The sequence below is a fragment of the Brassica napus genome, chromosome C2, assembly GCF_020379485.1.
Source record: "Brassica napus cultivar Da-Ae chromosome C2, Da-Ae, whole genome shotgun sequence".
Lineage (NCBI taxonomy): Eukaryota > Viridiplantae > Streptophyta > Magnoliopsida > Brassicales > Brassicaceae > Brassica > Brassica napus.
Window position 1 is genome coordinate 19271360 of NC_063445.1, and position 144179 is coordinate 19415538.

Here is a 144179-nt window from a genome sequence, read left to right on the forward strand (position 1 = left end):
AGTAGTCATCTAGTTGGGTTTAGGGGTTCTCATAGGGGATTTCTTGATGTTTTGATTCATAAAACGTGTGTAGACTAAGGGATTACGTTTTGGTTCTTCATCTAATGGATTTCTTACTGCTTGAACTGAATTGATCACTTAGTTCATGATTTCAGTTTGTTTGATGCACCGAAAGTGATTGTTTGAATTTCCGAAAATACTTTAGATGAGCAAAGTGTCCTTAACCCTCGGAAGTTGATGTTATTGCGCTTTGTGAACATATTGAACCTGTTCTTAATGCTTGTTTAGAAATTGAAACTCAGCGGAAGTTAGTGTGGAGATTTCTATAACATAGAGAATTAGCGCTACGGAAGTAGGTTAATTCTAATATCGTGTTTGAGTTCTAGACGGTTCTTAATATATCCCTGTGTCTGCCATTAATTGTATCTTGATTAAAAATAAATCCCTGAGAATTCCCAATGCCCAACGTTTGTTTTAAAATAATTTTCAAATCGTTTAAATCATCTTTTTACAGCTTGTTTATGTTTTGTGACACTAAAGAAAATTAAATAAAAACCATCAAAATTATATCTTTGTTCGCTGTAGCTATTAACTTGTCTGCAACTCTACGTGTGATCATCGGTCCCTGTGGATTCGATCTCGCATTACTACTGCGTATTTTACTGTGCACTTGCAGTTAGATAATCGGGTTAAAACTCGACACATCAATTCACTCAGGTAACTTGCATAGGAAAGATCAGGATCAGAAGGATAGAGATCTGTCTCTATTTGCTCTGACACCACTTCCTGTGTCTGCCATCTCCAATGTTAGCATTCTGCATCTCATTTGGACAACCACTCCTATATATTCTTCCTCGTCGATAATTGATTCAGCTAAAGTTTCACCAATCTGCTTCACAACGCCTTGAAAGCCTACCTCTCTGCTTGTCAGATCAGTAGTTGATTCTGGTCCGTTGCTTTCTTGAGACATCTCGACGAGATACTTGGCTGAATCTATACTCTCGGATAGTGATTCAACAACCTCCGTTGGACATATGACGGCGCTCTCTCCTGTCTGTATCTCCATTAACACCACTGAAACTCGGTAGCAGTAGCATGCACATTCAAGGAAACTCCCTGTTTCTGATTGTATGAACTCCAAAGACCTGATCACCTCGGAAATGGACTCCAACAACGATCCAATCAGCGTATTATTTCTACCTATATCTTCTTGGGTCTGAGATACAAACAAGCGAAAGTTTGGGAGATGTGACTGGTTTGAGAAATTGAGATGATTCAAGATTTTTTATGAAGGTGCAAAAGGAAACAAGACAAGATTGAAAAATAAGTTCTTACCGACATCCCCCATTTGTTCAAAGCTGGCTTTGTCTCACTCTGCTAGTCTGCTTACCAAGTCTCGTTAACTTCTACTTGATCTAGCAAAAGATTTCAAAGACACACTTGGTCCTCTGTTTTCATCAGAGAAGTTGGAACCCACTAAAGGTAAATCTGTTGTGTTGATGATGATGGAAGAGACGACTTTTTAGCAGTTAGTGGGGACAATATGACTCTGTGAAGAAGTTGAAGTAGTCAAATGAGAGAGTCCTTCGTCCATATAAAGCACCAAACATAATCGTTCCAAAAAATATGTATCAGATTTGGCTGACTTTTGTTTTTGGCTCTTCTTGCACTTAACTTCTTCAGATTGGTCGGACCAACACGCCCGGGTAAGTGAAGATGATGAGAAAAGAGATTTGATCTCAACCTCTTGTTGTTCCAATTCGCACTGTAGGATTTCTTTTTTGACATATTCGTAATAAGTGTACTTTGTTTAAATAAAAGAAGAAATTGGTAGGTACTTTTCATTGTCATTATTTCTTATAAGAGGTTTGTTTGTTTAATGATAGAAGAAGTCTTTTGGAATTGGTAAGATGTGCAAATATATTTTTCAATTTTGTTCGAGTCGTGCAGAATTATATATGCTGTAGTCGTTGGTTCTTGCTTGACACTTGGGGATAAGATATTCACATCTTTGACGTTAAAAAAATATATAGTGCTTCTTCTCCCCTCCAGATGCAGAAAAGATGTCACAATCAAACCTTCTAAATAAACTGAAGTCTTTCTAACATTAATGGATAGATGCATCAACTTTCTTATCTCAAATCTTTGTTTCAGTACCAACTTGGAGAAGCTAAGAAAAATCTTTGTTTCAGTACCAACTTGGAGAAGCTAAGAAAAAAGTCTCGAGCATGTAATTCTCATATCATCTTATTATTAACTCTAAGGTGCAAGACAATGAGACAAATGTAACAAGGCCAGACCTGACACAGTTTACTCATAATAAAAAAAATGTTCTCAAAAGATATGAGCATTAAGCATTTTGGTCGTTCGCTGACTTAGCTCATCTAATGAACCAATAGCATAAACATAAAACATTTTGGTGGTTTGCTAAACATTTTCCATACAAATGTTGATCCAAACTAACTACACAGGTATTCCATTCCCTTTCAATAACACACAGTACAGTAAGTTTCTCACTCAGAGTCTTCTCCATCCTCTTCAGACTATGAAGTATACTATTTTGACATATCCACCGATAATGTCGCAGTAAAGGATTCTTCTACTTTCAGAGCCATTCACCGAATTTCCAAGCTCACTGATGTTCTCCTTTCTCCTTTCTAGCATACATATAAGAAAGAACCTCCAAGCTAGACTCGTCAGACAGAGATTCGATCTTATTCTCAGCATCAGACAGAGATTACAACTGGTTGCAAGTTGCAACACGCTTCATGAGTCGTATTACTCGCTACTAAATCTGTTTTCATGTAATAACGCTTTCTCACCCAGCTGCAAAGTGCCTCAAAGTGTAAAGTGAAGTCAAATAAGTGTGTGGGTTTTTGTGTCAATTTACAAGTAGTGGGGCTCTATTTTGAAATAACATAGAAATATAGGTGGGTTTTCTGAGTTTTCTTCCGAGACTTTTTCCGAATATAGGATCTTTACATTTTCATGCATTTCCAATAAATTTGAGCAGTAAAGACAGAGCAGAGTTTGGTGAGTAGGGTTTTAAATATATCCTTTGATTCTTATCTTCTCTCCAAAAAAAAAGCGACTTAGGGTTCTTGAACAATGTCTCAGCTTTTCCGTCCAGTCTCCAAGAATCTATCTTCACTCCCAAGCCGGAGCCTCTGTTCCCGGCGGTCCAATTTCTCCACGGTGACAGCACTTTACCTCCTCCTCGGCAGCGACGTCGTCGGAGACTCTCCCTGCGGCGGTAAACTCGTCAACTTTAACCTCTACGATCCGTCGATCCCAAGACTCAAGATCAAGTAAAAATCGTAAACCAGACTCTACCAAAGGAGCTCCACGAATCTAAGTGGATAGGCTCATCAAGATGATGGTTAGATTCCATGAACAAGAATGATTCCACTGTCCATCTCTCCAAAATCTTCAACCCCTCGAAGAAGAAGACAATATCTTTACCTCCACTAACCAGAGACAAGTTCGAACATCTTGTCAATGTCTCTGTCGTCTCCTCACCTAACGATGAAGAAGAATGTGTCGTCGCCGTCAAGTTTTACGGCTCTCGAGTCAGCCTTTGTCGACTCGGAGTGGACTCCCGTCGACGTGCCTTGTCCGTCTTTCCACTCTTCTACTATCGTTTACTCGGAGAGAGACAAGAGATTCTACGTGAACAACTGCAACCCTGACTACACCGGTCCGACAGATTTCACACCAACATCGAATCCCGGTTTACTCACTCCGGTTAGTGGCTACAAGAGATTTCCCTTCTCTAACTTTCTAGAGGCATCATCCAATCCAAGGTTTCGATTTGCTTTTACAATGCCGAGACTAGCTAGAGAACTAGATCCTATGTAATTATGCATTGCTGTCAAACAAAATCACACTCATATTCGTTTATAACCACTAGACTATTTACTCTGTCGGTGAAATTTTAAAGGATTACACAAATCAAATAAAGAGACCATATAAACAAAGTTAAATTGGGTCCTAATTTGTAAATTTAAGGAAATATTATTATAACTTTTAGGGGAAAAAATGTATTTAAGCCGGGCCTGCTTGGATCTAACAGGTTTATTTCGTTTTTGTAGACAGTATTGCACCAATATAGCTATATACATTTTCTTAGGACATCCTTATTGGGGTCCTGAAAACAAGTCCTACATCTATTTGGGCTTAAAAGAAAATGAAAAATGATGAAATACCTAAGATATATGGATCGAAAGTCCTTTGTTAAGAGATTTTGTGGGCTGGTCCTTGGGCACAGGTGGCAGCGTTTGATTGGAGTGAAGAAATCAGGGCATCAACTGAACCCATTCATCTCACAACTCTCTCCTCTCTCCTGCATGTCTATCTGAACGGCGATACCAAAGGCGATCGATACTCTCCGATCTCTCGTCGCGCTCGTCTCACCACTCTTTCGTCGCTCTCGTCTCACCACTCTTTCGGACCGATCTATTCTCTGACCCAAACTTCTCCGCCGATCTCAATCAAAAAGGTATGTCGATTTATCTCCTCCGCATGTGATTCTTGTTGATGTTTGTTGTGATTGCTTGATTTCGTGTGTAGATTATAAAAATTGGGAACTTGTAGGTTTCATTAATTATAGTAGATTATAAAAATTGGGATCTCCTCCGCATGTGATTCTTGTTGATGTTTCGTTGAATTGGTGTGATGTAGTAGTACTATTAAACTTGTTATCTTTGATGTGTTATCCCACTTCTTGTGTTTGTTGTGATGAAATGTTTACGGTTTACATATGCGATGCTTGTTTCATTTGCGGATTGTTTCATTTGCCGTTTGTATCATTTGTTGTTAAATGTTAATGTTTTATGGCCGATGAACCTCTCTAGCTTCTTTTCCAGATTAGAGTAGTGGTTAAATGTAAATGTTAATGTTTTATGACGATTGTAGGTTGTGGTTAGTTGTCGTTTCATGTCAGTGTAGTTGTTAATGCTAAATTAAAACTTGAATGCAACCAGATACTGTTTTTGTTTACAACGATGACGAGAATGGCTGTTCATATTTGCGTGATGCATTGTGATGTCTGAAAGTATAACCAAAGGAAACTTTTAATTAAATGAAAATGTAACCGATTGTTTTAGCTTTGTAGGTGTTAGATGGGTAATAACTCATGATTAGACTTTGGTAGATAATTCTTAGGTGATTCTCACTTATTACTTGTTACCGTTTCAACCATAAAATCCCATCCTCTTCTTCCTTTCCTCTTCGCTTAACTCCATACTCTTCTTTCTCTACTCTTTGCTTAACCTTGTGCCATGGATCCAAGGAATCCTGACATTCCCCATCAAAACTTTTGATATGAAAGTACTCCCTCTAGTGTAAACTTTGGAGAACCCGATATCCCTCCTTTCAGCTCACAACAATCTCAGGCTCCAGCTTTGAGTGAAGACACACCCGCGGGGCGTCGGGAGAGAAAGAAGTGGACCCCTGCGGATGATGAGGTTCTAATAAGCGCCTGGCTGAACATGTCTAAAGACGCCGTTGTTGGAAATGACCAGAAGTTTGGCACCTTCTGGAAACGAGTAGAAGCTTACTACGCAGCAAGTCCTCATGCGTTAGAGGGTCGCGGGAGGAGCTCTCATAACAATTGTAAGCAGAGGTGGTCAAAGATCAATGACCAGACGAACAAGTTCTGTGGAGCATACGCTGCTGCAGGGAGACAAATCACCAGCGGCCAGAATGACAACGACGTCCTAAAGGTGGCTCATGACATCTACTACTCGGACCAGAAATCAAAGTTTACCTTAGAGCATGCTTGGTGTATCTTGAGGCATGAACAAAAGTGGTTAAGCCTCAACAGTCCTAAGACTACTGCTTCTGGTAAGAGAAAAACAACTGAGTCGTTTTCACAAGCTTCGAGCACCAGTGTTGGTGACCAAGAGATGCGGTCCGAAGGTATCAAGGCTACAAAAGCAATCAGAAACAATGGTAAAGGGAAGGGTTTCGAGGAGTATAAGAGCATGTGTGAGCTGAAGATGGACGATTTGGCAATGAAGGAGAAACTATGCAAGCTCTCCATACTTGACACTCTCCTTGCTAAGAAGGAACCACTTAGCGAGAGTGAACAAATTGTCAAGAATAAACTCCTAGCCAAGTATTTTTAACTTTGAATGTCATGTTTGAACTTGTTGTGTTCTTTGAATTTAATGTTTTCACTTCCTTGTCTCCTATGAAATTTTAATAACTTGTGTGTTCTCGGTTTTCTAAAAATTAAATAAAATGGGATGTTCTCTGTTATCTAAAAATTAAATAAAATGGCTTCATCTCACAATATAAAAAGTGTGTTCTCTGTTTTATGGTTACGTATTTATTTTTTTACAGCTCCTCTGTTTTCTCTGCAGATTAAGGAACCTATGGGACTGGATTACAGCTATACGCAGCTGTCTATGTCGGAGGACTATTATGGTGACTACTCAGCCGACAGTGGGCACAACCAAACAGAGGCTAATATACAGCTGGACCAAGCTGAGATTGATGCGGCGCGACGTCACTACCCACCGCAGCCTGAAGTTGAGTTTGGCTTCCTGAAGGAATGTTACTGCGGTGGCGAACCTCTTATAGCCACATCCCACACAAGAAATGATCCAGGGCGGAGGTACTACACCTGTGCAAACGTCGAGGACGGAGACTGCCATGTCTGGAAGTGGTGGGATGTGGCAGCTACGGAGGAGATCAGAGCCATATCGACACAGTGTAGCCAGCTCTGTGATAAGGTAGATTATCTAGCGTTTCTGAGTGATTACGAGATGCATCTTAACCAGGTAAAGCTACTGCATCACGAGACAGAGCAGAGGTTGGTTAGGCTAGAGAGAATTGGAAAAGGCTTTGAACTCGTTGTAGGTGTTCTCATTGTTATGTTAGTGATAATATGCGTGGTCCTAATGTTTAAGTAACCGCAGCACTTGATTGGAGGCTTTGTTGTGAACCATGTATCCTATGTGTCTAAGTAGAATCTGAACGTGTATGTGACCTCTTATGTTGGAGGCTTTGTTGTGAAACTCTTATGTTTAACGGCTTTTTTGTGAACTCTTTAGTATGACATGTTGTAAACTCTTATGTTTAACGGCTTATGTTTAACGGCTTTTTTTATAACCGCAGCACTTGTTTAAAGTACACATGTAAAACGATTACAACCAATTATCACATGTCTTTGTTTGTTTCTGCAACAACAAAACAATTTAGACTCACAAGATGAACAAGAAGCATCACGGGTGTTATGAACCATATCACGGGTGTTACGAACCATCAAACTTGTAAGCACTCATCTCTTTATTCTATCTCCGCTACAGAAATGTACTGCAGCAATTCGTCAATTGGCTTATGGTGGTGGAGCTGATATAGTTGACGAATATGTACGATTTGGTGAAACAACAGCTAGTAAATGTTTGCACCTTTTTACCGATGGAATAATCCAGTTGTTCGGAGATCATTATCTCAGGCGTCCCACATAGGAGGATCTTCAAAGACTACTCAACAAAGGAGAAGAACGTGGATTTCCCGGGATGGTGGGAAGCATCGACTGTATGCATTGGGAGTGGAAGAATTGTCCCACCGCTTGGAAAGGAATGTATTCAAGGGGAACCAGAAAACCAACAATTGTGTTGGAGGCGGTTGCTTCATATGACCTCTGGATATGGCACGCATTCTTTGGAGCTCCAGGTACTATGAACGATCTTAATATTCTTGATCGATCACCAGTTTTTGATGAAATTATTAACGGGATGGCTCCGGAAGTAAATTTCTATGTCAACGGAACCGAGTACAATTTGGCCTACTATCTGGCGGATGGTATTTATCCAAAATGGGCAAATTTTGTTCAATCTATCCCACTACCACAGGGTGAAAAAAATTCTTTATTTGCTAAAACCCAAGAATCCGTTAGAAAAGATGTTGAGCGTGCATTTGGGGTCCTGCAAGCTAGATTCGCCGTTGTTAGAAATCCATCTAATTTATGGAGTAAAAACAAAATATCAAATATTATGAAAGCATGTCTCATACTTCGTAATATGATTGTTGAGGATGAACGAGATGCAGACACGGTTGAGGATGAACGAGATGATGATCTTAGGGCAACCGTCAAAAAGTCTACAAAACACGGCAATATAATCGGTCGTCGCAAAGAAGTTCGCAATCCACAAATCTATCACCAATTAAAAGAAGATTTAGTTGAACATATATGGGAAAAAATTTGGACATTTTCAAAATTAAGTTTTTAAAAATTCAATAAAATATATGTTTTTCGGATTTTTTAATATTTTTTTGTTATGCAAGTTTGTACTGTTTAAGTTTTTTATAATTCAATATACTGTTTAATATTTATTTAAAACTAATCAATTATTAAATAAAAATATTACTAAGAAACAACTTTAAGTCCTACCAATAAACTCCTTTTTTACCTATGTTTCTTGCCTTTGTATCTTAAGGGAACAATATTAATAAAAAAGCCTTAGGACTTCATAATAAGGACTTCATAATAAGGACTAGCAATGGGGTTGCTCTTAGGTTCGAATAGTTTATGCTGTTGAGATAGTTTATGCTGTTGAGAGAAAAAGAGCTAATGATGATATGAGAATTGTAAATTTGTGATGTATGAATAGGGTGAGAAATGGTGATCATTCTTTCAAAGCCCACCACACCGTCTTGTCAGGGCATTGTTAGAGTTCAAGGACTTGTCATCTGTGGGGCCAAACATTTGAGCCCACTGTTAACAAATATGATAAAACTGATTGGCTAAACGGACCCAGTTATAACTTATCGGATGATCTTAGTTACTTAGTTGCTTTGCAATATGAAGGGGATAATGTGCAGAGGATGAATGCGAACACATGGGACGTGTTTAATTAATAGAAAGAGACGGGACTGGCAAGAGAAGTATAGCCATAAGAAGCAGCTTTTAACAATGCAAAAGAAAGCTACCTTACACTTTTCTACCTTTTGTTTGTTTCAACAATTCTTCCAAACTTTAGATATTGACTTGACAATCATTGCAATGTATGGCGAACGTTTATTTTTACATTAAGTAATCGTTTATTACTATATATAGGATCATAATGGTATATACTGTTGACTAAAATTATATATACATAAATGCGGAAAAGAGTGAGAAGGTGACTAAAATAATTAAACTGAATTGTGGTGTTTTCACAAATAATGGATACATTGCTTAAGCAAACATGGAAAATAATGCATATACTAAAGAAAATAGAGATTCTTTTCATAATTCTTGACCAATATAAGTTCTCTATTTTTATAACAACAAGATATTTTGACCAATATATATTCAAAAGATATTTTGACCAATATACTGCTTAACAAGTTTGGAATTCCTAAATATTTGGCTACGGTAACTGAAATCCGAAAGTGTTCCAATCTTCGAGCAGAAAACACATATTAGAGGAATTGATTAGGTATGTTGTAGATGTAAAATAGATGCAACGGTCAATTACAAAACCAAGGGGCTCTAGTGCTTGTAACGTATCCTTTCCTTTTCAAACGTCTACCCCCAACTCCCAAGACAATGGCCTTTCTCTAGTTATGTATTTGTTGTTGATTGTTGTACAACTAAAACCATGTCACGTGTAATCTCCCTTGACATGTTCCACTCGCGTGGACTCGAATCTCATCTTAACCACTACTTGCTATTCATGTCATGTCTATGTTTTGCCTTTGTAACCATTTAATATGAAATCTATAACGTGATGTTGCCTCCTCTCCAAGCCCCGACTTTTCTTCTTTATGCTTCTAGCTAGATTTTTCTCTTTTACTTATAGATACTTAATCAGTTCTTGTAGGTATAAGACCTTGTAAACTTGATTTATAACCTACAATTTAACTGGGACTTTTTAATATGGAATTTAAAGTCAACCCTATGGTTTAGTTCTGTTCAACTGAATAAGATGGAAGAAGAAATTGAGCCTAATGACCAACTGAATAAGATTTTTGTACCATGAATTTTATCCATAATTTGTTTTTGTCAAGATTGAAATCCATAATTATCTCACTTTTTAGTCTTGTCTCATACTACTTAAACTTAAATTGGGAACACATTTGCAATAGTTTTTAAATAACTCTATGATAGTTTAAGCTTCAATATAAATGTTATTCCATACAAATTACTATCGTAGAATTATTTTCTGTTATATAAACTTTACATTAATTCTGAATAGAGTTACAACTTTATTCAATACTAATATTATATCCAAATGTGTTTCCTCACGACAGAAAAAAGGGGATCTCTTTAAGAAATCGAAGAAATATTAAATTAAAACTTTTATCATCCGTGAGGATCTGGAAATTGAAATTACATTTAATAGCAATAATTTTTCTTTACCACCAGTAATACAAATTTCAAATTGGATTTACTCTGTTATTGTATAAATACATAGCTGAGAGTGATGCTTAAAACGGTTAGTAACTTTACTCTCCGTTTCATATTAAGTGTCATTGTAGATGAAATTTTTCGTTGCAAAATAAGTGTTGTTTTAGATTTTCGATGCATAATTTATTGATTTTATTCTGCAGATTATTTTTCGATTTATTTTTCTATTGATTGAAATATGATTAGGTGTATGAGTAATAATGTTTTTATATGGAAAACATGCAAAATTAAATGATTTCTTAATTTGTGTACAAAAGTCTCAAACGACACTTGTTCAGAAACAGAAACAGGGGAGTAAAGATAAGAGGCGCCAGCTCATACTGTAAAACTTTAGTTAGCTAAGTTAAACATATAAATATGTTCAGATTCTTGGAAAAAAAGAAGTTAAAATGGTTACAAGTGGGAGTAATGGCGTATATATACACTTTTATGTTTGAGAGTTTAAAACAATTGTGATTATACAAAACATTTTTCCTAAATAAAAATTAGTTAAAAGTACATTTACTGTGAAGAGGATATACAAAACTAAATTAGTTATAACTGCATTCAACTAACGGGTATACATATAAAAAAATGGAGTCATGGTTTGAAAATATAAGCTACAAGTTTTCAAAAACTGAGGACACATAAATAGGGGACAGACAAAATTCAAAGTTGGAATCCAAGGCAACAAGAGAGGATATCCCCCACATTATCATAAACACAATCAGTTAATTTCCTACACCCTATCAGAAAGCTCATAAAATCAAATGAGCCCACACTCCTTCAATTAAGTTCTTCACCCACGCATTTAGTGGGTCACACAAACTCTTATGACTTGTATGTCCCTCCACACTTCTAATTTTTTCAGCATTCAGAACTTTTTACTGTAACCATATCCGGAAAATAAAACTATTGAAAGTTATATTTCTATTAAGGAGTTACATATCACATTATTTGTTGTTATATAAATATCTGATATTGCATCCTATCATTTCCACAGATCTAGCACAGAAAGAGACTTGTGATATCATCCAAGTCTCCCCATCTTCAAAACCCTAATTAAATAATGTCTATGAAAGGGGTCTCATCAGCAGAACCAGATAAGATCTCCAAGAAAATATATTTCCACAAGCGTAACGATGCTCACTCCGGCGAGCTTGACGTGTTCGAGGCCGCCGTGTACTTCTCCGGCTACAACGAGTTCTCCTCCTGCGACCATAGACACACACATAAGCATGGCTATAACGCCGCAAGAGAGGAGAATCGAAGGCGATGGGGAATATTGGGAGGAGGGAGAAGAATAAGCTTGGATTTACCGATTAGATGTTCAGAGCAGGTGCATCATCTTCACCAAGACCATCTTGAGAAGCCAGAAGTCAAAGCAATCAAAGAGATGACTAGTAACGTGAGATACAAGCAACCAAGCTCACCGGGTGGGAAAATCGTCAGCTTCTTGAACTCTTTGTTTCATCAAGCGGGTTCGAAGAAGAACAAGTCGAAGTCAAAGCCAACGGACCGAGAAGTTGATGAGGAGATCCATGGAGGAGGATGGATGAGAAGGAGGAGGAGAAGTAGTATCAGCCATTTCTTGAGTTCAAGCAGATCTAATTCAACCACCACAACGACAGCATCAGCATCATCAAAATCTCTGTTGTCGTCTTCAAGCTCCGGTTTCAGAACTCCTCCTCCGTATTCAAACACTCCCACCAAGAACTACAAGCAGTTCTTGAATTTCACTTCCGCCACAAACCAAGTGGAAATACAAGAGGAAAAGAAAGTAAACAAAGAGTTGTCTTGGCTTGATGAGAAACTTAAAGTGATGGAGAGTCTCTCAGAGAAAAAGAAGGCGTGGAGTGACCATGATGATGATGATGATCATAGGAGAATAAAGAGACAGGGAGATGATGACGATGGAATGGAGAGTGATTCAAGTTCTGATCTCTTTGAGTTGCAGAACTACGAGTTATCTCGTGGAGGCTTGCCAGTTTACGAGACTACCAATGTAGCTAACATCAACAACACTCATCTATAATCTCTGTCTCCGAGTGTCATGATGAAACCCATCAGATCTTGATAAAACCCCCATGAAACAATATTTTTAGTTGTTATTGTCTGAGTATTCTGCAGCTTAAATGTAATTCTTTTGAATTTCTGGGATTTGATTGTGGAAGTGTTTTTGTATGAGATTTGAGGGTAGTTTTGATAAATACATAGTTTTCTTGTCTCTCTCATGGATTTTCTTTTGTTTCCACTTAATAACGTATTTTCCTTCTAAAAATAAATTTTATGAGCTTGTTATTAATATTTTAATTAGGGCAAATCTCCAAAATAGCACATTTCTAAGTTTATATCACAAAAATAGCACTCCAAAACTAAAATGACCAAAATAGCACCTTTCTAAGTTTATCCTTTGAAAATTTTAATTTTTTTATTTTTCAAAATTTGAAATCTTATCCCCAAAACTTCATTTCTCAACTCTAAACCCTAAACCCTAAACCATAAACCATAAACTCTAAACCCTAAACCTTAAACTCTAAACCCTAAACCCTAAACCCTAAACCCTAAACTCTAGACTCTAAACCCTAAACTCTAAACCCTAAACCCTAAACCCTAAACCTCATCCTTTAACTCTAAACCCTAAGTTTGTAACTTTTGATAAAACATTAAGTGCTAGTTTTGTGACTTTTGACTTTGAGTGCTAGTTTGGAACAAAAACTTGATTTAGTGCTATTTTTGTCTTTTTTCTCTTTTAATTTTCAAATTACGTGGTAAACCGTTTTGTTTTAGCAGAAGTTCGGTGAAGAAACTTGTCACTTTTTGCTACATTAACAGCCAGAAAACTATGTCACAGACCATATATCGTTAATAATCATTGCGATAAAGACTATCAATGAATAAGAGCCAGAAACATACATAAATAAGTTAAACCGGTCGGTTAAGTATGGTTGGTCATTTTCTCACTTGGTTGTTGTTCTCTTTAGTCTTTACATATAAGTATTTTCTTTGGTAAGATAAGATTATAGAGAAATTCCCTATAATAATTATTTTTTAAATTTTTGTCACAAAATAGTTTTCAATGAAAAAATGATCAAAATAAATTTTATTAAAGAGTAACCATAGGGTTAAATAATCTAGACTTAGGGTTTAGAGTTAAGGAGTAGAGTTTTAGAGATATGATTTCAAATTTGAAAAAATAAAAAAAAAATATTAAAATTTTCAAAATAAAAAATATAAATTGTTTCCAATTTGGTTTACAGAATCAATATGAGTCTGTAAATTGTTTACTGTCAAAAAAAGAAGAAGTTATTTTGGTTATTTTCTTTTTTTGAGGTTTATTTTTGTTTGAAAGAATTGCTCATCATCGTATATATAAATTGTTGATAAAAAAATAATATATATATATATATAAGTTAGTTAATTATATGTCCTTTTTGTCGTTGGTTATTAGTCTTGCATCTTGTGACGTCAGTAGTTCTACTTCTATGCATCTACAACATGCAAACAAACAAACAAAATTTGGGGACCAACAACGATATCCACTTGTATGTTCAATTGTTCATGTATAAACATTAAATATTATTATAAGAATTAGCAATCCGTGACTTCACTTAGACGTTTTTTTTGTCCTGTCAGGAGTTGTGTCACAGAACTATGATAGATATGACAAAAGTATAATGTTTAGGTCGATGATTGATTTAATCTTAAAAAACATAATCAATTGCTTTAAATAAATGTATTAACAAATTAAAAGAGCTTTGGGCATGCATAGATTGTGCTTGCTTTTGGAATTTCTCGCCCCTTGTATATTAATCGAAAAACATTACAACATTATTTTGTAACCACTTATCACTATGAGAATGAAATTCAAAATTCATAAAGAAATAAGTTGATTCATCTTAACTTATATTATATTTTTTATTAAATTAACTATTAAATTGATAAATAGTATACAAAAGAATATTCTCACACTTTTCTTAAATAAAAGCTACGAAATTATCTAATGTGGTTAACGTATATATGACAATTAATGATTATGAATAATAAATATTTGATAATAATTTTTGTATCTCAGATCTGTTTTGTTTAATTTTATATTATTAAAAGATATTAAACAACCACATTAACCATATAATAAACAAAATTAATTTTTTTCTTATATGTTATATTTTGAATTTTGTATTGAAATTAAACTATATCACATAGAAAAATACTTAAATATGATAATTTCGAAATTTGTATTGAAAAGGTATTGAAACCTTAATATTTTAATTTTGAAATTTGCATTCAAAAAATCGCACATTAGAAATTTTGTGTTTATCACATGAGTATGAATTCCCAATAATAAATATTTATATTAAAATATACTATATACATATGTACATGTCATTGAAATTTAGTTATATACTGCATAAAATAAATAAAATGATTGTTTTGATTTATTTACTAAAAAATATCGTAAATAAACAAGAAGTATTGTTTTGATTTATGTGTTTACTCTAATTTAATTATATACATAATACGTAAATGAATACAAATAAATAATAATAGATAAAAGTTATTTTTATATATAACATTAATCTCGCGCAATTGCGCGAATCTTAAGCTAGTTTGAATATATTTATTAATGCATGCATACACACTAGTATCTAGCCTTTCTAATGATAATTATGACGTGGTGGTCTTTAGATAAATTATCCGACTAAACTCTTTTGATTGTGACTAAAAATTTAAGTTATTACTTTTGCTTACAAAGATATTAATTCGTTGTTGATTTGAGTAATTTGTACACCATCATGAAACTGAATTTTGGAATAATAAACAAAACTATATAATGATAAGCAATCTATTCAATGAAAAATATATGCTGTCATATATAAAATGGTGAGTTTCTTAGTTTAGATTTATTTGGTTCGGGCTTATTGCAGTAATTCAATTTTCATTGGTTAATTCAGTATAAACTCAATTATATGTGGTTCCGTTTTACAAAATGGTATAAGAAAATTTGCTATGAAATCCATTCCATTTCTTAAGTTTTTATGTCTACTAGTTATGCCATTACAAATAGAAATAAGCTCTGGTCTCTGGTCTAAAATGTTAAGTTAAAGAAATGAATTTCCATCGTATTCAAATATTATGATGGAAGTCATTACCAATCTTTTTGGTGCACTCGGACTCTGCACTGTTGCTTTTAAAACAAAATCATCCTTTTAAAAGAACTTTTCGTGACAACTGGAACTTAAGCGTGGGACAGAGACCCAACCATAAGAAAAGAAAACAAACTCTGTTTGGCCCGTTTTTAATGGGCTTCAGTCAGTCCTTAACTATGCTTCGTATTTTCGTATTTTGATGGACTTGGGTTGGCAAATTGTAACGTAACATACACCATTTTAATATTTATCTTGGTTCGCGCCTAATTTATATGGTAATTAACTAATTTACACATTCTTTTTCACTTAAAGTTAAAGAGTTTTGACACGCAAAATATATATCCGAAATTTACTTTATAACAGTGAGTAACAATCAAAACATTCGAACTTAAAATAGTTACTAACATTGCAAAGATAAGGAAAAAAGGTAACTGGGACTAGCTTGCCTTTAGATTCCATCACCTGGAGAGTGCGGTTGGTTGGCCAACAAGATGTGCTCTGGCTCCCACCAAACAAAAATAAAAGGTGCTGATTTTTATGAAAGCAAAAGAAAAAAGAAAAGGGTTGGTTTTGTAAGAAAGCAACAAGTTTTGTTAAACTTCTGACGTTGCCCACACACGCTCCACCACCACCAATCCCTTCAAGTCGCTGATTCCCTAATATTTTATATATTCTTTACACGACCCCAAAGTTTCTTTTTCTTTTATGGAAACCCCGTACATTCCTCTTCTATCTTCTGCATTAATTTGAATACTTATTTTAATGGAAACTACTTGTTTAAATAGATAAAACCAAAATAATGTTTTCAAGTTGCGATATACAGTAGAACTTCTTTAAATTAGTACTCGATAAATCATAATCTTTATAAATTATAAATTCCGTTGGTCCCAACTTGGATCGGTTCAATATTTGACACAAATCGATAAAATTATAAGATAATAACTTGTTAGAAAATTCTATGTAAATATGGTCCCACTAAAATTATTAAATAATAATTTATATGTATACATATTTTATATATGGTTTGTTTATATTCACAATATAATTATCTTTATATTTTCTTAACATTTAATATATTTTTGATGAGATTTAGTAATACTATATCTAAAACCACATTTAAGTTTTATGCAATATATATTATATACTCTAAATAATATAATAAAATTAATATAAATGTATTTTTTTAAATAACAATTAATGTCAATACACTAAAATCAAATATTTTCCTTATTTTATAATAAATATATCTTAAAATAAAAAATCTAAATAAGAATTTTTTTATAAATTAATATCTCTATAAATTAATAAAATTTTAAAGTCCTAATATTATTAACTTATAAAGGTTTTACTGTGATAACTCGGTTTCCCTAGGCTGCTGATTTTTATCTTTAAAATTGCGAAGCTACCAACAAACAAAATAATTAATAGAAACGAGTTTGTTTGTAGAATACAAACCCACACAATGTTTACACTACAGATTGTGGGTTGCGACAATGTCCCTATCTGTTTTGGTTGTAGTTAATATATTTATGGCATCATTCATTTAAGTGTGTATACGTGTTCGAGATAATGTGAACACATGACATCGTTTTCGCTGTTTGTCTCTACAAAAAGTTCAATACATGCCACCGCAGTCTTATTATGTTTAGGAAGTTCGTCTTTTATCGTTTACATACCCATATTAATTCTGTGAACAAAACCGAAAAATACTGCGTGTCAGGCTATCCGTCTTTAAATTCGGCATCCTTGGTACATAAATGAGTTCTGGTCTGAAGAAACTTCATTTCAGGGTTTTGATGTTTTCCAAATAACTTGCAAAAAACTGGTCATTCTTCTGATTCTGAAACCATATTTACCAATTGAGAACAATCCGTTGCAAACGTAACCTGAAACTGACGTAACTTTCTCATGCATTCCATTGCCCAAAGTAGCGCTTCCATCTCCGCATGAAGAGGAGAGAGACTAGCCCTAACATTCTTCGCCCCCATCAATACATCAAAACCTGATAGAATACTGAACCAGCCTTGTCCGGAAAATATATCATTTTCTTTCCAAAAATCACCTGTGAAACACCATTTTTCTGGTATTAATTTTAGGGTCGCAGTCTCTATGTGTGGTATTGCATTCTGTATGTTCAATATATGTGCCTCAATTAGAAGTGTAGATTATGTTTCTGCCCAGACTCTTATTTTATTTTTAATTGAAAACAACTTGTATATACAAGTTTAGTTGTGTTTAGAGCCGATCCTGGCTATAATCTGTTGAAGCATGAGTCTGGGGGCCAATTTGTCTAATTTACATAATTATACCTAGACTAATTGGTTTAGTTTGTTGATACCCTAGGCAGCAAGCTATTTAATGTCAAGATTTTATGAGATTAAACAGTTTTTCACAGTCTGTTATTTTACTAATCAGGTTTTTCTTAACTTTAGTTATTTCAAAATTTACAAAGTCATTTTCTATTTTTCTTTATTTTTACTAAACTTGATAGTCCTTAATTTACATGATTTCAAAACAAAAAGTTCAGTTCTATTATAAAAAAGATTTTTATTTTTATAATAATAACTAAAAAACCCAACTGGTTTACATTAATTTTATTATAATTATAATTTATTTTTCTTTATTATTTTAAGATCCATATATTGACTTATTTTATTTTTACGTATGTTTCTTTTTTCACTATTTATATAATTTATCTATGATAAAATATTAAAAATAGTATTTAATTTTTTTAGAGTTTTTACCATCAATCATATTTTTTAAATATTTAAAATAATATTTACAGTTTTTATCCATAACTGCTATTTCTATTGGTAAAGTCTTTTGTCTTAAAAGTAGAAATTCCAAATTCGCGTCTTAGTATCGGTGAGGAGAGAATTTAGCAACCGGATTTTGTCTTGGTCCAAATAGATTATAAATTTCCTAACTTTTTTAATTAAGAAAATAACTACAATTTGAACACCATAAAACTTAAAGAAACAAGATAAAATGAAAGATCTTATCAGTCGGTAATAGTAATTTTATTTTCTTATTTGCTATTCATGGGAACTATTAGTATTTTTATTTAAATAATATATTTAAATATTAAAATTATCTCTTGTATTCTTCCCATTAATTTCTCTTAACTATTTTTCTCCAATACTCATTCTGTTTCGTTTTATACTAAATGTTTTCACACAGATTAAAAAAATCACTAAATTTGTTATTTTGTCCCTAATTAATATATTATTTTATTTTACTATATTAATTAATGAGCTAAGAGAATAAGGTTAAAATTGAAAAAAATATCAAAAAAATACATTGAAAATATAAAACGACACTAAAACTAAAACAAACTTTTAATTTTAAAACGGCAACTAAAATGAAGAAGTATTATTTATCTGATTGATGGTATTCTCTTTAATTACTGTCACGATTTGTCGCAACCCTTGGACATACTTCTATTGTATCTTATTATTTTCCATCTATTGCACTAATAAAAAACTTTCTTCCTCGACTGTCATGAGATACACCTTCTACACATTATCGTCATCAAATACTAAGAAAACTAGGTAGAGACCCGCGCCTTGCGCGGGATGAGATTGTGTGGCGAAAATTAAATTAAATTTTTACATATGTTGTTAATTTATAAAATATAGTTTATGGATTAGTTATGTAATACCATATTTTTATTCGTGATTTAAATATATTTTTAATTTGAAAAATAGTAGTAAACATTTTGGTACATATTTATAGTCATATCTCTGTATGTGTAATTATTAGAAAATACCATGCGGATTATACCTTTAATTTTAATCTGATCAAATATTTGGATCTGATTTACATGATCTGGGCCAGGGAGGTCTTAAAATTCTAATGGGCTGATATTACATTTTTATGGGCCGATCGGTTTGATGCTAGTTACATGTTTTTGTAAAACGATTGGGTAAACAACAAAAGCTTTACAAAAAAAAATTAAGTTGATCTAACCGATCGGAAAAAAATATCTCCTTTCATATCCTTTTTTTAATCGAAAACTGTTCTTCTCTTATATCCTGAAATCGGAAAGGGTTAAGTTAAATCGAGACAATCCTTTCTTTTTGGTGATCATAACTCTTCTTTGTCATTCTAACCCAGATTATTCTACAATTATTAGAAATAATCGCCAATATTCTTTTTCCTTTCTCCAAATAGTTCCCTTTTTACATCGACAATCTCTTCTTTCCGACAAACTATGAAGTAATTAGCCTTCCGACAGCGATCTATGGGTTAATTCAATTGACAATTGATTTCATTTGCCGTGAGTCTTCCTTACGAATGTCTTCTGCGCGAGTGAGGCAATCGTCTCCTCTATCTCTTCGTTGAAAAGGTATTGACTTTTAACTCTGTTCACATATTAACTCTGTAACTATTCATCTACTATCTTCAATTGTTATTAATTATAATCTTAATATCAACTAAATCATGCCTTCGTTTAGATTATAAACTATACAACGCCCATCTCCAACATATGTAAGAGAATAACCTCATTGTTAGGTTTTGTTTACCGTATGATATGCAGATAATATCCACAACCTTGCAGAAATTTATACGAAGACTATATTTCAAAAGGAGAATACATTGGACTATGATGCTTACGGATTACTACATTTTCAATGGTTCATGAAAATGACAGGTAAATGTCATTGATGCCTATTATACGTTTATAGATTTGCAAAGTATATAAACTATGTATAAATTCTAATAAACATAGACAGTAACATGACTAAAAAAATAAGAAACAAAAATTGATCTGGTAAACAGAGTTTGAGAAAAGATAGAGGTTTCAAATTACCAATTTATTTAGTTCAACAAAAAAATTAAAAGAAACTTAAGCAAAAGAAATTAAAGATCCAAAACAAAAACCCTCAAATGAAAACCAACATGAAAAAAAACAACAACTCCCGAAGTAAGATAAGCATCTGCTCTGAAAAGCATTCCATAACACTTTCAGCCACTTTGAATCTTAAGATTATTCTTATCTTCTCCACTGTCTTTAAACTCCTCAATTTGGAATCCTGAATACAACAATAGAATAAGTACGACACATTTTGAAAACGGCATATTATATAGCTAATCATAGTATTCAGTTAGAAAGAAAACATGTCTGATTAAATCGTACCTCATTCTGAATGCTTGAATTTCTGGAATTCCAGGTTCAAACAACATTTTTGATAGCCCTTCGTAGTTCCCCACATGATTTAAACTACCTGCACATAAAACACATAAAATTCAAATAATTACACACTACATATAAAAAATCAATTTTAAATAGGTTTGCTAGATACCTTCTCCCCATTCAATACGCCAAAACTTCAAAACACATAGCACAACAGTAGCAACAGTAGAGTTCCAGTATTGATATAACTGTAGGGCTATATTTCCGTAAGCAACACAGTTTATTTGATCAAACCTATCATTAGTTTGAAATTAGATCAGAGGATATTTTACCATATACGTATAAAATAAAAAATCATAATCAGTTCTAAAGTATAAAGTACTAACTCGATGTTGATCAAAGAGAAATGTATTCTATGGTTCAGCACACCAGGAATCCCATCAACCATTTCTTCTTTGTATATCTCCAACTCACCTACCCCGACCAGAGCTCCATACAGATCTAAAATGCACTACCAAAAAATTAAGAAATTAATAAACTATATTCATATAATGTTCTGATCTAAAAATATAGTAATGAATGATATAGAAATAAGTCTTCTCATACCTATAGTGTACTTTGGATGGTAAAGACCACGATTGACATTTTCAAAATTTGCAAAGCAATAATAGTTGCAATAGGGAAGTGGTTGGATTTTCGTAATAACCGAAGACATTGTCATTTCAATATGGTATCGGTTTCTGGTAAGCCTTGTCAAACTTGAAGCATGAATGACTTTGAAATTGTGAATTTCAAAACAGTCACCTTCATCCATCGTGATCAAATTTGAAGCTTCAAACTCTTCATACAAAGTAGCTTCTATTGTAGAACCCTGTTTTAAATAATATTACAAATATGAATCAAACAAAGAAATCATATAGTACACTAAAAACAATAATATAATATATAAGATATCTATATTGTTCTAACCAAATTTCTTACTTGTTGATCACCGAAAACCATTGCTGATTTTTTTACCATGCAAAAATACCTTCTCACCAACTCGAGTTCCAGTAATTACTTTGGCTCCAATCAGATGATCCGCCAGTTGAGTAATTTGGAGCCTTGTACCATTACATAAACCTTCGGTCGGATCCAGATTTCTTAGTAACATGACCGGTGTACCAATCCTAAGCCTTAGCGCATGATTAGGCAAACCCGATGTTTTGATACTATTTAGAAACTCTGGAGAGAAGACAGAGTCATCTTTAGATTTTTTATCAGTTGGGTCAATACTGTCTGAGCTCAAATAAATCCTTTCTTCACCTAATGTAATTAATCAAGGAGAACACGTTATCATAGATGAACACATAATAGAATATATCAAACATGCCAGAAAAATAGCTGCGAAAAAAATTATATTAAAGTACCTGTTAGACGATCAAGCATATAGTTGTTAATAACATCAACATTTTCGTTGGTAGGACATAATATAGCTCTTTCCTGGAAGAAGAATGGATCCTTCGAATCTTTGAAAGTGTTGCCATAAACTTCTGATACAATACCCTCAATTGGATCTTTGCAGTTTGTTACCAGGAGATCTTTGGGAATATCAATCATAGTTTCTCCACTATTAGGCTCATTAATCTTCCCATCACCTAAATCCAGAATCCACTTTGAAAATTCTTTTATCTCCTCAGCTTCTTGACAATCAGGTTCTGAAAAGAGCCTCATGTTCTTCGTCAGTTGTAACACTTTGCAATGCTTCCATAAATATGAAGAGTTGATAGAGGCCATAACAATATCAGCTCTATTTCCTTGTGGAATGACTGGTAGTATTTGCCGGAAATCGCCACCGAAAACAACAACTTTGCCACCAAATGGTCTTTCATCGGTTATCTTCATAATGTCACATAAAGTACGATCAAGGGCTTGAAAGCAATGCTTGCTCATCATAGGTGCCTCATCCCAAATAATCAGAGAAGCCCTTGCTAGTAATTCGGCCTGATGGCTTCCAGGTTCTATATTGCAAGTAGAGAACTCATCTGGATTAATAGGAATCCCAAACCTGGAATGAGCGGTCCTCCCACCTGGAAGCAATAATGAGGCAATACCGCTAGATGCAACATTAAGAACCACCTCACCCTTTGATCGGATTGCAGCTGAAAGAATATTCCATAAAAAGGTTTTCCCTGTTCCTCCAAACCCATAGACAAAAAATACTCCACCTTTACCACTCTGGACAGATCCTAAAATCTCATCATAAACAGATCTTTGCTCTTCCGTCAACAGTCTTATCCACTTGTCATGATTAGCTCGTAGTTCTTCTCTTGGGTAGTTGAGCTCTTCTTGTAAAAACATGTTGTCTGCTACAGAATCATCGACAAATACTGGTTTTGGCATTGTCTTCCATTTTTCCAGTGAACTATTCTTCGAACGCAAAATATTTTCAATTAATACTAACGTTGCGTTCAGAATTACTTCCTCGCTCAATATAAGACCTGATATAGTGAAAAAAAATTGTTCAAAGACGATAGTAATGTAGTTTGAGAGGACGCATAAACATGGGTTACAGATGCTAACCAGGATTTCGACGCTTCTTCCGCTCATTAAATAGGATGTCTTCTGATAATAAACCTTTGGTAGCATCCCACACTAATCTTGGCGTAGATAGACAACCAGATAACAACATGTTCACAAATAATTGACGCACATACCCGCTGGAAGCCCAAAAAGCACATTCTTTTAGTCCTTCAATATACTCTTTATCATCATCTAACAAACCAAGCGCGTAACATGCATCCTCATAGCTTGGTAGAACGATCCCATTCACTGTCTTGATATCATCATAGGACCTAGGACCCTTTATCTTGTTAAGCAACACCCTGAGAAAATATAGTGCTCCAGAACTTGGGGAAACAGGAGCCAACCTCCCAATAGCAAAACCTTTTTTCCTTGGATTCCAAACCTTTTCCTTACTATCATATACAAACTTTGTTGGCAGTTCTGCATACGTCAATTCTCTTGCTTCAGGGTACATTTCACAACAATCAAACCAAGCCAAGAACATAGTCTTTGAAAGATGCGCTCTAGCCAAAACACTTTTCACAGTATCACCCTCTTTGAAAACTACAGGCTGTTCTCCCTCAAGATGAAATGTAAGGTATTCAACTGGTGTAGAACGGTATTGTGTTGGATAGCCTAGAATCCTCCATGTGGATTCGCAAGCTGATAGGTACCTAATTATGTAAATCCAAGTATCGAACAATCAAGCCTCCAAATAATCTTTTCAAAAAAAATAAAAGCCTTCCAAATAATCATGCGTAAAATATTAATAAATTATTCACATAAATAATACTCAACATACCTTGCATCAAAGTAGTTCTTAATCTCGTCAATAGTTGGTTCCACCCCATCTGCTGCTGCCATATCGCCTTCTACGGCTATTGGGTGTCCTTCTGCAGCCGTACTGTTAGTAGACGTACCAGCTACAGTAGCCTGAACATTAGCCTTTTGAGTAATTGTTCCTGTAATTCTGTCTTGGCCCTTGTTAATGTACTTAAATAAGTACTTAATAGATCTTGACTGGTTACACCATTCCACATTAATATGTGCATTATACCCAAGTAACAGCTCTTTGTTGTAGGGAACCACGAAACGATTATCACACTGAATGCCTTTCTTCTCAACATAGGAACCATTGTCTCGTCTCCTATAAACAGGGTAGCCTTGAGAATCCACAGTGGTCTTCTCGACATGTTTCCTAGGAAAAAATTTGGTACACTTCCCATCTTGCATACACGGAGAGTCTCTATTAACCTTCCCACATGGACCATGAATCATCATGTCTTTCACAACGTCATATAATCTTGGTTCCTCAGCTTTATCAGGAATTTCAGCAGATATGATCCGATCAATATCTTCAGCATTTGGAAGTTTGTGCTTGCAGTCCATGAATAACAAAATATGAGCATGTGGGAGTCCTCTTTTCTGAAACTCAATAGTATAAATTGCTGCATACAAAAAACAAAAATCATAAACGAATCAGACCCGTAGATTAACAAATAATTATTATAAAAAATGTACAAAAGTAAAAACTAAAAAAAATAAAATCATATAAACGGAAACATATAATCACGTGCAAGCATCCAAGGTTTTCACGTACCAGACACAGTCTTTCCAAGCAATTGTTTCTTTGTCAGATCATCCATCAAGCTATCCAGCTTAATTTTAAAAAGTCTACAACACAAATCTGGCCGGTCCTCAGATCTAAGGTTGTACTTCTCGAAATACCTCATCAGCTCGGGCCATTTAGGATTACATGTGAATGTTATAAAGAGATCTGGAAACCCAAAATATTTGCATATAGACATTGCATCCAAATACATCTTATGCATGTACCTCGGACCACCCGTGAATGACGAAGGAATGATGATACGGTTACCTTCAATGGCCACAGTAGAATTGCCATCATTTGCAGCAGCCACGAATCTGCTAAACTTCAACGTCCTTAAGTTTGACTGATTTTTTCGGATATACCTAAGACGATGGCTTTCGATCATAGTATAAGCATCCACCAGAAACTGTTGGAGTAAACGGCGTGAAAGTAGAAGAACCTGAGAACCAACTTCACGAACCATAATCCGATAAGCAAAAAACTCCCTCATACTTATATTTGGTTTTTTGTTTCTGTTGAGACCCGTGAAACCATTTTTTATACCTAACCGAAAGCCATCTTCTCCATAAGGAAATATGAGTGGATATTGAAGTGGAAGATAGCAAGGATGCAACTCACTAATCCTTTTCAGCTTTCCAGAATTCTTTTCCAGAATAATATCACGTTTGTCCATATTTTCCTGAAAATCTCCAACCACTAATGCAGCAACTTCAGAAGAAGTAGGTAGATTGTAAACACGACCATCTTTAACTCGACTGTGGATTAGAACCAGAGACAACTCTTCACGTTCTCCTTCGTCATTAAATCTGTCCATAGCACTCCTGAACGTCTTCACATGTACATTAGAGTCCCTTAGCATGTTCATTAGCTCCTCAACCAAATCTTCTCTAATCTTGCTTTTCTGAGAATTCCCACTGGTCAGAAATAAAATAAAAATATTAACAACGAATAATAAAAGAGTTCAAAAGCAATTTATAATTAGCAAACAAAAAATATATCACAACGTCCAATCTAAAGTACCTCAAAGCAGCAATCCGATTTTGAACTTCGTTTTCTGTATCATGAATATATAACTGGGAGAACTTAGCAGATTCAGTGGGCTTAGGCTTCATACTACCAATCAAGTGGAAATTCTCCCCATGAAGTTTAAAAACCTTAGGACCTTTTCCCATATTGACTGAATTATCAATTTTACCACCAAGAGACGTAAAGGAAAACATCATATTTAAAGGTCTAATATTTTGTTGGTAATGCCTACTGATAGCATCGTCCTTCGTTAGCAGATCCTGCAAAAATTCTGGTGGTTCTTGTAGAAGAGGAAGCTTGATTTTTCCTCGCATACAACACATTGTAAAAACAGGAATACTTGCATGCCTGCTCTTACTAACCCGTTCATTATACCAAAAAAGAGCCTGGCATTTTGGACACTTGAAAGTTAGATCACCATCATCTTTATAAGCTACAAAACCAATTAAAAAAAACATAAAGCTGTGTAGTTTTAATACTTAGGAGAGTGTTGGTAATCTTACATATTAGCATAAAGAAATAAATTATGGATTTCTAACATTAAATGTACCTGTCTCTCTTAAACCGTTACTTGAAACAATAGGTCTCGAGTTTAGCGAGTTTGCCGAGATTTTTTCCTTCGCAGGACCTAACATCCCTGTGAGTCGAACACATATTATATTTACAGGAACAAAATTAGTATAACCTAGTAAACATAGTTGCTTTCAAACAAATAATGAGACAGACATATGGTGCATTGTTTGGATTGTAATGGTGAAGATGTCAAGTAATACAATACACGTACCTTTTTTTTTAGTATTTTTACTGCAGACTATAGGAGGGGTTAGTGTTTTTGGCGGTATTTTCTTATTCAGACGACTTAACATCTCGGCAAAAGCTTTTTCCGCTTTTGAAACCAATTCATATTTTTTCTGCGCATCACGTTTGGTTACTTCTGAGGTGATGTCATCACTTGTATCTGAATCAGAAAGAATCTCTCCACCTTCATTACTCGAACAATCCCATAAATCATCACAGCTATCTGAAACCAAAAATTAGAGTACCACAAAAATTGATTAGTTCTTAACTCTCTAAGCTTCCATTAACATACAATAGCAACATCACGCTTCAAAGTGTCAAATTCAAATAAAAAGGTGACCTGATGAATCAGAGTCCACTGTTATAGCTGTAGAAGTGACCACCGAATTTATGAGATTAGTAGCTCTTGAGGATTTTGGATGACAGTTGTTTTCTTTGACAGTAGGCTGAAATGTAACTTGAGAATCACAGTAGGTACCCTGAGATATGGTGTTTTCTGTGCTAGAAATCCTTTCATAATTACGAACACTGCAATTTGACAATTGCATTTTTTTAATTACATTGGACGCACTTCCTCTCTCAGACTTCTCCCAGCGTCTCCTCTTATTTTTGGCAGAGCAAGATTGTTCTATTTTGAATCAAAGAATATAACATACAAATTAATCAGTGGTCTTAGAGATAAATATGTCAAAATAATGATGGATGATCTGTTCAATAAACAGTTCGAATCACCTAAAACTACACACTAAAATAAGGGTACTATTATACATATTGTTAATAATATTATAAAGGTCTTAATGTATGAACTGAATGATTTGTGGTACCTCCTTCAATTTGTCTGGCTGATACTGGTTGTGTGGCTCCGACAGATTGGACGTTCACAATCTCTGACTGAGAAACCTCTGTGATTCCTAAATTCGTCTTATTTCGTTTTTGAAGCAATTTGAGACGCCTTTCTGTCCTTGCATCTTTTGTTATATTGATACTCGAATTTGTTATGTCACGTAAAGCATTGGGATTTCCGTCTATGCTTATATCTTCACGCATAGAGAATTGCAAACAAAATCAATAAAAAGACATGATTTAAACAAACAATTATTTGGAGCTCTAGAATACCTTGCTTTCTTCTCTTCGCATGCGCTGTTACATCTTGATTTTCACATCTTTTTTTCTTAGTATTTTTGTTCATATTGAGTAACTTGCTTTCTGTTCTTCTAGAGCTCCAAGGTTCAGGGTCTGCGTTGAGTTTCAGCCATTGTTTAGGGAAACAATTTTCTTGTATAAATTAAATATTATAGAAAAGTGTTTATATAGAAACCAACTTATATGATTAGGGTCAGCTATGGAAAGTCATATCAATTAGTAGAGATGCAAGGAAACTCAACGTATTAGTCAAAAGTGGAAAACCATACATTGTGTAATAATATATTTTCAAGTAACTGAATTCATGCATTAATTTAATTGTCATAGAGCTGACAAAAAAAAAAAAAATTTAATTGTCATAGATAAAAAATAACTTACAGGTGTCATGTATATTTTATATAAGCATTAGATAATTACCAAAATTATAACAGAGGATTATATTCAATGAAAATTCAATAATTTTTGTCATATAGTCTGCTTTATGTCTGTTTGCCATCTATTCAAAAAGAAGGACGATGTATGAGTACCTTCACTCATGCTTCTCTTTAAAGAAACTAATCATTATACTTAAAACCTCTACGGATAAGAAATGATGCAACGGATACTACTGTCTAGAAAGTTGGTGATTTATGGTTTTGATTTGTCTACCAGGATTTAGGTAGCATTCTCTGTTTTAATCATATATATATACTTAATAACTTCTCTGTAATTTGGATGAATTAATATATTTAATTGCATTGTCTTGTATGTACACAGGGTGCAAACTAACCATTCTTTCTTGTTTTGATACAGATTTATGGCGTTATTAACAGTCTCACAAGTGGCAGGAATATGCTGGATCCAATGAATTCGACTATAAGGAACGACATTACCAATAGGTAAATATATCTACTTGATATATGTGCCTAAATTTTATAGTTTTTTTTTTAATAGGCGCGGATATAGGTTGCAAATAAAAATGATAGTAGACACATATAAAAACATAGAGGCTTCATATTACCATATAAAATTCCAAAGACAAAATTAAATCAAAGAAAACAATCCAAAAACTAATAAAAACGAAATGCAGAAAACAAATTCCAAATTGAAGCCTCTACTCAAACAGTCGTTAAACAAACTTTTCAGCCACTTTTTTCATTCTTCTCCTTCTTGACTTTGATAGTACACGCAGATCTTGTAACAGAACTCTGATCAAAAGCATCCTCCAAGTTAATGATTGGTGGTCTGGTCCGCTTGGCTGGTGTCAGATCATTAGACTCAGCCTGCTGAGATGATCTGCCATGTATCATCAGAGACCCCTTCATTAAAAAAAGCAACTACGATCAGCTCAAAATGATAAACTATGATAATATACGTATAGACAGAAAGTAGATCAAGTTATCACAACCTCAGGTGCATCAGACAAAGCAGAAAATGACCCTCCAAATGTGTTCTCACTTTCCTAGAAAGCCCAACTGACAAAGTTAGACAAAAGAAAACACATAAAATCTTCTCAATTTTCAACAATCCCTTAAAAATACCAACCGTTGGTGATCCAATGGCATCAAACTCATTAATCCATCCTATGTTTGTCATGATCTTGAGAACTTTGTAAGTTGAATGCTTATATAAATAATTCTCCCTTTCAATACCAATCTTGAAAAGAAAGGTTTTTCCAACCAAATCTGTAAGAATAGGTGGCAACACATCTGGGTCCTGGATCTTTTATACAAATAGGAACATGCAATAAGTAACCAATATTCACGGTGTCAAATACCATAAAATATATTAATCACATTTCGAAATCATACCTCATCAGTAATTGGGCCAGTTAGCTCAATGCATGGTTTCGCACACACCTTACAACTTAAGTAATACCAGCCCATGTCAGAATCAATGGCCGCAATTGAAGCCATGACAATACACTTCTCCACCTGAGACAAACATATAGGTTCAGGAACTTAGATTCACGTTATGTTTAACTAATTATGTAAGTATTGAGAGTATTGACATGAGATTGAAAATACCTGCTTGGATTCCAAAACCTGGGCAATAGTTTTCTTAGGAGTGCGATGAAAAAATTCATCCCGTTCCTTAACACCAGGAACAACAGCATTTGACTTAGAGTCAAGAATGGCTAATGCCAAATCATCCTTTGGTAACCTGATATAACAAAAATAAGGCCAGCTCAAACAAAATCCTAGTTAAGAATAGATGTCAAAAATATATAGAATTCATCAAGAACTCACAAACTCATGAATGCTTGGACCTCATCCATTTGTGGATTCAACGCAACATTAGAGACATTATAGGCGTTGGAGATGCTACGATCCTCTGAAAAAAAAAACAGAACACATTATATTAGTCAATGATCTGTAAATATAGCCAAGTACTGGTAATAAAACGTGCTGTAAGTTATAAGCACAGTTGGTAATTACCTTTCCAAACTTTAATCTTCCCAAATCGCAAAACACAAACAATGGACTGCTCACTACGCAACTGAATTGCATTGCTAACATCCTCATCTTGAGAACGGGTAAGGAAATATTACTAAAATATCGCTAACACCCCCCGAGGTAGCTTGTAATTATTCTTGTAATTAAGATATAGTTTTAGTAAATATATATTATTTGTGAAATACAGTTTGTGGATTTGTTATGTAGTAACATTTTTTTCGTAGAAAACAATATTAGAGAAAAAAAATGGTTCGGTAACCAGTGCATGGAAATAAAAAAAAGGCTTCAAATTAGCCATTTATTAGTTTAACATTATAATTAAAATAAACTTAAACGAAAAACATTAAAAATCCAAAATAAAAAACCCTGAAATGAAAAACAAAATAACAAAATAACAGAATCCGTAACACTTTCAGCCACTTCCAGTCTTAAGATTATTCTTATCTTTTCCAAAGTCTTCAAGCTCCTCAATTTGGAATCCTGAATACAATAATAAAATACATGGATAAGAGTTTGAAAAAACGGCCGGATAAATGGCTAATAACAGACATCGGTTAGGAAGAAAGCATGTATGAATAAATTATACCTCATTCTGAAAGCTTGAATTTCTGGAATTTCAGGTTCAAACAACAGTTTCGATAAGCCTTCATAGCTACTCACGTGGTTTAAATGTCCTGCACATAAAATACATATAATACAACTATGAGAAAACACTACATATGAAAAATAATTTTAAAAATGGTTTGTAAGATACCTTCTCCCCATTCAATATGCCAAAAGTTCAAAACACATAGTACAACAGTAGCAACAGTAGAGTTCCAGTAATGATATAACTGAAGAGCTATATTTCCATAAGCAACACACCTTACTTGAACAAACCTATCATTAGTTTGAAATTAGATTATAGGATGCTTAACTACATATAATAAAAAATCATAATCAGTTCTATATAGTATAAAGTACTAACTCGATGTTGATCAAAGTGAATTGCATTCTATGGTTTAGCCCGTATGGAATCCCATCAACCCCTTCTTCTGTGTATATCTCCAAATTACCTACACCGACCAGAGCTCCATACAGATCTAAAAATTGTTAAACAAAATTAACAAATTAATTAACTAAATTCCTCTAATATGGGGGGGGGGGTCTCAAAATATAGTAAAGAATTATATATAAATAAGACATACAATACCTATAGAGTACTTTGGATGGGCAAGACCACGATTGACGTTGAGAAAATTTGCAAAACAATAATAGTTGCAATAGGGAAGTGGTTGAATTCTTGTAATCAACGAAGAGCTTGTCAATTTAATATGGAATCGGTTCTTGGTAAGCCTTGTCAAACCTGAAGCATGAATTACTTTGAAATTCTGGATTTCAAAACAATCACCTTCATTCATCGTAATCGCATTATTATCCAACTCTTCATACAAAGTTGCTTCTATTGTGGATCCCTGTTTTAACATAATATATAAAATTAATACCAAAAAGATATAACAATACATTGAACACAATAACTTAATATATAGAATTGTAAAATATACTGTCCAACTTTTCTTACTTTCTGATCACCAAGAACCATGGCTGTTTTTCTGAACATTGTCGCAGTTATTGTAGACCACTTGGTTAGCACAGTAACACGGACTGCTAGCTTATTTGTGGAGTAATGCAAGTCTCCCAAAAACGAAAGAACAGCCATCGAAGACAACACTACAAAGATATAACCAAAAGTGTTTATTATTTCTTGTATAACATTTTAGGTTGCATCTCTTTCTTATATATACAGATCATAATCAATGTAGTTAACCTAGTTTCTCTCCCACGGTTTACATATCTTGTTTATAGAATAAATCAAAATATATATTGTTACTTAATCAGTATATTTCAATGAATATGTTTGCTCTTATTTTTTCCAATCTCGGCGTCATGTATGTATACAAATGAACAAAATGTGGATTTCTAAGGATCTTGGTATTCATTTGCATTGTAAATTACTTGCTCATTTCAGGGAATATCAATCAATTACAACTCTTCAATAATAAATTTAGGTTAAATTATAAACCAAAATATTCGGTCATTTATTTCTGCTGAGATAAGTATCCAAAACTTCCCTTAGCAAGAAATTTAGAAGAAGCATTTAAAAATGTTATTTATTTTTTCTATGTGGAGTTTAATTCTTACTGTTTTTCCTGTTACGTGGACATGATTTAAATTGTAATATATTTTCTTTTCAAAAGAGGTGGTGTCCACCTTAAATTATGAAGGAACAACGCTTATAAGATTCTATTAAATATAACAATTTGGGAGATATAGGAAAAAATTAAGGTCGAACTACCAAACATGTAAGTTTTCAAAAATCCTACAAAGTTTAAAGGAAACAATAAATAATTGAACGTATGTGGATCAATATACTTCCATATGTGGCGCAATAAGAGATGTTTATGATTCGTTTGAAATTATAATTGTTTCTAAAATAGAGTATAATACTAAAGTTTTAACAGTATGATTCTAGGTCATGCATCTGATTTCCAGCTATATCAAAATAATAAAATAAGTACAAAGGACTTAACATCGTAATATTTAAGATTGTTAAATTTTGTTAGTGTTAACTATTACATTTATTAACATGTAAATACTCTATTATAATTACAGGTACTTGCTAAATCAAGACGACTACGTATTGGTTACTTGTAAGGCAAGGAATTTAGATTAATTCTTACTAATATGGTGCATGTGAAAAACAGAACATCTCTGTTTTAAAATAAATCGATGAAAGTCTAAATATCACGAATTTCTGAAAACATAACAATATTTAGAACAGTCTTAAGATCAATGTCAAAGATAAAATGGTCAAGTAGATAGACTTAATAGAAAATTGAAAGACGGTATGTGTTTGACTGTGTAGCTTTTCCGCTGTGCTGCTTCATGCTCATTCTCGCCATTGTCCATCAGCAAAATAGTATTCTTCCTATTATGTGGTCGTAGAACAACAGTTATAAGTAGTCAATATAAAATTAAAATTGAAGAACAAACAAACAAAAGAGAGTATTCATAAAATCTCAAGAATAACGATTACGGTCCCCACACATACACCTATACTTCATGGCGATTTACAAACAGATTCTGGAAAACCTCCTTGAATACTACATTCATGGTTGAAACTTGAGATTTTCCATCTTTGTCAGTAATCAGAATCTTCAATCCCTTCCTTGACTTTACCCTAGACACAGCCACATACAATTGCCCATGTGAAAAAACAGGTCTAGGTAGATACAGCCCAACATTAGCAAGTGTTTGACCCTGGCTCTTATTGATAGTCATAGCAAACGCTACTTTCAATGGAAACTGCCGACGCCTCATCTTGAAAGGGAGCTTAGAGTCTGTGGGCGTGATCAGAATGCGGTGTAAAAACACCTTCTCACCAACTCGCTTTCCAGTAATTATAGGAATAAATGTGTAGAATTTAAATAATAAAGAGATAAAAGGTATAAAAATGTAGAGGCTTCATATTACCAAAGGAAAATTCAAAATGCAAAAACATGAATCAAAGAGAAAAATCCAGAAACTAATAAGTAAGAAATTCAAGAAATAATGCCAAACTTGAAAGCAATAATAATAAAATTCAGAGCGAAGCCTCTACTCATCAACTCGATTCACCAACTTTTCAGCCACTTTTTTCATTCTTCTCCTGCTTGATTTTGACGGTACCCGCAGACCTTGTAACAGAATTCTGATCAAAAGCATCCTCCAAGTTAATGATTGGTGATCGCATCCGCTTAGCCGGTGTCAGATCACCGGTTTTATCCGACTGAGACGATCCGCCATGCAACATCAGGGACCCCTTCATAATAATAAAAAAATACTATCAGCTTTCAATAACTAACTATGTGCATATCTCCAGAGTTGTTTATAAAGTATATAATGTTCATGATACGACCTCAGGTGCATCAGACAAAGCGGAATATGTCCCTCCAAAAGTGTTCTGACTTTCCTAGGATATAGAAAATAGAATTGTATATCATAACAAAAATGAATATTATAAACCATTTTAGAACAACTGAATCCATTGAAACACATACCGTTGGTGATCCAATGGCGTCGAACTCGTTAATCACCCCAATGTTTGACATGATCTTGAGAACTTTGTAAGTGGGATGCTTATATAAATAATTCTCCCTTTCAATTCCAATCTTGAAAAGAAGAGTTTTCCCAACCAAATCTTGAAGAATCGGTGGCAACATGTCAGGATCCTGTATCTTTTATACAATCACGTAAATCATAATAAGTTTCAATATATCTTTCAATTGAAAAAAAAAATCAATATATAAATTATAGAAAACAATAATACCTCATCAGTAACCGGACCAGTCAGCTCAAGACATGGTTTGTGTAGCAGTTGCATGGCAAGATTATCAAACAGCAAGAACTTGGTGTCATTTGTACTGTCAAGTACAACCAGATGCAACTTGTACCTAAGTAAATAAAAAAAATGTTCATATTAATTTTTAAAATATAATGAGCTTTTTCATTCATGATTGATATATTTTATTCAACTACTATATACCTTGGCAATAGTTGTGGATTTTTGTCTTTGCACTTGACACAATAGTAATTATGACCACTAACATTGAACTCGTCTCCGTCTTCAATGTCATTAGGCACTGTCAACACCTTCTTTGCACACACCTTACAACTTAGGTAGTACCAACCCATGTCAGAATCAATGGCCCCAATTGAAGCCATTACAATACACTTCTCCACCTGTGAGTAGTATATTTAGATTGAGGCAGTTAGTATTTTCCTTAATGTATCACATATTGTAAAATGATTGGAATATATCAGGAGATCCTCTATACCTGTTTGGATTCCAGAACCTGAGAAATAGTTTTCCTAGGGGTGTGACGAAAAAAGTCATCCCTTTCCTTAACAGTAGGAACCACTGCATTTGACTTGGGGTCAACAATGGCCAATGCCAAATCATCCCTTGGTAACCTGTTAATCCAAAAAAGTTGGGTCAGGTCAGATTATACTACGCGACGTTTACCAAATACGTATTATATGTGTCGAACATAATATAAATCATAAACTCACAGACTCATGAAGGCTTGGACCTCATCTATCTGTGGATTCAGCGATACATTAGAGACATTGTAGGCGTTGGAGATGCTACGATCCTCTGAAAAAATAGTGGATAAAATATTATTGACTCCATTATACACGTAAAATATGTCTGAAAAAAGAAGATAGTATAATAATTACCTTTCCACACTTTAATCTTCCCAAATCGCAAAACACAAACAATGGACTGCTCACTACGCAACTGAATCGCATTGCTAACATCCTCCGCGAACTTCCCCCACAACACCAGGGGGAGGCGTTCATCACTGTACAAAAAGGGATAACAACATTAAATTTGAGTTATCATAAAAATAATAGACAACATTTTTGTTACATAAAAGATGTGTAAACTTACTCCTCATTGCGTAGTTCGACAGATATCTTCTGTGTGTCTTTCCCATTCACAGAAACAATTTCCATCTGGGTAACTTCAACAATCTGTCCGATTACATCTACGAAAAAAAAATGGATGGTATACATTATTTATAGATCCCACTATAACTTATGAACAAATAACAAAGATAAAAAACGAAACTTACCAACTAAGTAATCATCATCGAGGACACCATTGAGAACATCCCCAAAGTTAACAGGATTCAATCCAGTTAAATTGTTGGGTAAATCCTCACAAATCCTCACACGGGTCGTTGGAAGGAAAACAATCTTGAATGGATGCTTGCTTGGTCGATAAGAACCACCAGAATTGGTAACCGAGAAATTGATGATTACTTTCGTATCACCTTCCTGCAGCACACGATTGAATTGCCCAACCAGTTCTCTTTTCACGGTTCCAGCAATCTTGTCTCCCTATATTTGGAAATAGACAGCAATAAGTAACTCTGAATGTTATATGGAGTAGATATTAAAGTTCATAAAAATGTTGTATTGAACTTACTCTAGCATCGACAAAGACCATTTCGATAGTCTCACCACCCGCAGCCGAATACTGTTTCCAAAGACGGATGATTTTGACTTGGATCTTCCACATGTTCTTGAAAGGCTTCAACTCAGAGACAAAGTTCATCGCAGCCATAGTAAATAAATGAGCAGGTATAGTGTTGAGTGTGTGACTAAATGGTCGACATAACGTTCTCTTATATAGGGGTAGGAGGCATTCATTACAGAATATTTTGCACGATTTTACTTGTCAATCACATATTGAATTGAAACACTAATGTAGGTGTCTCGCATTTATGTCTTGGCTTAATATATATACGATTGACTTAAAAATAGGTAAGACCGTATAATAAAATGCCAATTTTGAATCTATCGGCTTAACGCATAATTGTATACCATTACGTCATGTTATTATAACTTTCCAAAAATATAAAAATGGAAAGTAAAATTTAAAGTATCCAACCTTGCGCACAAAGTCTGTCTATAGTGTATATACATATTGCCTAATCATTACGTAAATTTTGAGTGTCACATATATATGTTTCCCTATATAACTTTCCTAAATCTAAAGATGGGAAGAGAATTCAAATAATACTTGGACACACAGTATACATCCTCTTTTTATTACAGTGAATTAATAATAAATAATTTACAATTATATAGTAAATATCTTATCAATATTTCATAATTTATCATTACCAAGTCATCTTATTTCAGAATAACACTTCGTAATTCATCATATATGTGAGACACATAGCTGTTGTGGATTGTTCTATTGGCCAAAACATATATGTGAGCTGTTGTGGATTGTTTTATTGACCACAATTTCATTATTTTTTTTGGTTTCAAGGACCACGAAAATGTTTATAAGAGCCTGTTATTTTGAATCACGTTGCAAACCAAACCATAAAAAATAATCATATAATAACCAGCTTATTTTTATATAGTACATTGATGTGGGTCAATAACTTATTGAGTCAAGATGGTACGATGGGGCAGCAATAAATGAGAGTCAAGATGGTAAGATGGTACGCTTATAATCCGCTTACAAAGTACTATACAAAAGAAATATTATAATACGATGGTCCAGCTTTTATGATAGTGGCATTCAGTGTAAATATTCTAGTAAAGCAAGGATAATTATTTTGTGAGGCTGAGAAGGATTATAAGGCTGCCACCTCAGCATGGCATGCCTGTAAATATGTTACACTTTAAAGGTTACTCTTTTAAAATGTTTCTCTCTTAATAATAAGGGGATGATGGGATAATTTCTGTTTTTGGTATTCTATTATGTTATACTTATAAGGCAATATGTAATGTTTATTTTTATTTGACTTGCAATATTACCACCTATCATCATTACTAGTTGTTTCATCGTTTCCATTGTCTTCTCTTCTGCTACAATATTCATCCATCCTTTCCACCTTTGGTCACTCAATAACAATGTATTATTTGTTTCGTTCTGTTGTATTTTTGAAATGTAGAATAAAATGTAATTTTCTATTATAATTATATATCAATTCATTATTAGTCTCATACTGTTTTTATATAATGCTCAAATTTATTAATTCATGAATGTAAATAAACCATATTTATACTATTTATAGATGATTCATATTATGTTTTTACATGAAAAAAATGTTATCATTGACGCTTCCATCATTATTCCTCCGCTTTGTAAAGTGTATTTGCATTTTCTCGTTCACTATGCCGTATTGTTAAAAGATATCATCATAATATACATGACTGGCTTAACACTGTTATGGGTCTTAGGGAAATAATTTTTTTCACCTTTTAAGATTTATATTCATATAATGTTTATAATATTTTTAAAATTTAATCAGTAATATTTTATAATATATTTTGTGATAAAAATAAAACTGTATACATATCAAAACATTTTGAGCCCTTTTCAATTTTATTTATTATATATATTTTTTAATTTTCTGCATAAAAATATAAATTTCTAAAATAAATTAGACCTCTTAACTATTACTCCATATACGTGGGACACGTGTTTGGGCCTGGGGCGATCGTACCGTTTGTCCCCCTAATTAACCGGCCCTAATAATATAAATCTTATGTCCGTCATATTTGACCATCAATAATCCATTTTATCTCTTGTCATATGTATATCTTCAACGAAATTATTTATTTTCATATTTTCACCGTCCACTTTTTATTATAAAAGGTAATATCAAAAGAATCTTGAAAGTCTTTCAAGGATTTAGTTGATGATTGTTTGCATGGTCTTTAGATTTTACTTTTTGGTTTTTAGTTTTTAAATTTTGGTTTTTTATTTTAGTTTTGATTTTTCTATAGATTTTAGTTTTTCAAAAAGCTTGATTGGTGACACTAGATTTTGGTTTTTTTTTTAAAATAAAATATTTTATAAATATAAAATCTTTCTTCTAGACACCATAATTTATTTTTATTATCACTAAAATGAATAAACTTCTATTAAAAATGTTATAAAAATATATTTTAGAATAAAAACTATTATCTATATTTTAAAATAACTTTAATTTTATATCTTCAGAACAATATACAATTAATAGCTAATATTGTAAAACCAAATTTTAAAAAATATTTAAAATATTGTAAACTGAATAAAATTTATGCAATTCTAAAAAATGTAAAATTAAAATTATAAAGATTGTAAGTATACATAAAATTATGTAATATATATTTTAACATATAGAGTAATAACTAGAATTTAAATAAAAATAGAATGACTATTTAATGTATATTAGTTAAAACTAACAGTTTTAATTAATTTTATAGTATAAAATATTAATTAAATAATTATAAAACTAATTTAGCTAAACAAAACTCCAATAATTTAATTTTTAAAGAATGTTTTTATTGTGGAACTCGAAACTACATGAATATAATCATCCACTATTTGTCATTCCGAATAATTTATAAGAAAATTCGTTTTAGTGCTTTATTACATATTTTAATTGATAACATAATGGTGAAAAAAATGTGCGGAAAATGAGAAAGGAGATAAACATGAAATAAATATAAAATATAAAATAAAAATAAAAGATTAAAAAAAATAGAAATAAAAGAACTATCCTTGGCGACAATTTAAGAATACACTGCTTTTGTTTTTTTTATGTAGAAATAGGAAGTTGAAATACACTGCTTTTGTTTTTTTTTATATAGAGAATCATTTTTTTCAAAATCTTGATGGGCAAAAAATGGCTTTTCAAAAACTAAATACAGAAACCATTTTAGAAATTGAAAACAATCAAGCTCTTAATTATCCAAAAATGAGCTATATTCTTTAACACATGTTATTGTACAAATTAACTAAAAAATATTTTATAAAAGAAAATAATTACATGCTGACAAAAAAAAAAAAAGAATGGAGACTTTTAAAAAAAAAGAGAAAAATAGGATGTGGTGAAGATGGGTGTAGTGGAAATCATGTTGACCCAACAGTATTTCCGTCGACGTCACCTTTATTCCTTCCAACTCTCTATCTCCTCTCCCCCCAATTTTTTCACCTTTTTCTTATATTTTCTACAATTATCTCTGAGTTTCCCTCTTCGTCTCTCTGTTATTCTAATCGGTGAGCATTCTTTGATTTTGATCCAAAGTATAGATTTTTACTCTTCGTTTCATAGTTTAGGCCTTTAGGGTTGGAATATTCTCGTCAATCACATCTGGGTTTTGTGCCAATCGAAGGAATAGTTGAATCGTTCCCACTCCCAAATCAACATTGAAATGAAAGTTTCATACTTCAGGGTTGTGTATCAGAAAGCGAAAAGCTTTGAACTTGATCCCTTGTACTGATTCGTTAATCACTTGTGTTTCAGTTTTGCTAATCGATGGATTCTTGGAGCTACGGGAGAAGCGTTTTCCTACCTAATGGAACCATTGCTGAGAACCAAAGCTCCATGCCTGGATTTGAGATGGAGACAAGTGATGGATTCATTACCAAAGTGGCTTCTTCGAGTTACGTTGAGGAGAACCAATCTTCGAACTTGTCTAGGATAGATTTCAAATTCAGGAGTTACGAGAACCATGATGGTACTTCGTCCCTGCGGGCTAAAAAGACCCGAGCTTCAAACTCGTGCTCACAGAGTCCCTTGTGTCAAGTCTACGGTTGCAATATGGATCTCAGCTTTTCTAAAGATTACCACAAAAGGCACAGAGTTTGCGATGCTCATTCAAAGAGTTCTGTCGTTATAGTTAGCGGTGTTGAACAGAGGTTTTGCCAACAGTGCAGCAGGTTTTGTTCATTTCTCCTTGGCTCTCTCTACTTTGTTAGATGTTAATGATATGTTTCTTCTTCTTCTGCTGGTCAGGTTTCATTTCCTCTCGGAGTTTGATGATGGGAAGAGAAGTTGCAGAAGACGATTAGCTGGTCACAACGAGCGAAGAAGAAAGCCTTCTTTCTATTTCTTACCCGGTAAGCGGCATAAGCTTCTTCCTCAAGGTACAATGTCTCTGCCTCTCCCTTCCCCATCACTTAACTATGTTTCTTTTAATGACTTCTCGTTGGTCTTGCCAGAGTCGTTTCCTGGTAGCTTCTTGTACAGAGTAATGGATGAGCACGACCACCGTGCAAGTAGACTCGTGAGTTTCAAAGATGAACCTAAGCCAGCGATGGAAGCTTCTGGTGTATCTTATATTTGGGACTTACAAGAGGCGGTGCCACGCTCTACTTGTGCTCTCTCTCTTCTGTCAGCTCAGTCCCAACAACACTTGTCTGCAAATAATCCAAACAAAAGCTTCTCAATCACTCAACCATGCCAAAACCTCAACCACTCCACAGGAGACTATCATCAGATGCAGCCGTTGAGGATCGATCCTGGTAAGAAGACCAAATCTGTTACTAGTTCTAGTTCATGTAATGGAAACGGATCATCCACGGTTGATCTACTGCAACTGTCATCACATCTTCAGAGAATCCAGCAACAACAGAGGACTTTCACTGATGATGTGAAGCAGGAATATAATGAGCTTTATTTCCCCTAGCTCCTAATTAAAATAAGGCAAAGCTAAGGCTGCTTGGTTTGGTTTGATTAGTTTGTGAGATTGGTTTGGTGATTTTACTGGATTCGTGAGATGGTTAGATTAGGGGAATGAAGATCAAGTCTGGTTACAACTTACACATGTTTTTTTTTGTAACTGATACTTGTTTATTCTATCTATGCCTGCTTCCTTTGCAAGTCTTTTTTTCTTTTTTTTGAGACAATTTGTATATATAACGATGTAATGAATACTAGGTGGACCGTCCGCATGCATGTGCGGGCATTAACATTAATATTAAATTGATAATTACATATTTACAATTATATAATACTTATGTTACATGTATGTGGTTAATATAAAAGATTGGATGTTACATATTGATATTTATACTATGTTCATATGAACAAAGAATACATTATAACGTTTAGATTAAAAATTTCAGTGTTTTGTATAAACAATATGAGTTATGGAAAATACAAAGTACCTTAAGTCCATAAAGTAAAGAAACCAGACCTTAAGACCAAAGCTTCGAGTTCTGTCTAGATTAAGGTAAAACCCATACATCATATAAGATCATATATCTCATGTCTTGAGCGCCAGATCATTATGAAGAGTGCTCTCGATTTTCATAGCACCAACATCTTTCCAGTCTATTGAAAGCATTGTCCCAATAGATTCCACCTGTTGATTGTGCAAAACTGCAAAAGAGTCAATCAAAATGCCAAAAAAATTGTAATCTCCATGAGAGAAAAAGACTAAATAGGAATATAGATAGATAGATACTCACAAATGATTTGCTCTAGCACTCGTCATATCCTCATCAGAATTCAAATATATCTCACGGAAGAACTTGTTCAAAGCATCGTCTCCTTCAAGCTTATCATCCTTCTATTCTTCTTCACTTCAGCTTCAAGCTTGTCATAGTCCTTTACTTTCTTGGAAGAATGATAAGCCGGTCTCATTGAAACCTCTGCACCATTACACAAACAAATAATATAAATTTTAAAATGTCAAGAGTCTGTGATTCAAACTTCTCATCAGGTGAAACTAAATAATAAGAAAATAGAAAGTAGAAAACCTGTTTAAAAAATTCAAAAAATTCGGGTCTAGCAAAACTGCTGGTTGTTTGCCATGTTCAAGAGAGGCCCATGTGATTATCTCTGCTTTTAAAAGACTTTTCTTAATTTTGGTTGAGATTACTTCATATCTGCACTTCACTACTGCTATTTGAATACACACCTCAAGGAAAAAAAAAGGTCAATACAATGTGTACAACTCAGAACATGGCATTGTTTGAGTTTAAAAGGACTGCTTGGTACTATCTAATAAAACGTATCATTTATATCTGATAAAGCGTATCCTTTAGATACATAACTCTTTGAACTGCTTATAGATTAAGCATGATTATTCTGTTAGTTCAAAAAGTTAGAGTTCAAAAGGTTTAAAAGGATTGTTTGGTACTATCTAATAAAATGTATCCTTTAGATATCAATTATCCAATTATATCTATAAACCAATTACCTTTCCCAACAATCTCGGTTTGAGATGATACGCTTTTTCTCTTGGAACATCAGTCACAATATTCAGATGCAAAATCACTAGCATAATTGACACAATTTACATAGAAGTGTTTATCATGGAGGTGTGTTATGAGAATGCATTATGCTTCAAACGATCACATTTAACACTAATCTTAAAACATCAAAAAAATATAATTGAGAAAAAAAACAAATATTTCACGCATAACCCCAATAAAAAAATCAGCAATGAAATATAAAAGAGAGATTTGAATTATCTGAGATTTATTATCATTGGTTTCATTGTAACAGCATAGATGATTTACTGTTTCCTTCTCTAAACCTTGAGTCAGAAAAGAGGTAATTCTAACAAAAATATTTACAGATGTTAACAATCCTCCAAAGATAACAAATTAGATAATTGATAGGACAACGTCAATGAGTTTCAAAGTTTTTAAAAAGCTTTGAGATTACATTTGGCTCTCAGACGTACTTGAAAAGGATCACGCACAATAAATAAATTGCACTTGATTAGCATACACGTCTTATAATATATTTTTGCTAAGTGATTTAACTTTATAAAAAAAAAAAAGAATTACCTTTTTCGAAAGGGATGATCAGTTCCTTGATAAACAGAGTCATCTCTTTTTGTTAGTTGAATCACTACTGATGCAAAAATATAGATAGAGATACAACATGGAGAGGAAGAGAACAAAAATAAATAGAGAAGAAGAATCCCCCATAAAATTACCAGTAATGGTGTTTTCGTCTATGAGTTACTTATTGATTATCATACATATGCGCAAGATCACAAAAGTAGAATTTAAATTAGAACGATCAAAAACATATGAAAACTTAAAAGATAGATGCGTGAAACTAATGGGGGTGGCGTGATATTTTTATAGCAAATTTGTTTAAGTTTCTAAATGACCTAGCTTTCAAGAGAAGTTATGAAATAGAATATCCTCTAATAAATTTTAATTCACCTATGAGATAGAATATCTTCTAAAATTTTTTTTAAAAGATATTATGGTTATAATATATACATAATTTTGGTAACTCAAATCTTGCTATATGTATTTAAATATTAAATGCATGATATTAGAAAAGAAGATATCTTGTCAGTTGATTGCAACTGGTTTTTTGATAAAACAAATCCCACTATAAGGATTTAAATAATAGATAATAAGGAAAGAATAATGAATTTTAACGTTAAAACCTCTCAACTAAGTTTGTTTTGGGTAGAAACCCTCAAACTAAGTATTTAACGAAAAAACCCTTAAACTAACTTTATTTAGTGAATTAAACTCTAACAGGTCATAATTACCATTACTACCAGTAAATCTTTAGTTTAGGAGTTTCTACACTAAGTAAACATAGTTGAGAAATTTTACCATTAAAAATGAAAAAATTCAAAATATTTTAATATGAGGATAAATTTTCAAAATACATTTTATAAATTAATGTATAAGCTTCTATAAATGATTTAGAACCTCTTATAATAATTTAAAGCATCTGATAAGCCAATATAAATAATTTTATAAATGTGTTTATAATTTTATAAATGATTTATAAAGCATGCATTTAATTATTGTGCTTTTTGCAAAATTGACCTACAACTTAAAGTCAAACACAAAACTAACCTCTTTTTTTTTTGAAAATTGGTTTTGCCCTATTCACCCCACAAGTTCATATAATTTACGAAAATGCCATCAATTTTTTTTTTTTCGAAAATGACATCTTTACTCTCTCACCCTCATCATCTTCAAGTAATTACAAGATTGCCATTGTCATCAATACCACAACCACCATGAACAACCAATTTGAAGCTCTTAATGCTCCCAAAATCGATTTACCATTCTTCTTTTTCCATTCTTGTGAACTAAACACAACATATCTCTCACTTTCTCTCCACAATGAGCTAAAAAACCCCAAGATTTTGATTCTAAAATTTTTATGGTTCTTAGAGTCATAGAAGCTAACGATTCTGGGTGGGTGACTTTCGTTTGTGATTCTGTGTGCTTGGAGAAGCCTTATGTATGCTAAGGAACTTATCTCACCAATTTAAGGTATGACATCGAGTTTTTTTCCAGATCTGTTCGTCGGACGACTTACTTGGGAAGTCGTCTGGCTGTAGACGACTTACCTGGAAGTCGTCTGGTCAACGCAAAGGTTATTTTTGCAATTGACTTTGAAATCTGTAACCTGAGACGACTGAAAGTTAAGTCGTCTACTATTGTTTGGTTTCAAAAAATTTTCCAAAGAACCTAGACGACTTACATTTCAGTCGTCATAGGTTAGTTTTGCATTTGACTGGATAATTACAGAAGTTTGACTTCCCCAGACGACTTACATTTCAGTCGTCTGTCGAAAATTAAAATAATAATATTTTTTAAAAAAGTAAACGACTTACAATTAAGTAGTCATAGGTTAGTTTTGCAATTGAAAAAAAAAACTTCAAGATTTAATTATACACAGACGACTTATAATTCAGTCGTCCACCAGACGACTTGCTTGTAAGTCGTCGAGGATTTTTTTCCGAGATTCTGGTCAAACCTCGTAAATCCTGGACGACTTACATTTCACGAGACGACTGAATTATAAGTCGTCTGTATATAATTAAATCTTGAAGTTTTTTTTTTCAATTGCAAAACTAACCTAAGACGACTTAACTGTAAGTCGTCTACTTTTAAAAAAATATTATTATTTTAATTTTTACTAGACGACTGTAATGTAAGTCGTCCAGAAAAGTCAAACTTCTGAAATAATCCAGTCAAATGCAAAACTAACCTATGACGACTGAAATGTAAGTCGTCTAGCTTTTTTGGAGTTTTTTTTAACCAAACAATAGTAGACGACTTATTTTTCAGTCGTCCGAAATAACAGATTTCAAAGTCAATTGCAAAAATAACCTCTGCGTTGACCAGACGAAGTATAGTTTAGTCGTCTGGACAACTTAGATTGAAGTCGTCCGCGTCTTCTCCGCTAGTTTTTAAGTCTTCTACGTTAGTTTTTGAATAACTTGTATTTTTAAGAGTGATAAGTAACTCCAAGATATGTAAAACTCATATTTACAAAATATGTTCTCTCCCTTAGTTTTATTAAATTTGACTAAGTTTTTCAACGCAAACTTATAAAAAAATATGATATGCTTTGACTAGTTACTATTGTTTGTTTCCATCTCTTAAGTATTATTGTTATAGACAATAATGATGACTATTGTTATGAGTTGGAAGAAGGGTTAAATGCTTCTTAAAATGTTGTATCAATATGAATCTACCAACATTCTTGTTTATTAAGATGAGAAAAGGCCATTGGAGTTTATTATTGCATATCAGAGATCCAAAGATAAGAAAAAGGCTACTGAAGTCTATTATTTCATTGATTTGTAAATGTGTAAACACATTGTTAGCACATTTAATACATCTTGGAAAACAACATTACTGATTTTACAAAAAATTCACAACTAAAAGAGTAGACATGCAATTCACAAAACAGACCACAAACAAAACTATTATAGATCATTCCTCTACAAAGACAAGCTTGGATTCCACTTGAGTAGACAAGACCAGACGACTTTTAAGAAGTCCAGACGACTTCTAAGAAGTCCAGACGACTTCCAGGAAGTTCAGACGACTTTGTCAGAAGACTTTTAGGAAGTTCAGACGACTTCCAGACGACTTTACAGGAAGTCCAGACGACTTTTAGGAAGTCCAGACGACTTCCAGACGACTTCCAGATGACTAACAAGTAAGTCGTCCCAGAAGTCTTCCAGATCTGAAAACCTGCATATTAAATCCAGATCTGAAAAACTTGCATATTCAAAAACGTTCAAATGGCTTAAAAACTGAAAAAATGAGTGGAAGATTAGATAAATCTACCTTTACAGAACACACAAAAATACATATCTAAAAATAATAGATCTACCTTTAAATTAGTGGAAGATGAGTACCATCTAATTAAAAACCTGCAAAAAAGATAGATTAGTAAGAAAGACATGAGACAAAACTGAAAAATTCATATAAAGTTTGGTGTTTTCAAGTCAAAGAGATTAGAGTGGGTTTGGAGAGTTTTAGTTTGGAAAAAAAGTAAGAACTTTATACAACAAGAAGTTACCAAATGAAGAAAAATCAGACATAAGAACTTACCAAAACGCTCAGAAAAATCCAGACGACTTCCTGGAAGTCCAGACGACTTTGTCAGAAGACTTCCAAGAAGTCCAGACGACTTCCAGACGACTAACAAGTAAGTCGTCTCAGAAGTCTTCCAGATCTGAAAAACATGCATATCAAATCCAGATATGAAAAACCTGCATATCCAAAAACGTTCAAATGACTTAAAAATAGAGAAAATGAGTGGAAGATTAGATAAATCTACATTTATAGAACACACAAAAATACATATCTAAAATTAATAGATCTACCTTTAAATTAGTGGAAGATGAGTACCATTTGATTAAAAACCTGCAAAAGAGATAGATTATTAAGAAATACATGAGACAAAACTGAAAAATTCATATAAAGTTTGGTGTTTTCAAGTCAAAGAGATTAGAGAGAGGTTGGAGAGTTTTAGAATGATGAACATTACATTTTTGTTGCAGCCATTTGAGAGGAGAAGAGAGAATGTGTAAATTTTTCTTTATATAGGGAGACAAAAAATCCAATTAGGTTAAATATTTTTGACTCAGACGACTTACATTTCAGTCGTCTGTTAAAGAAATTAAAACAGACGACTTACATGTAAGTCGTCCAGAAGAGTTTAATATTTTTAGTGGGAAATTAAATATTTTTAGCGGGAAACTAAAATAGAAGACTTTCCGGACGACTTACAAGTAAGTCGTCTGGTTTAAATTTTTTAAGCGGGAAAATAATTTTTTTTTAAAAATTAGGTGGGAATATTTGGACGACTTACATGTAAGTCGTCTGTTTTAATTTCTTCACCAGACGACTGAAATGTAAGTCGTCTGAGTAAAATGATCCGGTTAGGTTAAAACGTACATTGGTAAAATTAAAGGTTCGGTACGATGTGGACGACTGAAATATACGTCGTCCGGGTAAATTATTCAACAGACGACTGATATATAAGTCGTCCACACCCTAAACATAACCCCTAAACTTAATTATCTAATTAAACACTTCATAAAACCAAATCAAACTTGAAAAGTGTTTACTATACACAGAAATAAACACATATAGGTGAAAACTAATTTTTGAAAAAAACATTTTAGTTTTCCAAAATCTAACCCTACCAATACATACAATACTACAACATATGTTTGCCAAACTCCTAAACCAAAGTATTTCATGATTCACTACTTCCACTCATCTATCTTCAGAACAAATCAATTTTATCATATCTTAATTTATATCACTTAAAACTATTTATAATTACTTGATTTTTATTTTTCACGCATCAAAATATTTTTTTACAAGATTTATAAATTATTTTTAAAATAAACTGGTACCAGACGACTTACACTTCAGTCGTCCAGACGACTTCCAACATCTCACACGACTCAGACGATTTACTGGGGCTATATTCGTAAAAATGGCTTCTGTTTTTTTGTTTGGTCACAAGGGGTTGAGCTGTAATTTCAATAGGCTTTTAGGTTAGTTTTGCATTTGATTCAAGTTTGGGTATAGGTTTGAGATTAAAATCAAGTTGTGGGTTAGTTTTGGCAAAAACCCCTTAATTATTAGACATTAATAGTTATTATGATACTTTATATAAAAATATATTTATTTCTTTACAAATATAAAATCATTATATCAATTCAAATAAAAATTTTTGTTTATTATTTTATGTAATTTTTAAATATATAAAAAAATTGATCGCATTATTACTCTTTCATAGTTTCAACAATTAGTTACCGTAAATAATTATTTTTAATATTATATAGATTATTTGGAAAGTGGAAATTGAATTATCCTTTCCTTTTAGATATTATTATAATAAATAAAATTAAAAATTATCGGTCAATCAAATTATAATAATTTGAAGAGTTCATTTATGATCAACACGTAATAAAAATCACTTATGTGACTTCTCAATCAATATATAGTAGGATTTATATTTTTATAAATAATTTATAACATTATATATATAATTTTAAAATTCTGATAAATTTATTCTGTAAACAACGATAAATAATTTAAAAATCATATTAATAGATATGTTTGGATTTTGTAATATTTAAAATAGTTATTATATAATTATTTTCGAATACAATTCATCAAGTAGAGTATAAATCTATTATAATTATCTTATATAAAAATTCATTCATTATATTTTATAGTTTACAAATATTAAAAGTTATAAATAAAACATTATTAATATTTCTATAATTTCGAGAATTAGTTGCCATAAATTGTTATTTGTAATATTCTTTAGATTATATAGCAAATGATGTTAAATGTTTTTAGACTTACCTTAAATTTTAGATCTAATTTAAATAAATCCTCCTATATATTAAATGAGAAGTCACTTTAGTGTTTTCTGATGACGTGTCGCTCATAGGTGAAGTTTCAAGAAATTGTTACAATTTGATTGGTCGATTGTTTTTATTTTTTATTTATTTAAATAAAATTTAAAAATTTAAGGTAAGTCTAAAAACATTTAACATCACTTGGCATATAATCTAAAGAATAATACAAATAACAATTTATGGCAACTAATTCTCAAAATTATAAAAAGATTAATAATGTTTTATTTATTACTTTTAATTATTATCAAATATAATGAACGAATTTTTATATAAGATAATTATAATAGTTTTATACTATACTTAATGAATTGTATTCAAATATAATTATATAATAACTATTTTAAATATTACAAAATCCAAACATGTTTATTTATATGATTTTTAAATTATTTATCGTTGTTTACAAAATAAATTTATCAGAATTTTAAAATTATTTATATAATGTTATAAATTATTTATAAAAATATAAATCCTACTATATATTGATTGAGAAGTCATATAAGTGATTTTTTTTTACGTGTTGATCATAAATGAACTCTTCAAATTGTTATAATTTGATTGGTCGATGATTTTTAATTTTATTTATTATAATTGTATCTAAAAGGAAAAGATAATTCAATTACCACTTTTCAAATAATCGACATAATATTAGAAATAATTATTTATGGTAACTAATTGTTGAAACTATGAAAGAGTAATAATGCGATCAATTTTTTATATATTTAAAAATTACATAAAATAATAAATAAAAATTTTATTTGAATTGATATAATGATTTTATATTCGTAAAGAAATAATTATATTTGTATATAAAGTATCATAATAAAAAATTAATGTCTAATAATTCAATGCATGCTTTATAAATAATTTATAAAATTATAAATACATTTATAAAATTATTTATATTGGCTTATCAGATGTTTTAAATTATTATAAGAAGTTCTAAGGGTATGAATGGTGACCAAGGAACGACGAGGAACAAATACATTCCCTAACATTCCTTAAAAAAATCACCATTCATAAGGAATAATTTTTCCTTCTCATTCCCTACTATTCCTTTTTTATAGAGAAATAAAGAACAAATTAATTCCTTGTTAAATATGGGATGAAACAACCATTCTTTTTCATTCCTGCAATTCTATTCCTCTACGTTCATTTCCTATTCGTTCCTCTTGTTTCCAGAATTGTCACCAGTCGGACCCTAAGTCATTTATAGAAGCTTATACATTAATTTCTAAAATGTATTTTGAAAATTTATCCTCCTATTAAAATACTTTGAATTTTTTCATTTTTACTGGTAAAATTCTTCAACTATGTTTACTTCGTGTAGAAACCCCTAAACTAAAAATTTACTGGTAGTAATGGTAATTATGACATGCTATAGTTTAATTCATTAAATAAAGTTAGTTTAGGCGATTTTTCGTTAAATACTTAATTTGGGGATTTAAAACAAGCTTAGTTGAAGGGTTTAATATCAAAAACCAGTTGCAATCAACTGGCGTGATATCTTCTTTCCTAATATCATACATTTAATATTTAAATATACATTTATCAAGATTTGAGTTACCAAAATTATGTATATATTATAACTATAATATATTTTAAATTTTATTAGAAGATATTCTATCACATAGCTGAATTAAAATTTATTAGAGGATATTCTATCTCATAGCTTCTCTTGAAAGTTAGGTCATTTAGAAACTTAAACTAGTTTGCTATATAAATATCACGCCACCCCCGTTAGTTTCACGCATCTATCTTTTAAGTTTTCATATGTTTTTGATCGTCTAATTTAAATTCTACTTTTGTGATCTTGCGCAGGTGTATGATAATCAATACGTAACTCATAGACGGGAACACCATTACTGGTAATTTTATGGGGGATTCTTCTTCTCCGTTTATTTTTGTTCTTTTTCTCTCCATGTTGTATCTCTATCTATATTTTTGCATCAGTAGTGATTCAACTAACAAAAAGAGACGACTCTGTGTATCCAGGAACTGATCATCCCTTTCGAAAAAGTAATTCTTTTTTTTATAAAGTTAAATCACTTATCAAAAATATAATATAAGATGTGTATGCTAATCAAGTGCAATTTATTTATTGTGTGTGATCCTCTTCAGATACGTCTGAGAGCCAAAAGTAATCTCAAAACTTTTTAAAAACTTTGAAAATCACTATAAGGATGCGGGCCGGTCACCTAAAGTTAAGATCAGATGCATATTAACCACATACATGTAACATAAGTATTATATAACTGTAAATATGTAATTATCAATTTAATATTAATATTAATATCCGCACATGCGGGCAGGCGGTCCACCTAGTAAAAATTAAAAACAATCGACCAATCAAATTATAACAATTTTTTGAAACTTCACCTATGAGCGACACGTCACTAGAAATCACTAAAGTGACTTCTCATTTAATATACAACGGATACTTCAACAAATATCTGATGTTTCAGTTTGGCCAGAGAGATTGGCAACAAAAAGCGTCTTATTCTTACGTGAACGTCCTGAATTTGAGAGCCAAGTGCGTGTTAGCATCTAACAAAATATTCTGAAGATAATTAATAAGATGTACCTCAATAAAACCTAGAGTTTGATCAAGTCCTTCTGTTGTCTCAGAGTTACAAGATGCTTATTTGACCACAAACTTGTAGTTTGCAAACATTACCTCAACTTCTAGTTTAAATTTCCCCACAAAACTATACCATCACTGAGATTAATTACCCACGTTGTCTCTAACAATTCGACCCTTCAGTTGATCTGCTGGAGACTACTATTAGATAATCCCATATCGAACACAATTGTGATCTTAGGACAATTATTAATCTTTCACTTTTGAGCAATTTTGGAGTGTGAATTATGTCCATTATTAATATGGTATCAGAGCTAGGTTAAAAACTAAGATATATTTATTTTATTTTTATTTTTTTGGTAAAATGTTAAATTTTATTACCAATTTTTTTTGTGACAGAACAACATAGAAATAAGGAAAAGAAGATGTAAAAATGAAACTAAACACATACTCAATCTATCTAGGCAGGGACTTCAAGTAAAGCTTCGAACAAGAGGATACATCCAAGTCAATCAAACACTTGCCGCAAAAGAAAAACCGCGATGAAACCGAGAACTGAACCCGGTAGAATTCGGCAATGCCCGATGATCAGTTCTAAAAGATTGGCTCCGCAAGAACAGCTCATGAAGGATCTCCTAATCTGCAGCCATCAAGAACAGAGCCACACCCATACAAGCACTCCCGCATAGGCAACGAGCATTATTTGGAGAGAAGGACCACCAGAGACGCCACCACACTATCGAACCTGCAATGAAGAAGAAGGAAACAAGCTAGCACCGCTTTGAGTCGAAAACGGTCACGAACAAGCCCTAGATCTAGTCCTGAGACTAGCTGGTCTCAGCACGTGCCGTCACAGAGGAAGAAGAGCCGTGTTTGACAAGTCCGACGACGCTCAGCCCCACACGCGCCTGCGGCGGAGAACCCACAACAGAGCAACCCACACAGAACCGATAGTTTCTCCGACTAGTCCTCCGGGAAACCGCTCACGGGTCTAAACGAGCACGCCATCAGAGACCAACAACGGCTCGGACCATGCAAGACAGTCACCCCCACCGAGAAGGAAGAAACGACAAGACGAGGAAGGAGAGGAACCCGCTTCCAAAAACTAGATCTGACACCAGATCTGAGCTTTCGTCGCCGCACTCGACCAGGGGAATCGCTAACCACATCCTCACCGCCTCACTTCGCTGCTACTCCAAGGCTGAAGACGTCAGATCTCTACCGCGGTGACGACGAGCTACAGAGCAGACAGCAAAGAAGCAAGGAAGTTTGGGGAGGCAAGCGACGACAGGAAACGAGAAAAGCAAGGAGGAAAGGGGAGGTGACCGACGGCGACGGAAGCAAACCGCCGGCCACCAAATCAAATCTAGATCTAGGTTTTTTTTTTGTTTAGAGAGAGTTTATGAGAGAGAGAGTTTCCCTTAAACTCAGATATATCCTATAAGGGGTTCAATTTTCTGTGGATTCTGCAATGTTGAGTTTGTGTTATTTCTATTGGATCTTTTCCTATCCACATCGACATAATTGTGATCTTTGGGCAATATATATGTAGAAATCTTTCACTCTTGATCTAGTGTTTGGATATTAGTTAGGCCTATAACTAATAGCTACCATCTAATCAAGTGCTTTCGTGGTCTCCTTCTCCTTATGTCTTAATCTCCAATTCATCTTCCAGATTTCGCTTACACAATAAATTAGTTTTGGCTGCTGGTTTCTGGCTAGAACTGGCCATGGAAACAATGAAACCAGTGAGGAGAAAGTGAAAGTGGCAGCAATAAGTTATACTATCTTTGTTTTAAAATGATCCATATTCTAGAAAAAGTTTTTGTTTCAAAAAGATCGATATTTTACATTTTCAATATATGTAATAATGATAAATAATAATTTTAAGAAAAGTAATTGTGTCTATTGAATTTTGCTCGGCTACTATTTACGGAAAATAGTTAATCATAAAAATATTATATTTATAACGAAAATTTAAAATGTTTTATTAATAAGGGTGAAAATCTTAAAACATATATCTTATTGAAATGGAGAGAATATTATGTATCTCTATAATATTATTTGAGAAGTTAATTTTCTACGCGTCGATTTCACATTAATTTTTACGATGGTTAATCACTGAGATACCTTTAATGAATTAAAATATTATTCTTAACTGGCACTATTAAAAATTATTTAATAATTTATGCCAATTAAATTATTAATTTTAGTTTCCTTTTTTTCTAATTTTCAAATCATGAATAATAAAATGGAAATATTAATATAATAAAAAAAAATATTAACAAAATAAAACATATATTTTGTAAAATTAAATTTATGAGAATGAAAATATATTTTATATATAATGCGACTTCATAAAAAGGAAAGTTTTTAAAAATAGTTTTGATGTTAATATAATCATCTTTGTAAAACATAATATAAAAGAGCATAATATTTTTTAAATTAATTAAATATTTTATTGATATCAAAATATTTTCTCAGATTATTACAAAAGTAAATTTAATTAAAATATACTAAAAATCTTTGATGAACTAAAAGTATTTTATAATTGCTACTGTTGAGATCTTTATTCATTTTTGTTTTTTTTTAATTTTACTTTGATTTATATTATGTATATAATTTTTATCAATTACATAAATAAAAATATCTACAAAATTTAGTGAAACCTAACATACCACTAACTGTGTTTAATGCTTACTTTAATGTTTTTAATTTTGATATATTATACAACATAAGATACCTATAATAAAAATAAAAAAAATGTGAATTTTTATGGTTAGTATTATTCAGATTCCTTTTAATTTGTCTTTCATATAACCAAAGTATAAAGTTACTGATAATTTTAAAAATTATTATGTAGATATCGATGTCAGTTCATACATTTTATCGATAATGTCTGTTTATAAAAAATTTGTACATATCATCACTTCAGTTTTTATACTATTTTTAAAAATCAAAATATAAAATTGTACAAAATAATTACAACTATAATTACAGCTTTAAGATAAGAACAAAATTAACGTAATAAATAAAACTAATCAAAATTAGCTTAACTAGAGGCAAAAGTAGTTAACTTCGATTTGAAGAAACATGTGTAACTCAATATAACCCACAAATGAGTAATTTGAATAATACAAATTTCTATACCAAAAATCAAAAGTTTAAATACAAAAAACAAAATTAATTAAAATTTAATCTATTTCAGCACACAAAAATACTATGGTTGTTGAAAGAAAAATATTATGATTATATATAAAGAAATAAATGCAATCTGATATACTCAAGTAATAACTAAATCGAATTAATATTATATATCCAAATTACATGTCTAAGTAAAATGACATAATATTATTTGTACATATCGTTTGTGTTGTATGGTTTTATGTTTGTAGCTCTATGAACTCTTGTAGTCCGAAACTTTAAGTTTTTTAATGAAAGTGTTGTTCCAAAAAAAAAAAATTGAGAGTTGTTATTCAAAGTTGGATCTTGTATCTTATCACACGGTTCTGCTACTAATTTAGCAGTAAAAAAAATTGGACATTTCGAGGAATGTGCAATAGATTGTGAAGCTCGGTCAGTAAGAGACTGCAATGAACGTCACTTTAGGGCAATCTGTCCACTATTAGTAGACAAAATGTTAGTCCATTCGTTCGTTGCGAGTGTCGTAGTCGCCGCTGAATTGGCTGGTGACGAGTTGTGAGTCGCAGTATACGCTAAGTCGTTTTGCTTTGACTGCCTTCACCAATCGTAAGCCTGCGATAAGGGATTCATATTCCGCTTCATTGTTGGAGGAGGCAAAGCCAAAACTGAACGATTGCCTGATTAACTCACCATTCGGTGACTGCAGTTGAACTCCTGCACCCGATCCTTTGTTTGTTGATGAACCGTCGACATGCAGGATCCAATTTTGGCTTTGAAGGATCAGATCTTGTTCTAGTTTGGGTGCAAGTTCGATCAGGAAGTTGGCTAGAACCTGTGACTTAGCGGCTGTCCGATTCTAGAATATGATGTCGTGTTTGCTACGCTCGATGGCCCACTTTGACAGTCGACTTTACTTATTCGTGTTCTGAATTACGGTGCGAAGGAGCTGGTTAGTCAGTACTTCAATCGTGTGTGATTGGAAGTAAGGGCGCAATTTTCTCGCCGAAGTGATGACGGCGAGGGCCATTTTCTCGAGCGTAGGGTATCGCGTTTCCGGGTCAGTCATTCGCTTACTCGTATAGAAGATAAGTTTTTGTCCGCCCATATCCTCTCGGATAAGCAAGCTGCTGACTACGTTAGAAGATACTGCGATGTAAAGAGAGAGAGTATATCGCCGACCTCGGCCTTAGATAACACGGGAGGGTGGTGAGATACTGCTTGATCTGTCCTAATGCCTCTTTGCATTTCTCGTCCCAGACAAACTTCTTATTTCCTCGAAGTAATTCGTAAAACTGGAGACACTTATCGGTGGATCGAGAGATAAAGCGGTTGAACGATGCGATTCTTCTGGTTAAAACGCTGGACCTCGCGGCTGTTCTTTGGGCTGGGAAAGTCGAGTATCACAATGTCTGTTTAGGATTCGCTTCGATTCCTTGTTGGGTGACGATATAGCCCAAGAACTCGCCTGAGGTAACACCAAAGTTGCATTTCACTGGGTTGAGTTTCATGCGTATTCGTTCAGCGTCTTGAAACAATCTCGTAGGCGATTCAGGTGATCCACCGCGTGAAGTGACTTGACCAGCATATCGTCGATGTAGACTTTCATTGTGTTCCCGAGCTTGTCGGTAAACATTCAATTGACGAGTCATTGGTAAGTCCCCCTCTTGATGATGAACGTCGTTTTCTCTCAAATATCGGGATGCATCATGATCTGATTGTATTATGAGAATGCATCCATGAAGGTCAAGAGTTCGTTTCCAGCAGTCGACTCAACGAGTTGGTCAATGTGCAGGAGCGGGTAGCTTTCCTTCGGATAAACTTTGTTTAAGTCGGTAAAATCAACGCAAATGCGCCATTTTCCGTTCTTCTTTTTGATGACTACAGTATTTGCTGAGAGCAGTCGTTCAACCCCCTTCATTTACTGATTTTGATCGCTCGGGACCGAGTTTTTGTTGTTTTTGGCGGATGGGCTTGATGGTTGGATCAACGTTTAACTTGTGAGAGGTTATACCTGGGTCGAATGCCCTTCATATCCAAGGTCGTCCATGTGAAAGTCGGCATGTTTTGCTTCAGTAAGTTGTCGACTGTCTGTTGCATCTGGTCGGACAGATAAGCGCCGATTCTGACCAATTTGCTCGGGTTGGTTTCGTCGATCGGAATCTCGAGTATTTCATCCTTTTGGGGGTGGATGTTATGTATCTGCTTTGAGATCGCGTGGATGCGAGGATTTGACTGCTGCATCTTGATTGGGGCAACAAGCAGGTCTTGTGCGGCTTGCTGGTCTGCTCGGAGCGTTTTGTATTTGGCCGTCTGGTCCTGGGAATTTTGCGCATTGGTGGTAGATGGACGACACCACCTTCATTGAATGTAACCAAGGAGTTCCGAGAATTACATTATAGGGGGCTGCGTGCGAATGACCGAGAATTTGACTATGCGTGTTACTCCATATGCGTAGACTGGGAGCCTGATCGTTCCAATCATTATTTCAGAGACTCCTTTAAGCTTGTGAGGGATCTAGAAGATGGTGTCATGTCGCGGAGATCGATTCCCATCTCATCTAATTTTTTTTATTTCATTAAAGGTGTCTATGTAATTAACCGTCATGAAAATTAACGTGAGCGCGACACATAAGAAACTGATTTTTCAATTAATATTATACAGATATATTTCTAAAATTTAGTTTAGGAAAATCTTCATAAGTATAATATATTTTAAAATTTAGGAAGATCTTGATAAATATGTTTAATATCTTTATAAAATTTAGGAAAACATTCACAAGTATGTAATAAATGTATTATATTTATAACTAATAAATTTAATTATCTATCTTATGGAATCTCAAAACATTATACATTGTAATCTAAAAGTTTAACCGACTTAAAAAGAACAAAAGAAACTTAATATCTGTTGTATTATATATTTTTGGGGAAATTATAACAGAGCCCTTCACAAGTCAAGGCAATGACTTTTGTGGAATGATTCTCCTGTGAATGTTGACAGTTGATTTTTTAAAAATTGAATTAAATATTAGCAGATCATAAGATGCCAATTACGGTTTTGACCATGATTGACCAAGAAAAAGAGTAACAATTTTTACCAAAAAAAAAAAGAGTAACAATAATTACGGTGGTATCCAGTTAGATGACAAAAGTTCCTTTACTTTAAATTGTTACCTTCTATCCATAATTTAATTGTATATATAAAGATACTAACAATAGAGGTTGAGGGAAACAAATTCTCAAGTCATGACTTCTTCCTCTAATTATTTTTACGTATTGTATTTTTTTATATATCATAAAATAATATATATTAGATATATAAAAAGTCACTAACTATTACATATATAATTAAATTGATGCAAATATGTATATAGATTTTATTAATCCAAACAATCACTTTTTCTATTTTATATTATATATGATTAATATACATAGATATATAGTATATTTTTAATATTTATATATGTCAATGAAACGTTCTACTCAATTGTTTTTTTTTTGATGATTTGTATCTTCTTATAACAAAAAAATTTAAATAATTGATAACAAATTTTCATTCTGTGATATTTAAAAGTTTTAGTAATGTATAATTTCTAAAAAATTCAATGCAAATTTAAAATTTTAAATATTAGGTTGTCAGTGTTTGTTTAAAGTTTTTATAAAAAAGTTTGCAAACCAAATTTCAAAATTAAAATATTTACGTATTTTTTTATGATATATAGTTTAATTGAAAAGATATTAATATATATATTTTAATTTTGGTATTTATTAAATAAGACTTCATATTTATATGATTTTGTAATCATTTGTTTCTTGTCATATAAAAAATTTAAACCATGGATCACTAAATTTTTTAATGTGAGACTTTTTAAAAATTTAAAATATACTAGATACAGAAAATCTAAATTTTTATTATATGCTTAATGTGATTTTTTAATTTATTTTAATAATTTAAAGTTAAACAAAAATGATAGAAGTTGCACTAATTTGTATCAAATCTTTATTATTTAAAATCATTAATTATCATACATACTTTCACCACATTTGGAAATTTCATAATTTTTACTTAAGGAAAAATTAAAAATATTAATAATTAATTTATGATTAATTTTAAAAAATCTTATTATATATTTAGATAAACCAACCTATTTTCTAAGGATTCTAAGAATCGTTGTGGTGATGACACATGGCTACCTTAAAAGTTATAATGATTCGCTTTTAATATATACTAGGTTAAGATCCGCGCCTTGCGCGGGATCAACATTATATATATATATATTATTTTATGTATTAAATATTTTTACATATTATGAAATAATAAATATATATTAAATAATTAAAAATCAGTAACTATTAAATATATAATTAAATTGATGCGAATATATAAATCAATTTTATTAATCCAAAAAATATATATTTTTATATTTGATAGGGTATGTTATTAAATTTAAATGATACTAACATAGATAATATATTTTAGTATATTTTTAATATTAATGTCTATTAAATGATGATTTCTACTCATATAGTTTTTTGATCATTTGTATCTTTTATAGAAAAAATTTAAATTACTGATAACAAAATTTTCATTGTGGGATTAATAATTTTAGTAGTTTATAATTTTTTTTTAAAAAAAAGTTGTCAATGATCGTCTAAAAATTTTATCAAAAAAATTGTTCAAAGTAAATTTTGAAACTAAAATATTGTATTTTATATGGTTTATAGTTTAATTTAAAACGATATATATATTAATCTTAATAATTAATTAAATCAGATTTTTTACTTATATAATTTTTGTAATCATTTGTATTTTGTCATAACAAAAATTTTAAACCATAGATCATAAAATTTGAATGTGAGACTTTTAACAGTTTTAGTAATTTATAGCCGTTTGTAAAAATTTAAAATATAACATATACATAAAAATCTAAATTTTTATTATATGGTTATTGTGGTTGTTTAATTTATTTAATAGTTTAAAATTAAACAAATATGATAGAAGATACACTATTTTTTATCAAATCTTTATTATTCAAAATCATTAATTGACATATACCCTTTAGCCACATCAGGCAATTCCGTAAATTTTATTTAAAAAAATAATAAAGTACATTAATGATGAATTTATTGTTAGTTTAATAAAAAGCTTATTATATAATTAGATAGACCAACATGTTTCTCTAATGATTCTAAGAATCATTCTAGTGATGACATGTGGCTACAAAAAGTAGTTGTAATGCTTCTCAAATAATATATAGGGGATGGGATGTGTTATAAAAATTGAAGAGAAATACTCTATGATAATCTTAAAACATTTCGTATCACAAAATAGAACACAAGGGTCAAAATGACTAAAAAATCATATTTAAAGATATATTAAAATAAATAAAATTTATATAGTTTTTTTTTTAAATTGTAATTTTAGTTTCTAAAATAATATTCAAAATTTCTTGTTGAATTTTTTTTCTCTAAATTTTTATTTTTAAAATTTCCTTTTTCGAAATATAATGTTGATTTGTGGAATGATTCTCCTTTGAAAGTTGGTTTTCTTAAATAGAAGTAAATATTTGCAAATCATAAGATACTTATGGTTTTGACCAAGATTGACCAAGAAAAAGAGTAACAATAATTACGGTGGTATCCAGTGAGATGACCAAAGTTCTATCCATAATTTTAATGTATATATAAGTAGCACAACAATATGAATAGAATACACTAACAACAGAGGTTGAGGGAAATAAATTCTCTAGCAAGTAGCAAGTCATGACTTCTTCCTATAATTGTTTCTTTCTTGGTTCATTGGTAGTCTCGTTACTACTTTTCTTAGGATCTACTTCGACCATGGCCTTAACAAAAGACATTAATTCAACATGCTATCGTTATTCTGTCGATAATTCTTTTGTCCATAACAAAACGTTCTGCCTGCAAACGCTCACAGCGTATCCTCCCGCCGTCTCTGCAACTAACATGGTATATTACTAACTAACCCCTCATTTATTTTCTATCTTGATCCAACCATTCTGTTGTTCGTTTTTGATTTGACATTGCACCAAAAATTTAAATTCAACAGATTTAAATTTATTTGTCTAAGTTATGGATCTAATTTAATTGTTTTAACCGGAAGTAAAGAACAATTAAGAAAAATCCTACAAATAAATCACAAAATAGGTAATTAACTATTTTTCAGGCTTGCGTTTTAGATTCCAGTTTTCTTTGTGTTGGGAGGAGATAAAAAGGATGTTAGGGTTTAAGATTCATGATAATCTATGAGGGTTCAAAATTTTAGTACAATATTTTAGATAAATTCATTGATTTTACTGGTATGAAATCTGGCATATTTGCTTATTTATCAAGTTAATTAATTTTTTAACAAGCGTATTTGAGAAAAAGTGTATGGGAAAAGGTTAAAAGCTTTATTTTGTAAATGAAACTATGTAAATAAGTAATCACTATTATGGAAAAAAATGTAGGATAATTATTATTCCTGAAAAACAAAATCTCAATAAAATTGTGTTTTTTTCAATATATAGGTCGAACTTGTGAAAGTCACACTCGACCTTGGATCGACCCAGGCTAAAGAAAGGGCAGGTTTCGTTGCCGGATTGGAAAAAGAGCCTACATTTAAAAAATATTTTGAGATGTGCAGTGAATCCTATGCCACAATAGTGAATAACTTTAGAGGTGCTCGATTATGTATGGAGGATGGTGCCGCGGGTGCCGCGTGTGCAAGCATTACAATCCTTGAAACTTACGACGATACACAAAGTGTGAAGGATACAATCGGCAAGAACACAGACAAGGCCTCGAAAAAGCTCATGGAGATGACATTAGTTATGGAGGATTTCGTGGCTATAGCTGATGCAGCCATCAGCGTAATATTTTAATTATTAAACTTTTCATGTGCTCAAATCCTAAAGATAATATTTAAATAAAAAATAAATATAAATTTCAATTCTGATTAATAAATGCAGCATATCGGCATTATTGGTAATTGTCAAATCTCAGTTCTCATAAACCGGAATGTTTTTTTTTTAATTATTAACTTGATTTAGCTTAAAATCCATTATTTTTTTGCCTTTTTTTTTTGTTCCGCATAGTAAACCATAGTGTTTCCTCTGCTTTTTCTTTTAAAAATGAGTATTTTCCTTCTCTTTTCTCTCATTTATAAATCAAAACGAAACCATGCAGAGTTCCAGAGAGATCTGAAAACTTTGACCGTCAAGGTTTCTCTTTTTTTTCTTTTTCATATCTCTCGTTCTCTCATGGCCAACCTCATGGCCAACCTCACTCTGTTCTCTCTCTCTCATGCATCTCTATCCCTCTCTCCTCGCTGTTCTCTGTTTGTTGCACACCGGAGCCAAGCCATCGGAGATTCCTAACTGATCTTTTCCATTGTCTACATAGGTCTTGTTTTCCTTCTAGATCTGGTCACTGATGAGGTAAGGAACCCTAGTTTTTTTTTCTCTATATCGTTCATCTCTTTTATCTTGAATCTGTCATCGCTTGTCCTTTGGTGGTAGCATCAATCTTTTTTGTTCCAGATCTGATTCGTACGAAGCTATAAGCTTCAGATCTGTTTCTTCTCTTTTTTTCATTCGTAGATCTAAGGCCAAGACGAAGAATGATGTGATCTCTTCCTTCCTTCGCTAAGATTTCCAACAATTAATTTTGTTATGAAAAAAATTTCAACAAATGCTAAGTAATTTGCAGAACATAATTAGTAAAACACCAGAAATTAAAGAAAAGTATCATTATAAATTGAAATCTAATATAACTGAAACAAACATATATTATAAAACATCAATTGTTGTTGAATAATATATATTAATTATTGGGATAATTTGCAAAATACCCTATTTAGGATTTGAAATTTGATAATTGCATTTTCTATTTTACTTTTGAAAAATACACTTCTTTAATTATGAATTGACTTTTTTACCCAAGATATTTCAATAATTAAGATATTAATTCGAAATTAATATATAAATTCGGAATTAATAAAAATAATAACATTAAAATTATTTTGTTTAAGATAAATATATGTGTTGAGATAAATATATTATTTTATCATTTAAATTTTATAATAACAAAGATGAATATGTGAATTATGATTTGTTTTTACTTTATCATGAAGTTTATACAGATTTCCCTTTATTTTATTTTCTTCAACTTATATAAACAAGTCAAGTCATGTATATTGGAAGCTGAGCATAGCTACTTTCTGGAGAGCCTAATACCTCTGTCCGAGCATCTTCCCTAGCTTTCCATATCTTCCAATATTTTGTATCAAGACCATATCTCTTTTTCATAGTACTGGAAATCAACTCTGGTTTCATATTTAGATATGAATTTCTAAAGTTTTGCAAAAGAAGCTTACTTATAACTTTGGAAGAAGCTCTCGGTCCACCAGTGTTTCTAGAAAAACATGTATGCTTGTCGATGTACTTTGTTACCCAGAAAACTCGCTTGTCGGATTAGTCTTGGCAGCTCTAACCATACCGTTGCAGCTTGTATCTGCACATTTGACAACTAACAACTTCTTGTCTGACTTGCTGACAACAATTCTGAATTTGCGTTCAATCGAAAGCATTTTTATACTCCAAGACAGCTCTGATTTATTTTTGAACCATTGACCCTTTTCAATGACCTTTGCATCATGAAAATTAGAAACTTCCACTTCTGGTTGTTGATTACTCTCCTGTCTATCAACATTCTTATTCTTATTTCCATGCCCTTTTCCATCAACGGCAGTATCTTCACGGCTGAAACCTTGATCATGGTTCCCTAGGTTTCCATTCTTCACCGAGATGCAAAGACGCAGAGGCGTAAATTTACACATTAAACCAATTGCCTATCACTGTTCACAAAAACATGAGGTGTATCCTTAGGCATATCTCAAAGCATTGATTCTGGTAGTGCGTAGTTAAGTTCTAATTCATTACCCAACTTTTTTTTTTTGAACAACACTCATTACCCAACCTATTTATACCAAAATCTTCATGAACCATCTCAACCATCTCATCAAACTTCAATCCTTCTTTAATGGTAAATAATTTACCTCCTGCTCTTGTATTCACCTTGAATCTCCATGATTCTTTATTCATCTTCCAGTCTCCTAAAACTCCAGACAAATGCAACATGATTTTCCTTAAAGAAAAATAAAACAGATTTATTGTCACAATAAAATAGAATCAGAATTAGAAACTGAAATATGATTCATGAATCTACAAACCTCTAAGAGGAAGAATCTGTGAAACTAAGAGAAAAATGAGAAAAGTTTCAGAAATGGCGAGGAGAAGAAGACGATACGCGTCTTGATTTCTTTTTTCTTTTCAAAATAATTAAAATAGATATTATGTAGATATATTAAAAAGATATTAGATAGATTCTGTATGATTTTTTTTAAACAATTTTTAAACAATATATTAGAAATTACGATTTAAAAAAAACAAATTTTAAGCAATATATTAGAAATATTAAGAATGGGCAATTAGGTAAATATATATATATATAAGTGTATTTTTCCAAAAATTTAAATAAGGGTGTAGTTTTCAAATTATAATCTTATTTGAGTGCATTTCTCCAAATTTTCTCTTAATTATTTTATCAAACATTATTAAAACTATTTATATATTACTTTAAAATATAATTTTTTATAATTTTATCACATTAGATTATATTTTAAATCGATTTAGCTTGGCCGGTTTGTCGTCTCGTCTCGCATGTGTCTATGTCCCACCGTCGTGAACGTATATCCGCCGCACCAGAGCGCTGCCGTGTCTGCCGTCTCGCCTCGCATGTGTCTCTGTCCCACCGTCGTGGACGCATCTCCGCCGGACCAGAGCACTGCTAGGTCTACGTCTTCTCTTCTCGCCGCCATCACATGTGCATCATCTGATTGTGGCGCACAGAGTGAGGCTAAGTCCAAGAGGATTGAATCGAGCATAACGACTTTAGTAAGCGATTGTTTCGTCTATATCGGGCTGGATCGAGTGATGCGGTTCGAGCATGATTAATCGAGTAGTTGGGTCTTCTCAGTTCGATCGACGGCAGCTGAAGATCCATCTTTTGGTGTGTTTTGAAAAATTGGTCCATGTTCTTTTGCATATTTTTGTTTTTGGCCCCTACATGTACAATAGTGCAGATTTTTCCTCATTTTTGGGCCAGAACTTCTGATTGTGTACTCCAAGCCCATATGTATAAAAAAAAATGTACATATACAATTTCTAATGACGTCTAAATGCAATATTTAAACACTTAAAATGACTAAAATAGATGCTTAATAATATACAAAACACAATATACCACTAACATTACCTAAAATAAATATTTTCAAGGATAAATATAAAAATATTTATATAATAATAATATTTTTCAGCTAACAAAACTATTGGATGTACAAAAATTCATATATTCAGCTAAACTTAATATTAGTTATGATTTGAATAACTGTTGGCTGGATAGAAGATTCTAAGTATAACTACCAGTTTTATTAGTTGTCGTTTAAAAAATTGTACAAATTGGAAAATCCTCGAAAACAATAATACACTAATATTTACTACTATTATCATCTATAATTTGCGCATATAGCTTGCTAACAACGTTATTCATCTCATCTAATAAAATATGTAACTGTGTACTATATTTGATGCTCATATAAATTGCTAACAAAATATGTAACAGTCTAATATAGTGTAAAGGATTTGGTTACAACTTACAACCATTCCGCATGTACAAGACTATTATAGAGAATGTTCATTTAAAAGGAGGAAATCGACACTAATGTTAGGGTGTATAGATTATTGGATGTACAAAAATTCATATATTCGGATAAACTTAATATTAGCTATAATTTAAATAAATGTTATATAACTAACAATTTTATCAGCTGTCGTTTAAAAATCTTACAAATTGGAAAATCCTCTGAAACAAAATACACTAATATTTACTATTATTATCATCCGTAATCTACTCATATAGCTTACTAACAAAGTTATCCATCCCATCTAATAAAATATGTAACCGTCTACTATATTTGGTGTTCTTATAGGTTGCTGAAAAATATGGTATCAAATGACCCACTTGTCTAGATCACACGATTGACAGATTCGGGGTTGATTCGCGAGGATGTTTCTATAAATCTAAAACGTTTGTGTCAAATCTAAAACAAACAAGAATGTCAAGGACCTTTCGTGCAAAAACATAGAAAGTCACCATAGTAGAGAACGTTATCTCTTCGCCGGATCTGGAGCATGATGGCGACGGCAAGGCTTGATTCCGAGCCTGACGACATCGGTAGAGGAAGACGACTGAAGATCCGGTGAGGGAGGAGTACGCTGTGTGAATCTCGTGACTGTCTCAAATGAGTGGCGGAGGCAGTGAACAAACAGGGTGGTCAATTGACCCACATCAATTATAAAATTTAACTTAATGTGAGTATATAGCTGTAACAAATATTGATTAATTAGTTCAATTTTTACAGTTTGACCACCTTGATTATTATGAAACCTCCGCTGCTTTTTATATAATCTAATTTTGACCCACCTAGATTTGGATCCTACCTCCGCCACTGAATCTGACGTAAACAGAGGTGAAAGGTGAAGCATGACCGTGAAAGGGATAAGTTTGGCGGTGACGATCTACATTTAAACACAGCAGTGGACATAAGAAGTCAGAGCTCAGGTCATGACGAGTCGGATGCGGTTATAGACGCTACCCTCTTCATGCGACGATGACTTAGCTCTTGAAAGTTGAAACTCCCCGAATTCAGCTTACTATTTACAATCACCAGCTTCGCTCTTCGATCTGGTTTGAGAGAGAAAAAACATAAAACAATTAGGAAATAAAAATATAGAAAAATAGGAAAGTAATTAATAATAAAGTAGGTTTGTGCAGAGTGAATAAGGTAGCAGTGGTATTATTAAAATTGAAAAGTAGAAAATTCATTAGTGCAAATTATTTAGTTATGCTGCATCATTTTAGAAGGGTGAACAAAAGAGGACATGTGTTCATCTCTGTGTATTTAAAACTTTACATATTTAGTTGTTTACGAAATACTAATCAAAGCCCACTAACAGCCATTATTTAAACTCCAAAACCTAATAACAGCCTCTCCCTTCTTCGATAACCTTTGTCTTCTCGACTTCCTAAACTTTCGACTCCGACACCAGAAAATGTTTAACGTTTCTTTTAAGTTTGATGACTAGATATTTATACAAACCATTAAAAACCGGACCCGCCGACACCGCCCACTACTTCAACTTTAATTTTTTGAAAAAAAATTTACCTGCTACATGGCGTTTACTCTAATATGTTAGAAACTATCCAATGTATCATAATTCAATAACTACACGAAATTTATGTTAATACATGTCACATATACGATGTATAATTAAATATGTTAAGAAGATTATATAATCTGGTTTAATTGATTTTAATCTTAGTTGTTGGGGTCAATCCGTAATATTATAAAGTTAAACCTGACTAACAATATCTGACTCGATCTATCCATCCCTTAGACCTGATCCGGCATGACCCTTCTTCTCCAAATCTCGATTTCATTAGTTTTAGGGTTCCAAATTTTTTTTTTTGGAGGTTTAAAAAAAGAGAAAGAGAGAGATTGAGAGATAATTGAGAGACAGAGAAAGGTCGTCGATTTCTAGGTTTGTAAGTGATACCACTCAAACTACCATAAGGAGTGATTTATACTCTCTCAAATAAGAGGTCGAGTTGTAGTAATTAAGGATCGAATTCACATGAAGCTAGGGAACCTAGGGATTCTAATATAATTTGTTAAGCAAAGATGTTTTAAGAGTTTTAAAAGTAATTGCAGTTTTATATTGAACAAATGTTTGTTCAATAGCAGGTTTTTGAGGTTTTGGTGCTTAAAAAAGAAATAGCTAGACTTAGAGTTTTTATTCAGGAAAGTTGGAATTATAATCCTATAGATGTCTAATGAATTGCATGCATGATAATGTAAAGCTCAACTATGTGATCAACAAGTCTTTCGGTTCTTGCGGGCATTGATTATTGTATATTAACTAGATCTATGATCTCAACTCTCGTTATATTGATCTATAGAAAGTGTCGATCGATATTCCAATGGGCGTATCGATCGATACTCCTTTTGCACCGTCAATCGATTATTCAAGTATGATATCGATCGACGCGCTCTAGTCAAGCTTTATGAGCAGGTTGAATGAATGCTTACTAAGCTCACTAGATCAGCTCTCGTCTTGCTCATAGAAAGAAACATAGCTCTATTAGAATGTTTTCAGGATGAGAATTAAGCTATGGCTTTTATCAATCAATCCAATGGCAGGTTCTAGGTATCTAATCTAGACACATGCATTAATGAACAATCCTAAAGATGATTATCAAAACTCAGAAATCTATAGTTGGGCCTAATCCCTCTTAACCTATTTAAACCCTAAAATCTAACAAAAGAACTACTCAGACATGGCTAATCAATTCATAACAACATTTAAGTATAAAAACTTCATAGAATAAATAATATAGATATCAATGGAGTTCCAATCACAAATTATAACTTTGGATTTTCTCTCTTATCTATCAGTAAAACAATGAAACACAAAGAAAACACTCTTTCCCTCTAACATGGCGGCAAATCTTATATAATTAGGGTAAAAACTCGTCAGGGACAATCTTGTAAAATAGTGAAATCTTGTGCTTCAAGTCGGCTGTGACCAAACATGCTTTTTGCGCGCTCCGATAGTCGATCTCGATGGTCATCTTGGGTGCTTGCTCCAAATATCTCCAAAATGCTCTAAAATCATCACTTGTCTCCAAAACATTCTTGATCTTATAAATATAATAAATAGACTTTATAATAATATAATAATTAGTAAAAACACCTATAAACTATGGATGAAAATGGGTCAAATCCATAGTCTATCAACTCCCCCAGACTTACCCTTTTGCTTGTCCTCAAGCAAAACAAACATGCAGTCTCTCTGAAAAAAGTTATTTAAAAACAGTAGGGACTCACATGATTTAAAACTTAGAATCATCACCTCTACAATATTGCAATCCACATAAATCACAAAAGTACACCATACCATATCCTAGCTTAGCAACCAAATTCATCTAGCCAACAACTTAGCATAATCTTGTCTTTCATTCCCCTCTACCAACCTCATTTCTTAGAATAAAATAAAAGTGAAGGCTTTACCTTGGGAGTATCGATCACAAGATTCTAGGATTTTCAAACAAGTATTTGGACCTGCAGGTAAACATTAGTTCCTATCCTCTCTCTCTCTACTAATTTTCTCTCTTGGTCAAAGTCTGCTTATATGCAAGATCATTAACCAAGATTGGACAGGCTTCCATGAATCAAGCCTTAATGGTGGTTGCCACCAAGTCCTGTTCACTTCTTTTTGACCTACATCCTAGGATTATTTGTGAAGCAAGCCTTAATGGTTGTAGCCACCAAGTTATGTTCTAATCCTTTACCTATGAAATTCTTATGAAGCAAGCCTTAATGGTTGTAGCACCAAGTCCTGTTCGAATTCCTTAGTAATAAATCTCTAATATAATAATAAATATATATTTTTTAAATATAAAATCTATATTTCGAAAATAGAGAGAGAAAGGGTGATAAATCTATATACACAAAGCTTTACCTTCCAGACTTGTTTGAAGAATCCGATCTCATGTATACCAAGCCCAAAGACAAGCAATTGTCTCAAGTTTAGTGTTGGAGGTCAGCTTTGGTTCCTTCAAAACAATCTTAGCAAGAGTGGATAGTTGACAGGTTGATCCACTTTAGTATCTTTAGTACTATCTGCAATCAGTAAGTCTAGAATTGTGCTAAAGAGTAGTTATATATCTAGCAAAATCTATAAGTTCATAATCCCTTTTTTGACTCAATAATAACTTAATTTGAAAACATTTTTAATAAGACTAATAAGTAAATAAATATCAGTAAACCTCCCCCTAGACTTAAACTACACTGTCCCCAGTGTAAATTCAGTCGGAGTTATGGTTAAAAATAAATCATAAAGACTCAATGTAACAAGTAGGAACGATATACCAGACCGGTATAGATGTCGACCGATGTAAGGATGTTGATGTCGGTCGACGCAGGTAAGGCAATGTCGATCGATGTCGACTTGTTCGCGTCGGTCGATACATATGGTAATTGTCTACTCTGATCTTCTATTTGTTTTGTTTTTCTTATGACCTGCAATAATTAAAAACTAACATAAATAGTAAATTAAGAAAAACTGAATAAATATTACCTAATAGTGGGTTGCCTCCCACTCAGCGTTTTGTTATAGTCATTTAGCTTGACTTTGGAGGTGTTTTGGCTAGTAGTGTTGAGAACTGGGACTTGTTGAAAAACAAGTATCCATCTCTTCTTTGCGCTTGTTTAACAATGTACCAGTGAAGTCTCTCATTGCTTCATCCCCTCTGCGCCCTTTATCCTTCATTGCTGCAGTTGTGTTTTTAATCCTCTGGAATCTTTCACCAAGACTCTCAAGGTTGAATTGATGTCTGGTAAGTGCGGCGTAAGTGTCAGCTGAGATCTCTTTTCCATGGTAAGGTGTGTTGGACATGCCAGAGGTCGTCTTTGAAACTAGCCGGCCTCAGTTTGTATCACTGTCGATCGATGTTGAATTGTGGGTGTCGATCGATTTGTTGTTGCGTCTATTTGATATCGATGCTTCTGGTCGACGCACAATGTAACTCTGAATCTCCACCAACTCCCCTTGTATAGCATCGACCTTGGAGGTTAATGCACTGATTGTAAGATCCATTTGGAAATAGATGTCATCACATCTCCCATCAAGCCCCTCCTCTGTAGTTTCCAGAGCTTTATAGATCCCTTCTACCAACTGATCTATCTCTTCTCTGGTGTGGAAATTCGGTTGAGACTTCATCGTGTGTGGGCGTGGCGGATTGGTGTCGATCGATGCGGCCAAACGGTTGTCGATCGATGTGTTATGGCGTCTGGCGAGCGATGGTGATTGTCTGTTGTCGATCGATTGGGGTTGTCTTCTGTCGATCGATGGAGGTCGAGCAACGTCGGTCGCGTTCTGAATTCTGGCTATGTCTTGCTTCATCTCCTCCATGCAAGTAGTTAACCAACTGATACTATCATTTAATGGATAGTAGACACCATCAAGCTTCATCTGGAAAGCTTCTTTGTTCCTCTCGTATTCACCACATACTCCATGGAACATCTCATTGATCTCATATTTTGTGTAGATCTTTGGTACCAATTGTGTCTGTGTGAATGAGCTAGCATGTTTAGGAAGACATATGTAGGCTGGTTCATCTCTTGAAGCTCTTTCCAGAAGTCTTCTGATATCCTTGGTGTGAACAGGAATGGTGTGTCCATCTAGATCTCTGGCAAATACGCGATCATCTCTGTAGACTCTATACTCATCTTTCTCTTCCCAGTAAAATTTCATGTTACCATAAATGTCATAGGCTCTTTTGCTGAATTCTGGCTGTCTGGTGACCGTTGGGACGTCTATGTTAATCGATGGATGGGTTGTATGGCGAGATCGTTGTTTGAAGCTGTTTTCTATGCCACCAGCTGTGTCATAGAACTCCTTTGTAGTCTTTTGTTCGCGGTTGCTGCGTTGATGCATGAACAGATTGTCTGCTCCATTGGCTGTCTGAAGGATATCTGCAATATCTTCTTGAGATACGTGTAGTGTGTGGCCGTCTATGGCTTTTGCGTATCCATTAGGGTCTCTGAAAATACCAAATTCGTCTGGAGTTAGATACTGGTTATCTAATTTATCTTTTTCGCTTATAGTGGTTTTCGGTATTGGATGGTTGTCGATCGACGTTTTATTGTTGGTGTCAATCGATTATTGAGGAGGCCTGTCGATTGATTGCTGATGACGAGTGTCGATCGATTGACTGGAACGAGTTTTTTCCCAAGCAGCTTCTGCTTGAATCTGATCCGTATCATCGCGCTTTTGCATGTTGAGTAGTTCCTCGTCTATGAAACTATCTTGTAGTTTATCTGCTCCTGGTGTGTAGGTTAATGTTTCTACTGAAAAGCTCTCGTGGTGGTGTTCATCTGCCCAACTACCAATCGAGTAGTCTCTATCTCGCACACGGTTGAAGTCAATGTCGACCGATTTGTAGTAGGCAGTGTCGGTCGATGCTCGCTTTCGGCATCATTGTTTAGGTTGAGTGTCGATCGATGGCAAGCTTGTAATGTCGAACGATGGTACGTTCCTTTTCCAAGAGGAATGATGTAAGAGTTTATCTTCCTCATCAAGGATGGCTCTGTACTCAATGGCTCGTTCCTCCTCGAAGTCTTCATCATACTCGTCTGTATGCATATTTCGTCTTGTGTAAGCGTCAATAGTGGGGTTGTAGTAGTCATTCTCCCAATCATCTGGACTGCTATCGACCGATTCGTCATGTGGTATGTCGGTCGATTTCTGGTGACCACTGTCGATCGATGTTGCTGTGTGAGTCTCAATCGATTCTGAATATTCAGTTTCGTACTCATCTCCACAGTGGCAAGCTACAATGATTCTTGGATCATTGATTCTTCTGGAGATCGTCTGTGGCTTCTTGACTGGGATAGGTTCGTAGTGGGCATTAGGATCGATGAGTGTTAGACACAACTGGTTGGTTTGCAAGTTGCAGACTGCTCCCACTGTTGACAAGAAAGCTCTCCCAAGTTGTAGAGAAGAGTTCCAGTTTAACTTGATGTCCAAGACATGGAAATCAACTGGAACTAGGGCATTACCAATATGCACCTCCAGGTCTCTCACAATTCCTCCTGAGTTCTTCTGGAAACAATCCACAAAAGTGAACAATTCCTGCGAATGCTCCACCTACAGACCCAGATGGTCTGCCATAACCTTAGGTAGGATGCTGACTGATGCTCATGTGTCGCACAAGGCATGTGGAAATTCAATACCCTTCACTGTGTATGGTATTGCAAATTGCCCAGGATCACTCTTCTTCTTCAAAGTAATCCTTTTCCTCAACTTTTCTCTAGCTTCACAGAACATTCTCCTAATGTCTTCTTCTTTCTCTATGGTTTCTCTGAAGAACATCCACAATCTGTGGCTGTAATAAGCTTCTTCGAATGGATTATGTAGAGAAAACCTGAAGACTCTCTTTTTGGAAATGTTCCTTTTCCTTTTTATTAGCCCCCTCTTCAGATGTTTCACCACTTTTTCATTTCTTCTCCTTAGGTATCTTCCAGTAGAAACCCTATCCTCTTCCATAGGATCATCTCCATCATCTGAAGGTGTCCTGACAGGCTCCGGTGGTTGTTCTGAAGGTTTAGGTTTGGGCCTGAGTGCGTTAAGCCGTACCACATCTATCTTCGGCATCTGCACTCGGTAGGTAATAGGGGCTCGTCGATCGATAGGCGGTGATGGCTGTCGATCGATATTAGATTATGAGTGTGGATCGACATTGCTGTTGGCATGTCGATCGATTCGAACTTTGTCAGGGCTAGGCGGATGGGTGTTTTGATGTGTACGCCTCATGAGTTAGAATCTTCACGACATTGCAAGACGCGGTTGACTTCGTAGGCGTTGTCGATCGATGCTCTGGTACTCTTGTCGATCGATTTGAGTTGGTGTATGTCGATCGATGTTCGGTGGCTGGTGTCGATCGACACCAATGTGACTCGCCGAAACTCATCAAACTTTCTACCTCGAAGTCGCCTTCTTGCAGCTTTTCTTCCTTCACCACTTGCCAAAAGTAATCCTCTATAATGGGATTCACGTGGTGCTTCATCACATCATCCCCAACTCCTCTTGTTGAAACTTTCTGCATCCTAATAGCATCTCCTGTCTGCACCACCTGTATCTCCATCTTCTTCACATGAGAGCTCAAAGTCTCAAACTTTGTGTTCATGTTGGTGTAGACAGAATCTATCTTCCCATTGAAGTCCACTGTCATTCACTGATGTGCCTTAAGAACCCTATCAAGCATCTCTTCAATCTTGCTCTCTTGAGTAGGCAGCGGTGGCTTATGGTAGTAGGAACTTCCAAAATTCTTATTGTTGTTGTAGCTGTTGTTGTAGGGTTTCTGGTACTGCGAATTTTGGTTGAAGTTACTCATATTTCCATAGGAGTTTCTATTTCCGCCCTGGTTTCCTTGGAATCCAGCTCCACCAATGTAGTTTACATCTTCTTCCTCTGCTCTACCCTCTACAGCTTCTGCATCTTCAACAAAGCTAACCTGCTTCTTGAGAAGCTTGTGAACACTGTCCAGTTTTGCCTTCACCTCATCCATCTGATCATTCCCTAGGATGGTGGCAGATCTCTTCCTCTCAAAATCAGTGTTCTTGGTGTTGTTGCTGGATGCTAAGTTTCCAATCACCTTAACTGCCTCCTCTAGATTCCTGGTGTTGAAGTTTCCATTGCTGAAAGCATCAAGAGCCATCTGGTACTGCATCGCGATGCCTCTGTAGAAAGTACTGAGTAGCTGTACTTCATTGAATCTGTGGTGTGGACAATCTCTCTGGTAAGACTTGAATCTGATCCAAGAGCCCCTGAATGATTCTGCAGGCTCTTGAGTGAATGTAGCAATCTTGCTCCTCAAGTCTTCAGCACGCACCTCATCAAAGAAATTGCATAAGAATGCATTCTTGATGCCGCTCCAGGATTTAAGAGATCCTGGTTGTAACTGCTTGAGCCAATGAAGAGCTTCTCCAGCAAGTGAATATCTGAAAAGCTTGCATAATAGGTAGTCCTCAGAGACTCCCTCGACTCTAATAGCAGAAATCAGATCCTCGAACCTCTCCAGATGGTCCATAGGATGCTCGTGGGATAGTCCATGGTAGGGTAGCTGTCCCACAAGTGTGTAGTACTGCGCTTTCAACTCAAAATCCCTCTCAATGGTGGGAGGAAGGATGGCTGATCTGTTGGTGTAGTAGCGATCTGGACGGTTGTAGTCAGCCAAAGTCCTGGGTTGCGCAGCCTCATCTACAGGTAAGGTAGTACCTGTAGTAGTAGCATCAGGCTCAGGGTTGCAGCCCCCTGAGCATATATTCTCTGACCTGCTGCATTACGCAGATGACCCTCCTGGTAATGCAGGTCTCCATTGTTGTCCCGAACAAGTATCAAAGTCGCAACCATGTCTCGCGGTTCAGTATTGATCGATGTCCGAGATGGAATGTCGATCGATGTCGGGTGAAGGGTATCGGTCGACGGAAGGTTTGTGTTGTCGATCGACAGGGGTGAGCGAGAATCGGTCGACTGAACTGGTGTCTGGGTCGACGGTGGTTGAGCAGAATCGAGCGACACGAAAGTGTTGTTGTCAGTCGATAGGGAGCGCGCTTCCTTACGGATCGTGCGTTCCAAACTTGCAGGATCTGGTGAAAATATCAGTAGGGATTCCTTGTTGCTTCTGGTACTGCTGGGTATGTACCTGAAAATCAAAGAAATTTTTTTTTTGTCATAATACTTAACAAAAATTAGAAAATAGGCGATCAAAGCTCCCCGGCAACGGCGCCAAATTTGATACCACTCAAATTACCCTAAGGAGTGATTTATACTCTCTCAAATAAGAGGTCGAGTTGTAGTACTTAGGGATCGAATTCACATGGAGCTAGGAACCTAGGGATTCTAATATGATTTGTTAAGCAAAGATGTTTTAAAAGTTTTAAAAGTAAATTGCAGTTTTATATTGAACAAGTGTTTGTTCAATAGCAGGTTTTTGGGTTTTGGTGCTTAAAAAGGAAATAGCTAGATTTAGGGTTTTTATTCAGGAAAGTTGGAATTATAATCCTATAGATGCCTAATGAGTTGCATGCATGATAATGTAAAGCTCAACTATTTAATCAACAAGTCTTTCGGCTCTTGCGGGCATTGACTTGTTGTCTATTAACTAGATCTATGATCTCAACTCTCATTATATTGATCTATAAAAAGTGTCAATCGATATTCCAATGGGCGTATCGATCGATACACCTTTTGCACCGTCGATCGATTATTCAAGTATGATATCGATCGACGCGCTCTAGTCAAGCTTTATGCGCATGTTGAATGAATGTTTACTAAGCTCACTAGATCAGCTCTCGCCTTGCTCATAGCAAGAAACATAGCTCTATTAGAATGTTTTCAGGATGAGAATTAAGCTATGGCTTTTATCAATCAATCCAAGGGCAGGTTCTAGGTAGCTAATCTAGACACATGCATTAATGAACAATCCTAAAGATGATTATCACAACTCAGCAATCTATAGTTGGGGATAATCCCTCCTAACCTATTTAAACCCTAAAATCTAACAAAAGAACTACTCAGACATGGTTAAGCAATTCATAACAACAGTTAAGTATAAAAACTTCATAGAATAAATAAAATAGATATCAATGGAGTTCCAATCACAAATTATAACTTTGGATCTTCTCTCCTATCTATCAGTAAAAAAATGAAACACAAAGAAATCACTCTCTGCCTCTAACATGGCGGCAAAGCTTATATAATTAGGGTAAAAACTCGCCAGGGGCAATCTTGTAAAATAGTGAAATCTTGGGCTTCAAGTCGGCTGTGACCAAACGGGCTTCCTACGCGCTTCGCTGTCGATCGACACCATGTCTTGTGTATCGATCGATTCTAGCTCTCCAATATCGACCGATAGTCGATCTCGATGGTCATCTCGGGTGCTTACTCCAAATATCTCCAAAATGCTCCAAAATCATCACTTATCTCCAAAACATTCCTAATCTTATAAATATAATAAATAGACTCTATAATAATATAATTATTAGTAAAAACACCTATAAACTATGGATGAAAATGTGTCAAATCCATAATCTATCAGTAAGAAGGTTTTGGTGAAATCGGAATCCGAATTCAAGTTTGGTGAAATCGGAATTCCAATCCAAGTTTGGTGAAATCGAATCCGAAAGAGATAATGGAAGAAAGGTACTAAACTGTAAACACTTGTTTGTTTACTTGGAGAATCGATTTAGGGTTTATAATGAAATCGATTTGGGGTTCATAATGAAATCGATTTTGGGAAGAAGGGTTGTGTCGGGTAGGTTTTACGGAGTTGGGTCAGATTTGGTCGGGTTTTTCTTTCTTATTTCGGGCTTAGATTTTTTAATTACAGAATAACCCCATTACCTTATCTTAAAATCAATTACACTTTGTTTTGATGGTGGCACCATATTAATTATTACATCGTATATGTGGTATGTATTAACGTAAATTTCGTGTAGTTATTGACACAAAGTAGCTGGCAAACTTTTTTCCTAATTCTTTTCACCAAGCTCTTTGTAAACCCAAAATTTTGGAGCTTGTAAAAGGGATATAGAACGCTCTCAATCTCATCGATTCAGCAAATTCATTCCTATTACTTCCCTACAAGCACAACCTGCAACAATGGTGATATCCCATATCATGCCCTCTGATTTGAACTCTGTTCGTTGCCCTCAATCTGTGGTGAAGAAAGGAAGGGAACTCATGGGGATTCATGTGTTCCAGCTTGATGAAAAGGGGTTGTCCTTTTCATATTCCATCGCCTATGTCTTTCAATTATAATCTGCTGATTCTTATACATTTAGCCACTTTCGTCATGTTTATTCATCTTGACAGTCAACGCCTCCAAGGTTCCATCATTGTGCATCGGCTGAACACTTTCAAACATCTAAGGGAGCTAATTACGAGATCAGTGGGTTTGATGATGTAAACAAAGCAACCACAGCAAAGCAAATATTCCATTTGTGAGAATTACAATTTAATTTTACGTACAATGCATTTTTCGTTTCTTTGTTCTTCTTAGCTACACACACACTAGAAGAAGGTTTGATACATTATTTTGTTTAAAAAGTAGTTTGAATATCTTTTAAAATGATCTTCCAAGTATTTTTTTAGCATAAACTAACCCAACCAAGATTGTTTGGTTTGGTGCTGAACTCTAAAGCCATAGCTTGGTATCCTCATGTTAACGAGCTTCTTGCTTCTTCCTTCTGGTGGTGGGATTCATGATAGATGCACACGTTTTTGGAATACAACTAATACTCATTTAATTATTATACTTGCAGTCAAGTAAATTTCCTATTAAAGTTTTCCCATGATTTCACGTAACGTAACCAAATGTCTTAACCTTCCTTCTTTGTTCTTGCATATGACAGGTATGCAATCCAGCTTGGTCTGAGAACGTAAAAAAGCTGTTTACCACGCACGGATACTCCCAAAACCAAGCCATAGCCTTGAAATACCTCACCATCTCCAAAGTAATAAATATCTCTGACTTTTCCAAAGTATATACGTGGTTAACTGGTCCAGAATGGAACTCTGATAGGTCGCACATAACGATGACAATCTGACAGCTTACCTGACGGACAAACGTTTGAAATCGGAGCAGAAGAATGTCTTCGCGTCCCTTGAATCTGAGGTAAAACCAAATCAACTTATCTGCATTAATGAACGATATTCTTAGAGAAAATATCATGCCTGGCTAATAGTTAGATCAAAACAACATGCGCTGGCTCAGTGGACTCGGCAGCGCTGAGGACAACATCAGTGTTCTCATCAGCTCCGCTAGACATTCCCACCGTCCATCCGTGAATTAGGGTCCCGGTTTGGCTGAGCGTTTTCAGCGTGTGAATCAATTGGAATCTTGGAATTTAAGTTACTATAATAATTTTATTGTATGGTTTACAAATTTTAAGTTACTATTTAAGTGATCGTGCTCTACCATGTACCATAAGAGGAGCATATATGTTGAAGGCTTTGCAACAGCTGCACTTGGCAGAGAAAGAGGACTGGGTGTACGAGCACAATCGTGTGGCGAGCAAGTGTTGTCGGTGAACAATGTTTTGATATCTGGTTTAGGCCTTGGGTTTTACATAGCTGATGTTGTTCAAGCTGCAATTTACCAAAAGCATAAAACCTTAGTTGATGTTAAAGACTAATATGAACATGTTGTAAACATATCAATGTCAGTTTTCTAAATGCTGGGACTTAAAAACAAGACAGCGAATGTAATACCAAAGTTGGATAAAAGTCATTCAAGTATGCTTATGTGATGCAAATTACTAGAAAATGGTGTAGCTACACACTTAGAATATGGAAATTACACAAAAGGTTTGGTATACACTCTTTTAAGAATCACAAAGGAACAACCAAATTATAGTATGTTACAGGAACAATCAAATTATAATATGTGACCGACTGTATATCAACAAAGCTATTAACTCTGTAAATGAACGGCACACATATTTTGAACTCATATCTCATACCATATCGAAAACACCATAACATATTGGGCACACATATTTTCTTGATTTTAGAGCTACATTTTTGAAAAAAAATTGGTTCGTAAGTATAACTTAATTTATTATATACATGAAAGTCTTTTTAATAGTAGTATCTCTAATAAGAATAACAAAACATAAATAGTGAAAATTAATGTTACTTTCAAGCAAGAGTAAACTAAACACTTTCAAATGCGTATTAAAATTAAATTTTTTTTTAATGAAATTTTAATTTTATTGATCATCAAGAACATAAAACCTAATAGGGTTTATATACAACCTTTACGAGACCAGACTGAAAGAAAAGAATAAATGAATCTCCTAAACTGTGCTCAGACGAGTGATAAACCATTTTTGGAACAGACCTCTGAGCTTTGGTTTCTCAAATATCTAGTGGACATGATACGATTCCGAATAGTCTTGTCTATGATCCGAGCTAGTTGGTGACTTGACTCCACTAAGTTGTTGTGCTTTCTCTCATTCCTCTCCCTCTATAAGTGATATACAACCACCTGGAATGCTAAGCGAAGTAAGAAAGAGGTTAATCTATCATGCAAGGGCCGAGCGAGTTGTTCCAACGTGATGAACCAATCTGGGTCCGGCTGTGCACCAATGAGGCTTCGTACTACTTCAATGCAGAGGGTGAAAGTGTAGGGACAAGCAAAAAATAGATGGTCCCTCATTTCGTTTGGTTCTCCACAGAAGAGACACACATGACCTTGGCTCCAGCGCTGCATACGTTGCCCAGTAGCTAGCCTGTCTTTCATTGCATGCCATGTAATGAACACAAATCTAGGCACATTCTGCGGGAACCAAATAAGTTTACTCCAAGACTGCGCCTCCCTACGAATTCATATCAGGTCCCAAGTGTTCCTAGCTCGGAACATGTCCTGAAAATCATCCTCCGCTATTTTCCAGAGGGTCGAGTCCTCAACGCATTCTGGCAGAGTAACTGGGAAGGTTCACAAGGAGTCTACTATGGTGCGAATGCGTGCGTCTCGACAGGTTTGAATTCCCATTCATTATCTCTTACCACATCACAAATTTTGGCATCTCTAGTAATTCCAAGCTTTTGAATTCCTACTTCTCCGGTGAGCTCAATGATTCTTCCAAGAGGATGCCATATATCAGTCCAAAACCTGATGTTGCTACCATTGTGAATAGCCATACGGATGAAATTTTTCGCCAGCGGTCGAAGCTTCAACAGCTTCCTCCAAACCCAGGACCAGCGCTTGCATCCCTTACATCCCAAAAGGATGCCTGCTTCAACATATATCTATTCACCCAAGCCACCCATAAAGATCCAGAATGAGAAAATAATCTCCAGATCAGTTTCAGAGAGAAAACAGTGTCCACTTCTCTTATTTTGCGAATCCCCAAGCCTCCCTCTTCCTTAGGGTAGCAGAATTCATCCCATGATACCTTGGCCTTACTTGTAACATTTGGAGAGCCGCTCCAAAGAAACGCTGAGCACATGCTTTCTATCTCATCAATACAACCTTGTGGCAAGCAAAAAGTTGCGCACCAAAAGTTTGTGATGCTAGCCATCACAGATTTTGTTAACTAGAGTCGGCCAGCAAAGGTAAGGGAGGAGCTCGTCCAAGCGAGGAACCGGTTTCGAATCTTGGTCAGGAGCGGCTCATAATCGCTTCTCGACATAACCTTGGTTGTGAGTGGAAGCCCAAGATATTTTACTGGAATGCCTGAGACTGAGAGACCCACCCGATGCGCAGTTTCGTCCAAATCTCGCTTTCCTCATCCTGCTGCAAACACTGTTGATTTGGAGATGTTTATGGTGAGGCCAGAGATACGAGAAAAATCATCAAAGACCCGAAGAGTGCCTTCTAGCGAGTCATGAGACCCATTAGTGAACACCACAATGTCATCTGCAAAACTCAGATGTGATAGACTAACCTCTCGGCACCAGGGGTGATAACCTATGCTGCCATTTCTCACAGACTTGTTGATCATCTTAGAGAGGACATTGCTTGCAATCACATAAAGGTAGGGAGAGAGGGATCTGCCTTGGCGCACACCTCGAACACTAGAGAAGAAACCCTCAAGTTCACCATTCACTGAGACCAAAAACACCGTTGTATCGATGTAACGCATAATCCACGTTATGAATAGGTCTGGATAATTCATGGTGCAAAGCGTAGCTTCAATAAAGGTCCATTGGACAGTATCGAACGCCTTAGAGATGTCTAGTTTAATCGCTGCTCGAGAGGATACTGCATCTTTGTGATAATCCTTAACTAATTCTGTAGCTAGCATAACGTTTTCCAGCAGAAGTTGGCCCTCTACAAAAGCACATTGGTTGAGCTCAAGCCTCTGGTAAAGTCGCTTTGAGTCTTCGAGCAATGATCCGGGAAATGACCTTCTAGATTACATTGCTGCATGCTGTAGGCCTGAAGTCAGTCATGCGGTCAGCAGTTGTAGTTTTAGGAACCAGATAGAGGAGCGTGGCGTTGATACTCTTGGGTGAGAACCCAAAATAAGAAGAAGGATTGTATTGCAGTAGTAAAATCCCTCCTATTACTGACCAGGCTGCTTTATAAAATTCCATTGGGAAACCATCTTGACCCGGTACTTTGTTCGAAGGCATGGGGAATAGGGCCTCCTTGATTTCATTTGCGTGAACCGCTGCTACAAGGGTTGCTGCTTCTACGTTTGTGCATCGATAATCAATCAGTTCCCGGAGCCGTTCCTGAGAAACCGCCTCGAAATCAGCTGAAACTCCTTGTAAAAATGCCTCAAAGTGTGACGCTGCCTCCTTCTTTATATCCTGAAGATTAGTAAGGATACTCCCATTCGCAGCAATGATTCTCCTGATTGTGTTCCTAGCATTTCTGGTTTGTGTAACGTTGTACCAAAATTATTCCGGTCACCCAAGTTCAACCACTGAATCCTCGATCTTTGATAGAAGAACTGTTCCTCAATACCCGAAATGTGATGCCAGCGTTCCCAAGCATCAGATGCGGCCTCAAAAGTAGATGTTTGGGGGTTATTCATTGCTTCAGTTTGCTTGGCACAGAGGTAAGTATAAGCCTCAGCCACACGAGCATGGAGATCTCCATACATATCCCTGTTCAGAGCTCTCAGGTCAGGTTTGAGCATCTTCAACTTCTGATGAAAGAGGGTGAGAGCTGAGTGAGAGTGGTAAATTGGCTCCGTTTCGTTCCACAGATGCAAACACAGTCTCAAGAATCTAGGATGGCTTGCAAGATAACTAAAAAAATTTAAAGGGCTTCATGTTCCCAGGGGGGAGAGCGCGGAGTTGTGTGCAAATTCGAAGGTGATCCGACACTCCACCAGCTTCAAAAGTAGCGTGAGACTGAAGGAACCCGATAGCCAGCTTGCATTAACCAGAACGCGGTCGAGCTTTTTACTTATGGGATTGTCATCTTGGCTGTTGCTCCAAGTGAAACCAGGGACACTGTGAGACAGATCAACCAAATCACATGCTCTCACAGCTTCTTGAACTTCTCTAATGGAGTTCCTATCCCCTCCATTAGTTGCGGCACTAGAGTGCTCCTCCATTGATACTGCAACGTTGAAATCTCCTTGAATTATCCAGGGGTTCATGCTGCTAGCAATGGAGTTTGAGAACATTTCCATTTCCTGCCAAAGAGCTCTTCTTTCTCTGGCACCATTAAACGCGTATACAAACGAGCTGAGGAAAGTATCACCAGAGATCTTAAACCGTACCCAACAAGTGATCATTTGGACACTAGAAAAGATAGGGACAACTTCCACTTCATCGGACCAGCAGACCCATATTCTTCCCCATCGATGGTGAGCGTAATTATTTATTTTTTTTTTTGTTAAAGGGTTTTCATTAATTTAAATAGAAGAAGCAAGCAACATAAAGAGTTGATTGTATTTTACAAACAGAATCAAGTAAAAGAGACCCGGTTAGCATCATGGAGGGTTCCAAATGCAGAGGAGGGGAGTTCCTAATGTTTGACCAAGAGCGACCATTGCCATGCACTTTTCTGAGACCATGCGATGGATGTTCCTACCCAAGACAGAGGATGGAATCGTTAAACCTGAATGGAATCTGAAGTTACGCTCTTGCCATAAGCTGTAAACAGTTGCTTGCCAAGCTTGTAGTAGAGCAGTTTTGATAGAACGATCTGAAGAAGCATTTGGTAACCACGTCATAGTCGCATTCCATGAGGTTGGAGGAGATGTAAAATTGAGACGAGCACAGATAGATGACCAAACTTCCACCGAATATTGACACTCAAAGAATAAATGATTCCTTGATTCATCAGCAGTACCGCATAGGAGGCATATAGTATCAACATCTAGACCCCAAGAAAGGAGACGGTCTAATGTAGGATTCGTATCAAGAATGAAGAGCCAAGTAGTTGTTGCATGGCGTGGGATGAGTCCTTTGTGCCAGAGGAGGGGAGCCCAAGCTTTTACAGGAAGGTGCGGCCGAATAGCCTCCCAAACCAAACGCGATATGAAAGATTTTTGAATATTCCCGTTGACGATCCATATAGGAACATCTTGTCCATTAGCTGGGGAAATTGTGGTAAGAAAAGACAATAAGTTAAGCTGACGATTAGACCTTGCTGCAGAGAAGGACCAAGAACTCCCATTCCAAACATCTGAGACCATCGCAAATAGTGGGATCCCCAATAGGGTTGGTCCATCTTGACCAAGATAGCTGTAAAGGGGGCCAAAGGGAGTCCATGGATCCCACCAGAAATAAGTGTCCTCTCCTCTGCCAATTGAAATTCTGATGAAGTGCAAGGCTTTTGGTCGTAGCTTGAGTAATCTCCTGAACATCCAGGAATAAGTATAATTTTTCTCATTGAGTGACCAAAAAGTGGCTCTGTTCAAGTATCTCTGTCTCATCCAAGCTACCCAGATAGATCCAGCTCTGAAGAAGAGCATCCAAATCAGCTTCAAAGCACATGTTTCACTCCATGTCTCTATATTTCGAATACCTAAGCCACCCTCTGTTTTCGGAGTGCAGAGAGCCTTCCAAGCAACCTTTGCACCTGTTGAAATCCCAATAGTCCCATGCCACAGGAATGAACTGCAAAGAGAGTTGATAGATTTCATTACCCGCTTTGGAAGGAGAAATGCGCTTGACCAATAGCCAATAATGCCCGAGATGACAGAGGTTAGCATGGTTAGCCTACCCGCCATTGAAAGGGATCGTGTAGTCCAGGAACTCAATTTCTTTTTGATCTGCAACAAGAGCGGATCACAGTCTGAGAAAGACAACTTCTTCGTACAGAGAGGAGTTCCAAGATAGCGAACTGGTAAGTTAGAACGAGCCAGCCCGAAATGACTAGCAATTCTCTGAATCTCAACTTCCGCAATCCCTGAAGAGAACATATTCGTTTTACTTACATTAACTGCAAGGCCAGACATCATCTCAAAATCTGATAAAACGTTAAAAACTCCTTCCAGCGACGATTCATTGCCCTCGACGAATATGAGTAAATCGTCAGCAAAGCACAAGTGAGTGAGTTGTTGATCAGCACAGTCCTGATGGTATCCAAAAGAGCCTGACAATGCAGCTCTGTTCAACATTAGCGAAAGAATATTCATCATCATGACAAAGAGGATTGGAGACAACGGATCGCCTTGCCGAAGACCTGTCTTCCCCTTAAAATATCCCGAGGTGACTCCGTTAATACTAAGGGAGAAGGACGGAGAGCAGATGCAGGCTTTAACCCATCCGATGAAGATTGGAGGTAAGTCATAGGCTTGAAGAGTACTTAGCACAAAATCCCATCGAACCGAATCGAAAGCTTTCGCTATATCGACCTTCAATGTTATTTTTGGGACCTCTGAGTGTTTATGGTAGCCATTTAGAACCTCCGAGGCCAACAAAATGTTCTCAAGAATCAACCTATCCTTGACAAAGGCCGTTTGGTTAGGGAGGATGATTGACGGGAGGATAGACTTTAGCCTGTTGGAAATGAGCTTCGAGATCAACTTGTACTGTGTGTTAAGACACGCTATGGGTCGAAACTCTCGGATAGTGTTGGCCCCAGGCCGCTTGGGAAGAAGAACCAGGGACGTGGAATTTAAAGACGTGGGCATGAAGCTAGTCCTGAAAAATCAAGCGTTGATGAAATAAATTCCTCACCTAGCACACTCCAAGCAGCTCTAAAGAATTCCACCGGAAAGCCGTCAGGTCCCGGAGTCTTATTACTTTTTATTTTCCGAAGACATGACAAGATCATATCGGGGACAAACAGAAGAAGGCACGCATCCTTGTCCTGGAGTGAGCATTTACGCTGGATGATAGCCTCAAGAAAGTCTGGAAGACCACGCCAGAACATACCGCGAATTGTACACAAAATACCTTCAAAGTACTCCATAGCAAGAGCGTGGACCTCCTGAAGCGAGTTTGTAGCAGTCCCATCATCGCGGTAAAGTTGTTTAACCGCATTCATAGTATTTCGCATCGTCATCATACTATGATAGAAAGGCGTATTGAGATCACCTTCGCCTAGCCACTTAACTCGAGAGCGTTGCCTGAAAAAACTTTCCTCAGCAAGACGCAGAGAAATCCAACGGTCCTTAGCTAGTACTTCCATCTGCACGTTGATCGGCGTAGGATCATCAAGGGCTATGAGCTGAGCAGAAGTAAGATTAGCCTCTGCTAGGTGCACTCGCTTCTCAATATCACTATAATTATCTCGGTGCAGAGACTTCATAGGCGTCTTCATGCTTTTCAGTTTAAAACAGAAATCACTCAGTTTGAAAACCCGGGTCCCCGCCAAATCCCAAGCGCCCTTAACAACCTCTAAGAAATGCAGGTTCTTTGTTAATAAATTGTAGAACTTGAATGGCCGCGAGCCGAAAGACGGAGGCGGAGAGACCAGTTGAATATGACAAGGACAATGATCTGAAAATTCTGGAGCAGAAAACTCGCAATAGCTGGAAGGGAACCGAAGAATCCATGCCCCATTGACCAAACATCTGTCAAGTTTTTTACCTATGGGGTCTGAGGGACACTTATTAGTCCAAGTGAATTTAGGGCCTGTAAAAGGAAGGTCAAAAAGACCTAGATCACCCAGACACTCTCCAAACAGCCGCATTGCTCGGTTTGTCGTGTTAATACCCTGGTTAGAAGTTTCGTCAGGATGAAGAATTTCATTAAAATCTCCTCCCACAATCCAAGGCTTGTTAGAGAGATCAAAAGCTGCACTTGTGTCCCTTAGAGAAATCCAGAGATCTTTTCGAAGCTCGACCTCATTAGAAGCATAAATAGTCGTGTAGACAATAGAATTCCCATCCTCCAAATTAACCTCACAAGTGATAGATTGGAGGTCTGCAAAAAGAAACCTTACTGTAACCGGGTTTCTGAAGATAAACCAGATCTTCCCTAACGGAGACTGGTGGTAGTTGTCCAAAAGTGACCACCCAGGGCCCAAAGAAGATAAAATAAGTTGCTTGCTAGATTCACTAACGTGCGTTTCAAGAAGCGCCCCAAAAGGAATTGACCGTCTATTGAGCCAAGAAAAAAGCGGGCTATGCTTAGTATTATCCGTAATTCCGCGCACATTCCAAAAAAATGTACTCGACATTGGATTAATTAGATGAGGTGTTATCCTTCTTCCATTCAATTGGAAGAAATCCACTGGTTCCTTGACGAACCGGAGATGAATATTTACGCTTCTTAAGTCGCTTCAAACACCTTCCGAAAATTTCCTTCTTGAACTCTGGTTTCAACCAAACAACCTATATTTAACTTTTTTTATTAGTCACTAACTTGCTCATCCGTCCATACTACTACTAAGATCTTTATAATTATGCACTAGACGCAGGGATACATAATAAAAACACACACATGAGACGAAGGAGAGTTCAAGTTAAATCAAATGGAAATAAACAAATCGAATTCATTACAAGATTCTCATATCTAATATAAGATTACACCATAGATACATTATTCTTATTTTAATTAAAATAAAATGCTTAGCAAGATGAGTATGTGTTTTTTCACAAAATAATAAAACCCAAATAATGGATGATAATAGTCAACATAATTTAATATCACAAAACATGTTCCGTAACAAACAAAAACCAAAAACATATGAAAAACATAAAAAACTTAAGATTTTAAACACAAGAATATAATATCTTCGCGCGGAGACCCCTAGTATAAAATATACTTTCCCTCACTTAGTATACTAAGAGATTTCCACGTGTATAAATGAAAACTGATTACGAACTTTATCTTTTTTGGATCTCTTACTGGGCTCTGTATTTTGTTTTTGGTTTACATTTGTGAAAATTATAATTGGGCCCTCTTGGAGAAACAGCCGCCTCCATTAACACTATTCACCCGCGCAATTCTGCTTTTGTTCTTCACACGACCGTCAAAAAAAACTGGAGCCCTTACGAACTCAGGCTGAATCGAAGCTTCCTCTTTAACACCATCATTAACAAAAGCTCTTCACTACTCTCACGATCTATCACTGAATGCAATCCCATGCATTACTTCTTTTCTGTGAAACTTCAACTATAAAAAGGTATGTTTAGTCATGTGAAAATCACCAGTTCACAAAGCTGACTTCCTCCTGATTTGTTCTCCGGTTCTGTCAGTAGGGATTTGGCTACTTGGACATTGCATTAATATGTCAACTTCTGATAAGTTTCATGGGCTTCTAATTTATAATCAGTCGACAATTAGTGGAGTGGTCCAAATCTTTTATATATTACATAAATCTCTGTCATATTTCATCTTTATCCCAACAACCTCTCGAGAGATAATGGTGCTTATAACCATTAATCTCACAGAATTCATCATATTCCCTCCGAGACCATGCTTTATTTTCTAGCGATCTCGGTGGAACTGGTCCTTCTATGGACCATCAGCTAATGGGATAATCGAGTCATTGTCCGGACCGGATTAATGGGTCAGGGTATTGGGCCCGCGCTGATACCATAATATAAGTTTCCTGGTTTCCAACTTAAAACAAATTGGCAATTAGTGAAGTGGTCTAAATCCCTTATATATTACTTAAATTTGCGATGTGATCTTTATCCCAACAACTTCACCGGTCCCCAAGATGGTTAGAGTTGTATTATATTGATTGTGGTTTCTGATTTGATTAATTAATATAAATTCTTTGCAAACATGAAGTTAGATTTTTCCGCCAGTTCGAACGGTATTAGAGAGATAGTGGATCGAAAAGAAATCAAAGAATAAAAGGTTTTATTTTTTTTTTCCTTCAGAAATTTCCTAATTAGGCCAAGCTTAGACGCAGTTGAAAGAATGTGAGGATAAAGAGATGTAGATGAACAACATTGAAGAACATAGAAAGAGAGAGAAAGTAGATCTGAGAGAAACTTTATTTCCTTAAAATTCAAATTGTGGATCTGGATACAAGTCTTTTAAAGGCAAGTTGTCTCAGTACACAATACAATAAAATATTTATTGTTTAAAATATTCAACGGTCTCATTCTCTCTTCTTCTTCTTCTTCTTCTTTGCTTCTCAAGTCTAGTCTTCTGCTTCTAAACTCAAGTCTGGTACTTCTTATAAAGCCTTATAAAACCTTTATAAAACCTTATAAAACCTTATAAGTATTTTCAAGTCTGGCAGCTTAATTCTCAAGTCTACCTGCTTAATTCTGCTTCATGTCAACATTCCCCCTCAAGCTTGACCATGTGGAACAAGTCAAACTTGGAAGCCATGAAGTATTCCCTCATTAAAACCTCAACTAGGTAAAACCCTTTGGGAGAAAATCCAAGTCAAGAAAAAAGAGTAGAACACTTCATGAACGAGAGATCATTGACATGATAGGTCTATGAGTCCCAATTTTGGATGAATGAACTCACTTAGTGCTTGCTGCCTTGGTGAAGATATCAGCTAGCTGATCTTCACTCCTTGTGTAGCACGGCAATATGATCTTCTGCTCCACGGCTTGTCTCACTTTGTGACAATCTACCTCTATATGTTTGGTCCTTTCATGGAAGACTGAGTTGCTAGCAATGTGTATAGCAGCCTGGTTATCACAATGCATCGTGATTGGCGTTGTAACTTCAATTCCCAAGTCCTTAAGAAGTCCCTTGATCCAAATCAACTCGCTTGTGAGCTTCCTCATAGCTCTATATTATGCCTCAGCACTTGAACAAGACACCACCTTCTGCTTCTTGCTCTTCCATGTTACCAAATTGCCTCCAATGAAGGTACAATATCCAGTAGTTGATCTCCTATCAACTTGATCTCCTGCCCAATCCCCATCACAGTACCCAACAATCTCAGTGCTTCTATTGCATCCCATCCATACTCCTTGGCCTGGTGCCTCTCTTAGGTACCTGAGAATCCTCTCAACCATGTTCCAGTGGTGTACCTTGGGAGCTTGCATGTGTTGGCTTACTGCAAAGCATACATCTGGTCGGGTAATGGTAAGATAAATGAGTTTTCCCACCATTCTCCTATAGTGCTTTACATCTTCATATGACTTGTCTTCAATCTCCCCCTCACGCATCACTTTGTATCCTTCTTCTAGAGGTGTTTTGGCAGCTCTTTCACCAAGATCTCCAGCCTCATTTAGTAAGTCAAGGGTGTATTTCCTTTGAGATAGAAACAACTCTTCCTTAGACCTACACATCTCGATCCCTAGGAAGTATTTGAGCTCTCCCAAGTCCTTGATATCAAATGAAGCATTAAGGAACGCTTTGGTCGAGATGATCCCTTCTTTGTCACTGCCTGTGATGATAATGTCATCAACATAGATGAGAATGACAATGATTCCTTGATGGCTAGTGAGGGTGAATAGGGTATGATCAGCTTCAGACTTGACAAAACCTCTTCCATTGAGTGTAGTGCTTAGTTTGTGGTACCACGCTCTTGGTGATTGTTTCAAACCATAGATGGCTTTCTTCAGCCTCAATACATTTCCTGGTTTGGTAAGGTTTTCCATACCAGGTGGTGGTCTCATGTAGACCTCATCTTCTAACTCTCCTTGTAGAAAAGCATTCTTGACATCCATTTGCCACAGATCCCATTCTAAGTTCACAGCCAATGAGAGTACAATCCGTATCGTGTGAAGCTTAGCTACTGGTGCAAAGGTGTCAAGGTAATCTTCACCATAGACTTGAGTGTAGCCTCTTGCAACAAGTCTGGTTTTTTTCTTTCTGGTTGCCCATTAGCCAAGTACTTGATAGTGAATAGTAACATGCTTGTGACAGCCTTCTTGCCTTTGGGGAGCTCACTCTAAAACCAAGTTCCATTTCGGATCATGGCACTGACCTTATCATCTACTGAGTCTCTCCATTCCTTTATATCCATTGCCTCCTCATAGGTCCTCGGAATATACTCTTGATCTATATTGGTGATGAAGGCTTGATGATCTCTTGGATAGTAAGCAAGGGAGCAAGTTGCTTGAGTGGGATGGGCTACTGCTTGACTGTTGAAATACTTCCAATTTGATGGACGCTTTCTCACCCTTGTGCTTCTCCTAAGCGGCTGGACCTCTCCAACAATCTCAGTTTCAACTTCATTTTGTTGATCTGATTCCTCTTGTTGTTGGCTTTCATCCTGATCATGAACCTCTTGCTCTTGATCAGTAGTCTGCGGATCCTCTTGACCCATGTGTGGTTCCTCTTGACCAGTAGACGAATCCTCTTGATTGCCCCCTTTAGGATTAGGATGAGAAGCCTCTTCAGCCGCATCCATACCATTGGCTTGATCTAAACTATTTGCTGAACCAGTAGTTCTTTCATTTGGTGTCATGATGATACCTAGGCTCTCCATGATAATCCGTAGGTTGTTTGCCCTATATGAGGCCCCTTGAGATAGATCCTTGAGATTGTCCCAACTCTTCTCCTCATAATATCCTCTAGATTCCACAAACTTGACCTCTCTGGATACTAAGACTCTTCTTGTCTCTGGAGAGTAGCATTTGTAACCTTTTTGAGTGGTAGAATACCCAATGAACACTGCCTTTGTGCTTCTGGCCTCAAGTTTGTTCCTATGATCACTTGTTTGCAATACATAGCACAAGCACCCAAATACCCGTAAATGGTCAATAGATGGTTTTCTTTTGTTCAATACCTCATAAGGTGTGGCATCATCAAGGACTCTTGTTGGAGTTCAGTTGATGAGATAGCATGCTGTCATGATTGCATCACTCCAGAACCTCTTAGGCATGTTGGTGTAGAACATCATGGACCTGGCCACTTCCATCAGATGTCGGTTTTTCCTCTCAGCTACACCATTTTGTTGTGGAGTGTAAGGGCAACTGGTTTGATGGCTTATTCCATGCTTAGCCAAGTGGGATTTGAAAGTTGTGCTTGTATATTCCCCTCCATTATCTGACCTGAATACTTTGATCTTAACATTGAAATGATTAGTTATGTAGCTCTGGAAGTTTATAAATGCATCTAGTACTCTATTTTTAGATGGTATCATAGTCAGCCATGTATATTTAGATTTCTGGTCTATGAAGGTGACAAAATATCTATGATTTTCCCTAGAAGTGCATGGTGCAGTCCAGACATCAGAGTGTATAAGATCAAAGCATTTCTCATAGATAGTAGATGACTTGGGAAACACAGTCTTGCAATGTTTGCCAAGAATACATGCTTCACATCCATCATTTTTGAAATAAACATTAGGCAATAACAGGTTCAGTGCTCTAGAATGGGGATGGCCTAACCTAGCATGCCACAATACATCATTTTCTTTCTTTTTTTGATAAAAAAGGTGTTTTCACCTTTTTGCCGGGAACCCAAGCAATGTAAATAGTCCCTCCCAGCGCGAATCGAACCCGGGAGGCGGAAGTCACAGCCGCAACCCCTTTACCACCAGAGCTGACTCGTTCTGGTAATATACATCATTTTCTAAGACAGGGATTGAACTAAAAGCATAAGGTAAACATGATCTAGTCGTGGTGTCTTCAAGCAGGTACAAGTCCCCTTTAGTAACACCATTTCCGATCATCTTAAGAGTCTCAATATCCTGAAATACGACATCATTAGGACTAAAAATAACCTTGCAGTTAAGATCAGTGGCAACCTTCTTGACAGATAATAGATTAGATGCAAAAGATGGCATATAAAATGCTTTAGTATCTTTTCAAATAGTTTCAAGTTTCCTACACCTTTTATTGGTATGCTGTCGCCATTTGCAATCATAACATTGCCTAAGGCATGCTTAACATTACTGATTAACCTAGCATCACTAATCATGTGGTGAGAAGCTCCAGAATCTATAACTACTGGCTTAAAGCTATCAGATGCATTCGAGGTTGTAACAAGAGCATTGGACAGTTTATAAGAGGCATTCAAAGATAAACCAAGTGTGTTACCAGAGTTCTCCTTGAGGGCTTTGATGAGAGCATCAAGGTCAGAACTCTTGATTGTCTCATCTTGGGTAGTCCTCATGATAGAACAGCCACTGAATCCCAAGGTCTTCCCTTCTCCAGCCGCAACCGAGTTCATGGGACGAGGAGTAGATGGCTCGCCCATTTCACCAGAGAAATTCCCCCTTGCATCAGAGTAAGGTGTCCTGAACTTCTGAGGCTTGAGGTATGGGTGAAGGATCCAGCATTTGTCTTTGTCGTGACCTTTTTCTTGCAATGGTCACACACCCACACTTTCTTGTGTTCTGGCTTGTAATACCCCTTGTTAGCTATGCCCTAATGTTTGTGCTCATTTCCTTCAGCCTTGTTAGCTATGATAAGGTCTCCTTTGCCACCAAAGAGTCCCACTGAGCCTTGCTCCTTTTGAATCTGAGCACAAAGCTCCTCAAGTGATGGAAGCTTCTCACTTCTTAGAATGTGTTTGATTAGATCACTATAACCCGGGTTGAGAGTGAACAACAAAGCAAAGACCTTGTCTTGCTCCTTTCTCTCATTAAGTACATCCGGATCAAGACTGGCCGGTCTTAGCATCTCTAACTCGGACCACAACGATCTGAACTTCCCAAAATGCTTGGAAAATTCAGTGTCCTCTTGACTGAGAGTGTTGATAGTCCTCTTGACTTCAAACACCCTACTGATGTTAGATATATTTCCATATACCTTCTGGAGAGTATCCCACAGCTCCTTGGATCCAAGATAGAGGTTTCAAGACTATTCTGAATGATGGAAAGGACCATGAGATCCTTCTGACTTCTCTTTCCACCTCCTTCAGCTGCAGCAACAACTTCTTTACCATCCTCTCCTAGGATGGTCTTCTTGGTGTCTTTGCCGTCAACAACATACTCCCAAAGACCTCTGCCTCCAAGAGCGGTTTTGACAAGTCTAGACCACAGTAAGTAGTTGGTTCCCTTGAGGGTAACCGGAATAGACACAGATTTAAAGACATCAGTGTATGAGTTTTCCTTTTTTTTTTTTTCTGGGAATGAAGAATAACTCAAGAACAGGATGAACTTTACCAAAAATAGAAAGAGAAAATCAGAGATTTTTGGAAGTAAAGAGAATAGAGTAGAGAAGAATGAATCTCAGGAGCTTACATGCTCTGATACCATGAAAGAATGTGAGGATAAAGAGATGTAGATGAAGAACATTGAAGAACAGAGAGAGAGAGAGAGAAAAAGTAGATCTGGGAGAAACTCTATTCCCTTAAAATTCAAATTGTGGATCTGGATACAAGTCTTTTAAATGCAAGTTGCCTCAGTACATAATACAATAAAATATTTATTATTTAAAATATTCAACGGTCTACTTCTCTCTTCTTCTTCTTCTTTGTTTCTCAAGTCTGGTCTTTTGCTTCTAAACTCAAGTCTGATACTTCTTATAAAGCCTTATAAAACCTTTATAAAACCTTATAAAACTTTATAAAAACTTATAAGTATTTTCAAGTCTGGCAGCTTAATTCTCAAGTCTAGCTACTTAATTATGCTTCATGTCAACAGCAGTGGCCGACAATGAGTTCACAACTCTGCCCCGACTAGAGAATGAAGAGAATGAAAATAGAGGCTTGAAAAATGCTTGCTTGATCTGTAGTTGTTTTCACGTTGTTTTGATTTTAATTCTTTTTTTAGAATGTTGGAAAAAGAAGCTTGACTATTTTTATAATATTTTTTTCTTAAAAACCTATAAGCTCTATGATGCATCACAATCAAACAAGATAACGTCATTGGGTGATTCATTATAAGAAGACATTGGCTTTAGCCAAAATTTTCAGGAGATTGCTAACAGTACATGGAGTACAAACTACGAACCGTCTAATTAGACATCAAGGAGAACAGGCAACATAATCTTCATCAAACAATTGGCTACCAAGCAAACGAACTATTGTATATGAAACTTTATGTCTTTTGCTACTAAATGAAGCTTCTCTGAAAAAATTGATTACCATACGACAAGATAACTCAGCCGTTAGTTAGGTAACACGGGAATTGCCATCACGGGAATTGCCATTCCGTAAGAATCTGGTGAAACAAAATGGGAAATAAATAAATGTCTATACCACCAATTTTTGGTCTAACAAAATATGTATATCTATATCTTTTATAAAAATTAAGTATCTCCAGATGACAGAGTTATATTAGAAGAAACTGCGACCTTATAAGCTCTGTAAGCCGCAAAGGAAGGTGGCGTCACATTGTCAGAAATGTTGGGTGAAGATCTTCATGCCACACTCACGAAGGCCCTTCTGAGTACTTCCTTTATTTGATGAGACTTAAAACCCAGAAGAAGCCGTTCCCATGTGTTTGTTGTTTGTTATTCTGCGGTTGGTAACTCAACTTAATTGCTTCTCATAATTGCCAACTTATTCACAAAGGTACTTTGAAATTCATCAGACCTTAGATCCATGCCTGATAGTACTAGCTGAACAAAATCTTTCTCAGTTGTAATCCTATAAGACGAACACGCTGATCGACTCCTAAGGTTGTTAACGGACACAAATTAAACAACAGCTTAAAACAAATCAAAAGCGAGAAAACGTTTTTAATGAGATTTTGGAAGTTTTTTTGTACACCAATTCTGTTTATATTCTTACTCAGATTTATTAATAAATGTATATCTTACAATACTAAAAGATCTTAATGCTCAAAGAAGAAGCATGTCACATTAGATTAAAAAATCCTCCAATCAGAGATCTTCAAATTGCCATGTCACATATGTTTTTTTCTGTCCTTTTTTTAACTCCTAATTTTATTGATATCAAATCAATGTAACATATTACATGAAACATAAATTACAACAAACATGTTGTTAAAACGAACATTTAACAGAGATAGCAGTAACACGATGCTTCCTAACGCATTCGTAAGATAGACTGATTCGCTAGTTTTCCTCCATTTCGTTCTTGGTCTTATAAGATCTTTCTTGTGGCTCTCAATTCTTGTGAGTAAACGTTTTTTTCTCTAAGAAGATCATTGGATGCGATCCATCTGTTACATCGCGATCCGTCCCAAACACTCCCGCTGCAAAAGATAACATGATTTGTTGAAACTGTCTAGGGCATTGAAATTCTTTTGCTTTGAAACCAATAAAATCCTATCTTCAAATTGTTTTGTTGTAGAAACATCTGCGTATTTCTCCTTATTGTCCCCAAGCCTTTCTTCTCTTTCACCGTACCAATCAAACTCACCGTGTTTTGAAAAAGTACAGATCGTGCAAACAAAAGAAATAGCATTTGACTTCTTGCAGTCTCGGACATGAACCCCCAATATAATTTAATAAGTACGTATAGTACCTTCGACCCCGTTTGTGGAAAGTGCATCAATCTCTTGATATCTCCTGGCCATGGCGGCTTTTGATGTTGATTTTGTGTGTGCTCAAATCGAGATCCTCGAGAGATTATACAAACTTGCAACATGTGCAAAGGAAGTCCATCGATACTGTAATTTCTGACCACAGATTCCAATATTGGAGAATAACACTCCACTTGGGAGAAAAGACGCACGCCCAACATTCCACGAATACCCATTGATCTTCTCGTCCAGTTTCTCAAGATTGTCTGGATGATGACTGATATAACCAACATCATACATGATATTTGCCAGTGAAGAAGCCAGGATGGCCGCAAATGGTGAGACAGCAACAAAATAAGCTTTGGTTTCTCCCAAATCGAGAAACTTGATGTCCAATTCAACATGAATTGGGTTGATTACTAACCTAATACAAACTATAAAGAGAATAAACAAGAAAATCCGACGGCCGAAGCCGCCGGACACGGAAATCTCGGTGAAGAAAAAAGTGTTTGACGGTGGTTTTGGGAATCGTCTAAAGAGTCGCTTAAGAGAGGTTTTTTATGTACTAAAAGGGCTTAATGATCTTCAAATTGCCATGTCACATATGTTTTTACTCTTTACAGAAAAAGCCGGGTTATTTGTATAGGCTTAAAACAATTCGAGATAGCCCGTTTCAAGCTCATCTAATCTCACCCTAATCTTCAACGCCATCGATGATCTTTCCGGCTCTTTCTCTTCGTCAGAATCGCTTCGCATCCCTGCCAATTGTCGTTACCATACGTCACTCTAAATCATTCAGTATGCTATTTATTCCTTTATTTATGGTTTCGTTTCTCCTCCATTTGTTTTTCCTCTTATATAAAATCTATCGCCATGAAATCCACAAGAAGATAAAAGCTATTGCCATAAAATCCACGAAAAGTCTCCCGTATCCAGGTATGGGCGTTTATACCTATGCTCTTTTTTTTTATCTGTAAGAGTTTTTTACTTATGTTAATAATATGCAACCTTTTGCTGTTTTGCATTTGCAAGGTGAGGATGATCTCAAGAAGTCTTTGATAGATGAGTTATCTTCCTTTTGAGAGACCACTCATTTTTCTATTCCAATATACTTTCACGGCCATCTTTTTTTTCTCTAATTTGTGATAACTACTGTGATTTTCTTTACCTAAAACTTTTCTTTTACAGCTGCAATTACATTTCATTATGGGGAAAATCGCATTAAAAACCCTCGAGATGGCAGCCACTAACACTTTAAACCCTGAGAGTATTTCATAAGAACTTTAAACCTTCAAAATGACTTTTTTATCAAAAGAAACCTCTAAACTGGCTTACTTGTACATCAAGTCAAAACGGTAATCGGTACTGATCAAAATCGATGACGTGTCAGTTTTTTCTTTTTATTTATTTTTGTTAAATTATTTTATTAGTAAAATAAATATAAAAATAAAAATACATATTAAAATTCATAAAAAAATGAAAACAAATCATAAAAATCACTAAAATTCACAAAAAAATATTCACAAAATTAAAATTATTTTATTAATAAAATAATATAAAAATACAGAAAATATAAAATTCAAAAAAAATTCAAAAAAAAAATCATAAAAAGTCAATAAAATTCACAAAAAATCAAAAAAATCACAAAAATTTTTGAAATTATTTTATTAATAAACTAAATATAAAAAAAATCATAAAATTTTAGAAAAATAAAAGATTCAAAACAAATATTTATATTATTTTATTAATAAAATAAGTATAAAATGCAGAAAATATAAAAAAATATAAAAAATCAAAACAAATCATAAAATTTCACAAAAATCAAGAATAAAATTATATATGGTTTTACAAAAGTGACTAAGGAATAGCGTGTTTGAGTGCTATAAACTGGCTACACTCAAGCCATCAGTAGTATACATTCTTTCTTTTAACAATCCTGAACTTTCCAAATCCAACCAACACACACACAGAACATAACAAATTAAAAAAAAATCCAAAATAGCAGTCAGTCTCTGGGTTTTGATTACTCTAAGTCAGATTAGAAAAAAATTATTATCTTCAAATGATTCTCGTGAATGATTTGTTTTGAATTTCGTAAAATTTTATGACTATTTTTTATATTTATTTTATTAATAAAATAATTTAAAATAATTTTTGTGATTTATTTTATTATTTTTTTTTGTGAATTTTATTGACTTCTTATGATTTGTTTTGAAATTTTTATGAATTTTATATTTTTTGTATTTTTATATTTATTTTATTAATAAAATAAATTTTTTTTTTTGGTGAATATTTTGTTTTTTCGAATTTTTAGTGATTTTATGATTTGATTTGAATTTTTTATAATTTTTTATTTTTATTTTTATTTTTATAATTATTTTACTAATAAAATAATTAAAAAAAAATAAAAAAAATTGACACGTCATCGATTTTGAACAGTGTTGATCACTATTTTGACTTGATGTACAAGTAAGCCATGTTGGAGGTTTCTTTTGATAAAAGTGTCATCTTGAAGGTTTAAAGTGGTTGTGAAATATTTTGAGGGTTTAAAGTGTAAGTGACTGCCACCTTAAAGATTTTTTATGTGATTTTCCCTTTCATTATGTGGTGGAAGCTTGTTCAAAGGTTTGGAAGTTCTTCACAAAAAGAGCCATGATTGTCGTATGATTCTTCTTCTGTACATAGATTTGCTCATGCTTCTTGATTTGATTTCAAAAGTGAAACGTCTCTCATGAATTCTTCTTTTTTAACTGTAGCTCATTGTATCGAGATTCACATGATCAAAAGTATGAAGAAGGGAAGAAATGATCTCTCATCTGGTGATAACTCAACTTATAGAAAGAGGCACTTTTGAAATGTTTTTCAGTTCAGTCTATGTGATAATTGTTAATTGCTTTACACTACCACTCCTAGGGTTAAGTTAGAACCGGCAAGTAAAGAAAAAGATGGTAAGCTTCATATCCAAAATCTTTTATGTTATATTGTTCTGTTGCAATATAATAAAATTAACAATAGTTCTTATTTCCACTAATAATTTTGTCTACTTTGAAAGGAATATGGTCACCTAATTTCAATATCTTGGAAAACATATTACAGGGACTCTAAGCTACAAAATATGTAGTGTTGCATTACGAGGCGTGCTATTCTGGACGAGTATTCTGAACTTGAGAAAACTCATTTAGACAAGTCCTGTTTTACTGATTCCAACACTGTATGATTCTAAGTTCTTGAACTAATATGTTTCCTTTGATTCAAAAAATATCGTAGCTAATACTCTAGAAAATATGCAGGAACAGTTACATTCAGATTTTGAGAGGCGCAAAAGAATACGCAGGAACAGAAACAATGAGATAACATCGGGTGGCAGAGGTGAGAAGCTGCAGAGAAAACAGAGGCCGAGAGTCACCATTGGGTGGCCAAGTTATCTTGAGAGGAAAAAGAAGAGAGGCTCAAGAGATACAAGTGAATGATCAACAAAATTTGGAGTAACACAAACGAATAGATACTGACTAGGGAGATTCTCTTGCATCTTCCAAGGAGAATGGTCTTAGTTTTGGTTTACTGATTTTACTCGCTTATAATCCTGAGTCGTAGAACTTGATGGTTCATGAAGAATATCTTCAAGAGAATCTTAGCGTTGGTGGTCATTATACTCTATAAGAACATGCATGTGAGAAACGAAGTGGTTCAAATCAAAACTAAAACTGAGGACTGAAAGAAAAGAGGGTGATGGAATTTAAGAGGAAAAAAAAGTAACGAGACACCTCAAATAGAACATTCGACGGATACTTTGGACGCAATAAACTGATGTGCAGTGAAAATTAAGTTGATTATCTATTTTTACTATAACTAAGGACATTTAGAATTTTTCAGGTGATCAAACTTCTCTCATTTCAACTATCTCAGTTGGTAGAAAATGATTTTAAATACAGCATATTCAAATTCAAATGATATCATAACTTTCATACTGGTGCGAATAAATAAAATGATTCCAACTAAGATTTTTCTATATTACTCACTTTATTAGTCATATAATCATGTTTTAAGAAATGTTTGGAAGTCATAAGGTAAAAAGTGTATAAAACAATATTTTCTATCTTGGAAATCAAAACTTAAAGACAAAAATCAATTATAAGCTAATAATTGTTGTATATAATAGCCTAAATTATCTAAGATTAAGAGTACAAATATTATAATTAAAGTTTAATTAACTTATATTCATCATTTTCATCATATATGATTCCAATAATAAAACTACAACAAATTATGAGTTTTGTTTTTACTTCTACTTGATTATATCAAACATAAAATTACAGCAAAATTTAATAGGGTAGTAAAGTTACAACCAATTGTGAGCTCTTACCATTCTAAATTTGTCTGACAAAAATACATTAACAAATTTAAATCTACCCATTATTTTTTGTAATTGGTACAATATTATATAACAGATATTTAAATATAAATAAACAAAATCTCAATTTAATTAAATTTTATTTGAAAACCCCGGGCAAATGAGTCATTAAATATAAGAAGAACTAAATTTTTTAAAATCTAAATACAACATACATATATTCACCAAACTTAAATAAAAGAACATACATATATTCAAATATATTTATTTTCTAACTTTTCCCTTTCTCAGAAACCGATGAAAGTTGACAGTTACATTGCATGCTTGCAATATCTAACGTTTCCTAATTCCAAATTGTCTTTTATAAGACCAACTCCAAAAGAAACTCTATAACTTCAAATATAGAGTTTTTTACCCTACAAAAAGGAATTTTAAAACTTCAAATTTAGAGTTTTAAAGAATGAAACTCAAAACTCTAAATTTGAAGTTTCATATTTTTATTTGCATTTTGGTCCTTATAATTAATTATACATCACATTTATGATTCTTATGTATTTTCTCATTTACCATTTTAATCCTTAAAACTTTTATATATCATAAATATTTCAAAATTATTTTTATAAATTAAACTTTTACCCATAAAATTAAACAAAATTTTTAAAATAAGATTTATAATATTTTAAAACTAGAATTAGACAACAAGAATATTACAAAAGAAACTTAATAAAAACAAATTTAAAAAGATACATGAAGACATAATTATCACGCAAATTTAAATATTATAACAACACTAGTAGTCTAAAAAATTTGCTCCGGAACCTTTAAAATATTGTCCAAACCAATTTTCTGTAACCGAAGATGAAGTATTATGGAAATAATTTTATGGATTAATTTGGTATTTTGTTTGTATTTCATATTTAATTATATTTATATTTATAATTTTATATTTTACCGTAAGATTTTATTAATTAATGTTACTGTAATATTTTTATATATGTGCTAGTTATTTATTAAAGTTTTATGAATTTATATTAATTATGACAAATATAAAGATCATAGTGTAAATTACAAATAATTTTAAAGTTAAATTTGAAGTTTTGTTTTTGGAAAAAAACACTTTGAAACTTCAAATATAAAGTTTTGGAAACTCTAAAATAGAGAGTGTTTTTGGAGATGCTCTAGATTGGAGAAGCATGAAATAGTTTAACACGTTGAATAACTTGAAAGTTCTTTAAACCAAAAGAAAAACTTGAAAGTTCTTTGCATGATGCTTTTTGTTTGCTTTTTTTTTTGGCAGAGATGTATGAGCCGAGCATTTAAAATTGAACAACAGAGCGATATGAAGTTTACAAATGGTTTGAAGATCAGGACTAGAACAAGATTAAAATATTGAAAACGTATTTGACAGCTTATGACCATGATTACTTTTATTGTCCAAAATGTACTTTTCTCCGTAATTGAAATTACTACTATATAGAAACATTATTTAAAAGGTGATAGAGATGACATGACAAAATTATGAACGAAGTTTTTATTTTTTTGAATGAATGTAAAATTTTATTCAATCAAAACCTTTATACATCAAGTGCATCATATTTTTGTATTAAGCTATCCATTTACTCTAAATTCTATGAAAACTCTTTTAAGAACTTGTCTCTCTGGTCCCAAACCATGTACTTAACCCCTCTTCGAGATACTTATGTCCCAGCTCCTTTACCATAAGCAACTTCAGGCGAATTGTTTTGTCCACAAACTTTGTTATAGTGCTCGCAGCTTGTGGTTGTTCTCCATGCCTACGAGCATTTCTTTCTCTCCACACTGCATGAACCATGGCCTGAAAAGTATATCGGAGAAGGAATTGCTTTGTAGGCGATAGACCTGTATTGGAAACCATCGCTACTATGTCATTCCATTCCGTAGTAAACCCTCCATGAAGAATACTTCCCTCCAGTGCCTTCTAAATCTGTTTTGAGAACCTGCAGCTAAAGAACAGATGGCTGCAGGTTTCGTTTGCTTCATTGCAGAGAACACACACCGGATTAACCAACCCATTCCACATCTGCATCCGATCACATGTTTGTAGCCTGTTACGCAGAGCAACCCAGACCAAAAAGGAGTATTTTGGTGTTGACTGCGAGAACCAGATGCCTCTGCTCCACTCGCATGATGAAGAAAAAGTCCGCAGCTGCAACCATGTTTTCTTTGAGGAGAACATGTTTGCATAAATTCCCTCCTTCTGTTTCCAAAGAGGAATGTCCTCATCTTGGCTAGGTTCAAGCCTCAGTGTTTCAATCTCATCCTCAATCTCATTAAGAATCCTCTCTCTATGCCTTCTTCTTCTATGATTTCCCAAAACATCAGCGACCACTGCATTTCCAGAGTTTCCCATTACAATGATGCCTCTCTCTCCCAACACATACTTTAGACGACCAAGTTTTGACCATGTGTCGTACCAAAATGAAGTGTCCTGCCCATTTTTGACTTCCCTTCGAAGAAATTGTTTCACAGTGTCCCTAAGCCTGAAAAGTTTCCTCCACACCCATGATCCCGAGCTGGTGTTTTCTTTTACTGACCAGAAGGATCCTTTCCAAATCAAATAGCATTTCACCCACTGGACCCAAAGCGAGTCTTTTGTTGAGTGAATCCTCCATATTAATTTAAGGTGTGGACTGTATTCACTTCCTTCAGCGGCCGAAGTCCTAAACTCTCCAGCTTACCTTTGCTTTACTAGTCTTCAGTTCAGGTCCCGACCACATAAAAGCTGAGCACAACCTTTCTATGTCCTTCAGACAGCTACTGGGTAGTCGAAATGCTTGCATCCAGAATTTTGTGAGACTTGTGATAACTGATTTGATTAGTTGCAAGCGATCAGCATGTGATAGAAATCTCCCCGTCCAAGATTTCATTCTTTTGCGGACTTTCTCGACCAAAGGCAAGTAATCTTGAACTGTCATGCGTTTTGTGAGCAAAGGGAATCCCATGTAGCGCACAGGTAATTTTCCTGAAGCAAAAGGGAAGCTACTGTGAATCTCCTCTTGATCAGATACCGTGGTTCCAGCAATATACAGAGTGGACTTTTCGAGACAAATCTTTAGACCCGAGATCGCAGCAAAATCATCAAACACCCTAAGAACACCTTCTAGATCGCTTTGTGCCATCAGTGAAGACCATAAGGTCGTCAGCAAAACACAAGTGTGTTAGAAGAATGTTCTGGCAGCGAGGGTGATATCGAAAGTGCTTCCTTTCTGCAGCTTTGTCTAGCATGCGAGATAAGACATTGATGCAGATAACAAAGAGGTAGGGGGATAAGGCGCACCCCTGACGCAAGCCCCTCTTGCTTTGGAAAAAACCTGCGAGCTCCCCGTTGACTTGCACTGAGAAAGATGCAGTACAGACACACAACTTGATCCAATGGATAAACTCCTCCGGGATGTTCAGAGCTCTCAATGTGTCCAGGAGAAACTTCCAGTTAACAGAATCGAAAGCTTTCACAATGTCGATCTTCATCGCACATCTTGGAGAGATATCATCTCGATGGTAGTCCTTGACAATCTCGGTTGCAAGCAGAAGATTCTCCACTAATAATCTGTCTTTTATGAAGGCTGGTTGATTTGGCGAGATGCACTGAGGGAGAGTGGCTTTGAGTCTGTTTGCAATGATCTTTGATATGATCTTGTACAATACATTGCAGCAGGAGATTGGTCTATAGTCCTTCATCTCGGTAGCAGAATCTTTTTTGGGTATAAGAGCCAGGATGGTAGAGTTCAGTCCCTTTGGTAAGAATCCTTTACTGAAGAAGGACTGAACCGCCACTGTGAAATCCTTTGCAATGACACTCCAAGAGGTCTTGAAGAATCCAGGAGTGAAACCGTCTGGCCCCGGGGATTTATTACTCGGCATATGGAACAGAACTTCTCGAATCTCCTCCTCTGTTACTGGCTTTGTTAGCATTGATCTTTCAGCTTCGCTGCATCTGAAAGGCAAAAACTCCTGAAACTCTGCAACTGTTGTGCTCTGAATGTCAGATGGCTCATAGGTGAGGAAATCTGTGAAAAATCTCTCCGCCTCATTTTTGATTTCCTCATGCGTCGTAACCACAGCTCCAGAAGGGAATTTTATTTCCCTAATGGCGTTTCTTACCTCCCTTACCTTTGCAGCACTGTGAAAAGCCTTATTGTTGTTGTCGCCAACTTTGAGCCAGTGGAGTTTCGACCGTTGTTATAGAAGTTTCTCTTCAATTGCTGAGATTCTCTGCCATCTCTCAGCTGCCACCAACTCTGCTCGTGTGGTGTCTTGGCTCGGGTCGTTAAGCACTTTCTCTTGTTTATCGCGAAGTTCCTGGTAAGCTTCTTTAACCTTCCTTGATAATTCACCCAACTTTGCTTTACTCAAGTGTCTAATCAAAGGCTTTAGAGCTTTGAGAGACTTTGAGAAGCGGTATAGCGCAGACGTTGAGACAAACAAAGGCTGTGTGTCTTTCCAGTAGTCTTTAACAACAGCAAGAAGCTCTGGCATTTCTGCGAGAGCATTAGTGAATTTGAAAGGCTTCTGTTTCCCTGTTGCCTCAGGTTTCAGATGGAATCGTCCCCTGAGATGATCAGAACAACCTCCTGCCTCAAAAACCCCATATGCTTGAGTGCGTTGATTTAACCAGGTTTCATTAACCAAAATTCGGTCCAGCTTCTTGCATATGATCCCTTCTTCGCGCTTGTTACACCACGTAAATTTTGGCCCCTGATACCCCATGTCAGTTAGACTGCAATATTGAATGACTTCTTCAAAATCCCTCATTCCAGGTGTAGATAGACCCGCAACTTGGTGATTCGAGTGTTCATCTTCTTCAAGTATATCGTTAAAATCCCCCATGATGATCCATTCCTTATTTCTGAACATAGGAGAGTTCTGATGAGCTTTAATGTCGTCCCATAGCTCCTTCCTCCTTTCAATTGTGTTTTCTGCATAGACAAAGGAACATAAGAACTCCTCTGTTTCCCCCTCCGCAAGAACAGAAACCGTTATCATCTGATCTGACTTAAAAACTGGTGTGACCCTCATCTGTGGACTCCAAAGAACCCAGATTCTTCCTTTCCGATTGAACTCATAGTTATTTACAAAAGACCAGCCCTTAAAAACTGATGAAACTATACGCTCCGACTTACTTTCCTTTACTCTAGTTTCCAGCAGCGCTCCAAACTGAAGCCCCTTATTCTATATCCAATTTTGGACGACCATATGTTTTGAGTATTTGTTGAACCCTCTCATATTCTAGAAGAATCCTGTCATTGAGATGTTTTACGCGACCTTTTTCCCAGGGTACCTGGGTTTTCCACTTCCTTGCCTGTGCTTCCAGGGAAGATCTTGTGATTCGTCTTTGACACCCTAGGGAGAGAAGGTCGAAGGATTCCCCCCCCCCCCCACAGATGCCCCAGAGTTCTCCGCAATCATTCCTTGTTTAACCTTATCTGCAAAACTGATCCTTTCTGCAGTTCTCGGCTCAGTATGCGCATCAGTTTTCTTCTTCATATCCTCTACTACCACCCTTCCATTACTATCTGTATCTTCAGTAGCTTTAGTGTTATCATCCTCCAGAACTTCAGTAGCATCCTCCAAAACTTCAGTAGCCTTAAAGACTTCAGTAACTTCATTAACTTCAGTAACCTCAACAGCTTCAGTAACCTCAGCAACTTCAGTAACATTAACATCAGTAGCTTCATTAACTTCAGTAATTTCAAAACCTGTAGAACCTTCAACGACTCCCTTGTCCATTCCTTCTTCCTGATCCCTTAAGTTGCCATTATCATCCACATCAACCAAAGCTGAGAATCGCGTTGCTATTTTCACCTGACCATACTCAAGAGATTTAGTCTTGGGGCTCTTGCTTGTTTTCCCAGGAGTAGCATTTAGCCAACCTTTTACTACTTCCCCTTCTTCTATTTCTTCTAACTCTTCACTCGTTTTTGTATTCTCAAGTATTTTTTTCTTTTTCTCTTCCTTCTCCTTTCTTTGAATTCAGTTCCTCTCTAGCCTTTCCTTCTTCATACCCTTCTTTTATTATCTCCGTGACAGATTTTGATGAACCACCCTTCTTATTCATCACACAAACCTTCTCCACATGGCCCCATTTACTACAAGTATGGCAGTGATCTGGTAACCAAGGCTAGATGAACTCCACAAGTGAAGAAACCCCATTCTTGGTGAAATTGATCTTCGTAGGCAGCTCCGTTGATAAATCTGCTTTGACAAAGATTTTTGCAAGCTTGAAATTCGAACATGATGCTGTTTCAGGATGAAGCTTTACCGGATGCCCCACTGCGCTTGTGATAAAACTCAATCCCTCCCATGAGTACATATTCATCGGAACGTTTTTTAAGTAGACCCATAGTGGAATCGATTGAACCTCAGGCTTCTCCTTTAGCTCATCCGGAGTCCACTTGGAGACCACTAATGGTATGTTGGCAATGTTCCACATTCCTCTTCTTAGGATTCGAGTTCTCATAGTAGGGTCTGAGACTCGGAATTTCATTGTGGTTGAATCCACTCCGTGAACCTCCACAAGTTGCCCCTTTCCTCCCTCTCCAAATTTTGTTGACAACAGCGTGGATCTTAGCGATGTGAGGTGCTGTATCCAGAAACTTCCCAATCAAAAAATCTTCCCAAATTCGGTTTGCGTTGACAACCACTTCATCTGGAATCTCCACGTTTAGATGACCCTCCTGATTTGTGATGTCCAGTTCATATTTCCGTAGGACCTTTTTCTCCTTTGTCGCATCGACCCACGATGTGGCCCTTGATGCAACTATCTTCCGTGACTGTAACTCCTTCTCTGTATCGACTCCTCCCTTTGAAACCCCTTCCTGATTCTTTTGACCCGTATCAACCCCCAATGGGTCCGGCGGCAGCGCCGAAGCCATGCTCAGAACCCTAGATCTCCAGTCGCTTAAAAATCGCCAGTCGCCCTTTGGTAGCAAAACAGTGCGTTTTTGAACAAAATTTTCACCATACACATTGACATTACTAATAACCTTATGACTACAATTCGAGTAGAGTTAGGAAAAAAATATTCATATGGGATAAAAAGGGTCAAGGATTAATGAAAACAAAAAAAAAATTGTAGAGAAAAAAATTAATGTGTATATATACAAAAAAAATGTAAAAATAATAACAAAGAACTACTATAAAAACATAAATAATAAAATCTAACAAAAATATATATACTTTGGAACAACCAAGCATCTCTGTTCACGGAGCTGAAAAGCATAACTAACTGGAAATATAAAATCGTTGTGGTGATAAACATTATTCCCAAAATATACAAGGATAGAAACAAATACAAATTTAAATGTTAATACATATTGATTAATAGCTCTTATTTACAAGAAATATATTTCTCTTATCGTTATAGGCTACACGTTTTTACTTTGACAAGACAATAAAAATCATACGTCAAAAGAAAGATAAAAGTCAGATTCAATACATGAGTTAGAGTTACACATCCCATATATAGCTCATCTCAGAAGAAGTCAGAACATAATATTTTAGGAAACACTAACGGACAACTCCCAACATCATCCAAACTATCTTTCTATTTTAAACTCAGTTTTGGCATTTTGACAAACTAATAAAAAGAAATTAATTACAAAAATGCGAAAATATATGAATCTCTCAAACAACAAAAAAAACAAATCATGTCTCCCCTCATATACTATATTTTACATAGTACATAGTTTATGCACATATGAAAATTCTGCAATATTCTATAATTAAATAATAAAACTAATTGTAAAATTTTAAAAGCAATTATCCGCGCGAAGCGCAGAAGACGATCTAGTTTATGTAAAACTACATAAACGTTTTGAAAGTAAGAGATATATCATGAATATTTTTTCAAAGAATAAAGATCTTTAATCTGTGTGTTTTAATGACAAAATATATATTTACTAACCTGTTTTAATGAATTTAAACACACATAATCTCAATCACATAAATTAATTTTAATATTTATATATTAGTTCTTATGAAAATTCAAATCACTTACGGTAAATTTACACACATACATAATTTGGAAAATGTTTATACGTCGCATATTAAAAATGCGAGGAATATAGAAATAAAAATAAAATAATTATATATTAATGAAACTTTTTTAGTAAAATAAGTATATGATTAGCAAATAGATGCAACACCATCTACTAATACAATAAATCAACACATTATTTTTTATGATATAAAAGAGAAATAAAATTATTGTATCACATGAATATAAAAAATATAAAAATAAAATTAACATTGTGAATTAAAAAGTAACTCAACCTAATTTCAGTACTGATAGAAAAAATGAAAAAAATATAGTTGCACGTCCAAACAAAAGACATAATATAAAACATACTGATAAAAATTAAAATAAAGAAAACAAATTAAATAATCTTTACTGCCAAAATAAAATCAAAATGCAGCCATATTCTAATTATCTCAAAATCATATTACAACGTTTAAAACCATAACAAGACTGAAAATAATTTTTTTATAGTAAACAAGTTATAACGGAAATGGATAATAATTTTTTTTCAAACCACAAAATAACGATATATGCATAAATAATATAAAAATCCTAAACTAAAAGTAAAGGTTAAAAATAAAATACATAAGGAATATTGACATACTGGTTGGATAAATACTTGCACCATCTGAACAAAAGACAACATACAAGACTAGAAGTGAAACTAAAATATTTAAAATAAAGCAAAAAGGTAAATCATCAATATTACCAAAATGGAATTAGAATATAGCCTTATCCAAATTATCTCAAATATTATATTAAATGTCTAACTGAAATGAAGAATAAATTTTTTTTAACAAAAACACAAAAAAATGATAGGGCTTAATTGTAAAATAACCAAAAAAAAAGTTTGTAGAGAAAAAGTAGAGAGAGATAGAGTAATTTTGGTTAGTTAGTGAATTATTTGTTGGTTATCTCACCTAAATTACTAATTTTCAATAGTGATATACAATAAATATAAGATAAAACTAAAAACATGTTAAGCAGAATAAATTTACGCGCGAAGCGTGGACCAAGCCTAGTAGGTTATAAAACTCATGGAGATATGTAGTATATCTCCAATATACTTAAAAGGTTGATTGTTTGTAGATTTTAAATAAGTTTTTGGTTTTTGTTTTTCAAAAACTACATTTTTGTCCAATCAAGATTTTTCTAAAAGTGATTCCCTACAATTTAGGAAAACTAAAACTGATTTTGTTGCCAATCAAGATTTTGACAAAAGATTTTTCCTATAAAATAGGGAAACTAGATTTTAGATGTTTAACCAAGTTTTCTATGAAAAACCAAAATCCATGTTTTGTTGGTTTTTAAAGATATGCACGACTACCTTTTTTAAATATATAAATATAATATAACAACACTAGTTAAATACATATGTTTGTTAAACTCCTTACTTACGTACTTTTCTTTTATTATTTATATATATTAATATTTTACAATTTTAGTAAAATTCTTTCTTAAAAAAATCACTAATTGGAAAATAAATTAATATATTTTAATTTCTTTTTAACAAACATAATGTTTTAATAAAATTCTACATATTTTGATTTCTTATTTATTATAATACTATAAATTTTTTAAAAAATAATTGTAAAAATATAATTTTCACATATTTTATTAATTATTAGTTTTTTAAAACCATTTTTCATCCAATGAAGATTTAATAACTAACAACACATGCAGAAAATAATATTTATATAGCTTTAAACACTAAAAAAAAAATTATATAAGAAATTTTTCTAAATAGATTCCAATTTTTAAATATTTAATTTTGTGTAACTTATATATATATTTTATGATTTATACTTTACTATAATATAATTTTTTTTATAAAAAAAATAATTAAAAACATGTTACTTCATTTTATATTTAAATAGTAATTATAATATTTTTATAAATTTTAATGGTAAATTCTAAATATGTTATTGCTATTTTGATGTATTATTATAAGCTAATGTACTAATTATTTTCTGAAAAACTATAAATACAGCAAAACCAAAAACCAAAATCAAAATCAAAATCTAAAAACCAAAAGCTAAAACCAAAAACTAAAAATCAAAAACAAAAACCTGAAAATCAAAAACTCGAATCTAAAATCTAAAAACTCGAATCTAAAATCCAAAAACTAAAACTAAAAACTAATGAAACAATCATCACCTTAGGGTCTTTATACAAAAAATTATTTCATTACTTATTTTCATTCATGTTGTTTTCTATTGTGTATGATATTATCTTTGTGAGTTAAAGTCTCGAGTTTAAACATGGTACATTAATAACAAACTTTAGTTCATACCCAATTAGATTTTAACAAACAGACGCGAATTGTGAACTAAACGCAAAATTCAAAAAGCAGTGTTATAGCAAACTTCAAAAACAACGACTTTTTAAACCTAATGAGACAATCAAGAGCACCAATCTGATTATGTAGATTCTCCCTAACCTCCATCACATCCATAAGCCAAATCGACTATCTCAACTCATTTGATGAATATGAGTATGTCATCGTTGCAGAATCCATGTATGAAGGAAGGGAAATGTGTGAGGTGGTAGTTCACCGCATATATAATGACCTTTGTCGATTAAGTCACTTCAAAAATACAATGTGGATGTTGAACAGACGGTCACTTTCAAAGAGAACTTACAAACTCATGGAACTTAGTGCACATGCATCTTATGTAGATTAGTGCAACATGTGGGTGGATGTTAAGTTCTCATCCTTTCTTACTTTGTTCCTTGAGAACTAACAAACACTACAAGAAAACATCAAGGATTCTGAGGGAAAAAATCGTCGGAATTTCGTCGGAATATCGTTATTCCGACGCAATTCCGACGAAATACGTCGTCGGAAATAATTCCTCGGAATTTCTTTTTTCCTCTGAAATCCCTCGGAATTTTCCGACGGAATTCCGAGGAAATTCCGAGGATCCCTTGTTTGTCGGAAAAGTCCTCGGAATATACCGAGGTAGAACTTCGTCGGGATAATTCCTCGGAAGTTCATCGATCGATGCGTGTTTGGACATATATACATCGATCGATAGGAGTATACCGACGGACTTTTTCCTCGGTTTATTCCGAGGAACTATTCCCTCGGTATATTCCGAGGGATCCGTTCCTCGGAATTTTCCGAGGGAGTTGTCCCTCGGAAAATTCCGAGGGAAATGTCCCTCGCTATATTTTTTAAAAAAAACGGATCGATCGATGCGTTTTTGTTCAAAAACGCATCGATCGATGTAGTGAAAAATATAATTAATTTCCTCGAAATGTAAAAAATATTAATTTTTTTGAAAAAATAAAATTTCTGAAATTTAAATTCGAAAATATGAAATTAAAAGTAAAATTGAAATCATACTAATTAATATTCAAAGTTTCACAAATAAAAATAAAACATTCCGAGATTGGGGAAAAAAAACTACGGGTCTGGCACGTCCGGGAACACCTCGTTCGGGTACATCCTCTGCATCATCTCCATCATTTGCTGGTTCAGCCTCCTCTGTGCCTCATAGCCCGCCTGTTGAGCCGCCATCTGGGTCTCCAACAAAGATATTCGATCATCTTTGTCCTTCAACTGAGCCGTAAGTACTTCTGGATCAACAAAGGGCGGTGGTGCAGAAGGAGGAACCGACCGGGTGCGACGACCCAAACCGAACAAACGTCCCTTCTTCTTTGGAACCGACTGAATAGAAAAAAGCCAAATTTAGAAATTTAAACCAAGAAATAAATGAATTGAACTTTAAAAAAAAAGAACTTACGGATTCAACGATTTCGTTGATTCGAAACCGGGACAAGTTGGTCGAAGCCGTCGAAGCGTCATCCTCGGTTTGAAGCTGAGACACTTCGTCTACCACCTGAGTTTGGACCAGGTCGACCACGTCCCTCACAAGACCGTCATCAATCTGGCCGGTCTTCTTGTTGGTATACGCCCTCCTCATTAGGGCGAGATCATCGACCGGCTCGCCATCATTTTCTTCCGCCTTGAAAAAAAACATAAAATTAAAGAAACATTAGAAATTAGAAGAAATGCACAATAAATTTAAATTCTGAAACTCAAATAATTGAAGAAAAAGCGGTTGAACTTACCATGCGATCTCCGAGAGTGGCAATAGATTGAGCACCCAAGTTATGCTTGTAGATGCCCTTCCCTTTACGGTCGCTCCTGCGGTTGGTGGAGTTGGTGGAAGAAGTTTCTTTCGTCTCCTCCTTATCCCAATGCGCACACAACTCCTTCCAGACCGTATCGTTCATCGACTTTGGGACCTTTTAATTAAAAAAAAAAGAAAAAGTTTAATAAATTAAAAAATAGTTTAATAAATTAAAAAATTGTTTAATAAATTAAATCGAACCTTATTGATTTCCCACTTCTTCTTCCACTCGTGGATCTGCTTCCCATAGTTGTCCATTACTTTATGGACGAAGTGGTGATAGATAAAGAGCGTCTCATCGGAATTCCAGTTGAACTCTTGCTGAAAAAAAAACACAATTAGTAGAAAATTTATATTAAAGATTAAAAATATAAGTAAAAAATTAGAATACTTACCGCAAACTGACGAAACCACAGAACCTGCTTGTCGGTTGGGAAGTGAGTGAAAGTCGGATGTCCACTGTCGAGGGCCGAGTACATCATACGGTTGATCCATGCGCTGATCCCGTTCCCGGATCGGTTGAACCTTATTAAAAGAACAAACGGTTAATAATGAATCCAAATTTAAAGAAAAAAAAATGTTTAATTACCATGTTTGACCCCGTCCATGTGGATACGGAGTGAGATACGGAAGATGGTCACGACCGGGCTGTTGAACCAACTCCGCAACCCTCATCACTCCCGGAGGACCCGGAGGAACAGGAGCGGATGCAGCAGCGGGAGCGAGAGGAGCATGAGCGGGTGCAGCAGAGGGAGATGTATGGTTGGAGCTGTGGGGCGAAGGGGAATCCTGAAAATGGCTGGAATCCCGAGACTGGCTCCCCGTACCACCACGACCACGACGCTGTCGAGGCCGGGTCTGATCATCATGAGACCTGTAAATTAAAAAATATATATTTAATAAATACAGAAATATATAAATTAATTTTTTATAAAAAAAAAATCCCAAATAATTTAATCACAGAAAAAGATTTATATATATTAAATTTTTTTAATAAATATATAAAAATAGTTCTAATAAACAAAAATAGTTTTAATAAATAAAAATTGTTTAATAATTAAAATGTTTTGTAAAATCCAAAAAATCGAATTTATATAGAAATTTTTTTTTGTAAAATCCAAAAAATCGAATTTATATAGAAAAATCGTTTTGTAAAATACAAAAATCGATTTTATATACAAAAATTGATTTTATAAATACAAAAAATAAAAAAATTATAAAAAAATTCTAAATCAATTCAACAAAACAAATTATTCAACCAAATCACAATTCTAAACCTATTATACAACCAAATCACAATCCTAACCAATCACCCTAACAAAAATCTATCAAAACTACACAAAAACCTAACAAATAGAACCTAAGAGAGTGGGATAGGGTCCTTACATGATTTGTGTAAGAGAAGAGGGAGATCGCCGGAGATATCGTCGGATTTCAGGGGGAAATCGCCGGAGAGAAAGAGAGGAGTCGCGCAGAGGAAGAAGAGAGAAATGGGGAAGAAGAAGGGGCTCGTGGTTATAAAACCTAGGGTCCGACGGACATTATCCGTCGGAATTCCGTCGGAATTCTAATTTCAATTTTCGCGAAATATTTGCCCGGTAAAATGAAAATATTCCGAGGAAATTCCGACAGATAGTAAAATATCCGTCGGAATTTCCTCGGAATATTCCGAGGAAATACCGAGGAACTAGTGTTTGGGGTTTCAAAACATCAATTTTTTTTGCCGTATTTCATTTCTTATACAATTGTAATGCATACCATTGAGGATTCTTTGTATACATGAGCATAAACCATGAAATAACAAATTTCAAAACTAATTGAAAGTATTCCCTTTACCGTTCGTTAAAAGGTATAAGTGTTTCTCTTATGTTGCGAGATTTCGTTCATACAATCGGAAAAGTGTTAATTATACGGTAAGGAACAAATTTTTGACTTCATAATGAACGTAAGACACTTAATAAGGGTTATATAGGTGTTATTCAAACGGCAAAACGTTGTTTTCGGTTTAAAAACCCTATTTCCTCGGAATTTCCTCGGATTATTCCGAGGGAACTCCGACGAAACCCTCTTCTTCCTCGAAATTTCCTCGGAATATTCCGAGGAAATTCCGACGAACTAGTGTTTGGGGTTTCAAAACGTAATTTTTTTTAAAAAAACGCATCGATCGATGCGTTTTTGAACAAAAACAAATCGATCGATTACTAAGATGGCCCGGGCCGTAAGATTGTGATCGATCGATGAGAGTATCCCATCGATCTATCGACAATCTGAATTGTTCCTCGGAATTTCCTCGGAAAATCTTGTATGTTTTTTTAAAAATGCATCGATCGATGCGTTATAGAACAAAAACGCATCGATCGATTACTAGGATGGACCGGGCCGTAAGATTGTGATCGATCGATGAGATTAACCCATCGATCTATCGACAATCTGAATTGTTCCTCGGAATTTCATCGGAAAATCTTGTATGTTTTTTTAAAAATGCATCGATCGATGCGTTATAGAACAAAAACGCATCGATCGATTACTAGGATTTACGGGGCCGTAAGATTGTGATCGATCGATGAGAGTAACCCATCGATCTATCGACAATCTGAATTGTTCCTCGGAATTTCGTCGGAAAATCTTGTATGTTTTTTTAAAAATGCATCGATCGATGCGTTATAGAACACAAACGCATCGATCGATTACTAGGATGGACCGGGCCGTAAGATTGTGATCGATCGATGAGAGTATCCCATCGATCGATCGACAATCTGAATTGTTCCTCGGAATTTCCTCGGAAAATCTTGTATGTTTTTTTAAAAACGCATCGATCGATGCGTTATAGAACAAAAACGCATCGATCGATTACCAAGATGGCCCGGGCCGTAAGAATGTGATCGATCGATGCGTTATAGAAACAAAACGCATCGATCGATGCGTGTTCGGAAAACAGAATTATAAGGCAAAACCCGACCTTTTTTGGATCTAAACCTTAGAACTCTCATCCCCTCCGATTTCCCCTATAATTCGCCCCCCCCTTTCTCTCTCTATAATCATCCGATTTGAACAATTTTGGGCTCTATTCCACTTGATTTTTCGAGCTCTACCTGATTCCTACACTCGTCTTCACCCTAAGACAGGTATACTCCGCGAATCTCCACATTCTGAAATCGTGTTCTTGAGCAATTTTTTGGGTTTTGTGAATTTCTTATTTCCGTGTTGATTCCTTGATCAAATATGCATGAAACAGATGTTTAAACATGGAATAGAACACAATTGTCTGTGATCAACGAGTTTGGAACATGATTTGAGATGATTTAGGGATAGAGAATTTTTTTCAATTTCGTTTTTTTTTATCACAACTCGATTTTGCTTTTCATTTTCATGTTCAGCTTTGCCTTCTTAATTGATTATAACCATGTTGAGAGCAATGATTCTATTTTGTAGAGAATGAAGCGCACGAAAACATCAGCAAAGAAAAACACACAAGAAGCGGGTTCGTCACAGCTGGAGAAGCAAAGGCCAAAGAAGTGGGATAAGTCTGATACCACCCACTACAACAACATGAAGAAGGTAGCCGTTCCGGCTACACAACTAGCATGTCCTGAGACGATGACAATATTGGGAATCAAAGCAGACATTGAAGGACTGTTCCAGAACATGGGTCTAGGCCAACTATGCAACCTCAAGGAACCCACTTATCCGGAGTTGGTACGCCAGTTCATAGCATCCGCATACGTCACCCGTCCCGATGATAGCCATCAGGAAGGTTTTCTGGCATTCGTAGTGCAGAAAGTATACTATGAGGTATCTTTCACAGACCTCTGCGGACTATTTGGATTGAGTGCGGGGGAGAGGACATATGGTCTTTATTGGACTTCAGAGCTGTTGAACTTCTGGGAAACGATTGGCACAGGGGTTTATAGATCTTCTCAGGCAAAGGAGTCACTTATCCGGAGCCCAGTACTGAGATATGCGACACGCCTCATTGGCTCATTGCTATACGGGACAACCACAGCCGCATCAGTCACGCAATGGGAGTTGTGCCTCCTGTACCAAGGTGTGAGGCATTTGCTACCGGCATTTGGAAACTCTACATTCCCACCTGCTACTGCCTTCAACATGGGAGCGGTGCTGGCCGCAAACTTAGCAGGATACAAGGGGAAAGTAACCAAATCCAAGAGCAATGCATGTGGATTTGGTGCAGTGATTACTCGGATCCTTAGACATGTGGGTGTAGACTGTGAGAACCACCAGGTAGCACTGGACAGATCGAACAACATTGCTTGGAACTACCTGGATGTCATTTCTCTAGTAAGTAAGGAGTTCATAGCTGGTCCCCACTCGAGGATCGATCGGGATGGTCCTTACGTCTACGTATTCCAGGACCGAGCGAAGAAAACACTCTACTGCCACCTGCCTCAGATCGGCCTGACTGCTCTACTTTCAGAGGCTGCAGTTGAGTTTCTACCCCCTGCTACCGCACTAGTAGACAAGCCATCCTTCTTCACGCCAAAATATCAGACCAAAGGCAAGGGCGTGGTTGATGAAGAAGGACAAGATGAGGCTGCACAAGCCATTCCAGATGATTCACAACCCCATCAGCTACTCCCATCAGACTCCAGCCAGTACAAGCTGCAAGAGCTTCCACCGAACGCCACTTCGCGCCAGCAACAACATTGGAGAGATCAGAGCATAAAGACAAACAACGACATGCTACACAAGATCTGGGCTGCCATTTCACGTATCAGGCCGTGTCGTTGCCAAAAGGATGATGTAGTTCATCGGGACAACTCTCCATCCAGCTCTGGTTCGGGTTCGAGTGGTACACACATGGTAAGAAAGAGGTCCAAGAGACCCAACGATGCAGGAACATCTGGAGCAGGAGACGAGGAGTAGGAGCTATCACCGGCTATTTTATTTTCTTTTCTATTCTAACGTTTTATGGTCTTATTTTCTGTTAATTTTGAACTGAGTTTTTTTTTAGGTTTCTTAATTATGAGTTCGTATTTCTTTTACATGGTTTCTTTGTTTTATTTGGTTGTGTTTTGTGTAGCTTTTAATTCGTATTCAGCTTTGCCTTGCTAGATAAACCAAATAACTATTATCCAAGGAAAGAGGTTATATCAAGTGTTCCTCGGAATTTCCTCGGTATTTCTTAAAAAAAAAAAAAAAAAAAGTTCAATGGTAGTCTGTTTCCGAGTCATCATCACCAGATGAATCTGAATCTGGATCTTGGTGAAACTCTCCAATTACTGGTTCATCCTCTACGTGAACGACGGCTTCCTCTCCAAAGTCGGTTAAATCGACTACAAGGCCAACTCCAGCTAAATCTTCTGCTGCACTACAGTTGCCGGATGTGCTTGGTTGTAGTGGGTCTTCCAGCTCAGAACTTCCCTGAACTCGGCCTCTCGGGTTGAGTCTTGTAACAGTAACCCATGGATCATCTCTGTTCCTTACCCGGGGGTACTTGATATAACAAACCTGTAACATTTAGAAAAATTATAAATTAATACACATGATGATGAATCATTCTGAATAATTAACATTTAATTACCTGATCGGCCTGGGAAGCAAGAATGAAAGGATCATAATATTGCAGCTTTCGCCTCGAATTTACTGATATAACACCAAATGCATCTGTTCTCACACCTCGATCTGGGGTGTTGTCGTGCCAATCACAATAGAAAACAGTACAGCGCAATCCAACCATGCCCAAATACTTGATTTCCAAAATCTCATGTATGTGTCCGTAGTATACATCATCTCCTGATGCAGAACAAACGCCAGCATCATAAGTCGTACTCGAACGTCTCCTCTTCTGAGTTGTGAATGCATATCCTCGAGTACAAAATCTCGGATATGACTTCACAACAAAGTTTGGTCCAACGACCATCTCACGTATCCAATCGTCAAATGTTTCACCTCTGGCCAAACCAGCAGACACCTATTAATAGCACATATATATATATTATATCAATAAATGTGAATTAGTATAAATATGTGATAAAATATATTTTAATTTGTTTAAAGCACTCACATAAGTAAACATCCATCCAGTAAATTCTCTCTGCTTCATTTCTTCTAGTTCGTCCTCTGTGGCGTATCTATACTCGAACCGCTTTTCTGCCATGAAAATCCTGTATATGATGACAATAATGTAATTAATTAAGATTTAAATTTCAACTTGTTAAAATAAAAATTTGTAAGCTCATTTATTTACCTCTCATATTGAAGAACGTCTTCGCAGTTGGTGAGCAAATATGTTTGCAAATGACTGCGCTCCTGCTCAGTAAGTCGACGGTCCTTTGGTTTTCCGCTAAGTCGTCCAACGTCTGTGAAAATGTCTGGAACCGTAACATGATATGTTGCCCGTTCGCCTCTATCATCATGCCGAGCAGGTCTTCTGTTTTTGGTCTGAACTTCTGCTGGAAAGTAGTACTCGGCAAAGTTTGAAGTTTCTTCATTGATCATCTGTGCGACTATAGAACCTTCCACCCTACTTAAATTTTTCACCATCTTCTTCAAATGGAACATATACCGCTCATACAGATACATCCATCTATACTGCACAGGACCACCAAGTTCCAATTCTCTTGCCAGGTGAATAACAAGATGCTCCATAACATCAAAAAATGAGGGAGGAAATATCTTCTCAAGGTTGCACTGAATCACGGCTATGTTAGTCTTCAAATTTTCAATACCTTCAAGAGTCACTGATCTCGTGCATAAATCGCGGAAGAAACCACTTATCCCTGCAATTGCTTCATGAACATTTCGTGGTAATATTTCCTTGAAGGCGAACGGAAGGAGGCGCTGCATCATTACATGGCAATCGTGGCTTTTCAAGCCAGTAAACTTTCCTTCCTTTCTGTCGATACAGTTACGCAAATTTGATGCGTAACCGTCTGGAAATTCCACATCGTTTGAAATCCAATCAAAGAACGCATCTTTTCCCGCTGCATCAAGTCGGTATATGGGAAAAGGAGCCCTACCATTCTCATCAACATGAAGTTCTGAACGAGCACATATATCGACTAAATCCAGTCTTGACTTCAAATTATCCTTTGTTTTACCTTGAACATTAAGGATCGTGTTCATGAGATTGTCAAAAAAGTTCTTCTCAATATGCATGACATCTAAATTATGCCTTAGCAGATGATCCTCCCAGTATGGCAGATCCCAGAAAATACTTTTTTTGTGCCAGTTATGTAGTTCTCCAACAGCATCTACCGGAAAACGCTCATGTCCACCGACTTCTGGCGTCCTTTCTGCACCAAAATCTCTTAGTTGTATCTTCAAATCTTTCCCACAAATTTCCGGAGGTGGACTGTCAAACACCCTCTTGTTCTTCGTAAACAAATTCCTACTCCTACGATATGGATGATCAGGTGGTAGGAATCTCCTGTGACAGTCAAACCAACACGTTTTCCTTCCGTGCTTTAGTTGGAAAGCATCAGTGTTATCTTGACAATATGGACATGATAGCCTTCCATGCGTTGTCCATCCAGACAACATACCATATGCTGGAAAATCACTTATTGTCCACATTAGTACTGCCCGCATTTGAAAGTTTTCTTTACACGAAACATCGTATGTTTCAGCACCTTGAGCCCATAGTTGTTGCAACTCATATATTAGTGGCTGAAGAAACACATCAAGTGATCTCTTAGGATGCTCTGGTCCGGGAACGAGAATCGAGAGAAACAAAAACTCTCGTCGCAAGCACAAGTTTGGGGGGAGGTTGTATGGTGTAAGAATGACGGGCCATAGAGAATACTGTCTTCCACTCTTGCCAAACGGACTGAAACCATCAGTACATAATCCAAGGTAGACATTTCTTCTCTCATACGCAAAGTCGGGATACTTTGATTGGAAATGCTTCCACGCTTTTGCATCTGAAGGATGTCTGATCTCACCATCTGTTGAGTGCTCCGCATGCCATCTCATTGGTTGCGCTGTGCGTTCAGACAGATACAACCTCTGCAACCTTTCCGTCAAAGGTAAATACCACATCCTTTTATATGGCACTGGAACTCTTCCAATTGTATCTTTATAACGAGGCTTTCCACAAAATTTGCATGTAACCCGCTGTTCATCCACCCTCCAATAAATCATGCAGTTGTCGCTGCATACATCTATTACCTGATACGATAAACCAAGACCAGCTACGAGTTTCTGAACCTCGTAGTATGAACCAGGAGCTACATTATCCTCGGGTAGAATACCTTTTACAAAATCAGCAATCGCATCCACACAGTCTTCAGCCAAATTATAATCTGTTTTAATGCCCATCAATCTTGTAGCAGATGATAAAGCTGAATGACCATCTCTGCAACCTTCGTACAATGGTTGCTTTCCAGCATCCAACATATCATAAAATCTCCTAGCTTCTGCATTGGGTAAATCTTCCCCTCTAAAATGATCATTTACCATCTGCTCAGTACCTACACCATAATCTACATCCGTTCTAATTGGTTCTTCTAATCTAACCGCTGGCTGAGGTTCACTAGTACTACCATGTTCATAATCAGTTTCCCCATGATGATACCAAATTTTGTAACTTCGTGTAAACCCACTCAAATATAGATGAGTCCAAACATCCCACTCTTTAATAACCTTTCTATTTTTACAATTAGAGCAAGGACATCTTAACATACCTGTTTTTGCTTCCGGTTGTCGGTGAACTAACCCCATGAATTCAGTTATACCTCGTTGGTATTCTTCCGTAAGCAATCTCGTGTTCGGATCCAAATGAGGTCGATCGATCCAAGAACGAAAATAATTTGAAGAAGACATATTTTTTATGAATCAAATTCGTGTGTAAATAGAGTAAGAGGGAGGATGAAGATATGAAGTGAATGAAGAGGAAGAGGAGTGCTTGTATTTATAGTTTAAATCCTGCCGACATACCGAGGAAATTCCGACGGAATTCCGACGGACAAAACTAGTTCGTCGGAATTTCCTCGGAATTTTGTAAAATCCCCCAACGGCTCTCCAACGGCTATAATATTTCCTCGGAATTCATCGGTTTTTTCCGAGGAACAGAGTTTTCCTCGGAATTTCCTCGGAATATTCCGACGGACTGTAGTTTCCTCGGAATTCCGTCGGTATATTCCGAGGAAATTCCGAGGAAACCCAATTTTGTGTTTCCTCGGAATTTCTTCGGAAATTCCTCGGTATATTCCGAGGATTTCATTTTCCGTCGGAATGTCCGTCAGAATATCGCTGTTTTCTTGTAGTGAAATGATGATTAGTAAAGCATATAGACCTTATAGTTCAACATTCAATCATATGCTAGCCCTCAAACTGGACAGCATTGGCGTTGGCATATAGTTCATGCTAAGATCCAGTGAAATTGCAACCGCTAAAAGGGCAGGGACGACATGTGTACTCATGCTGCTCTTTGTGTGTGAAAGCCGTGGGGGAAACTGAACTTTACATTTCGACATGGAACCTTAAAGCAGATTCTCCTTGTGTTACAAAAAAAAAATTCCCTACTTTGCTGCAATCTGTACTCGACAACGGCTTCTTCGAACACCCATGCAACAATTTTGCCAGGCTATCAAGAATCCACGTTTGTGATGCTTCCATGGCCTGAACCAGTTCATGGAGTCTTCTTCTATCTTTTCCCCCCATAACATATAATAGGAGTGGTGTGTGGCTTCGTTGTTGATTTGCTTCTTGTACTTGCTTCTATATTAAAAATCAAAAAGAGAAAAGGAAAGATTTTGGCAATCATTTTTCTTTGACAACAAAAGGTCATTCTATTACTCAAAATTGAAGTGATATGTGTAACTAAACTGGAATAGAACAACTAATGTAATAAAACTCCTTATGAAAAGATCTCACAGACTTTGCTAAAGAATCTGAAATTCACCTTTAGGATATGAGATATTGTGAAGTCTGGAAAACATATTTGCAGTGTCTTAATAGCCTCCAATTCTGTTGCAAAGCTTGACTAAGCTTGAGGTTCCTTTATCATCGCGATCAGATCTTTGCAGTATGTCCCAAAGTGCTGACATGGTGAATGTTGTAGCCTATTATCCATTGCCCATCACATTGCTTCTACTTCAGAATGTAAAGCAATCTCTCGCCTCCGTAAGTTTCGCGTTCCCATGAGCTGAATTTTTCAAAACTGTCCTTTCAGACCCAACAGTGTTGTGGCAATCCATGAACCATCCACCATGCAGATGTTATCTAGGCTTATGATCTGGACGTCCTCACTATTAAGTATTTGTAGATCAGGAATGGCCATCTCATTTGTACTAAACCAGGTTCGCCTTCCATTTTCTGCACATCGGACTAATTCCAAAGGATCCACGTCAATCCTCCTAAAGAATTTATTATTCTAAATCTTCAGATATACCAAATTATCATATGATAAAGATCTCTATTTAGTTCTGGTTCAATACATAATGTTCTATTTTTTCAAATCTTATTAAGTTTACTCATCACGGTACAACCGTTACTCGCTAGTGATCTACACTTCATTTTCGAGAGGCATCCTCGGAAAGTCCGTAGTTTTTATATAAAGTGACGTTACTCATTAGTTATATGCACATGCTATTTTAATAAAAAAATTTTGGTAAAATTGCTATTTTAAGAGCATCATTATTTCTTAATTTTTTTTTAATTTTTTTTTTACTTTTTCGAATTTAAAAGAAAAAAAAAATAAAAACGAACTAATCGTGAGCCGCCACATGTCAATGGGACCCGCGAACACTGTAAAAACCCCTTAAAGACCGACTACTATTTGGTAGTTTTGGTAACTGGTTTCTTAAAAAAAATGGGTCCTACGCGGGACCCACACGCTAAGAACCCCTCTAGTGTCCTTGGATAAAGATGCTCTAATAATTATGTACTAGGGTGCATAAGGATCCAAAGCAAACCAACGAATCTTCACTTCAGTCTTCCTCACAAAGTCACATGCTTGCATATTTTATCTACTTTCTGCCAGGTTTTTATAATCACCTCTTAATCAAATAAATAATACACCTGATTCAACTTTGTATCTCTACATAAATGCCTAATCAGTATCAAAGATACATAACTCACACCTTAATAATAAAAATGTCGTTTCATTTTTCTAAACATCTTAGGAGTGATTGATTGGATTGTAAAAGACTAAAAGGTGACTTTAACTTTAATTTTCATCTACAACTTTAAAAACTGCTAATAATGTTTTTTTAAAGCTACAACCAAACAAATAAAGCTACAGCAAAAAAACAAAAACAAAAATGCTTCATTTTTTCTAACGGTAGGAAATTTTAAAACTATCTATATTATTAAAACTGAAGTACCTTTTGGTACTGTTTGGAAACTTAGATAGTAGATTAAATGAAAGTTGTTTGGAAACAAGGATAGCAAATTATTTTATTTACATATTTAGTCACTGTATTTATTTCTCATTTACAGATTCTGTCGTTTGGAAACTTGGATAGCAGATTAAATGAGAATTGTTAGGAAACACAGATAGTAGATTAAATATTTTGTTTTATTTACACATTTAGCCATTGCATTTCTTTCTTATTTACAAATCTGTCACTTCACTTAAAATCAAAAATTTAAATTAATTAATTACAATGAATTGTTATTTCTTTTTGCTGAAAAAAAAACACAAACTGTAATATATAGTATATATTAATCTGCTACAATACAATTTTCAAAAAAACCAAATATCATAAAATTAATAATAATTCATAAAACTTACTGTAAAAAATTAAATCATTTTTAAATAAATAAACAAAAAATCAATAGGTTAATATATGAATATTACAATTACATCAAATTGCATCAAGTTATAAAATTATAAATATAATATTACGTACAGATAAAAAATTATTATCAAACATCTATATTATAATATAATATATTCTACTCTAAATATATTTTACAAAACACAAAAATATAAATGGACATTTTATAAAAAATGGTTTATAAATTTACGTTGAACGCAAGTTAAATCCAACACCCGCGCGGGGGCGCGGGTCAAGATCTAGTATTTCTTAAAGTTAAATCAAAAAATTCTAAAATTCTAAAATTCTTAAGTAAATTTTATATAGTTGCTGCCTAACCAATCACCCCCTTTGTTTGTTTTAGTGGCAAACACCACGTCTCTGACTGAACATAACCCAAAGTCAAAACCTCGTACTTTTGTAATTCAGATCTTCAAAGACAACAAAACCAACATGACTGTCGGCCAGCCACCACTTGTCGTTAAACTAGTCGTAGAACTTGGTGGCTCAGCCTTAGTTTTCCAATGCGACAGGATCGGCTATAACTCAACCACCTATACCCCTATCCTATGTAGGTCCCCTGGCTGCGCACAAACTAAAGATCGATGCACCACTTGTTCTAGCGCTCCCTTTGGCCTACCTGCAGAAATGACACATGTATCTCTAAAGTCGATTCAGACTTAGCCTTCACCAGCAACATCAGTTATCCACTCAACTACGATGTGATCATAAGCTATATGTCACCGTCAGCTTACTTAGCTCCCAAACTCGCAGTGAGGACGCGTCTCGCTTGCGTAGATGTCTTTGAGGACTCTGGCTGTTCAGATCTTCCAAATGGTGCTAACAGTATTCTTGGGCTGGCTGATAGCTCTATGTCTTTTGTTAAAAGCCTCGAGTCTTCTTACAAGATACCCTTCAAAGTAGCTCTATGTTTATCTTCTAAGCCTGAAAATATTTCCGGGAGTGTTTACATAGGCGGCAGCCCATATTTGCTGCCGCTGAACCATAGAGATGTCAAGGGTTATTAGTCTCCACTCCTCTTGTCTCAATCCCGGAGAACGGGGTGGATAACTATTACATAGATGTGAAATCTATCGAAGTCAACGGAAAGAAACTCTCCTGACTTTTAACAAAACGACTCATTGGGGAGGCACAAAGATCAGCAGCATAATTCCATACACTCTCTTGTAGACTTCCATCTACAGAGCTCTTGTTAAAGCCTTCGTCAGGAAGGCTCAGCGTAAAGCCGTGTATCCCTTCCGTGATTGCTTTAGTTACAAAAGTTTTGGAGGAAAGTCTTTGCTTGGAAAGAAGACTCCGGTGATCAGTTTTGTTTTGGGAGGAGGAGCCAAGTGGGATATCTACGGAACAAACTCGCTTGTAATGGCAGTACCGGCCCTGAGGGGAAGCGGTAGAAGCAACGGCGTCCGGCCCTCAGATTCTTAAATTATTTTCGGCTGTAAGTCTTGTTAGGTGGCCTTGGTGCAGCGGCTATGGGTAAGTGCACTTTAACATTTTGGGAAATTGCACTCCCTACACTACACTTCTATACTAATTAGCCTCATATCCTAAATCCCACAATCTTCTACCTTATTCCATAGACACAAATCAGTCAAATCATAGGTATTCTCTTTTTTTTTGGGTTTTCAACCGATTGCTTCTAACATTTTCTTGGACCAAGGCTGGGTTCAACCCCCTCGCATATGTATTTTTTTATTTTGGTTATTAACGATCAGTTCATTTGTGTGAAGTATATTTTTAATGCTTTTCTATAAATAAGGAAATAAAAATATTTTTGATAAGGAAGCTAATGATAAAGGAAATAAATAAATTATCTAATGCAGTAGAATAAAAGAAAAAAAAAGAACACAAATTAAAACTTAATTGATGTAGTCTTCATTATCATTAGGCATGTCATCTTCTTCCTCCTATTAGTGATGCGTCTCTAATTATTTAGCATCAATCTAAATTTCCTATCATTCTATTCCAAATCAAACTCATCTTCCTCTTAATCATTGATTTCTCCAAGTTGAGTTTCAAAAAATTTCCATCATCATCATCAATGCAGCCAGATTTATTAAATATTAACCAAATATAGTCATATTTACGTGTTATTTTTCGTTCGTTGTATCTTACTTTGCATAACAATGTATTTATTAATTTACAAACACCTTTTTGTAACTTAGTGTCTTCAAAAAGAATAAAAAAGAAGAAGAGAGATGCACAAAAATAAGAGAAAAGAAGAGAACAAACTCTAACAAATTCAAAGGCTGATTCCATGTTAAGGTACCTTCTACACTTGATGAATCTGTAGAGAAACATATTAATAAAGTAGTGAAAATTAAATGGTTTGACAGTCATATCGATTAAAAGGAGAATCATGACTACAAGAATGGACAACACAAATTTAGTGAATGATTTTGCTAATAAGAATGTGCGAAGAATTATTTTTGAAAACTAATGTATTTTTATCTTTTTAGTATTTGAATATATATTTTCTGACACTGATTTTTTTTTAATATTCAAACTCTTTTAATTGATCATACGGAAAGCAGCCCATTTTTTTCTTTCGCTTCCGGTCTTCCAAAACTCCAGACCGGCACTGGTAATGGTGAACAAGACCATTATGTGTTTAGCGTTTGTTGATGCTAGAAATGATCCGAGATTTCCGATTGAGATAGGAGGATATCAAATGGACAATCATCTAGTTGAGTTTGATTTTGAGGCCTCAACTTTTTCATTCACTTATTCGCTTTTGCGTCACAATGCATCGTGTAGTCGAATGTGATGATTTTTTATAAATCTTGTTACTCTTGTTGTTGTTCATTTTAAGTTTAGGTTACGAAAATCCATAATGAAAATTACCAAACAAAACGAGTTAAAACGAAAATATAAGACAGTAAATAGATCGAAAACCATTAAATAAATAGACGAATACGTAGAGTCGAGATATGATATCTTTCTTTAACTTAATAAAATATCTCATATTAGAAACGGTTTATTTATGATTTTTGAGTCATAGGTTAAAACCATATAAGACTGTTTTGTATCAGCCAAAAGAGAATCTACAAATTCAACATCTACGATATACCGTCGAAACTCTATAAAAATCTAAAAATATTTTGTTAGAAGAATAAGTGTGTAGGTTATATAAAAGCTTGTCGGAGTTTATCTTCTTACATTTTCATATATGTGAATGTATCTTTTTTTAATGGTGATCAGAAGTGTCTATTTATAGAAGAGATTTACCAAGCTTAGTCATAAGTAACCTAGACATGTGTTCCTGGGTCGTAATCCTCCTAGTTGGATTCCAAGAGATTTTTGCATCTTTTCTGTCAAATAAAGCTCTGAAGCAACATCATTGCATACATCATTGCGCTGCAATTTATCTTTGGTTTGCCATAGTACATGGATCTCCTCTAACGTGCATGACCATATAAGAAACATCAGAATAAACATCGTTTTTTCTTGAAATAGAAAACTGGCAAAAAAAACTTGCCTTTCTAGCAACTCTACTTCTGATTCAGCATCTAATCAACTAATCCAAGTAGAGAGTTATCATCCTGTGAACTGAGAAAGGCAGTTTGAATCTGAGGTCCTTTTGTTTCCGGCTCAACGGTCTGCCTTTGCTTTCGGGATCTCTGTTCTCCCTCACATCTGCTAGTTTCCAAATACATATCTCTGATTCTGCATCTACAGACTCCAAGAGCAACACTGTGCTCTTCACTGTTTTCCTCGAGTTTGTTTCCTCCTCGTAGCTTACTGTCATAGGCATCTCCTTGAATCGGTGCAAGTCCTCTGGAACTTTCAGCAGTCTCTCTGCTCCTGGAGATGATACCTTCACAGTAAACACCAATACATGATCAAATCTTTGAACAAAATGACCAGAGAAGTTGCTGTCTGATTCATGGGGAAAGACTATTATTATTATTATACCTCGAGGGCCAGATCCTCTGGGACTACTTGTGCATCCCCTGCATCATCTAATCTCTTCTTATATTCTCGACTAAATTCCTCAAGCTCGTCCATGCTAGGACATCCATATCTTTACACAAGGAATAAAGCTTTACTTAAGTTTCTGAAACGTATTGCTTTCGTGATGGCTATATATATATATAGGAAAAGGGAAGGATAATAATTACTCATGAGAGGGTTTGTCTAGTCTGATGTATATATATCCACGAGGAGAAGTTCTGAAAGCAAACAGTTGCAGATCTTTCTCAGACTCCTTCAAAACTTGGGAAGCAATAGAGAGAACTCTTTCACCCCATGGCACACCTCGAAGAACAACCCCACCACCATCTCCTCCATCGCCAAGCTGTAAAATAGAACAAAAATTAACTAGAACGTAATCTCTAAGAAGAAGAAGAATGGGAAAGAGAAATTACCTTAGCTTCAACTTCATATTCTTCTTCTTCCCAATCATCTATGACCTCTACATCCTCAGTTGTTTTATCTGCCAAAGGATGTGGTAAAGCTTATGACATAGCTTGTAAGGAGGACAAGACAAGGAAACATAGAGGATCAATGACGAAAATTTGCAAACTCCATTGTAACGCATCAAGAAACAGTGGAAAGATTTGTGATTTAAAGCATACAAGCAGTGTTATATGAGATTTCAAACATTTCTGTGACTGCGAAAGCATTGAAATAGAATGGTTTCACATAGTCAAAGGCGAAGCACTCGTACGGCCAAACAAAAGAACATAGCTTTGGGCAGGAAACATTTTAACAAACACCTTGAAGACACGAGGAAGGCAAAACCTATGAGGCACTGGATAACGATAAACCATAAAACCCAGAAAGGGAAGACGCAATCAAATAAGAAGAGAAGGTTTGATCTTTCTTCTTACATTCAAAAGTGTCTTCTTCGTGGCCATTTTTAAGGGACGCTTTCGGCGGTGGAACAGAAGGAGGAGAAGAGGAGGAGGAGGATGAAAAATAAAACTTTGCCAAGGGAGAAGAGCGAGGAAGAGTGGTGAGGGTTGTCGTTGTCCTTGGAAGTAAGGAGGAAGAAGAGAAGGTTCTCCTAACGGAGGAAACGGCCGGTGAGGTTAAACGGCGAGAAGCTCGCAACAAAGCAGCTGCTATCAGACTTTGGTATCTCGTCATGTCTCCTTCGATACAGTTTGTCACAATAAAAGTCTCATCTTTTGCTGAAAGTGTTTAGGGTTTCTTTTTGTTATTACACAAGAAAAGTAAAGCATGTACACTAAATCTCTAGCAGATTTGCCTACCAGATTGATTACAAAACGATTTATTTTTTTACATATTTAAATGAAAACGATTAAAAAAAACCAACTAACATTTAATTTTTTATCAATTCTTGAAAAAGTCACTCTCAAATTAGCAAATTTGTATACTTATTGAAACAACCTAGATAATACCAACAGTATATGACTAAAATATGAACAGAAACAAGATTAGAGGCGAAGAATAGTGCGAAGAGTATCGCACAGATTCTGAATGGTTTGCTGCTCCTGCGTTGCTTGCATCTCCTGCAGCGGCATCTCCTCGTAACACCTGCGTATTCAATGGTTTTCATAGTCAGACGTAAACAAAACCAAAAACAAAAAACATGAGATCAATTGGCTAGTATATACGTACGCTCTGTGGTAGGCTAAAACTTGTGCAAGATTCATCAGAGGAGGGCTTGACGTCAGTCTCTGGTATACACTTGGAGGCAGCGGCATCTGTATCCAAATCCATTTCAATAACCACACATGTTCTTCATTATATAAATATTATTATGATTCACGTCATATAGTGTTCAAGAGGTGTAAGTTGGACCTCGTTTTGTCCTCTTCGTCCCTTTTTGGATTGGGGATCAGAAGTAAAGAGCTCCTGAAGTGCTTCAACGGCTACACTTCCATTCCCGTCCTGTTGCATGCCTCCGATCATGTTCTCTGACAAGAGTGCTATTGGTGATATATCTGTCGCTCTCAAGAATGGTATCGGTACTGTGTTTCCAGCTGCGTATATTGACCATAACTGCCATGTGCCAATCATCCAAGTCATGACCACATTTCAGCCAAGGAAAGAGCTTTTTACCGTACAAAGCTAACTCACCTTATCTTGTAAAGCAAATGCTTTCTTGCCAACAGTTTCATTCTTCAAGGTACTACCACTTGCATCACTGCCACCTTCTGTCTGTGTTCCAGATATGTTACTCAACCTCGTTTTATGCTCAATGGATGATAAAGTTCCCCGAACGCTTTGTGAAGTTGAGGTTTCAACTGCAACGTCAGTAGTAGGAAGGTTCTTTCTTTCATGGATCCTAGTTACTTCTTCTCCGGAGAACCCGACAGAAGAAGAAGATTCTTTCTCTTTGGCAAGTTGAGACCCTGAGTGGATCTCGTCTGCCTCATCCTCACCGTGAAAGATCATAGTTCCAAAATCACCACCTGAGTACATGAACCAGTGAAAACATAAAGTAGATACGTTTTGCAAAATTATGATGGAAAAAAATTAACAATAGCATATCCAAGCTGTGTGCAAACAAGGCTGATGAAGAGTCATCAAAGCATCAACCTCTCAGAGTTTACTATACATCGCCAAAAAAATGCACTCAACAATTTTCATGATGGTTAGGAAATGCAAATTGCCAACTTGTAGATTACTACATAACATGCTAAGGTTTGTAGAACAGTTTCGAGAACCATAATCATTAGTCAACAACAGCAACACACCATTCAGTTGGATTACTAAGGTTACAGTTTGCAATATGGCCTTAGATAGTCATGCATGTAATACTTGCCTTCTCCACTCAAGGCGGTGTTGCTGGATATATGCTGCGGATTCAGGGAGCATGCTGGAGGTGCTTCGGTATATGGAACAGTAATTTTCATCTCTTCACTTGATTTTAGACCCAGTGTTGACTGTTACAAAGATTATAGTATAACTTAGACAACTATAGCTTGCAAAGATATTAGGAAAGAAGAGCGGGTTGACTAAGACAGAGATGACTCTTTGAGAAAAACCCAATACATACAGTGTCCTCTGAAGAAGCTGCAACTTTTTGCGCTTGCAGAGCCATTGAAGCTCTGATTTGTCTAGACTTCTCAATCTTTGCCGACATTGCAGAAGCCCCAGTTTTACATCTCTGAATAAATTTGTGCTGAATTTAAAACCAAAGAGTGAACGGCATCAGAACAACACATAGATCTCAAACATTAAATGGCATATTAGCTATGAAAGTGATGGTAATTTTGACAACTAAAGCTGAATATATCCTGATATTGACAAGAACAAGTCAAATTTAGCTGGAAAGAAAGAAAAGGAGAGAATAGAGATACGCATACCACTGATCTTTAACGTAACGCAAAAGATTAGCATAGCTTACCTTAAGCATCTCATCTGCAGTTGGGCGAAGACGTGGTTCCTTTGTGAGGCACTTCGCAACAAAATCATGAAAGACCAGGGACCTGCAGAGGGTAGCAACCAACAGTTGAGTGCGGCATGAGATATTGCAAAGACCTCTACTAAGCTTCAGAGCTCTTCTAGGTTATAAATGAACGCTGTCAGCCTTATAAGGTACTGAATGCACTTGTATGAGCCTTAACGACAACCAATGTGACAATTCCCAAGAGGTTCAAGACATACCATTTTTCTTTATCTTCAAGCATTGGAGCTGGCTCGATCGATATCATGAACAAAACCTAGCAAAAATGGATGTCTAAAATGAGATATTAAATAACGACAATAGCACGATGTGATTAAAGGGTTCACAGAAGAACAACTTAGTAGGCCACCAAGTAAGCAAACAAGCGAATATTCCCCTCTTTTACCTAACTTTTCACCACTAACCAACCAAGAGAAGGCCTTTAAAGAGCATTTCAAGACCTCCATTTCCTAGACTAACAACTCACATGTTTATGGAAAAGTTCTTAAAAGGTCTATACAGATTCCATTTCAACTCATAGTGAAAAACTTCACAAACCCAGCTCCTTGGTACTAGTTTCAAAACAGACCAACCCAAATCGCTTAAAACAAGAGTTAATGAACGGTCGGAAGCCAAACATATTTATAGAGACCCTTGAAACGAAGCCAAATTGAACCGATGTGCAATTCATTGTTATAGGTTTGGCTTCAAGACCAGATTCACTTCATTCCAATTTTCCGAAAAGAGAAAGAAAGCAACAGAAGAAAAGCCTGGCTGTAGATCAATTTTCTCATCCTATAATCAGCAAAGTATCTGTTCACTTGGAAACATAATAATAAAAGCAAGATGACTTAATATAACAACCCTCATCGGATGAACTGCTGATCTTGGAGGAAGCCCCTGTAAACAGCAAGAGTAAATGTCAATAGGCAACCATAGGATGATTAAGAATGAAATATGGAAGACGCGAATGATGGGACGAGGGGTCAAGAGTGTTAATCGAAATGTACAAGAATTTTCTTCATTTTTTTCATAACATTTCAGGTGAGTGACTCAGTACAGCTAAACTGCCAACTACAACACAACTGTAGTCCTAAGAGAGGTAATTTCAAATTACCTCTGCCATCTCAATTGCTGAAACACCAAGAGCCCATACATCAACCTGTAATAAAGAGTCCAAATGTCATCTAGGAGTAAAACAGAAAATCCTCGATTCTACTCTCTCGGATAATTGTGCAGCTAGCTATAGTTTCTAAATGCCTATATATCAGACGCAAAATTTCCTCTAAAAACAAGATCCGGTAGAACTGGTTCGCACAACCATTTTTAGTAAAACATTAATTACTTTCTTCAAGAGATATAATACTACATTTAGTAGTACTGAAGCCTAAATTTCAGGATTCAGGAGTATACCATTACATCAGTTCTATAATCCAAAGTTTTGTACATTGATCGAAAACTTTGAGTTACCAGACCAAATTATTGTCAAATAGAACACATACCTTCCCATCATAACGGTTTTCCTGAATAACCTCCGGAGCCATCCAATGCGGAGTCCCGATGAACTTTAAGCAAGAGAAACATTAAAGAATCCCACCATCAGGCACAAAAATCTCTTAGGGTAATTTCCCAATCGATCAAAGGCATCTTGATGAATAAACCAAAGCAAACTTTACTCGTTAGGTCTTTACCGTGTTTCGCTTCGACATAGTCCGCGTAAGTTGAGCCGCAACTCCAAAGTCACCTGCAAAGATCAAAGTAGCAAACTTTAGAATCGGCATGCAACAGCAAAGCCATAAAAAACTTCTAATTAACAACTGATAAGGCAACGCAAGATTTGAAGCTTGAAAGCATGAAAGCATGAAAGCCACATGGGTAAAGAAACAACATATGTTAATGCCACTCTTCAGAGAGGTAGATATATAATTCTCCAAGCTAACTTACCGAGTTTGACCTCTCCTTGTTCGGTCAACAAAATATTTCCACCCTTAATATCTCTATGGACTTTGAATATTGAATGCAGGTATGCAAGGCCCTACATATAAGACGTAAATACAAATAGAAGTATTAAGGCCTGTGACAAGTTGAAACAGATGTGCTAAAGCGAATACACCAGCATCAAATACACGAAACTATAATCAGTTTTCTTCATCAATGCTTATATCCATTCTATAAAGTGAAAAAAGTGACACCTTCAAAGCCTCTCGACAAATATATGCAATCTGATACTCCTCCAATGCCTCCTCAGTAACATTCATCACATCAACAACACTTCCACCTCCACAATACTCCATCACTATCTGCCAGAAGACAAAAATTAGTAACTAGAGAGACTGAATTTTCAAAACGGAAACAAACTGATTCCAAACAGTAAGAGCTGCTGTATCTAACAAGATAACCAAGCTAATGGCCCATATGCTCACCCAAAGATAATCTTCTCCTTGGTAACTCCCAAGGTAGCGGACAACATTTGGATGATTACACTGCTGTAGCATCTCAATTTCACCACGGATCTCTTCATAGCCCTCCTCCTGTTAAAAAAAAGAAGTTAAATCACATTGAGTGGATTAGCAACAGTGGCATTCTAACTTAGGCCAATGACAAAGCTATTCGTACCCCTTCAGTAAGTGAAATGACTTTAACAGCAACAATCTCAGACGTTTTCAAATCTCTTGCCTTGTAGACAGATCCATATGATCCTTTCCCTGCCAATACCAAATTCGATACAGTAAGCAAAAAAACTAACTTCTGAACCTTTGAGACTAGTAACGTTACCAAGTTCATTGAGGAACTCGTATTTGGTGGTTGGATCTTCTCGAGTAATGCTATCCGGAAGAGACGTCGTCGACATCTTACTGTTCTGCTGCTGCATTCTCCGATGGGAGGACGGAGAGGAAGGCCGAGACTTACGGTTCTTCTTACCACCGAAGCTCGATTCCTGCATACTCGCCACCGCTCTTCCCATAGTTGACAAATCCATCTCCTTCTCTTTCTCTTTCTCCTTCCCCTTTTTCGACGAAGGTTTCACAACGAAGGTACCAAACTCTTCCTCCTCGGAAGATTCCTCATCGGCTATCCTCCTGGGAGGACTGGCTGCCACTCGCGGCTTGGACGAGCTGTGACTATCCCGATCCTTCTTCACAATCATCGTGCCGAAATCTCCATCGTCATCGTCGTCGTAGTCGAGCGACGCGCCGCCTCCGAAATCCTTGGGAAGACGCTTGAGAAGAGGGGGGAGGAAAGAGTCGTCGTCGTCGTCTTCATCTCCGCCGCCGTCACTGTCGCCCTTGTAGACCGTTGTAGCGTATAAATCGACGTTTTCGTCGTCGTCGTCGTCGTCCTCGGGCTTGGCGTTGCGTTTGTTGTCTTGATCGGAATCGGAGTCGGAGTGGACTACGAAGGTGGAGTAAATATCGGGTTTGGGATCGGTTTGCCGGGTCCGACGAGATCTCGGCGAGTTCTGATCCATGATGGTGGCTCTACCGTTGTCGCCGGAGACAGAGTAAAGAGTGCGTGCTCGTGATGAAATTATTGGAGGAAAATGCGATTTACAATAAAACAAATATTCCACGCTGGAATATTATTTGTTTGTTCATTTACATACAGCTCCGGTTATAATTATATGCAAGCCGGTTCTCGGTAAATCGGTTGAACCGGGGTATTTCAGTTTTTTGGTTAATTCGGGAACTCAAAAATAATATCTAATTAATCCGAAAATATGGGATGGTTTCGGTTAATTTTGATTAAATTCAGTTATATTCAAATAATTGTTTTTAGTTGTTTCTGCCAGTTCGAAATATTGGTATAAAAGATTTCTAATCGATTGCCAAACTGACTTATTAGTTTTGAAATGTGTCGATCGGTTCTGTCAAACCGAAACCGTAATATCAGTTCGGTTTGGCATGTTTGGTCTGGTTCAAAACCGCAAGCGTATGCATATGTATCCTCACAATATTTCTGCAGTAAAACAAAATTTAGATACACCTCGGAATCATGGAAACCTAGAAATGTGGTATATATATCATCACCAGTGTTATTTTTGAAATACGAAATACAACATATGAAACACATACATATACGAATATTTAGACATCATAAAAACAGCTTTTCCCAGGGAACAAGAATGAGTGGAGGACTTGGTGATAAGAAGATAGAGAGTGACACAGTTGTACTCATTTGCTAGTTGCTGCTGCCACCACCAAAGAGGTAATTCAGAGACGAGCCACCTCCTGGAGCTGAGTGAACCTTGGTAGAAGGCCGGTCCTGCATATCAAGCAAAAGACAAGCTTTAGCAACTATATACCACGAGTTTTTGAAGATTACTAAGTTAACGCAGGGCCTCATTATATAATGGTTTCCTCATCTTCAGGCATCTAATCTAAGACACGAAAAGACAAGGATGTTTTTGCTATACAATCATCAGCCCACAACCTGATTTATTGAGGTGGTAGCCCAGCGTCTGTTCTTACACCATTTTTAAAAAAAAAAAAGAAAGAGAGAAGGAAACATACCGTGAGGAAGTTGCCAGAGTTCTGTCCATCAGCGCGCATGTAATTGTTTGCAGAGTTGCTATTAAGACCAGCTGGGCCTTGTTTGGTAATGTCAACAGGTTTTGGAGCAACGGTTTTAGGTCGTGTAGTAGATGGAGGAGGGGGCTGAGTTTCAGCTGAGGCGCTGTTAACGGCTGGCTTTGGCGCCTCTCCGCTCCCAAAAAGATATCCCAAAGAACTCTGCCCTCCACCTGCACTAACTCCACGCCCCATTCTCTCCCTCTCAATCTTGCTTCTCTGAAAGATATTATATAGCTTTGTGATTTGGAACATATGAGAAGAGCACATCATATTCTATACATAACATTGTCAGGTAAAAGATATCAAACAGCCTTACTCAAACTTCATATTACTATTCCCTGGTTTCATGAAAAAGTGTCATTTCCACATTTTTCACACAAATTAAATAAAAAATGATTGAAACTTATTTATTTTCTTAATAATTATAATTATTTAACCAGTTGTATTTGAGGGTAAAAAATTATTTACAAGATCCAAACTATCCAATGATAACATTCACATCTTACGAACATAAAAACTCTGATTGGTAAAAACTTCTGAATATTCGATCAAAGCCAAACAAAATCAAGTACTACTCGATAACCTAGATATGGTTTATATCAAATCTGCGTAGTCCATCGCAACAACATAGAAAGAAAGACATACCATTAATCAAACATGTAAAACAACACGACCTCTTGTAAGGAGCTAATCTGAAAACATTTACCTGCGACGAATCTGATAAGAACAGATCCAAGGATTGATATGAATCGGCAAGGTGATGATCGGAGAGAAGAAGAATAGTTAGTGAGAGAAAGCAAGATGCATGTGACTTGTGATGTGATTTATATAGGCACACAACACAAAAGCTGATATAAAGATCTCTTTTGAAACGAGAACGTGAGATATTTCTATCCCTCACTTTTACTTCAAGAATCTATTAGCAAGATCTCTCCATGTATTTAAAAGACGAGAACGAATTTAGCAAAGAAAAATAACAATTTTTTTTTTTTAAGTAACGGTTAGCTGGCACGTCAATTTTACAGAACAATCACTGTCTAAATCCGTGTCGTTTTGTTCTTTAAATATCGTACTCCACTAATTACTTTCACTTTTCTGATATTTTGCATTAATTAATCAAAATTATATATTAACTCTTACTGTTTGATAGAAAAGTTACAAATAATGAAAAAGGATAGCATATGGGATGTTCATATCTCTGCAGCAAACTCCAAGAAATCAAATCCGGCAATCTCTAGCTTTACGTTTACGGGATCCTATGTCCGGTACGGTTTGGTTTTGACATAACCGGTTACATGTTTAGGAAGATTTTTTGGAAGGAATTTGAGAAATCTCGACGAGTATTCGGTTCAAGGACTGAGGACGAGAGAAAAATGGTGCGTGATCGGATCCTTTGAGCTGGAATACTTGTTCTGGAGGGTTTGATTTGATCATCGCGTCTTGGAGACAAACCGGAACAGCGTAATCATCTTCCATGGTTTTGATGTAGAACCGTCGGATTGAACCGTAATTCTTCTCAGACACGTGTAGCTTCTCGATTACTGGTGCGAACGGGATCGGTCTCATGGACACCGACGCCAATGCAACATCCTGTTACCAAAACAGGTCAGGTTTAGTCAAACCGAATCATACCGGTTTGGGTGTTAGCTTATGTGTACCTTTGGAGGGCTCTGATTAAAGAAAAAATCCCTAAGCAAAGATCTGTCGAAATCAACGGCTGTTGGTGAGCTCTTTTTGCCGTTGGCGTACAAGAATAGATGGACTTGTTCCATCAGATCATGACTTGACTCAGGCTGGAAAAACAGATACGAAGGATCAAAATGGTTCTAATTAGGAGAAACAAAAGAGTGTAATTACCAATTATGGAACAGTATGTGGTTGTTCAGCAAATTCTAAAAGCAAAAAAATCAATTAATTTAGAGATTTGATGGTTATGAAAGAAAAACCTGTTGATTGAAGAGATCAAGGGTGCTTTGGCCATTAGCCAACATAGCAGCAGAGATGAAAACAGCCTTAGAGATCTTAGAAGGGAACATCTCCATGGCATACGACATACATGCTCCTCCAAAATCATGTCCCACTAAAATCACCTGCACCCATCAATTTATAACATTTATATATGTTATTTAGAAAAGAAAAAATAATATGAAAATGATATTTGAAGAGAGCTAAGAGCCTACGACCTTTTCTGTGGGTTTCAAGGTGTCGAAGAAGTGGAGGAGGGGTTTGACATACTGAGCCAGGCTGGTGATGTTGTTGGTATCGAAGGAACTAACACCAGAACCGGTCAAGTCAACGGCGTCCACTTGAAAGCCATGTTTCTCTAAGAGTGTTATGGTTTTGTACCAACACCATGCCCCAAACCCTCCTCCATGAACCAGCACGAACCGCTTCGTATCCGCACCTTCCACCTTCAGCTCCTGTTTCCATCCATTTTTCATATAATATGGTCAGTAACATATAATAGCACTCAATATATGTGTTGACTTCTATAAAAAGTATATATATATAATGTGGTTATCAATAAAATTCATATATTCTCTTCGTTTTACTTTAAATAATGTTTCAAAAATTTATTTTAGTTACGATGTTTTCGAGCTTCTACACAAATACCATTTGTATTTTGTATTGGTTGAAATTAATTAAATATAGCAATTACTGTTTTAATGCAAAATAACATAATTGAATAAAATTAATACTTTTTAATGAATGTTCCAAAAAAATTAAACATCACTTATTTGATCGAAGTAAAAGTTTTGAATAAGATAATTAATTAAATAATAATGTACTTGCCTTGTCTAGAAGCTGGTTGGGTTTGAGAACAGGATCAGTGCTTGATCTCTGCCTATTGCTGGAGCTCCTCACGAATCCACATGTAGACTTCTTAGGAGTCAGGACGCCAGAAACAGAACCTGTGACGGCGGCCACGGCGGAGGGAGGTGGCTGAGAGGATGGATAGACGACGGATGTGGACCGTCTAAAAGGAGGAGCAGAGTTGCTGTTACGAGGCGTCTGGCTAAAGAGCACATTTGTAGCAGCTAAGGTTTGTTCTTGGATACGAGAGTCTTTCTCGTTATCATGGTGATGATGCTCTTGGTGGTGTCTTTCTCTGATCTTCTTCTTCGTCTTGACACCTCCTTTCTTCGACGTGGACGATCCAGACGTTGATGATCCGGCGCAGGAGAGAGACGGTAGTAATGTCCGGCGACGGAAAGATGGTATCAGCGACAGCCTGCGCACGTGTTTCTCGGAGTTGCTACTCTCTCCTCCTCCGTTGACGACGGTGGGTTTCTTCTGGTTCTGTTCTTGGTCTTGCGAGATGCATCTCAAAGAGTTTCCCATTTGTTTAGGGTTTTGTGTTTAAGGCAAGAGTATGTGAATGTGAATACACGTTTGTTTGTCTGTTATGTATATATACGGAGAATGTTCGTGCTTCCATGTGTGTTGATTTTGATTTTTGATGGGTGCAAAAATGTCAAGTTGAGACCTTCACGTTGTGAAGCTGTGCTTTAAGTAAGTGTCGTCTCTTGATTAAATCTGCTTGATCGTGATAGTTTTTGATATTTATTGTGCCTTATTGATCTCACAAAAGCACACATAGGATAAAATTTTTGATTTTAAATTTCAATATTCTATTATAGTCTTGTGAATACTGATTGATTGCCTGGACAGTTGGATATAAGAAGAAAGAGGAAGGAACATGGGAGGGCACTTTCTCTGAGGCTCTGAGCAATATCTCTGCTCCTTTGACTTTCTAGTGCAGGCCAATTTTACAAGGATACAACAATAAACACACAGATTCCTCGTATCTTTTTGGTTTTGGATGCACTTTGCAGGTTAATTAGCATCATCTTGTTGAAGATTATTAGTACATTCTGGTTTTGACTAGCAGCCACTGTTAATATTGCCCTACGATTAGCCATGGTTAATGGTTTGCCTGACCACTCCGAGGCCACGGCCACGATCTAGCCTATATTCTCTGTTGGCTGAAAAATACTATTAGCCTAGACGAACATATCAAGTTTTTCTTGTATTTTGGCTACAACTACACCTAATTAATGAGGAACGTTCATTAATGAGCACTTATAGCAAATATCCACGAACTGGACTTTACATATTTGTAGCTAATTATCGCCGGACCACCAAATATCTGTGGCCTTTTTGGTCATTGCAAATGGTTGTTCTGTGTATGGGCCGGTGGTTGCAAATGGTCTTCATGATTATAAGTCTACACCTGCTGCACCTTCAACTTCATTCCTAAGGTATATCGATATGGATTAGAGAAAGATATAAAATTTTAACACCAATCATAATGAATGAGCGAACTTATACTGTTTTATGTAAAAATTTATCCCACACCGAACCAGTCTTGAATGAGTGTAAGAAATAATTACATTCTGGCAAGAAACAAAAAAAAATTGTTGAAAAATTGTAATATTATAATCAGGATACATTCTGAGAGAAATGCTAAAGAGAGTGAAAACTGAATATTTTTATTATTGATCTTCTTGAGTTTCATGCATTACAAACTGATTGTTATGCCAATATAATAGCATCTCCAATGGTGCGAACACCATTGGAGTACTTAAGTATATTTTACTATTTTTATTTTTTTAAGAGTTAAGGATTCTAAGCATTTCCAATGGTGTTCTCACCATTGGAGTCCTTAAATATATTTTACTATTTTTTCGGTTTGAAACCCATAATCGATTGAAAACTGTTTATCAAAAACATCCCCAAATCGTTTCGAATACACCAAAACCGAACCCAAAGTCGCGACCCAACTAGAAACCCTAATCGATTCAAAATCCATATATGAAATAGAAAACACAAATGAGAACGAAATCAATCTCTGAAACCATTAAAATCGGAATCGGTTTGAAACCCTATTCGATTGAAAACCCCAAATCGAAAAATCCCCAAACCGTTTCGAAAACCCCGAAACCCAAGTCAAAATCACATCGAAATCGACATGCAAGCTCTCCAAGAAGAAACCCTAATCGAATAAACCCACGAATCAAGAGAGGAAGCCACTGATTTAGCAGATCTACGCCGAGGATCGGAATCGCCTTACGAGGAATCAGAGCTTTTTTTTTTCGTGACCGAATGATTTTTTGACGACAAAATAACTCGAGATTATACCGGCTTCGTTTGCCACGTCGATAAGGATTGGATATCGAAAATCTCTTTCATAAGGATTAATCCTTCTCAACCCGAGCCCATTTATTATTATTAAAATCGAAACCCATAAGGACTTGGGCTTAAGGATTCGATAAATACAGCGTTGTGGTTGCTCTAAGGATCTAAAGACACTTGTCTTCATCTCAGTAAGCTGCTATGGTCGCTAACATATTGAATCAATTGTGGATAGGCATGATGCTTTTCGTACAAGTCTTTGTGACCTTTCCAACAATTTCTTTTGTGACAGCTTTTCTGCTTTTGCCAACTTTGTCGTCTATTGTTTGTAGAGGAGACTGTTGTGCTCCGTTTTGAATTTGGCACGTTCTCTTGATGGGCTACAGTGATTCGTGACCGTCCAATGTCTTGTTATGTCCGAGCCCAACTGATGAAGCACTGCCGTTTTGTGTTTCAGTCTTAACAGTCCCCCTAAAATTTGGAGTAAATGGTTTAGTCACGCCAAGTTTGTTCCTTAGACTGAATGAGGAAACATGCAGAGACTTGGTGAATATATTAGCCAGCTGATGCATTCCCAGAATGTGTTTAACCACAAGTGTACCAAGAGCGACTCTCTCTCTTACATAATGATGGTTAAGTTCAAAATGCTTGGTTTTGGAATGGAAAGCAAGATTGGCAGTAAGCATGACTGCACTCAAATTGTCACAGAGAAGCTCGTTAGTGACTAGGATAGGAAGACCAGGTTCTCTGAGAAAATGACTTATACTGAAAGCTATTAAATGGAAAGTCAGCAAAGAATATGAATTCAACAAGGAAAAGGAAATCGTCGCAGAAAACGAATGTTGCCGATAAAAGGCAAAATACCTTAAGGACAAAAGGAAAAGCCTAGAGGAAAAAAGAAAATACACTAATATGTTTAAGGCATTAACATATTTTTTGTTCACTAATATATTTAGGCATGGGCGTTCAAAACTAGTTTTGGTTTGCTTCAAGATTGTATATTTTGGTTTTCGGTTTAATTATGTATTGTTGTGGTTTTTGGTGTTTGCTTCAAAAAATATATAGGAACCGTTTGGTTATTTATGAATCCGAGTTTAGTTTAGATTTAGTTATTTTGGTTTTGGTTTGGTTCAAATAAAAATATCGGAAATCCGATAAAATTTTGAATTCAATGAGCATGTGGGTCTGAATAAAAATATAATTTGAGCGTATCATTTTAAATTATATTTGGATACAATTTGAGTTTCAACATTTTATATTTTGTAAATGAAATTGTGCTATTCATATGTTAGCAGATATAGTTAGTGTGTTTTTATTTTAAAATGTGTTCAATGCTTGTTGCAAAAAAATTAACAACAATATAAAATATGATGAGTTTCATGTAATACCCAACTACTTAATATTTTTGGCCCATCTATAATAATTTTTAAAAGCTCATTGTCAATGTTAGCTAAAACCAAAAAAAAAATCCATTGATGAAAAAGTTGGTATGTATCTTCTTTGATTTAGTTTTATGAGAATATTGGATAAGATTCTTTCGTTAGAATTTTGACGTTGTTATACCGTTTGTTTGTATTTTTTGATTTTGTAATTAAAATTTGTTGCTGGGATTTAGAAAGTTGGGTTTGATATAGTTTAATAAGAGAACATTCATAATTTACTTGTATATGGATTTAAATTACACCGTTTGTTAGTACCTTCTTTAATTTTCAAGTTGTCATTTTGTTGCTAGAATTTAGAGAGTTGGGTTTGATATAATTTAATAAGAGTAGTTATTCTCTACGCGTATATACATTTTAGGTAGGGAAAGATGACATACAGAATTATGCAGAATTGGTTTATAAAAACAGACTGGTCTACAAATTTAACCAAATTATTAAGTGTTTTACGGCTTGTAGCAGAACTTGTTTGTTTAACAAATGAAATAAGTAAACCTATGATACTGATATCGTCTTCTTCACTTACTGCTACATCTGCAACAAATGATAAGTACCAATTCAAATCATCTTCGTCACATACTGTTACAAATACTGAAAGCCTGAAGAAGATTCTGAGACAAAGACTATTGATGATTCATTGTGAGAAGTTGAGCGGGAGAGAAGAGAATCACAAAATTTCAGATGATTAATTGAAGGAACATTAGAATATGAGATGGCATGGTCGAAATCTACCATATGACAGAGACAAATGATGATTCAGTGTTTTGTCGTTTCAATTTTTGTAATGATTCAGTGTGAGAAGTTAAGCTTCAAGGTGAGAAAGTGAGTATATGTCAAGAATCGGTTAGACGTATATGTTAATTTCAGTAGATGAAGAAAACGACAAAGTTGTTCTTTCTTTAAGTTAATAAGTTTATGTAGTTAATGATTAGCAGTAGATATAATAACATAATTTTGTCATCATATAAGATTGTATAACTAGAATGTTTTTATATTTAGTCATAACATTTTTAATAGGTCCAAATTAAAAACATGTCATCATAGAATTCAAATAGGACTCTATTTTAATAGAATAGACTAGATTCTGATCCGCACGGTTGCGCGGAATTATTTATATTTATAATTTATGTTTTAAATTACAATTTTATGATTTTACAAACTTCGGTTCATGTCCAAATTTTTTTTAAAAAAAAATTTGGTTTGGTTCCGGCTCGATTATTTAGTTTTCGATCAAAAATATAATAATAGTTCGGTTATTTCTGAATTTGGTTTTGATTTAGGTTTTGTTATTTTAGTCTTGGGTTTGGTTCACAATATTAGGAATCTGATAAAGTCTCGAGTTTAATTCGAGTGTGTGGATCTGAGTAGGGATATAGAATTTTCGATCTTGATTCTGATTTAGGTAGCTATGTTTTCGATTACATTTGCTGGTTTTTTTATTTTGTGTAATTAAATGTCTTTATATTTTTGTATGTTTAGAGGATTGGTATATCTCAAAGTTACATACCAAGTCAAAATATACCAATATCATTTTGAAATAGTAAATATTTTTAGTCTAAATAGGGATT

The 144179-nt window shown here is 35.3% G+C and overlaps 12 protein-coding genes and 2 long non-coding RNA genes across 16 annotated transcripts; 5 read left to right on the forward strand and 9 right to left on the reverse strand.

The window, feature by feature from the left end:
• The first annotated feature begins 648 nt into the window (after positions 1-648).
• Positions 649-7116, forward strand: LOC111202901. Its single transcript, XM_048746860.1, has 3 exons — positions 649-3744; positions 4268-4498; positions 6366-7116. Exons 1-3 carry the CDS (start codon positions 3499-3501, stop codon positions 6915-6917), a joined length of 1029 nt encoding a protein of 342 aa, XP_048602817.1. The 5' UTR covers positions 649-3498; the 3' UTR covers positions 6918-7116.
• A 3335-nt stretch (positions 7117-10451) lies between these two features.
• On the forward strand, positions 10452-12682 carry LOC111202902 (protein BIG GRAIN 1-like E). Its single transcript, XM_022696068.2, has one exon. The coding sequence runs from the start codon at positions 11451-11453 to the stop codon at positions 12414-12416; it is 966 nt and encodes a 321-aa protein (XP_022551789.1). The 5' UTR covers positions 10452-11450; the 3' UTR covers positions 12417-12682.
• A 6689-nt stretch (positions 12683-19371) lies between these two features.
• LOC111202582 lies at positions 19372-32132 on the forward strand. The gene is made up of 4 exons (XR_002655465.2): positions 19372-19879; positions 20072-20185; positions 28584-28669; positions 31835-32132. It is a non-coding gene; the product is annotated as an uncharacterized LOC111202582 (long non-coding RNA).
• A 180-nt stretch (positions 32133-32312) lies between these two features.
• On the reverse strand, positions 32313-38615 carry LOC125581716. The gene is made up of 10 exons (XM_048747628.1): positions 36240-38615; positions 35884-36151; positions 35700-35796; positions 35318-35610; positions 35083-35218; positions 34791-34987; positions 34575-34698; positions 34306-34482; positions 34164-34217; positions 32313-34067 (listed from the first exon to the last, which is right to left on the reverse strand). Exons 4-10 carry the CDS (start codon positions 35323-35325, stop codon positions 33891-33893), a joined length of 873 nt encoding a protein of 290 aa, XP_048603585.1. The 5' UTR covers positions 35326-35610; positions 35700-35796; positions 35884-36151; positions 36240-38615; the 3' UTR covers positions 32313-33890.
• A 1018-nt stretch (positions 38616-39633) lies between these two features.
• Positions 39634-41543, forward strand: LOC111202903 (squamosa promoter-binding-like protein 6). Of its 3 annotated transcripts, none has more exons than XM_022696071.2 (4): positions 39648-39821; positions 40069-40484; positions 40561-40664; positions 40767-41543. In XM_022696071.2, exons 2-4 carry the CDS (start codon positions 40081-40083, stop codon positions 41231-41233), a joined length of 975 nt encoding a protein of 324 aa, XP_022551792.1. In that variant the 5' UTR covers positions 39648-39821; positions 40069-40080; the 3' UTR covers positions 41234-41543. The 3 variants fall into 3 exon arrangements, with proteins under 3 accessions (XP_022551790.1, XP_022551792.1, XP_022551791.1); XM_022696070.2 differs by having other exon boundaries at positions 39680-39821; positions 40561-40691; XM_022696069.2 differs by having other exon boundaries at positions 39634-39821; positions 40561-41543.
• Positions 41544-60641: 19098 nt separating this feature from the next.
• LOC111212875 lies at positions 60642-61917 on the forward strand. The gene is made up of 2 exons (XM_022714493.2): positions 60642-60925; positions 61486-61917. The coding sequence occupies exons 1-2, from the start codon at positions 60719-60721 to the stop codon at positions 61837-61839; spliced, it is 561 nt and encodes a 186-aa protein (XP_022570214.1). The 5' UTR covers positions 60642-60718; the 3' UTR covers positions 61840-61917.
• Positions 61918-66394: 4477 nt separating this feature from the next.
• Positions 66395-67355, reverse strand: LOC111212874. The gene is made up of 2 exons (XR_002663133.2): positions 67054-67355; positions 66395-66760 (listed from the first exon to the last, which is right to left on the reverse strand). It is a non-coding gene; the product is annotated as an uncharacterized LOC111212874 (long non-coding RNA).
• A 13578-nt stretch (positions 67356-80933) lies between these two features.
• Positions 80934-81452, reverse strand: LOC125582226 (secreted RxLR effector protein 78-like). The gene has a single exon (XM_048748811.1). It carries the CDS (start codon positions 81450-81452, stop codon positions 80934-80936), a length of 519 nt encoding a protein of 172 aa, XP_048604768.1.
• Positions 81453-83099: 1647 nt separating this feature from the next.
• LOC125582227 lies at positions 83100-90107 on the reverse strand. The gene is made up of 4 exons (XM_048748812.1): positions 90035-90107; positions 89629-89875; positions 85407-86663; positions 83100-85260 (listed from the first exon to the last, which is right to left on the reverse strand). Exons 1-4 carry the CDS (start codon positions 90105-90107, stop codon positions 83100-83102), a joined length of 3738 nt encoding a protein of 1245 aa, XP_048604769.1.
• Positions 90108-104374: 14267 nt separating this feature from the next.
• On the reverse strand, positions 104375-106288 carry LOC125582228. Its single transcript, XM_048748813.1, has 3 exons — positions 106270-106288; positions 105585-106111; positions 104375-105374 (listed from the first exon to the last, which is right to left on the reverse strand). The coding sequence occupies exons 1-3, from the start codon at positions 106286-106288 to the stop codon at positions 104385-104387; spliced, it is 1536 nt and encodes a 511-aa protein (XP_048604770.1). The 3' UTR covers positions 104375-104384.
• Positions 106289-127432: 21144 nt separating this feature from the next.
• Positions 127433-129215, reverse strand: BNACNNG26310D. Its single transcript, XM_013794439.3, has 5 exons — positions 128938-129215; positions 128473-128540; positions 128227-128402; positions 128021-128129; positions 127433-127922 (listed from the first exon to the last, which is right to left on the reverse strand). Exons 1-5 carry the CDS (start codon positions 129194-129196, stop codon positions 127623-127625), a joined length of 912 nt encoding a protein of 303 aa, XP_013649893.1. The 5' UTR covers positions 129197-129215; the 3' UTR covers positions 127433-127622.
• A 77-nt stretch (positions 129216-129292) lies between these two features.
• Positions 129293-135021, reverse strand: LOC106354489 (serine/threonine-protein kinase dst2). Its single transcript, XM_048746862.1, has 17 exons — positions 134241-135021; positions 134082-134170; positions 133889-133996; positions 133658-133765; positions 133410-133500; positions 133157-133209; positions 132968-133030; positions 132583-132627; positions 132330-132365; positions 131687-131742; positions 131427-131508; positions 131076-131201; positions 130842-130962; positions 130154-130488; positions 129875-130075; positions 129692-129777; positions 129293-129607 (listed from the first exon to the last, which is right to left on the reverse strand). The coding sequence occupies exons 1-17, from the start codon at positions 134932-134934 to the stop codon at positions 129508-129510; spliced, it is 2394 nt and encodes a 797-aa protein (XP_048602819.1). The 5' UTR covers positions 134935-135021; the 3' UTR covers positions 129293-129507.
• Positions 135022-135456: 435 nt separating this feature from the next.
• On the reverse strand, positions 135457-136996 carry LOC106354488 (protein SPIRAL1-like 1). Its single transcript, XM_013794433.3, has 3 exons — positions 136743-136996; positions 135977-136252; positions 135457-135728 (listed from the first exon to the last, which is right to left on the reverse strand). Exons 2-3 carry the CDS (start codon positions 136226-136228, stop codon positions 135645-135647), a joined length of 336 nt encoding a protein of 111 aa, XP_013649887.1. The 5' UTR covers positions 136229-136252; positions 136743-136996; the 3' UTR covers positions 135457-135644.
• A 198-nt stretch (positions 136997-137194) lies between these two features.
• On the reverse strand, positions 137195-140309 carry LOC106357300 (putative methylesterase 15, chloroplastic). The gene is made up of 5 exons (XM_013796984.3): positions 138830-140309; positions 138220-138456; positions 137983-138126; positions 137695-137829; positions 137195-137626 (listed from the first exon to the last, which is right to left on the reverse strand). Exons 1-5 carry the CDS (start codon positions 139376-139378, stop codon positions 137336-137338), a joined length of 1356 nt encoding a protein of 451 aa, XP_013652438.1. The 5' UTR covers positions 139379-140309; the 3' UTR covers positions 137195-137335.
• Between the last annotated feature and the right edge of the window lie 3870 nt (positions 140310-144179).

Excerpts from the sequence above, each read along its gene's own strand:
- LOC111202901 (XM_048746860.1), top strand. The coding sequence starts at position 3,499 with ATGTCTCTGTCGTCTCCTCACCTAACGATGAAGAAGAATGTGTCGTCG. Across the intron at positions 3,745-4,267 it reads ATCCCGGTTTACTCACTCCG|GTGGCAGCGTTTGATTGGAG; the intron begins GTTAGTGGCTAC and ends CCTTGGGCACAG. Across the intron at positions 4,499-6,365 it reads CGCCGATCTCAATCAAAAAG|ATTAAGGAACCTATGGGACT; the intron begins GTATGTCGATTT and ends TTTTCTCTGCAG.
- LOC111202902 (XM_022696068.2), top strand. The coding sequence starts at position 11,451 with ATGTCTATGAAAGGGGTCTCATCAGCAGAACCAGATAAGATCTCCAAG.
- LOC125581716 (XM_048747628.1), bottom strand. Across the intron at positions 34,988-35,082 it reads AGGTTCTGGAATCCAAACAG|GTGGAGAAGTGTATTGTAAT; the intron begins GTATAGAGGATC and ends TACTACTCACAG. Across the intron at positions 34,699-34,790 it reads AATCCACAACTATTGCCAAG|GTACAAGTTGCATCTGGTTG; the intron begins GTATATAGTAGT and ends TTATTTACTTAG.
- LOC111202903 (XM_022696069.2), top strand. The coding sequence starts at position 40,081 with ATGGATTCTTGGAGCTACGGGAGAAGCGTTTTCCTACCTAATGGAACC. Across the intron at positions 40,485-40,560 it reads TTTTGCCAACAGTGCAGCAG|GTTTCATTTCCTCTCGGAGT; the intron begins GTTTTGTTCATT and ends TCTGCTGGTCAG.
- LOC111212875 (XM_022714493.2), top strand. The coding sequence starts at position 60,719 with ATGACTTCTTCCTATAATTGTTTCTTTCTTGGTTCATTGGTAGTCTCG. Across the intron at positions 60,926-61,485 it reads CCGTCTCTGCAACTAACATG|GTCGAACTTGTGAAAGTCAC; the intron begins GTATATTACTAA and ends TTCAATATATAG.
- LOC125582226 (XM_048748811.1), bottom strand. The coding sequence starts at position 81,452 with ATGCTAGCTACAGAATTAGTTAAGGATTATCACAAAGATGCAGTATCC.
- LOC125582227 (XM_048748812.1), bottom strand. The coding sequence starts at position 90,107 with ATGAGACCACCACCTGGTATGGAAAACCTTACCAAACCAGGAAATGTA. Across the intron at positions 86,664-89,628 it reads GAGGGGGAGATTGAAGACAA|ACGGTCAATTCCTTTTGGGG; the intron begins GTCATATGAAGA and ends TTGGCTCAATAG. Across the intron at positions 85,261-85,406 it reads AAGGATGCGTGCCTTCTTCT|GACTAGCTTCATGCCCACGT; the intron begins GTTTGTCCCCGA and ends TTGATTTTTCAG.
- LOC125582228 (XM_048748813.1), bottom strand. Across the intron at positions 105,375-105,584 it reads CGGAGAACTCTGGGGCATCT|AATAAGGGGCTTCAGTTTGG; the intron begins GTGGGGGGGGGG and ends AATTGGATATAG.
- BNACNNG26310D (XM_013794439.3), bottom strand. The coding sequence starts at position 129,196 with ATGACGAGATACCAAAGTCTGATAGCAGCTGCTTTGTTGCGAGCTTCT. Across the intron at positions 128,130-128,226 it reads CTAGACAAACCCTCTCATGA|ATATGGATGTCCTAGCATGG; the intron begins GTAATTATTATC and ends CCTTGTGTAAAG. Across the intron at positions 127,923-128,020 it reads CAGAGGATCTGGCCCTCGAG|GTATCATCTCCAGGAGCAGA; the intron begins GTATAATAATAA and ends TTTACTGTGAAG.
- LOC106354489 (XM_048746862.1), bottom strand. The coding sequence starts at position 134,934 with ATGGATCAGAACTCGCCGAGATCTCGTCGGACCCGGCAAACCGATCCC. Across the intron at positions 132,366-132,582 it reads CAGCAATTGAGATGGCAGAG|GGGCTTCCTCCAAGATCAGC; the intron begins GTAATTTGAAAT and ends TGCTGTTTACAG. Across the intron at positions 131,202-131,426 it reads CTGCAGATGAGATGCTTAAG|CACAAATTTATTCAGAGATG; the intron begins GTAAGCTATGCT and ends TTTTAAATTCAG.
- LOC106354488 (XM_013794433.3), bottom strand. The coding sequence starts at position 136,228 with ATGGGGCGTGGAGTTAGTGCAGGTGGAGGGCAGAGTTCTTTGGGATAT. Across the intron at positions 135,729-135,976 it reads ACTCTGGCAACTTCCTCACG|GACCGGCCTTCTACCAAGGT; the intron begins GTATGTTTCCTT and ends CTTGATATGCAG.
- LOC106357300 (XM_013796984.3), bottom strand. The coding sequence starts at position 139,378 with ATGGGAAACTCTTTGAGATGCATCTCGCAAGACCAAGAACAGAACCAG. Across the intron at positions 138,127-138,219 it reads CCTTGAAACCCACAGAAAAG|GTGATTTTAGTGGGACATGA; the intron begins GTCGTAGGCTCT and ends TGATGGGTGCAG. Across the intron at positions 137,627-137,694 it reads TTAATCAGAGCCCTCCAAAG|GATGTTGCATTGGCGTCGGT; the intron begins GTACACATAAGC and ends TTTTGGTAACAG.